This window comes from Pristiophorus japonicus, chromosome 7, assembly GCF_044704955.1.
Source record: "Pristiophorus japonicus isolate sPriJap1 chromosome 7, sPriJap1.hap1, whole genome shotgun sequence".
Classification (NCBI taxonomy): Eukaryota; Metazoa; Chordata; class Chondrichthyes; family Pristiophoridae; genus Pristiophorus; species Pristiophorus japonicus.
This window is the reverse complement of record NC_091983.1, coordinates 170,296,307-170,440,485: the sequence shown is the minus strand read 5'-3', so window position 1 is coordinate 170,440,485 and position 144,179 is coordinate 170,296,307. Positions and strand designations below refer to the sequence as shown.

Sequence of the window (144,179 nt, the reverse complement as noted above, 5' to 3'; positions counted from 1 at the left end):
TTGCTTTGGGAGTCTCGTGTCGGGCATGCAGACAATGTGGCCCGCCCAATGGAGCTGGTCGAGTGTGGTCAGTGCTTTGATGCTGGGGATGCTGGCCTGATCGAGAACACTAACGTTGGTACATCTGTTCTCCCAGGGTATTTGTAGGATCTTGCGGAGACATTGTTGGTGGTATTTCTCAGCGATTTGAAGCTTATGGTCTACAGGTCTGTAGTGATACCCGCCCTCCTCTATATGGTCCACGCTCAGAGACGTGGACCATATAGAGTAGACACCTCAAATCGCAGGTATAGGGTATTAGTTCCATAATGCCACTTTTCTTTGTTTGGCTATTGGAGATGCAAATAATGGGGACGAAAAGTGAATGGTCATATTGTAAATTGAGAGCCACCCTGGATGTAAGAATATAATTTTCTGACATTTCTTTTTTCGACATGGATGCTGTGCATCTGTAGTGCTGCTCAGATGCTCTAGTCACATTATAGAGGATGTGGACGTGGCTGGTATTTATAATATTTGAACGTTACTAAGCTTTGTGCACTGTTTATGTGCAGGATCCTGGATTTGTTGCAATAGCAAGCACTGTGCACATCAGACATGTGATAAGTCTTAAGCGTACACACCCATCATTGTATTGTCAGTCTAAGCATCTCCTACTCACACAATTTACAATACTTTTGAGTGATTGTCCTGCACAGCAATTATACAGCAGGTTACGCATTCCACCAGCATTCCTTCAGCCGCATTCTTCTTTCTGAATCTATTTGCATGATGTATAGAATAAAAAAACAACTTGCATTTATATAGCACCTTTCATGACTTTCGAGTCCCAAAGTGTTTTGCAGCCAATGAGGTACCTTTGAAGTGTAGTCATGTTGTGACACTTTGCTTTTATTGCCATATTTCTTCACAACTGATCTAGAACAAAATGCTGAAATTGTTGTGAGTTTAAGAGGAAAACCTCTGACCACTGGATATTCAAAGTTAGATTAGCTAGTTTACATCAAAAGGTTCCCAACTAGCATAAACAATCACTGCCAGCATGTTGTAACTGGAACCTTCAGTCTTGACCTGAATTGGGGCAGAAGAAACTGAACAAACAGCAAGGTCACCTGAATCCACGCAAGATAAACATGTCATTATTTAACATTAGCAGTAAGTACAGAAGCAAAACGGAGTCCTACCAACCTGAATTCAGCAGTTTGATCAGGTGCCCAGAGCTAACTTGTACCCTTACCAATTCTGTTTGCTCGGGCAGAAGTGAGGATGCTAAAATTAAGCTCAGTGTCCCTGGGCTAGGGAAAAAAAACTAAATCAGGCAAGGTTCTTACTCTCGATTACTATCCAATGACTCCTGTTAGAAAAATGGTAAAGTCAAGTGAAGACAATAAAGGCTCAACTATTGTGACTCCACATTGGGGACCAAAAATTCATGGGGTGACATTTCCCGATGTAAGTGCCATGGTACACCACCCCTGATTTCTGTCAAAGTTCATAAGGTCAAGGGAAGGTCTTTCAATGGGCATGCCTTCAGCAGGCTGGGGTTGCACCTGGTCTGGAGGAAGACAATTGGACTGTGGTGAATATTAGAGGATAGAGAAGTTGCCCCATCAGCTCCTTACAAAAGAAGGCACTTCAAAACCTAAGGCATACCAAAGCTGACCACATGAATCCTAAGAAGGTGTGGGAACATGGGGATAGTAGTAGGCCATTCAGTCCCTTGAGCATGTTCCGCCATTCAATTAGATCATGGCTGATCTGTACCTCAACTCCATTTATCTGTCTTTGTTCCATACCCCTTGATGCCCTTACCTAACAAATATTTATTGATCTCAGTGTTGGGCACAGCAAATTCCAGATTTCCACTACCCTTTGTGTGAAAATATGCTTCCTGATTTCGATCCTAAATGGCTTAACTCTAATTTAAAGATTATGCCTTCTTGTTCTGGATTCCTCCACCATAGGAAATAGTTTCTCAGTATCGAAACTCTATCATTTTGAACAGCTTCTAAACAAGGGAATATAGGTTTAGTTTTTGCAACCAATCCTCACAATTTAACCCTATAAGCCCTTGTATCATTCTGGTGAATCTGCATTGCACCCCTTCAAGGCCAATATATCTTTCCTGAGGTGCAGTAACCACATTGCTCCAGATGAGGTCTGACCAAATATCTGTACAACTGAAGCATCACTTCCCCCCTGTGCATTTCAACCTCATTGCGATAAAAACCAACATTTAATTAGCCTTTTGATTACTTTTTGTACATGTGATTGTATACATGGATACCCAAACTCCTTTGTTCCTCCACAGTTCCTAGTCTCTTACCATTAAGAAAATATTCCAATTTGTCTTTATCAGGGCCAAAGTGGATCAACTCCACCTGCCATAGTTTAGCCCACTCATTTAGTCTGGTTATGTCCCTTTGTAGCTACCTAAACCAGTTTCTACACAACTTACTGTGCTTCCTAACTTAGTGTCATCTGCAGACTTGATATACAACTCTCTATACCTTCATCTAAGTCATTAATATCTATGGTGAAAAGCGGAGACCCCAGTACAGATCGCTAGAGAACACCACGTCACATCCCACCATTCAGAGAACATTCTCTTTCTCCCTACTCTCTGTCTCCTACCTCCCAACCAATTACCGACCCAAGGCACGGTGCTACCTCCAATTCCATGCACTCTCATCTTTGCTAATAATCACTTATGCGGAACCTTATTAAATGCACATTATAAAGCATTGACCTTCAGTCTAGTTGTGTGAAGAATCAATAACAAGAAGAAGAACAACAACAACAGCAACTTGTATTTATACAGCACCTTTGATGTAGTAAAACGCCCCAAGGCGCTTCACAGGAGCATTATCAAACAAAATTTGACACCGAGCCTCATAAGGAGAGACAATTATCAAAAGCTTAGTCAAAGGCGTAGGTTTTAAAGAGTGTTTTAAAGGAGGAAAGAGAGATAGAGAGGCGGAGAGGTTTAGGGTGGGAATTCCAGAACTTAGGGCCTTGGCAGCTGATGGCATGGCCGCCAATGGTGGAGCAATTCAAATTGGGGATCCACAACAGGCCAGAATTGGAGGAGCGCAAATATCTTGGAGATTTGTAGGGCTGGAGGAAGTTAGGGAGAGGTGAGGCCAAACCTGGATGAGAATTTTAAAATCAAGGTGTTTCTAAGCAGGAGCCAATGTAGGTCAGTGATAGGTAAACGGGATTTGGTGCGAGTTAGGACATGGGCAGCATAATTTTGGATGACCTCAAGTTTGCAGAAGGTGAAAGTGGGAGGCCAACCAGAAGTGTGTTGGAATAGTCAGGTCTAGTGGTAACAAAAGCATGGATAAGAGTTTCATCAGCAGATGAGCTGAGGCAGGGGCAGAGTCAGGTGATGTTATGGAGGTGAAAATAGGCGGTTTTGGAGATATGTGGTCGGAAGCTCATCTCGGGGTCAGATAAGACACTACGGTTGCGAACAGTCAGGTTCAGCCTCAGACAACACCATCAGTGTTGAAAACACCCATTATATTTTCAATGTGTCGCAGACTGTTCCAGTCAGAATGATAGCAAAATCTAAAAAGTACTTGCCCCAAGTCTATTTTTTGTCATTTGTTCCCAATCTACAATGATACTGCTTAGCTTCACCGTTTGATGAATGCTCATCCAAAAGTCAACTGGTAAATTTAATGTGCGATATAACGCTGCAATGATGTGTGCCAACTGCATGGACCATTTGCTCCTACAGCAGCAACTCACCTTTAAAATGAAAAGAAATCCTGCTGATGGGGGAAATTAAGTATGAACCAACTACTGCCAGTCTTCAGTATCAGTGTACACGATGTCTCCGCAAGATCCTACAATTTGCCTGGGAGGATAGACGCACCAACGTTAGCGCGTCCTCATCCAGGTCAACATCCCCAGCATTAAAGTACTGACCACACTTGATCAGCTCCGCTGGGCAGGCCACATAGTTCGCATGCCAGACACGAGACTCCCAAAGCAAGCGCTCTACTCAGAACTCCTTCATGGCAAACGAGCCAAAGGTAGACAGAGGAAACATTATAGGGACACCCTCAAAGCCCCCCTGATAAAGTGCAACATCCCCACTGACATCTGGGAGTCTCTAGCCAAAGACCGCCCTAAGTAGAGGAAGTGCATCCAGGAGGGCGCTGAGCACCTCGAGTCTCATCGCCAAGAGCATGCAGAAATCAAACGCAGGCAGCGGAAAGAGCGTGCGACAAACCAGTCCCACCTACCCCTTCCCTCAACGACTATTTGTCCCACCTGTGACAGAGATTATGGTTCTCGTATTGAACTGTATAGGCACCTAAGAACTCATGTTAAGAGTGGAAACAAGTATTCCTCGACCCCGAGGGACTGCCTATGATGATGATACGATAGGAACACTATGTTAAGATAGCACTCTTGGGTGGCCTTTGCACAGACACCTTCAGGGAGCTAGTAGTCCCAGTGCAGATTTCGAAATCAAAGCAAATATAGTTTTTTTTATTCTCTTTTTTTACCTCCAGTTATTGTATTCACCCATTCCATAATAGAATGACTGATATCAGTCTCTAAGAAACAACAACTATTTGGTTAATGTTTCAGATCTTTCATCAGGTCATCGACCTGAAACATTAACCCTGTTTCTTTCTCCACAGATGCTGCCAGATGTGATAAGTATTTCCAGCATTTTCTGTTTTATTTCAGATCTTCAGCATCTGCAGTATTTTGCTTTTCAACAACTATTTGGTACTTTACCCAAGTGGCCACTCTCCATATAAGTGTTAGCATGCTATTTGACTATTGGAGTCATCACAGCTTGATCTAGCTCTTGTCCAAAATTCACACAGACTTTCCATCACTGGACTTGAGCAGGAACCTTAGCTGAGTTTGGGTACCTCCCAACTGACCAAGAATTGAAGGTGGAATCTGGTCTGTATGGTTCAGTACAATGTCACATAGTATATTTATCGATTGAGTTATTGGGGGAGCTGTATCTTTGAAATTCTTTACTAACTCATTGATTGGAGTTCCCTCATAAGCTTGGCCTCAAGGACAGGATTGTGCAATTACATCATGGAAACTGCTGCTTTCATTGCTTTGGGGATTTTCTGCTGAACTTGGCCAGAAAATTACACCACACGTGTCATGTAGAAATTTGTGGATGACATTCCTGTCTTAATTATCCCCTGTGTTCATTTTTTTAATGTTATGCCTTGGATAAAGAGTCAGACTAGATACTGCAAGCTCAAAGTAAGTGTGACCATCGTCCTTTATTGCAGATCTCAGAGTGCCTCTCCAGCCTGTGAGGCCTCCTTATATACAGGTGCTCCCAAGGGATTGTGGGATCCCTTGGGACTCCAGGGGATAAGCCATCTGGTGGTTCGACATGATAATTATAGGTTTACATACATAACAACACTCCGCCGCCCACGCACCCCGCCCCCCCCACCCCCACCCCCCCAGCGCACAAAGCCAATAGTATAACTATTTACAATGTGAGTCGATCTGGGGTCTTCCTTTCCCTGGTTGATCGCCTCAGTGCAAATGCTGGTGTTGGTGAGTCGTTTGTTGGGCCTTCGCTGGGCTGCTGCACAGCTGGCCTTGCTGGGCTGCTGCGGGTGATGGGTTCTGCTTCATGGTCAACCGCTGGGTTGTTTGCTACTTGTGTGTGTGTTGGAGGGTCGAAAAAGGTAGAATCTATTGTAGGTTGTTCTGGATAGTCCGCGAATCTGAGTTTGATTTGGTTCAAGAGTTTTTTGCAAGTGAGTCCATTTGCGAGTTTGACCACAAACACCCTACTCCCCTCTTTGGCCAAAACAGTGCCAGCAATCCACTTGGGACCTTGTCCATAGTTCAACACAAATATAGGATCATTTACTTCAATTTCACGTGATACATTTGCATGATGGTGATATGTATTCTGTTGAAGCCGCCTGCTCTCTACCTGTTCATGTAGATCAGGGTGGACTAACAAGAGCCTTGTCTTAAGTGCCCTTATCATGAGCAGTTCAGCGGGAGGGACCCCGGTGAGTGAGTGGGGTCTTGTGCGTAACTAAGCAGGACTCAGAATAAGTGAGTCTGCAGTGAGTCTTCAGTTACCCTTTTCAAGCTCTACTTGATTGTTTGAACTGCTCGTTCTGCCTGACCGTTGGATGCTGGCTTAAACATAGAAACATAGAAACATAGAAAATAGGTGCAGGAGTAAGCCATTCGAGCCTGTACCACCATTCAATAAGATCATGGCTGATCATTCACCTCAATACCTCTTTCCTGCTTTCTCTCCATACCCCTTGATCCCTTTAGCCGTAAGGGCCATATCCAACTCCCTCTTGAATATATCCAATGAACTGGCATCAACAACTCTCTGTGGTAGGGAATTCCACAGGTTAACAACTCTCTGAGTGAAGAAGTTTCTCCTCATCTCAGTCCTAAATGGCTTACCCCTTATCCTTAGACTGTGTCCCCTGGTTCTGGACTTCCCCAACATCGGGCATATTCTTCCTGCATCTAACCTGACAAGTCCCGTCAGAATTTTATATGTTTCTATGAGATCCCCTCTCATCCTTCTAAACTCCAGTGAATACAGGCCCAGGCGATCCAGTCTTTCCTCATATGTCAATCCTGCCATCAGGGGAATCAGTCTGGTGAACTTTGGCTGCACTCCCTCAATAGCAAGAACGTCCTTCCTCAGATTAGGAGACCAAAACTGAACACAATATTCCAGGTGAGGCCTCACCAAGGCCCTGCACAACTGCAGTAAGACCTCCCTGCTCTTATATTCAAATCCCATAGCTATGAAGGCCAACATACCATTTGCTTTCTTCACAGCCTGCTGTATCTGCATGCCAACTTTCAATGACTGATGTATCATGACACCCAGGTCTCGTTGAACCTTTCCTTTTTTTAAAAAAAAGTGTTGTTACATTAGCTACCCTCCAGTCCATAGGAACTGATCCCGAGTCAATAGACTGTTGGAAAATGATCACCAATGCATCCACTATTTCTGGGGCCACTTCCTTATGTACTCTGGGGTGCAGATTATCAGGCCCCGGGAATTTATTGGCCTTCAATCCCATCAATTTCCCTAACACAATTTCCCGCCTAATAAGAATTTCCTTCAATTCCTCCTCACGAGACCCTCGGTCCCCTAGTATTTCCGGAAGGTTATTTGTGTCTTCCTTCATGAAGACAGAACCACAGTATTTGTTCAACTGGTCTGCCATTTTTTTGTTCCCCATTATAAATTCACCTGAATATGACTGCAAGGACCTACGTTTGTCTTCGCTAATCGTTTTCGCTTCACATATCTATAGAAGCGTTTGCAGTTAGTTTTTATGTTCCCTGCAAGCTTCCGCTCATACTCTATTTTCCACCTCCTAATTAAATGCTTTGTCTTCCTCTGCTGAATTCTAAGTTTCTCCCACTCCTCAGGTTTGCTGCTTTTTTTCACCAATTTATCTGCCTCTTCCTTGGATTTACACTACCCTTAATTTCCCTTGTTAGCCACAGTTGAGCCACCTTCACCGTTTTATTTTTACTCCAGACAGGGATGTACAGTTGTTGAAGTTCATCCATGTGATCTTTAAATGTTTGCAATTGCCTATCCACCGTCAACCCTTTAAGTATCATTTGCCAGTCTATTCTAGCCAATTCACATCTCATACCATCGAAGTTACCTTTCCCCAAATTCAGGATCCTAGTCTCTGAATTAACTGTGTCACTCTTCACCTTAATAAAGAATTCCACCAAATTATGTTCACTCTTCCCCAAGAGGCCTCGCACAACAAAGTTGCTAATTAGTCCTTTCTCATTACACATCACCCAGTCTGGAATGGCCAGCTCTCTAGTTGGTTCCTCGACATATTGGTCTAGAAAACTATCCCTAATACACTCCAGGAAATCCTCCTCCACCATATTGCTAACAGTTTGGTTAGCCCAATCTATATATAGATTAAAGTTGCCCATGATAACTGCTGTACCTTTATTGCACGCATCCCTAATTTCTTGTTGATGTTGTCCCTAATTTCATTACTACTGTTTGGTGGTCTGCACACAACTCCCACTAGCGTTTTCTGCCCTTTGGTATTCCGCAGCTCCACCTCCACCCATACAGATTCTATATCATCCAAGCTAATGTCCTTCCTTACTATTGCGTTAATTTCCTCTTTAACCAGCAACGCTACTCCACCTCCTTTTCCTTTCTGTCTATCCTTCTTGAATGTTGAATACCCCTGGATGTTGAGTTCCCAGCCTTGGTCACCCTGGAGCCATGTCTCTGTGATGGCAATTATATCATGTTCATTAATTGCTGCCTGTGCAGTTAATTCGTCCACCTTATTACGAATACTCCTCACATTAAGGCACAGAGGCTTCAGGCTTGTCTTTTTAACCCACTTTGCCCCTTTAGAATTTTGCTGTAATGTGGCCCTTTTTTGATTTTTGCCTTGGGTTTCGCTCCCCTCCACTTATCCTTTTCTTCTTTCTATCTTTTGCTTCTGCCCCCATTCTATTTCCCTCTCTATCCCTGCATAGATTCCCATCCCCCTGCCATATTAGTTTAACCCTTCCCCAACAGTGTGAATGTATGTGGAAGAATCATGAAAGGGTTAATAAAATTGTTCTAGGAATCAATAAGAAAATAAGAAAAGACAGACTTAGTTTCCCGTGAGAAAGTAGTGGGCAAAGTAGCTTGTGTGACCATCACTGATAAACAAGGGTTTATGGCCATGACTTGACGCGAAGCAGATGTGTTCCTTGTGATTAAGCTGGGCTATCCTAAAACGTAGGAGGTTTTGGTATCCCTGAGCAATTTTGCTTGTTGCAATTCCGCTCGTAAAAACATAAAGTGTTCTAAAGATAAACAGGCTGTCAATTCATGAAGCCCTAGTAACACACTGTGATTGATGAAGCAGGCCATACCTCCTTCGGTTTGTAAGAATAAAAGGGATGCATCTGTGAGGATAGGCAGACCTTTTGTCTGCCTGCCCCGGAATCTGTAGACTCTGTGCTGGCAGTTTGGTAACAGGTCCGAAGCCGCTTCAATAAAGACGTAAAGATTGAAGGTATCTGACTCGATTATTGTGAATGCAGCTGACCACCCGAACTAGGACTTAACATTTGGTGTCAGAAGTGGGATCCCAAAAACTCTTGATTGGAAGTGGCTGAATCATTGATATCCTACAGACGGGATGCGGCAGAGGAAATGGGCCCCAAAGTGAGTATATTTAGTTAAATTGCCACTTTGTTTTCCTCCTGTCGTAAGTTCTGGTCGCGGATCTTTCACCACTGTCCAATTAATTGTTGACTGGATCGCCCGTGGTCAGTTGTCAGATTACCCCAGGAAAAGATAGATTTGGAATTGTCCACGATGGTGGTCCGTTAAAGTTACGAAGGAATAGATTTGGAATTGTCCACCATGGTGGTCCGTTAAAATGACGAAGGAGTAGGTTGATCTGGAAATTGTCTACCACAAGTAGTCCGTCAAACGTTAAAACAGTAAGGAATAGAGAGAAAAGGAATAGAGAGAAAAGGAATAGAGAGAAAAGGAATAAAGAGAAAAGGAAGTTGTGGGTGCCCACCACGGTGGTGGGTTAAAAGATAACTGATTTGAAATTGTCTCACTTAATGAATCCGTCAAAACGTTGAATAACTGATTTGAAATTGTCTCACTTAATGAGTCTGTCAAACCGTTGAATAAATAGGTTAAGATAAGTTATATCATTAGGTTCCGACATATGGCCATTAGGGGATTCAAGCGATTTAGAAACAATTAAATGTGCCCAAGAATTAATTTGGAAAAGGGGAATCGGGAAAAAGAGTAAGAAATTGATTGAAATCTGGCGCCAACATTGTCAGGATGAAAAAGATAAGAATATTCTGGCGAGTTGGCAGGAGAATGCTCTCAAGGCAGGAATTAAATTAACCGATGCGGGAATCCTTAAGTCATTGGAAATTTAAAGAAAGGAATGTGCACAGGAAAAGAGAAATAGAACAAACAAGGAATCTTTAACTGAACTACGTAGTTCAATGGCTGGTCTTGGCATGCAAGGGGCTGACGATGACAATGAATGGGATAATTGGAATAGGACTCCAGGGGCTCCCCCGCCTCGTCCGACGGCACAACCCGATGTTAATGCCTTGGCTGACGCGGCTGTGGCAGTAAATGTGCCGGTGCCAAATTTACAGTCGAACGGAGTTCTACCACCCCCTTACCCCGGTCCTAATGTCCCAACACCGGGCGCCACTGCTGCTGCAACACTCATTTATCCCAGTTTAGACAATGTGTCTAATATAGAACGACAGTGTCGGGGAACTAAGTCTGATGATGAGGTTTTCTGTCGATCCGTTGCAGAGGGGACTAGAAGCCAGGTTCAAAGACGGCATCAACTTGAACAGGAAATAGGGAGATTACAACGGCTTGAAAGAAATCAACGACGTAGTGGTAAAGGGAAAAAGGGGAAATCAACCCCTACGGATGAGGATGATGTGATAGTGTCAGGGTCAGATACTGGGACAGATTCAGAGTCGGGATGGGTTGGCGATGTTGAAGGGGACAATGACGGGGAGACACCAAGACCCCTGAAGAAACGCGCGCCGAAACAGCTGCCCGTCAGAACTATCCCTAACCCTCGCGTGATGGCACCAGCAGCGCCTATTGAGGATGGAGGCCCGGATGTGCAGCCCCCTGCTAAGATACAAGTGTGGTTACCTTGGAAACCTCATGAACTTATGTCCATATTAACCAGCGCCCCGAATAAAAATACCTGTCCTCAACGGTTCATTGAATTTTTGTCACGAACCATCAGAGTCTATCAAGCAGACTCAAGGGACCTTTGGTCTCTGGTACAACAGGTACTTACTGGTCCTGAATGGACTAGATTTAAGGAAGCCTTAACACATCAAACTCATGAAGCCTTAGAAGCAGCGAAGGAGATTTCACGCTGTCACCAGAGGCGACAGATGCCTTCCAACAGTTAAAGCTTTGCCTTATACAAGCACCAGCCTTGGGAAGACCCCTCTACGATCGCCCGTTCCAGTTATATTGTACTGTTCTCCAAGAATGCGCTACTTCGGTTCTGACTCAGAAGCATGGAGATAGACACCGACCAGTTGCATATTTTTCCTCAAAATTAGACCCTGTCGCCCTTGGATATCCCCACTGTACACAGATTCTGGCTGCCATTTATGATAGCTTGCCATCCGCTGCTAATATGACTCTGCAGCAAGAGATTGTGGTCTATAGCTCCCACGCCGTAGTAGCCTTGCTCGGCCAACTTCAAACTCAGCACTTGACCTCAGCCCGACAGAACAGATATGAGATCTACCTCCTTAATAATCCACACCTCACCTTCAGATACTGTACCACGCTAAACCCGGCAACTTTCATTGAAAGTCCACCTCTTGTTATTGAGAAGCCGGATCATGACTGTCTGTACTCAGTCCTCGAGGACACGAGCCCTCGCTCCGACCTTTCAGATACCCCTCTGTTAAACCCTGATCTCGTTATATTCACTGATGGCAGTTTCTCCATCACCAAAGAAGGAACGACCCTCGAGTCTGGAGCCTTCCAGGTCCCCCTTTCCGCTCAGCAAACAGAACTTTTTGCCCTCACCTGTGCGTGTATTTTAGGAGAGGATCTCCGAGTCAATATCTACACTGACTCCCGTTACGCCTTTGGGGTTGTACACGACTTCGGCCAGCTCTGGAAAAACCGAGGATTCCTAACTTCAACCAGTATGCCAATCTCGAACCAAGTGCTTGTGTCTGACCTATTACTTGCTCTTCTGCTCCCTCGATAAATCGCTGTTATTAAATGTTCTGCTCATACTGCCGGTTCCTTTCCAATCGATATTGGAAACCGCCGTGCTGACGAGGCGGCTAAGTGTGCTGCAAGGAGTCAGCAGATTGTTGTGCCCCGAATGATGAGGCAGACGTCCAGCTCTAAACCGAGCTTGTCGGCCCCTGAAAAGCCAATGCCAACCATCGAAGAAGTACTTCGACTACAGGAGGACGCTCCTGCTGTACAAAAACAACTTTGGAACGATCTTGATTGTAAATATGATACTGCCTCCGGGTTGTGGATCACACCCGCTGGTCAAATTTGTATATCCGATGAATTGGCCCTTTAGGTAATTGAATGTGTTCATTATGCCACGCATTGTGGAGCAAAAGCCACTAGTGACCTGCTCCTCCAGACATGGTGGCATCATAGCCTCCAAATGTTTGCGCAGAATATTATTTCTCGTTGTCTTACCTGCCAACGCCATAATCCTGGAAGGGGGGGCACCATGTTTATTAGGTAAAACACCCTTGCCAGCCGGACCCTTCGAGATTTTGCAGATGGACTATATAGAATTGCCACACTGTCAGTGTTATAAATATGTGTTGGTTATTGTTGATGTTTTTAGTAAATAGATTGAAGCTTATCCTACTACTGATAATAGAGCCTGTACTGTTGTTAAGATATTGCTGAAGGAAGTTATCCCTCGCTTCGGGGTTCCCGGTCGTCTTAGCTCAGATAATGGACCCCATTTCATTGCAGCTGTAAACAAGGAATTGTGCCAACAGTTAGGGATACATCAACAACTCTATTGTGCCTATCGCCCCCAGGCGGCGGATCTGGTCGAGCGAACCAACCAGACTCTTAAAATCAAGTTAGCTAAACTGACCTCTCAAACAGGGTCGACTTGGTTAAAATTATTACCTGTAGCTCTTTTTCAGATTCGCTCCACCCTCGCAGGGACGACGCGTCTCACCCCGGCCGAGATTGTGTACGGCAGATCTCTTCACACCCCTTGGGACCACCATTCTCCAGTTGCCGTTCACTTTCATCACATGACTGAGGAGATGACTACCTATGTGTTAGCCCTAACTAAGGCATTGCGAGCCTCTCATTCACAGGTTCGCGCCGCTTATGATGACCGTCCCTCCTCTCACGGATCATCCCCTATCGAGCCCGGATCCTTCGTCCTCATCAAAAATTGGACGCGACATCATCTCCAGCCCCGATGGGATGGTCCATTTCAGGTCTTACTCACCACCCCCACCGCTGTAAAGGTGGAAGGTAGAGACGCGTGGATGCACATGCATCATTGCAAATTGATTACCGGCGGTAATCAAAAGGGGGGAGTGGAGATAGACGTGGAATAATAATTGAAGTGCCATAATACGTTCGTTCCCGTTGTTCCGTAACCGTTTTAGCCGTAATTTTAAGCCATAATTTTAATTAATCTAATTATCATATGATTGCTTGTCCTGCTTTTAGGTATTTAGGCATAACATGAGGCCTTGGTGGCCACGATAGTAACATGACGGTTTGCAAACCCTTTTGTCTTTTAGGATTGAAAGAATGCTCGGAACTCTGCTGTTCGAAGTCGTGATCCTGCTGATAACAGTAACAAAAACAGGGGGACGACTACTCAGCTGCCCAACCGATGGCTCACGAGAGCAAATTCTCCGCCTCTGTACGGGAGATATAGTACAATGTGGAACCAGGATACCAGACGATCTCGAATCATGGACCATGACTAAAATAAAATCCCGTACGGGTATACTCTCACAGGTTGATCGACAGGTGACTCTACAGGGCAAAGACCGATGGAATTTGCCATGCTGGTTCAGGGAATGTGAGATGGACTTTGTTTGCCCTGATCAACCTGAAGATGACTTAGTTGATTCAAAGGACCAATCCCTGGAACCAGTAACAGGGCAAAGGAGGAAAAGGAACGTGCAAGGGCAACTGGGGAACGATCATAATATATTCCTGAGGACTCATAAGATCTTATTCGCGCCAGAGTCGGTTGTATGCTACCCTGTTATGTCGGTCACCGAATTGTTTACCCCAACCCCGGTTATGGATCCCACTCTTTACATACAAGGATACAATGATATCCCACCCGCCGAAAACATTACCTTCACATATTCCGATGGCTGAGGTACCCCGGCCACCTGCCTAAACACCACAGGGTCGGGGAAGGATGGGTACCCACAGTGTTGGAATGGTACAGGATTTGAGTGCGCAAAAGTGGACATGCCCGTTAACCAGACCTGTCTCACAAAGCAGTCCAATTATTCCTGTCTTCACGACTCAAACACGGGTATCACCTCTTGCCAGAGTGTGGATGCCTGTGTAGAAGTAAGACAAGGGACCCAAATGACCTGCAGTGCCCTATACCACAGCCAAACTTTTGCTTTACGCCACTACGACCTGTCACGATCGGGCAAGCGCATATCACCCATCCCACATCTAACCGAAGTATTACGAGAGTTGCTCTACCACCAACTGCAAACTAAAATCAAAGTACTGGAAGAAGATATCGATGTAGACTTACAAAGTCAGAGTTGGTGGAGAAAGGTCTGGGATTGGGGAATAAATGTGAACATCCATCCTTGGATTCGTATAATTTCACACATACTGGTCGGGACAAAATTGATCTTAGCAATAACATGGGGCATAATTTGATCTAAGCAACCGGGACTCCTGAAACCGCGTGACTGGCCAGCACGTTGAGGCAGGGAGTTACCGGGCCGTGCACAAAATTGAGAGTAAACATTTATGAATGAGAATTTATCATGAAATGATAAAAGGGGGGAATGTGAATGTATGTGGAAGAATCATGAAAGGGTTAATAAAATTGTTCTAGGAATCAATAAGAAAATAAGAAAAGACAAACTTAGTTTCCCGTGAGAACGTAGTGGGCAAAGTAGCTTGTGTGACCATCACTGATAAACAAGGGTTTATGGCCATGACTTGACGCGAAGCAGATGTGTTCCTTGTGATTAAGCTGGGCTATCCTAAAACGTAGGAGATTTTGGTGTCCCTGAGCAATTCTGCTTGTTGCAATTCCGCTCGTAAAAGCATAAAGTGTTCTAAAGATAAACAGGCTGTCAATTCATGAAGCCCTAGTAACACACTGTGATTGATGAAGCAGGCCATACCTCCTTCTGTTTGTAAGAATAAAAGGGATGCATCTGTGAGGGTAGGCAGACCTTTTGTCTGCCTGCCCCGGAATCTGTAGACTCTGTGCTGGCAGTTTGGTAACAGGTCCGAAGCCGCTTCAATAAAGACGTAAAGATTGAAGGTATTTGACTCGATTATTGTCGAATGCAGCTGACCAACCGAACTAGGACTTAACAACAGCACTAGCAAACACTTCTCCTAGGACATTGGTTCCGGTCCTGCCAAGGTGCAGACCGTCCGGTTTGTACTGGTCTCACCTCCCCCAGAACCGGTTCCAATGTCCCAGGAATTTGAATCCCTCCTTTCTGCACCACTGCTCAAGCCACGTATTCATCTGAGCCATCCTGCGATTCCTACTCTGACTAGCACGTGGTACTGGTAGCAATCCTGAGAAGAATACCTTTGAGGTCCTACTTTTTAATTTAACTGCTAGCTCCCTAAATTCAGCTTGTAGGACCTCATCCCATTTTTTACCTATATCGTTGGTATCTATATGCACCACGGCAACTGGCTGTTCACCCTCCCCCTCCAAAATGTCCTGCAGCCGCTCCGAGACATCCTTGACTCTTGCACAGGGAGGCAACATACCATCCTGGAGTCTCAATTGCGGCTGCAGAAACGTCTATCTATTCCCCTTACAATAGAATCCCCTACCACTATAGCTCTCCCACTCTTTTTCCTGCCCTCCTGTGCAGCAGAGCCACCCACGATGCCATGGACTTGGCTACTGCTGCCCTCCCCTGATGAGTCATCCCCCCCCCCAACAGTACCCAAACGGTGTATCAATTTTGGAGGGGGATGACCGTAAAGCATGGTCCATTGTCACTTACAAGGACATCAGGCTGGCCGTGCATGGCAAACATGGCCCGTAGGGTTTCAATGGTGGCAGCGGATAATGCCAACATTATCACACATTCAATCCATTTGGAGTACGCATCTACAACCACTAAAAACATTTTTCCCAAGCATAGGCCTGCATAGTCGGCATGGACCCGAGTCCACAGTTTGGAGGGCCAGGACCAGGACCATAAATTTAGTGGCGCTTCTCTGGGTGCATTGCTTAACTGGGAACATGTATTACATTTGTGCACACAGGACTCTAAGTCTGCATCGATACCAGGCCACCACACGTGGGATCTAACTATCGCTTTCATCATTATAATGCCTGGGTGGGTACTGTGGAGATCACTAATGAAAGTGTATCTGCCCTTTTTTGGCACCACTACCCAATTGCCCCATAGGAGACAGTCTGCCTGTATAGACATTTCATCTTTGTGCCGCTGGTACAGCTTTATTTCTTCCTGCATCTCTAATGGGACACTAGAACAACTCCCGTGGAGCACACAGTTTTTTACTAAGGACAGTAAGGGGTCCTGGCTCGTCCAGGTTCTAATCTGTCGGGCGGTAACAGGTGATTGCTCACTCTCGAAGGCTTCCATTACCATAACTAAATCTGCGGGCTGTGCCATCTCCACCCCGGTGGTGGGTAATGGTAGCCTACTGAGAGCATCGGCACAGTTTTCTGTGCCTGGCCTGTGGCGGATGGTGTAGTTGTATGCGGACAATGTGAGCACCCATCTCTCTGGATGCGGGCCGATGCATTCGTATTTATCCCCTTATTTTCAGAAAAGAGGGATTTAAGCAGCTTATGGTCAGTTTCCAATTCAAATTTGAGCCCGAACAGATATTGATGCATTTTCTTTACCCCGTAAACACATGCTAACGCTTCTTTTTCGATCATACTGTAGACCCTCTTGGCCTTAGAAAGACTTCTGGATGCATAAGCAACTGGTTGTAATTTCCCAATTCATTAGCTTGTTGCAATACACAACCAACCCCGAAAGACGATGCATTACATGCTAGTACCAAACATTTACGTGGATCGTACAACACAAGCAATTTGTTTGAACATAACAGCTTCCTAGCTTTCTCAAAGCCATTTTCTTGGCTTTTGCCCCATACCCATTCATCTCCCTTACGCAGTAAAGAGTGCAGGGGTCCTAACAATGTGCTAAGACCCGGTAAGAAGTTACCAAAATAGTTCAGGAGTCCTAGAAACGACCGCAGCTCCATCACGTTCTGTGGTCTCAGTACGTTCTTGATTGTCTCCGTCTTCAAATCGGTGGGCCTGATGCCACCTGCCGTGATTCTTCTCCCCAAGAACTCCACTTCAGGCACCAGGAAAATGCACTTCAAGCATTTTAGCCTGAGCCCCATACGATTAAGCCGACTAAGAACCTCCTCCAGGTTCTGCAGGTGCTCGATGGTGTCCCAACCTGTAACCAAGATGTCGTCCTGGAAGACCACAGTGCGCGGGACCGACTTCAGCAGGTTTTCCATGTTGCTCTGGAATATCGCTGCGGCTGATCGAATCCCAAATGGGCATCTGTTGTAAACGAAAAGACTTTTGTGCGTGTTGATGCAAGTGAAGCCTTTTGAAGATTCCTCCAGCTCCTGCATCATGTAGGCAGAGGTCAAGCCCAGCTTCGTGAACGTTTTCCCTCCCGCCAGCGTTGCAAATAGATCGTCTGCCTTTGGTAGCAGGTATTGATCTTGCAGCAAGAAATGATTGATAGTTACTTTGTAATCACCACAGATTCTGATGGTGCCATCTCCCTTGAGGACTGGAACGATTGGACTGGCCCACTCATTGAATTCAATTGGCGAAATGATGCCCTCCCGTTGCAGCCTGTCCAGCTCGATCTCCACCCTCTCATCATGTAAGGTACCGCTCTCGCCTTGTGATGGATGGATCGCGCCCCCGGAATCAAATGGATCTGTACTTTTGCTCCTTGGAACTTCCTGATGCCTGGTTTGAACAGTGAGGGGAACTTGCTTAGGACTTCGGCACATGAGATGTCGTCGACGGACGAAAGCGCTCGGATGTCGTGTCAGTTCCAGCGTATCTTTCCCAGCCAACTCCTGCTGAACAGCGTGGGGCCATCGCCCGGTACCACCCAGAGTGGTAACTCGTACATCGCTCCATCATAGGAGACCTTTACGGTAGCACTGCCAATTACGGGAATCAGGACTGGCCTTGAAGCCTTGTTGCACCAAAACTTATTAAAATCTTTTTACTCATTATGGACTGGCTTGCGTTCGTGTCCAGCTCCATGGACACAGGGAGTCAATTTAATTCAACCTTCAGCATTATTGGGGGACACTGTGTGGTAAATGTGTGCACCCAATATACCTCTGCCTCCTCGGTCTGAGGCTCTGGTTCGTCATGATCCTCCGTGGATCTGTTCTCTCTGCTACATGGTGGTTTGCAGGATTAGCAGGGTTTGCAGCTCGCGTGCACATGCGTTGGAGGTGTCCCATTGTTCCACAGTTCTTGCAAACGTATCCTTTGAAGTGGCATGAATGGAATCGATGATCACCCCCACAGCACCAACAAGGTGTTAATTGCCTTGTATTCACTACCCTTGATGGCGGACTCTGAATCATCTGCGAATATGCAGCTACAGGCGTGTAATTCCTGCCATGTACATTTCGATTCGAAAACAACATTACTTTGTTCACAGTACTTGCAGCAGCACTAGTGTGCTGGGAAATTTGTTTGGTATTGTCACTGGTGGAGATAAACGCCTGGGCTATCGCTATGGTTTTACTCAAGGTTGGAGTCTCTACAGTCAAAAGTTTGCGAAGTATTACTTCATGGCCAATGCCAAATACAAAGAAGTCCCTGAGCATATGCTCCAAGTGTCCATCAAATTCGCAATGTCCTACGTCGCCTTAGCTCAGCGACGTAGCTCGCCACTTCCTGGTCTTCAGACCTCTTGTACGTGTAGAACCGATACCTCGCCATCAGAACGCTTTCCTTTGGGTTTAGATGCTCCCAGACCAGTGTGCACAACTCATTGTACAACTTGTTTGTGGGTTTTGCTGGAGCGAGCAGGTTTTTGATGAGGCCATACATTGATGCCCCGCAAACGGTGAGGAGGATCGCCCTTCGTTTGGCAGCGTTCCCTTCTCCTTCCAGCTCGTTGGCCACGAAGTATTGGTCAAGTCGCTCCACGAAGGTTTCCCAATCATCTCCCTCCGAAAATTTCTCCAGAAAGCCCACAGTTCTCTGCATTGTTGCTTGGGGTTCATTATTTGCATCTCGTCGCCAGTTTTTATGTCTTGGATAAAGAGTCAGACTAGATGCTGCGAGCTCAAAGTAAGGTGTGACCGTAGTCCTTTATTACAGATCTCAGAGTGCCTCTCCAACCTGTGAGGCCTCCTTATATACAGGTGCTCGCAAGGAATTGTGGGACTCCATGGGATAAGCCCTCTGGTGGTTAGACATGGTAATTACAGGTTTACGTACATAACACTTAACAGTTTATATTTTTATATCTTTCTTGGCTACTGATATTGTTGTGTGTATTTTAGGTCTGAAGCTTTCATTTTTATTTAATTAGGGATGGAAATTCGGTCGCACCTCTTTTGTGGCGTTAATCCAGGCGGAGTGGTATATTTTGCGCCGGGAAATGGTTTGCGCCTGCAGCCGCAAAATTGATCAGCTGGGCCCTGAGTGTGGAGCGGAGCGCTAAGGGAAGCGTTCCACACCTCTCTCAGGGCACTAGGCCGGCTGAGCAACTGAAAATCCTTGGAGCCTTGGAGTGGCTTCCCTGGGGGAAAATACCACCAAAAATATACCCAATACCTTACTGACGCCACTTCAACATAAATCGCAAAAATAAAAAGATAAAAAACAATCACACTCACCTCAGTTAGACATTCCTTCCCTCTCTGCGGCTGGTACAGCTCGGACCGCCAGCTTTCACAGGTGGTCCCACTAGGGCGCGCTACAGGGCGCTTCGGATCGCACGCGAAACAAATTTTGAGACGGTGTCGCAACCAGTGGTGTTGCACATTGGCTAGCCTCTCCCGGGTGGCACTGAATGTCCCGGCGCGGCGCTAGAAGCTGGCTGCCTGCCTGGAAGTGATTTCCGTTGCCATTACCACCCCTCCAGGGCGCAAACTGGAATTTGCCTTTAATTTCACTCTATAGTCAAAAATAAACATCATATTTTACCTCTGTGCTGGCATTACACACACCTACTGGAAAGCTCAACATATGGATGATAGAATGATTACAGTTTTCAGAGACGAGGAGTCCAGGAATGACTCTCCCCTTTAACCATAACAAAGTGACTGACCCAGCAACAGAGGTGTAACCTGAACTCCCTCGAACATATTTATTTACTCCCACATCCGAGCAACACACAAACAAATGCTTCGTTTATACATCATCTCATTGTCTGTGCCAGTTGATGTGTATCAGGTGAAAAGTAGATACTGTTTTCGTTTCACCCAATAAAGGTGTAATCATTTGACAGGTTGCAAATTAGCCCTCAAGCTCCAGACTTCTTAAGTAATAAAATTGCGATAGGAAATGCAATACTCGGTCCTGAGGAATTCAGTAAATTGCTAGAATATGATTAAAAGAGCTCCATGACATGAGGATATGCCCCTGCTCCATCTCTTGAACTGCCTGAGGCTGAACCAGACTGTTCACGACCTTAGTGTCAGATTTGACCCTGAGCTGAGCTTCCAACCACATATCCGCACCATCGCTTAAACCGCCTACTTCCACCTCGGTAGCATCGCCTGACTCTGCCCCTAGCTCAGCTCATCTGTTGCTTAAACCCTCAGCCATGCTTTTGTTACCTCTAGACTTGACTATTCCAACGCACTCCTGGCCGGCCTCCTATCTTCCACCCTCCATAAACTTAAGGTAATCCAAAACTCTGCTGCCCATGTCCTAACTCGCACCAAGTCCCGATCGCCCATCACCCCTCTGCTGGCTGACCTAAATTGGCTCTCGGTTGAGCAGTGCCTCAGTTTTAAAATTCTCATCCTTGTTTTCATATCCCTCCATGGCCTCGGTCCTCCCTATCTCTGTAACATCATCTAGCCCCACAACCCTCGGAGATCTGTGCACCTCCAATTCTGACCTCGGGCATCCCCAATTTGAACTACTCCACTATTGATGGCCGTACCTTCAGCTGCCAAGGCCCTAAGCTCTGGAATTCCCTCCTTGAACCTCTCTGCCTCTCTACCTCTCTCTCCTCCTTTAAGATGCTTCTTAAAACCTACCTCTATGACCAAGCTTTTGGTCATCTGCCCCAATATCTCCTTATGTGACTGAGTGTTAAATTTTGTTTGATAACGCTCCTGTGAAACGCCTTGGGACATTTTACTACATTAAAGATGCTATATAAATACAAGTTGTTGTTGTTTAAAAAAAATGTCTTCACAGACAATTCTTTGTATCTGATGTGACTTATTTTATTTTTGTCCACCAAAAGTGCTACAGGTGCTCTCTTTCTCTCTGTCTAATATACACAGACACATGTATATTTTTTTTATCATTCTTGAGATGTGTGCATCGCTGGCATGGCCCTCCCTAGATGCCCTTGAGATAGTGGCTCTTCTTGAACTGCTGCAGTCTGTATGGATAAGATGGTCCCACAGTGCTGAATGAGCATTTTCTATAGCCTTTCCTTCCCCTTTGATCATCATACACTGTGTGAATGAGTTTATCCATTTTGGAGTTGTTGATCCTGTTTAACCTCACATCATATCGCTTACCAAGGCTGCTTATTTCTACCTACACATCATCTGCCTCAACCTCTACCACAGCCGCTCTGCTACTAAAACCCTTTCCTACTGTTTTGTTACACGTAAACTCATTGAGTAGATTTTCAACTTGTGGCCTGGGTGTTGCAGAACAGCTACCCATTAGAGAAACTATCGGATTTCTGTCTCTGTTGAAATCCACAGAAATGAAAATCAGGCAGTTTCCATAACAGGGGAGATGAAGAGAATTTTTTTAACGCAGTGAGTTGTTATGATCTGGAATGCACTGCTTGAAAGGGTGGTGGAAGCAGATTCAGTAATAACTTTCAAAAGGGAATTGGATAAATACTTGAAGGGAAAACATTGCTGGGTGATGGGGAAAGGGCAGGGGAGTGGGACTAATTGGATAGGTCTTTCAAAGAGCCGGCACTGCCACGATGGGCTGAATATATGTAAACCTATAAATACAGAGGGCTCATCCCGTGGAGTTACAAGGGATCCCACAATCCCTTGGGAGCACAGGTACATAAGGAGGCCTCACAGGCTGGAAAGGTACTCTGGAGACCTGCAATAAAGGACTACGGTCACACATTACTTTGAGCTTACAGTATCTGGTTAGACTCTTTATTCAATACATAACAGCCTTCCTCTGTGCTGCATCATTTTATAGAAACATAGAAACATAGAAAATAGGTGCAGGAGTAGGCCATTCGGCCCTTCTAGCCTGCACCGCCATTCAATGAGTTCATGGCTGAACATGCAACTTCAGTACCCCATTCCTGCTTTCTCACCATACCCCTTGATTCCCCTAGTCATAAGGACTTCATCTAATTCCTTTTTGAATATGTTTAGTGAATTGGCCTCAACAACTTTCTGTGGTAGAGAATTCCACAGGTTCACCACTCTCTGGGTGAAGAAATTCCTCCTCATCTCGGTCCTAAATGGCTTATCCCTTATCCTTAGACTGTGTCCCCTGGTTCTGGACATCCCCAACATTGGGAACATTCTTCCTGCATCTAACCTGTCTAACCCCGTCAGAATTTTAAACGTTTCTATGAGGTGCCCTCTCATTCTTCTGAACTCCAGTGAATACAAGCCCAGTTGATCCAGTCTTTCTTGATAGGTCAGTCCCGCCATCCCGGGAATCAATCTGGTGAACCTTCGCTGCACTCCCTCAATAGCAAGAATGTCCTTCCTCAGGTTAGGAGACCAAAACTGTACACAATACTCCAGGTGTGGCCTCACCAAGGCCCTGTACAACTGTAGCAACACCTCCCTGCCCCTGTACTCAAATCCCCTCGCTATGAAGGCCAACATGCCATTTGCTTTCTTAACCACCTGCTGTACCTGCATGCCAACCTTCAATGACTGATGTACCATGACACCCAGGTCTCGTTGCACCTCCCCTTTTCCTGATCTGTCACCATTCAGATAATAGTCTGTCTCTCTGTTTTTACCACCAAAGTGGATAACCTCACATTTATCCACATTATACTTCATCTGCCATGCATTTGCCCACTCACCTAACCTATCCAAGTCGCTCTGCAGCCTCATAGCATCCTCCTCGCAGCTCACACTGCCACCCAACTTAGTGTCATCCGCAAATTTGGAGATACTACATTTAATCCCCTCGTCTAAATCATTAATATACAGTGTAAACAGCTGGGGTCCCAGCACAGAACCTTGCGGTACCCCACTAGTCACTGCCTGCCATTCTGAAAAGTCCCCATTTACTCCTACTCTTTGCTTCCTGTCTGACAACCAGTTCTCAATCCATGTCAGCACACTACCCCCAATCCCATGTGCTTTAACTTTGCACATTAATCTCTTGTGTAGGACCTTGTCGAACGCCTTCTGAAAGTCCAAATATACCACATCAACTGGTTCTCCCTTGTCCACTCTACTGGAAACATCCTCAAAAAATTCCAGAAGATTTGTCAAGCATGATTTCCCTTTCACAAATCCATGCTGACTTGGACTTATCATATCACCTCTTTCCAAATGCACTGCTATGACATCCTTAATAATTGATTCCATAATTTTACCCACTACCGATGTCAGGCTGACCGGTCTATAATTCCCTGTTATCTCTCTCCCTCCTTTTTTAAAAAGTGGGGTTACATTGGCTACCCTCCACTCCATAGGAACTGATCCAGAGTCAATGGAATGTTGGAAAATGACTGTCATGCATCCACTATTTCCAAGGCCACCTCCTTAAGTACTCTGGGATGCAGTCCATCAGGCCCTGGGGATTTATCGGCCTTCAATCCCATCAATTTCCCCAACACAATTTCCCGACTAATAAGGATTTCCCTCAGTTCCTCCTCCTTACTAGACCCTCCGACCCCTTTTATATCCGGAAGGTTGTTTGTGTCCTCCTCAGGGAATACCGAACCAAAGTACTTGTTCAATTGGTCCGCCATTTCTTTGTTCCCCGTTATGACTTCCCCTGATTCTGACTGCAGGGGACCTACGTTTGTCTTTACTAACCTCTTTCTCTTTACATATCTATAGAAACTTTTGCAATCCGTCTTAATGTTCCCTGCAAGCTTCTTCTCGTACTCCATTTTCCCTGCCCTAATCAAACCCTTTGTCCTCCTCTGTTGAGTTCTAAATTTCTCCCAGTCCCCGGGTTCGCTGCTATTTCTGGCCAATTTGTATGCCACTTCCTTGGCTTTAATACTATCCCTGATTTCCCTTGATAGCCACGGTTGAGCCACCTTCCCTTTTTTATTTTTACGCCAGACAGGAATGTACAATTGTTGTAGTTCATCCATGCGGTCTCTAAATGTCTGCCATTGCCCATCCACAGTCAACCCCTTCAGTATCATTCGCCAATCTATCCTAGCCAATTCACGCCTCATACCTTCAAAGTTACCCTTCTTTAAGTTTTGGACCATGGTCTCTGAATTAACTGTTTCATTCTCCATCCTAATGCAGAATTGCACCATATTATGGTCACTCTTCCCCAAGGGGTCTCGCACAACGAGATTGCTAATTAATCCTCTCTCATTACACAACACCCAGTCTAAGATGGCCTCCCCCCTAGTTGGTTCCTCGACATATTGGTCTAAAAAACCATCCCTTATGCACTCCAGGAAATCCTCCTCCACCGTATTGCTTCCAGTTTGGTTTACCCAATCTATGTGCATATTAAAGTCACCCATTATAACTGCTGCACCTTTATTGCACGCACCCCTAATTTCCTTTTGATGCCCTCCCCAACATCACTACTACTGTTTGGAGGTCTGTACACAACTCCCACTAACGTTTTTTGCCCTTTGGTATTCTGCAGCTCTACCCATATAGATTCCACATCATCCAAGCTAATGTCCTTCCGAACTATTGCCTTAATTTCCTCCTTAACCAGCAATGCTACCCCACCTCCTTTTCCTTTTATTCTATCTTTCCTGAATGTTGAATACCCCTGGATGTTGAGTTCCCAGCCCTGATCATCCTGGAGCCACGTCTCCGTAATCCCAATCACATCATATTTGTTAACATCTATTTGCACAGTTAATTCATCCACCTTATTGCGGATACTCCTTGCATTAAGACATAAAGCCTTCAGGCTTTTTTTTTACCACCCTTTTTCCTTTTAGAATTTTGCTGTACAGTGGCCCTTTTTGTTCTTTGCCTTGGGTTTCTCTGCCCTCCACTTTTCCTCATCTCCTTTCTGTATTTTGCTTTTGTCTCCTTTTTGTTTCCATCTGTCTCTCTGCATTGGTTCCCATCCCCCTGCCATATTAGTTTAAATCCTCCCCAACAGCACTAGCAAACACTCCCCCTAGGACATTGGTTCCGGTCCTGCCCAGGTGCAGACCGTCCGGTTTGTACTGGTCCCACCTCCCCCAGAACCGGTTCCAATGCCCCAGGAATTTGAATCCCTCCCTGCTGCAACACTGCTCAAGCCACATATTCATCTGCGCTATCCTGCGATTCCTACTCTGACTATCACGTGGCACTGGTAGCAATCCTGAGATTACTACTTTTGAGGTCCTACTTTTTAATTTAGCTCCTAGCTCCTTAAATTCGTTTCGTAGGACCTCATCCCTTTTTTTACCTATGTCGTTGGTACCAATGTGCACCACGACAACTGGCTGATCTCCCTCCCTTTTTAGAATGTCCTGCACCCGCTCCGAGACATCCTTGACCCTTGCACCAGGGAGGCAACATACCATCCTGGAGTCTCGGTTGCGGCCGCAGAAACGCCTATCTATTCCCTTTACAATTGAATCCCCTATCACTATCGCTCTCCCACTCTTTTTCCTGCCCTCCTGTGCAACAGAGCCAGCCATGGTGCCATGAACTTGGTTGCTGCTGCCCTCCCCTGATGAGTCATCCCCCTCAACAGTACCCAAAGCAGTGTATCTGTTTTGCAGGAGGATGACCACAGGGGACTCCTGCACTACCTTCCTTGCACTGCTCTTCCTGTTGGTCTTCCATTCCCTATCTGGCTGTGGACCCTTTCCCTGCGGTACGACTAACTCGCTACACATGATACTCACGTCATTCTCAGCATCGTGGATGCTCCAGAGTGAATCCACCCTCAGCTCCAACTCCGCAACGCGGACCGTCAGGAGCTCGAAGTGGATACACTTCCTGCACACATAGTCGTCAGGGACACTGGAGTCATCCCTGAGTTCCCACATGGTACAGGAGGAGCATAACACCCTCATGATCTCCCCAACCCTTTGCCTCACCATTGGTGGCACAACCTTCAGCCACCTCAACCCTACTCCCTCCCTAAGCCCTTCTTCCTCTACTTTTCTCTTCTCCACCTTTTAAAAAACCTTCTGAAAAGCTATCTTTTCAACTAAGCTTTCTGTTGCCTTTCCTAGTCTTTCCCTCGATGGATTGCCGTCCGTTCTGTTATCTATTTATTTTTTTCCTTCCTTCTTTGTAGAGCACTTTGGGACATCGTCAATATGACAGGTGCTATATGAATGCAGATTGTTGTTCTTATTCAATCTTTTGTTAATATATTTGTTGGTAGTCTTCTTCCTGTGGAATAAAAAGATGCTGGAGCTGAGCAGGTCAATTTTCCAAGTCTGAACTTTTGATTAAGTGAAAAAATTAATGTTAATTTATAACCATTGAACTATAGATTCTGCCCCCCACCCCAAAAAAATTAAAAGAGGTATCAGTTTTTTTAAAGGCGAGATAACATAGGGTTGGTGTGGATAGAAAAAAGTAAAATTAATTCGAAAAAACTGCAGAATTTTTCAGAATTTGAAGGAAGAAGGATTGGGGAAAAAAATGGGTGATATGACAAATGTACTTCTGTTGTTGTTGTTGTACTATGTGTGAACTCAAACTGAGGTGAGATGGCCTCCCAGCTGGGGTCTCAGACCTTACAGTCTTATTCTGTGTGGTGGTAGCCTGAGTTATATGAGCACTTTCACATTAACATGCAGCCTAAATGGCTTCAGATCAGCCTGAATGTGGCATTATAGCTGCAACCGTGGTGGAAGTTGTGTTTCAGTGATTATTTCAGTAGTTGCTCTTATAGTGATAAAGCTATTCCTAGTGTTTAAATAGCTTTTAATATGTATAGAACTCCACGAGGCTGAGTACTCTGAGCTAAACTTAGTGTAACCTTAGTCTTTATTACAATTCCAGAGTGCCTAAACAACATGGCAGCCATCCTTTTATACTGGTCCTGCATGTGTGTGCAGGTGACACTTAGGACACTTAGGACTCCAACAGTCACGCCCTCTGGTGGCAAGTATTACATGGTTACATACATAACATACATAATTTGCCGCTGTAATAATATATTATTATGAAGGTGAGGTGAAAACAAGTAGGTTAGTGGTTAGTGCTGCTGGCTGCCAAAACCCTAGATCTGAGCAGGGCCATCGCGATCGCCCAGACATGCATGGCCACGGACGATAACACCAAACAGATATCTTCTCAACATCGAAGATCACCAGCAATGTTGCTCGAAAGGCAATTTCACTAGTCGTATGTCTAGTAGTTGCCTGCGACGGTTCTTGAGTTAAATACCAAATGACACACTAGACAATGGCGGTACCGTTAATGTTCAATTAATACAGAAGAAGTACAAGGCTCACTACTTATACTTTATAGTTACCCAATAAGTGCAGTCCATACTAACACTGTTCTATCAAGGGTCTCTTCCCTGACACCTACTTCTGTCGAGTGTTGCTCCGAGGTTCTCACTAAGGATGGTGCGAACCTATCTATCTTTATACCTTTCTTCTGCCTGTTCTGTTCGAACCTAAACTGTCGAGTTGGCTCCAGTAAGTCTAATGTAATCAGCTAATTTCGATGACCATTGTTTTGCTAATGTCTGGCCGATTCACTAGTTTAGCCTGCACCTGGCCTATTGTAACACAATTGGGGTGACTAGCTTCTTTCCTGCAGAAAATTGACAGTGCATAATAGCCTATACTTCCGCATTCCTCCCTTTGATCAATTAATATACATATATATATTAATGATTTGATCACAGTAGAGTTTTGGCTTTGATACGGGGTCCCATCACAGCTGTAACTCCAATCTACGTACCAACTTTCTCACATATGCTACCATTATTATTAATGCTAGGAAAATCTTCGTTATCAAGATGACCATAAGATGAGAGAAAAGTCTGATTCAGGGGTGGATATTTACATTTTCTCCCCAATTCCAAATCTCATCCCACCAAGTGTCGATTTTAATTCGGGTGACTTCGGCTTCGCTGTCTCTGGTATTTATTTCCACCTTTTCATAAATTCTGTACACCAAATCTAATTTATGTCTGATTTCCGTTAGGTGTTCGTTTTGTAACTGGATGTTGATGTCTCTTCTGGCGAAATAAGTTTCCAGCTGGGTTTTCAAGGTTTCTTGTATCGTGATATTGACTTGTCCTCTTCTTTTGATATTAATAATTTCTTCGTTTCCAAGTCTCATAGGTATCAACGGGTGAGTGCAGAAGCTTGGTTTGGGTGTCGGGCAAATTTGTGTTCCGTAATCCCATTTCTCAAATAGGCACTCCTGACGAATGTTTGGGCCTTCACATTCAACATGGTCAGAGCACAGTTCTTGGCGGTGTTGTTCTTGAAACCACACTGGGTCTCATTGATGGGATAGGTCTTGTATGGGCAGAGCACAATCCAGGTAGTTCAGCTGTATTGGTGCAGACTGGTCCCAGTCATTCTGGTAGGTAGATTTACCGCATATGGTTTCATATTGATCAGGCCTTTCCATACTCCATCTTGTATGGTTCTGACATTCCTTACGTCAAACAGAGTCATACCGGTCTGATTATTGAAAACTGGTATCCCCAATATTATTCCGATCCCTGGCGTTCCTCTTGGTCGGCACATTCCTCGTTGAATCACACCTTGCAGTGTTTTCGCATGTGGCATCCATCTAGAGGATGGTGTTCCTTGTTCGAGGTCAGATATCACACAAAACTTGTACCTGAGTTTGGTTCTCTGCTTTCTTGGCTGTATTGATTAATTGGTTGATAGTCTGAGCGTGACTTTCCAATACGGTGACTATTCTTCTCTCCAGCTTACCGTCATCTTTTCCTGCCTCCACTGCCTATCTCTGATTATTATTTAAACTATTTAAAACCTGTTTTATTTGTCTGGTCAATCCCTTTATCTTAGCGTTCAGATTAGTAATATCTAAGGTATTGACTGTGGCCATTCCTGCCCCGTACGCTGTACCTACGTCATTTGCAATGCTTCTTTTCCGCCTACTCTTACTTTCTGTCTTATTTAGTCCTATTACTTGTCTCGACAGTAGTGAAGTCAGGTCCTGATACAATTTCCTTAAATTATCCGGGCACCAGTTGTGTAACTGAATATTAATATTAAGTACAACAGGTATCAACTCATAATGTACATTGTCATACACAACCTTTCTTGCCGGTCTTATAACAATGCCTCCCCTTGGGCCTGGCTTGTGTTTGGGGCAGTCCCAAACCAGAAGCGGGGTCGTAGTGATCGGGGTGGTGGTCTGAACAATGAGTGGGGTAGTTGGCTCGGGGGTAGTAGGTGTCTATAATACCTGAACCACTATCTTTCTTTGGTGTTTACATGAGCACGTTGGGTTTAAACTCTTCCGTGGGTTACTGATTATGTTTCTTACAGTTGGACTGCTGATAAGCTCTCAATGAAGCTTCTTAAAATACTGTCATTCCAGATAGCAGTCCAGTCTGCAAGAACACAACAGACTCCCCCCAAAAACAAGATTTGAAACACAGTTTAAATGGAGCCACATAGACTGGACTTTTGAAAAAAGAATAAGATTGAATTATCCCCTTAAATTTATGATAAATTTCCCTTCCCGAGTGCTTGAGCAGCAACTCATATCAATTTAGCTAGTCAATTTTAATTTCACAATAAGCTATGTACAGTCTTTGTGATTTAGCAAAATAAAAGGTATCTGCACTGCATTTAGATGGAAGTTCTTTATCTTCCCTGTCGAGTATCATGGAAAATAACACATGATTCAAAATCATTAATTCCAAGCATTTTTTTTAAAGGCAAAGTCTTAAGTTCAATTTTGTCACCATGCTGTGACATTTGCGATCCACCATTGCAGATAAAAAGTTCAAACTCTAGAACATTACTGGAGCTTTTCTCCTTTGTTCCAGCAAAAGTTAAAGTTCGGTAACACCTTGAAGTCACTTCAATGTTAAACAACCCCTCTTGGTAATCTTGCACCATCCGCAGTCCTGCTTAGAAGAAAAAACAGAAACTTCATTGTGGCTTTCGTGCCAGCCCAATGGGTTCATTCATCAATCCTGATCCCCTTTCTGTTACTGAGGGAAACATCCACTCAAATTCAAAACTTAAAATTTTCTTAAAATCTTAAAATGTTCAAAATATTTACATTCAACTCTGCAAAAAGGTGTTGCTTTCTGAAGTCTGGTGCATTCCTTTTTCGCATTTTAAAAAGTTCGACAAACACGCATACTAATGCCTGGTACCACTCATACCAATAGCTTACACATTATAATGGTTCTGTCTTTCATGCATAATAGCAGCACACAGCCTTTTCTCCACAGGTCCACATTCTTGAATTGGTCGGAAAATTTCTTTATTTTAAAATACCAAATATGTGTGATTGCCTCATGTCTGGAATAAGAGGTTTTTCACACAATTTAAACCAACCAAAAATTCACCATGGCCATAGTAAAAATCTGTTTTTCACAGGTTAATTAACTTCAATAACTCCAAATTAATTCAAACCAATTTCAAACTAACCAGTGCCAGTTGAAAAAAAACCTATCCAGACACACACTTAAAGACAAGTTAAAAACTATCCACACGCTTGTAACTTTATCATTCATACTGAAACATCACACACAATATATTTCATAACTTTTCAAACATCCGTAGTAGAAATTCTATGTTTTATTTTACACATTTAGACTCCCTCCTTTTCTTTTCCTTTTTAGTTTTGTCGGGAAATTCGGGTGAGCTCATTGTTTCAAGCCATCCCCTGAACTGGTTAAACTGTTCTTCCCATGACTGGGAGATTCCACCTTTTTCTGCCATTTTCCCTATGTCTTTCCTATAGTTTTAACTCAGAGTCGTCCCATCTGGGTCGTCAATGTTGCTCGAATGGCAATTTTGCTAGTCGTGTGATTAACAGTTGCCTGCGACGGTTCTTGAGTTAAATATCAAATGACACACTAGACAATGGCGGTACCATTAGTGTTCATTTAATACATAAGAAGCACAAGACTCACTATTTATACTTTATAGTTACCCAATAGTCCGGTCCGTACTAACACTCTTCCCTGGCACCTACTTCTGTCGAGTGTTGCTCCTAGGTTCTCACTATGGACTATATACCTTTCTTTTGTCTGTTCTGTTCTAACCTAAACTGTCGAGTTGGCTCCAGTAAGTCTGAGGTGATCATGTCAGTAAGTCTAATGTAATCAGCTAAATTTGATGACCATTGTTTTGCTAATATCTGACCGATTCACTAGCTTAGCCTGCACCTGGCCTATTGTAACACAATTGGGGTGACTAGCTTCTTTCCTGCAGAAATTGACAGTGCATAATGGCCTATACTTCCACGGGCAAGTACTGTGCATAAAATTACATCGCTAGCAGGCCGAACTGCATATGACGGGGCCTATACGTCTGCAGCTGCAAGACCTGTGATGACTCAGAGTCCGCCATCGTGGGTGAATGTGAATTCATTAGCACCGTGTTGGCGCTGTGAGGGTAATCATCAGGCTCATCAATGTCGATTCAAGCACTACATGTGCAAAAGCTGCACAGCAATGGGGCACCTCCCGCAAATGTGCAAACGTGCTGCGACATACCACGTGGCAGAGGATGATCGATCCGGTGCGGATCACACAGCACAGGCAACTCAACCCGAGGAAGAAGTGTATGGGGTACATACCTTCACCACCAAGAGCCCTCCTATAATGTTGAAAGTCTAATTAAATGGAGTTCCTGTACCAATTGGAGTTGGACAGTCAATAATGAGCCAGAAGGCTTTCGAGAAACTGTGGGGCAATACGGCACTAAGGCCCAAACTGAGCCCGATTAATGCAAAGCTGCGTACCTACACCAAAGAGCTCATACCAGTCATTGGAAGCACGGCAGTGAAGGTATCGTATGATGGAGCTGTGCATGACCTGTCATTGTGGATTGTTCCAGGCAATCACCCAAAGCTGTTCAGCAGAAGCTGGATAGAAAAGATTAGATGTAATTGGAACGACATCAAAGCACTATCTTCAGTGGATGATGCCTCATGTACTCAAGTGCTGAGCAAGTTTCCCTCGCTATTCGAACCAGGCATCAGCAACTTCACAGGCGCCAAGGTACAGATCCATCTAGGCCCCGATGCACGGCCCGTCCATCACAAGGCTCAGGCAGTTCTGTACATGATGAGGGAGAAAGTCGAGATCGAACTGGACAGACTCCAACGCGAAGGAATCATAACGCCAGTCGAGTTCAACGAATGGGCCAGTCCAATTATTCCGGTGTTGAAAAGTGATGGCACGGTCAGAATCTGCGGAAACTACAAGGTAATGATTAACCGAGTCTCACTACAGGACCAGTACCCGCTGCTCAAGGCGGATGACCTGTTCACAATGTTAGTGGGAGGCGGGGGGGGGGGGGGGCTGGGGAACAGGGGGCGGAAGTCATTCACCAAGTTGGACCTAACCTCCGCCTACATGACACAGGAGTTGACTGAATCTTCGAAAAGACTGATGTGCATCAACACGCACAAAGGGCTGTTAATATACCACAGGTGCCCTTTTGGGATTCACTCAGCTGCAGCCATTTTCCAGAGGAACATGGAGAGTTTTGCTGAAATCTGTTCCGCGCTCCATTGTGTTTCAAGACGACATCCTGATCGCCGGTCGTAACACCATCGAACACCTACACAACCTGAAAGAGGTTCTAAGTCGCCTAGACAGAGTGGGACTCAGGTTGAAATGCTCCTAGTGTGTTTTCCTGGCGCCAGAAGTCGAATTTTTGGGGAGAAAGATTGCAGCAGACGGCATCAGGCCCACGGACCCAAAGACGGAGGCCATCAAGAATGCACCCAGACCACAGAATGTGACGGAGCTGCGTTCGTTCCTGGGACTCCTCAACTATTTCGGTAACTTTCTACCCAGGTTGAGCATGTTGTTAGAGCCTTTTCACATGTTGCTACGTAACGGTGATGACTGGGTTTGGGGCAAATCTCAAGACACAGCCTTTGAAAAGGCCAGGAACCTGCTTTGTTCAAATAAGTTACTTGTACACTATGACCCATGTAAACATTTAGTGCTAGTTTGTGACGCCTCATCGTACGGGGTCAGTTGTGTGTTACAGCAAGCCAATGTATCGGGCAAACTTCAACCGATTGCATACGCGTCTAGAAGTCTGTCTAAGGCTGAGAGAGCCTATATTATGGTCGTGAAAGAGGCATTAGCATGTGTATATGAGGTTAAGAAAATGCACCAATACCTATTTGTTCTTCGGTTTGAGCTTGAAACTGACCACAGGCCACTTATTTCGCTGTTTTCAGAAAGCAAAGGTATAAATACCAATGCTTCGTCCCGCATCCAAAGATGGGCACTAACATTATCTGCCTATGACTATGTTATCCGCCACAGACCAGGCACTGAAAACTGTGCCAATGCTCTCAGCCAGCTATCATTACCCACCATCGGGGTTGAAATGGCGCAGCCCGCAGACTTGCTACTGGTCATGGATGCTTTTGAGAGTGAGAGGTCACCCGTCACGGCTCGCCAGATCAGGACCTGGACCAGCCAGGATCTTGTGCTATCATTAGTAAAGAGTTGTGTCCTAAATGGGAACTGGTCAGCCATTTCCAGGGAAATGCAAGATGAAATTAAGCCGTTTCACCAATGCAAAGATGAAATGTCCATCCAGTCAGATTATCTCTTATGGGGTAATCGCGTGGTTTTGCCAAAAAAAAGCAGGGAAACGTTTATTTGTGAACTACACAGTACCCACCCAGGCATTGTCATGTTGAATGCAATTGCCAGGTCGCATGTTTGGTGGCCCGGCATTGACTCGGACTTGAAGTCAGGCGTGCATCAGTGCAACACTTGCTCGCAACTGAGCAATGCACCAAGGGAGGCTCCACTGAATCTGTGGTCATGGCCCTCCAAACCGTGGTCCAGGATCCACATAGATTTTGCCGGCCCCTTTCTAGAAAAGATGATTTTAGTAGGAGTGGACTGTTAGATCTCTTAATTTCCAATGAAATACGAACTCCGGTTGTAGTTTTAATGTAACTTTATTTTGGCAGCAGCAACAAGCTCTTGGCTTTAAGCCAGGCCTTTGTCCTTCTGAGACCACATGGTCAAAATGGCTGCACTTATACCTGGTGCAATTTACAGAAAAGAACTCGCCTTCTTTGACCTTATTGGCTCATTTGATTGTCTTTTAACCTTTAATTGGCTCGCTACCCAAAGGTCCTAAAATGTCAAGTTGATTGATGACTTAATGCAATGTGCTCAGTCGCACGTATACATGGGAGTCTGTGTTTTCTCAACCTGTCTAAATGCAGCCTGTTTGAATTCTCTATCAATCCCCCCTTTGATTCTTTCACAAACTGAATCATAAAACATCAGTTTTCACTGGCTTAACATTCCACAAAATAATTTTATACATGTTAATCGAGTTTCCTTCTAAAATTTGTTGATGTGTTTCGCCACATGTCCGGACTAGTAGCTTCCACACAAATTTACACCAACCCGAGTTCCATCGTGGCCACAATGGAAGTCTGGTTTTAGTAGGTTAATTAACCTGATTCCAATTTAATCCAAATCAATATCTTAATTCAACCAATAAACAACCTTCCCTTAAGCATAACATACCCCTGTGCCACGTACAGACGGTCTGCTGGGACCTGCAAGGTGTCTCACATGTGGGACAGCCACTACAGCCACCTGGTTGCAACAACATTTAATCAACATAAACAAACAATAATTACAACGAATAGAATTAAACTTTCCACCAATGAAGTTCCTATTGAACCTAGCCATTCAGTGGCTCCGCTCCACAAAGTGAATGATGGGGGTTGCTTAAGTTTTTCTACCTCCTTTTGGATATGCTCCGTTAAGTGGGTAATTTCTTCGGAGCTATCTGGGATATATGTGCAACACTCAGTTCCGAGTAGGGCGCAAGTACCTCCCTTTTCAGCCAGGATGTAATCAAGGGCCAGTCTATTCTGTAGGGCTACTGTGCGGATTGCTACCATTTCTGCATTGATTTTAACTAGGGCTCTGAGGTATCATTGGCTACCCGTTCCACAACGGATGCCATGTTAATGGATTCCCTTGCCAGTCTGGCGGTCCCATACATGGGGATCAGAATGGCAAAGAACCTCTCTGTTTCTGTGATAGCTCTCTTAGGACGGTGTAAATGTTCTGACAGTGACTTTATATGATACATATAAGGCACAATGTAGGCTAAATAGCAGGACCCCATCCAATTCTGGGGCAGCCAAGGGTAGGCCTTGTGGCCACACACCCAATAGGTACCATTATAGGCAATGAAGGTTAGCTGTTTCTTTGTCAGCAACACTCCGGGGCCTGTCTAGGCTTTTCCATCTGTTTTATTCAGAATCACTGTTACGTTAAGAATTCTCACATCGGCCCTGTTTGGATGGTTCCGTGGCTTGATTATATTATAATTCCGGGAGCAGTTACTATACCCCATATTTTGGCCTCCTTTGATGTTTCTAATCAGACAGACCGATTCCCCCAGTCTTTCTATTCCCGTTGTATTAGTGATAACAAAAAATGGAGGCCGTTTGGAATTAATGTAGCATGGTTGGTATCCCCCTTCAAAGGTAGTCAGATTGTAACCTGCTGACTTCCATTTACGTGCCCAGTTTTCCGTATCCTGAAACGCATTGCCTGTTTTGTTTTGATTAATTATCCACTCAGCCATTTCCGAGATATTCAAGGGAACTGGCCTCAAGGGAATCCCTCCCTTTGAGTGAATAGGAATATGCGCACATACCCAACAACTAGAAATGTTACCTTGTTTGGCATAAATGTATGACATATATAAAAAGGTATTTACATGTAATTCCCTTGGTACTCTATATTTCCCTTTGGTGCAGAGGGTCAGCTAGTAAGAAGTAGGCCTATGCCTAGAATACCTACAGTCAGTAATACAATAAATTTATACATTTTGGCAAAAAGTAATTGTCCTTATTAGATTTCAGCTTCAGTTACGGGTGCTCGTTTAACGTGAGAAGCGTGGATCCAGGCTTTCTTTCCTTGGACATTAACAGCTGCCTGGGTGGCCAATAACACTTGATAAGGTCCCTCCCACTTGGCACCCAAAGGTTCTTTATGCAACTTTTTCACATACACCCAGACTCCCGGGATGATGTCGTGTCCTCCTTCGGGTGGATTACCCCAAACTGCCGATACCTGTCGGGAAACAGAACTAATAGCATTGGTTAGGTTCTGACAGTATGAAAACAAAGTGTCACTCATTAAGTGAACATCAGCTTTCCGTAAATCGATAGTTCCTGGCAGCGACATGGGGCTTCTGTTATAATTTCAAATGGGCTTAGACCTGTAGTTCAGTTCGAAGTTGCCCTAATGCTACATAGTACTATTGGTAGTGCCTGGTGCCATGGTGTTCCTTCTTGGTGATATTTGGCAAGCCGTTGTTTCAGAGTTCGATTCATTCACTCTACTTGTCCTGATGATTGTGGATGATAAGGACAATGTAAATCCCACGTAATGTTCAGTAACCTACAGACTTCTTGGCAGACAGCACCTGTGAAGTGTGTTCCCTGATCTGAGTCAATGCTACTCGGGACTCCCCATCGGGGAATGTAATCCTTACACAGACCTTTGCAGTGTGATTGGCTGTGGCTCTTTTAGTTGGGACAGCTTCTACCCATCTAGAGAATCTGTTAACCATGACAAGAATGTTAGTGTATCCTTGGCATGAAGGAAGAGATATATAAGCAACCTGCAGATGCTGGAATGGTCCGACAGGGGCAGGGGGCCTCAGTTGGGGCATTACCGTGATGGGTCCAGAATTATTTTTCTGGCAGACCAGTGGTCTGCTACCAGCTGGGCATGTTTTTTAAATCCACGACCCCACCAGCTTTTCTGGAACCGTGCCGTCATCTGTTGTGAGGCCAAGTGTCCCCACGAGTGGATCTGTTGGGCTAAAAAAGGTAACTCTTTGTCTCCAGACACCATCTTCACATAGCTTAATTCCTGCCTCAATCCATGTCCATTTTTCCTCTCGGGAGCACTCGCCTTGCATTGTTTGAAGGTCTCGTGTCAGAGTCCTGAGTGCTTTCAATCTGCACATCTATGTTGGTTCTTCTGGGGGAACGCCCTGTGAGGCGGCATCTTTAGCTGCCTGGTTGGCTAGGGCATTTCCCTGTGCTTCCGTGGTATTTTCCTTGGTATGGTCCATACACTTCAGGATGGACACTTCCTGAGGTAATTGTATGGCCTCCAGTAAGTCTCGGACTTCTTTTCCATTTCGGATAGGTGTACTAGCAGCAGTGAGGAATCCTCTTTTACGTCATAACAGACCAAAGTCGTGAGCGACTCCAAAAGCATAACGCGAATCTGTGTAGACATTAGCTGTCTGTCCTTCTGCTATTCGACATGCTTCTGACAGGGCCCGTAACTTGGCCTGTTGTGCTGACGTTCCTGAGGATAAACATCCTTTTGCCACTACCTCATATAAGGTTGTAACTGCCCATCCTGCTTTTCTGGTACCATTGTCAACAAAGGAGGAACCATCTGTAAACAGGATGAGGTCTGGGTTGTGCAGAGGCTCCTCTGCTGCTAAGGCTGCTTCTTCTGTTTCTTTTAAAATCTCCACGCAGTCATGCTCTTCACTTTCTCCCCCCTCTTGCTCCCTCGATTCTGACATCGGGAGCATAGTTGCGGGATTAACCAGGCTGGCCCGGACGATATGGAGATTAGGAGCTTCCAAAACTGCTGTCCAGCGGGTCCATCTAGCTGCCGTCACCTGAGACATTCTATTCATAGACAGCAAAGCATGTGCTGTGTGGGGACACTTGACAATCAGCTTTTGGTCGAGGACTAGACCCGCAGTGATCATTACCGCTCGACATGTAGCTTCCATGGCCCTTAGTCAACTTCCCCATCCGAGGGCTACCGCATCCAGTTTTGCCGAATAATAGCCAATAGGTCTTTGCCGATCCCCATGTTCTTGTGTCAGTATAGCTGTCATGTATCCTTCTTTCTCATGGACAAACAGGGTAAATGGCTTACCACAGTCGGGGATTCCCAGAGCCGGTGCCGAACACAAAGCCTTTTTCAAACTAAGGAAGGCCTCTTGCTGTTCTTTAGTGAGGGTGATGGCTTCTTTAGAGGCACGTTTCCCCTTTAAAATATCATTCAGTGGCTGAGCAAGCTGTGTGAAGGAATCAATCCAATTTCTGTTAAAGTTACACAATCCCAAAAAAGACCTTAGTTCCTGAATAGTGGTGGGTTTTTTAGCAGCCCGAATGGCTGCAGTTCTATCCTGGGTAAGTTCTCTCTTTCCTTGTGAAATCTTTTGTCCCAGGTATACAACCTCTTCTTGGGATATTTGTGCTTTGTTGATGCTGGCTTTATGTCCTTTCAGCCAAAGGTGGTACAGCAAAGCTCATAAATCTTGTTCATGCTGTTCTTCCGTGTTTGAAACTAGCAGGATATCGTCTACATATTGGATGACTGTGGATGACAGGGGAGGTAATTCTCGCAAATGGCTTTGTAAAGCCATGTGGAATATGGTAGGGCTGTTGTGGAAATCCTGCGGTAACCGGGTCCAAGTATACTGTTGTCCTTGGACCGTGAAAGCAAACCACTGTTGAATCTCCGGTGCCAGAGGCACCGACCAAAATCCATTGGCCATTTCTATAACCGAGAAATATTTATGTTCCGGTTTGAGGGCATTAAAAATGGTGGAGGGATCTGCGACCAAAGGAGCTTTTTGATCAATACACTGATTAGCTTTCCTATAATCGACAGTCAAACGCCAAGTCTCATTAGATTTCTGTACCGGCCACACGGGGTATTGGAGGCGCTATGCGTTTTAATAAGCACCCCTTGTTTCTCCAATTGCTGAATAACCGGTAAGATTCCCGCGATGGCAGTTGGACTGATGGGATACTGTTTAGTGCATGGAGGCTTGGTCCCGGTAAATGACGCAGGCTCCATCTGGAGTAGGCCACAATTGTTCTTATCTTTAGCCCATATCGGGTGTTCCTTCAATTCTTCTTTCTTCAAAGTTCCAATTGACCATGTCACCCGACCATCCTCGAAATGCAACGATGAATCTACTTGGATTAGAACGTCCATTCCCAAAAGGGGTTGATCTACTGGGCCTATCCAGATGGCGTGGTTAGTTCATGTGGACCCAGCCCTATAAGTACCGGTGTTGTCCTTTTAATTTCCATTTTATGGCCCCCAACTCCATAGGCTGTATGTGCCCTACCATCCAACGGCAAAAAGTCTCCATATTGTAGGGGTAAGCATGTTAATTCCGCCCCTGTGTCTAAAAGACAGTCCACATTCTTATCGCCCACCCTCACAGTTATATATAGCCCATCTCCCCTCTGTTGTATTAGTGCGAGGAGGGGGGCCAGGGTGGGCTCTAATCGTTTTTTGCTATCTCAAGTAACTCCTTCTGTTGTTGTATTGTCAGTCGCTTAAATGCTTCTATGAGGTCGTTATCTTGTGACAAGCCTGGTTTGTTGGCTGAATTGTATCCCTGGCTGCGTCCTCTTCCCCGGCCACGACCTTGCTGTTTTGCCCTGTACGTCTTGGCCCAGTGACCTTCTTTCCCACAATAATGACATTTTCCGGGTAATTTTCCTAATAACTGTTTATCGGAATCCTGGGATTTCCATCCCATAGCCTGTACAGCTTGGACTTTAGCTCCCATATCCCGATCTAATTGGTTACATCGATCCACCAATGCTGTAAAGGTAGTTCCTCTACCTTTCCAGTCCGGTAACACTACCTTAAGCATTTTGGACAGTTCTGGCTTTAGACCTGCCACAAAAGCTGCTTTCAGGGGTCCAAACACTTGTTCATCCATTTCCTCATCCGTATTATTCATACCTGAATGTTCTAGCCACGTGCATCTAAACCGCTCGTCATACTCCAGGACCTCCTCTGTTCCTTTCTGTTGGCAGGCTGCAATTTTTCCCCAGTCTGTCTTAGCTGGACTGAAGGCTTGCAGCCAGTGTTTAATCGCCTCCCATCCTGCGTTTAATTCTTGCTCATCCTGCCCCAAAGCTTCTTCTACCTTGTCGTGCAATTTTGTTCCCTGTGTTTTTGGCACCATTATGGTCAAAATTTGCACTCCGTCCCAGGGATGAAGTTGATATATATTTCTTAAGCGGTCCAATTGGTCCCATGTTTTCACTCCCCCTTTCTTTGGATTGGGCAATTCCTTGGACCATTTATCAATTTTCTCTGGGTCTGCCGGATCATGAAATAAGTATTTTTCATACAGCCTTTCCTTCGTTTTTTTGGTTCCGCCCTCATCCGCAGTCTCTTCTGATTTGACTACAGCTTGTCTTTTTTTAAACGGGGCAAAGCGCACCCCTAAATCTTCATCCTCCGACCCTGTATCGTCAGAGGATTCAGAATCCCCGGTCGTGTCTTCGGGTTTGCGCTTTTAAGTTATCCAAACATGGGTACCCTGGGAATTGACCGATACATTTTCCTTTTCCTATTACTGTCTCTTGACCTAATGATTTTTTCCATTCTTTAATTTCATCTTTAAGATCTTTAACTTCCGCTTCCGACTTTTCAAGTTCAAGTTTTTTCTGTCGGAGGTGTTCACAAACAGCTTGCAATTGGTCCTTTGTACTGGTCAGTTCTCGATCATGTTGGGAACGCATTATAATTTCATTCCGCTTTCTGATCTTTCCCATAACGGCTAGGGACCATTTAATTCACCCTTTATTTTTCATACGGGTCGTTTTTCCCCAGACCCTTTTAATCTCGTCCAAGGACCATTGTCCTTTGGAGGTTCCGTACTTTTGTTCGATCTTAATACAGGTTTTAGATAAGTTGAATTGTTGCTCTATGTATTCTTTCAACTGTTGGAGGATTTCATCGATCGAAACCTCAGGTGGTGCCTGCCCGCCTTTAACAGTTGTAGGCAATTCTTTGCTCTTATCTCCTACTGCCATAATACTGATTTCTTTACTGGGGTCTCGAGTCGTAGGCTTTCTAGCCGATCATTAGGTCGGTGATTAATTAACTAACACACCGCCGAAGTTAGACGTCTATGGGACCTCGAGCCAACTACCAACTGGAGGGTTCGCAAACCGGAGGCTTTCGGAATCGCGTAGAAGGAGAGGCGAATTTAGACTTTTCACCAAGGACTTTTATAAAGAGGAGTCCTTACCTCAGTATGTAGGTCCGATGTCCAAAATTCAGTTTCTTTCCTCACCGATTGTGTTCGTGAAGCCAAAATTGTTAGATCTCTTAATTTCCAATGAAATACGAACTCCAGTTGTAGTTTTAATGTAACTTTATTTTGGCAGCAGCAACAAGCTCTTGGTTTTAAGCCAGGCCTTTGTCCTTCTGAGACCACATGGTCAAAATGGCTGTACTTATACCTGGTGCAATTTACAGAAAAGAACTCACCTTCTTTGACCTTATTGGCTCATTTGATAGTCTTTTAACCTTTAATTGGCTCGCTACCCAAAGGTCCTAAAATGTCAAGTTGATTGATGACTTAATGCAATGTGCTCAGTCGCACGTTGACATGGGAGTCTGTGTTTTCTCAACCTGTCTAAATGCAGTCTGTTTGAATTCTCTATCATGGACGCTTATTCCAAATGGATTGAATGCATAATCATGTCATCCAGCACGTCCACAGCCACCATTGAAAGCCTCCGGGCCCTGTTCGCCACCCATGGCTTGCCCGACGTCCTAGTCAGCAACAATGGACCGTGTTTCACCAGCTCGGAAGTCAATGAGTTTATGACCCGTAATGGCAGCAAGCACGTTTAACGGTCAAACGGAGCGGGCAGTCCAAATAATCAAGCAAGTTGTTAACCTGTGGAATTTGCTACCGCAGAGAGTTGTTGATGCCAGTTCATTGGATATATTCAAGAGGGAGTTAGTTATGGCCCTTACGGCTAAAGGGATCAAGGGGTATGGAGAGAAAGCAGGAAAGGGGTACTGAGGTGAATGATCAGCCAGGATCTCATTGAATAGTGGTGCAAGCTCGAAGAGCCGAATAGCCTACTCCTGCATCTATTTTCTATATTTCTATGTTTCTATGTTTCAAGCAGAGCATGAAACGCATGACGGACGGCTCCCTGCAGATCCGCTTGTCTCTTATTCTGCTCAGTTAACTGACGCAACCCCACTTGCTCACCGGGGTTCCCCCGGCAGAATTGTTAATGAAGAGAGCCCTCAAAACCAAGCTCTCCCTAGTCCATCCAGATCTTAATGATCACGTGGAAACCCGGCGACACCAGCAGAACATGTACTACGATCACGCGGCTGTTTCACGTGACATTGATGTTAACCACCCTGTGTTTGTCCTGAATTACGGTCATGGTCCCAAGTGGTTGCTGGCACTGTTTTGGCCAAGGAAGGGAATAGGGTGTTTATAATCAAACTGTTAAATGGCCAAACGTGCAGAAAGCATTTAGATCAGACCAAATTGCGATTTGCTGACAACCAGGAACGACTTGAAGAGGACATCACCATCGACGATCCACCAACACACACCCAACCAGCAATCGACCTCGCTGTCAATCACGAGGATGAACCCACTGTTCCTGACAGTCCGGTCAGACCAGCCGCGGTGCAGTGCAGCAATGGTCCGACCAACTCACACACACCAGGGTTTGAACTTAGACAATCAACCAGGGAGCGAAGGGCTCCGGATCGCCTCAACTTGTAAATAATTTGTACCGAAGACTTTGGGGGGGGGGGAGTGATGTTATGTATGCAACTATATAATACTTGTCACCAGAGGGCGCGACTGTTGGAGTCCTAATGGTCACCTGCACACACGTGCAGGGCCAATATAAAAGGTTGGCTGCCATGTTGTTTATGCACTCTGGAGTTGTAATAAAGAAGACTAAGGTCACACTAAGTTTAGCTCACAGTACTCAGCCTCGTGGAGTTCTTCTATACACAAAGTTAGGACATCCAGACAGAGATTTTCCCCTCAGCTTGCAGGTGGAGAGAGTTGCTCAGCTCGACTGCCTGTCGCTCTTCCACACCTATGTTTGCACCAGGGTATACCTGCCGATGGAGCACGTGGTGTCCACCAGCACACTCGAGGCCATCCCCTGACCGATGGGCACTGAAGGGACTGGAGTGCGTCATCGCCCCCGGGAATAGAATTTTAATTTAATTTGTTGAGTTTCCATTAAATGTTTTTGTTAAGTTACAGGGCTAGACTTTTAGCATATATCTGCCCATTTACTGCCCATATTACCGCCAAGATTCTGTTTACCGCCCATATTTGATTATAAATGGAAACTAACACCCGGTTATCACCCATTTATTGTTGGTGGAACTTTCGGCATACAATTACTGCCGGGAATGAACTGAACCGCCCGCCCATATTTTTTATTAAAATCTGAGGTCATCACACGTGCACCGCCCAGCAGACTGTTTATAATGGAAACTAACACCCAAATACTGCCCAGATTATCGCCGAGCGCTACTTTCGGCATTTCGCCCATGTACTGCCCAAATGATCGCTCGCCCAAAAAGACGCTCAAGAAAAGCTACACTCACCTGACCTTAACTCAGCGGTATGGATGCCATTTTGTAAAATGGAGGAGGTTTAAGAAAAGGCTGCTTCAAGTTGATGGGATCATTGAAGTAATTCGTGAGTGATTTTAAGGGCGTTTTAAAATCTTGACAATCATCTAATCACATTGTGGTAAATTTTGAGTTTATATTGTGTTTGTAGAGGACAATTAATAATTTTGAAGATAGATTAGGGCATTTATAGTAACGGGGCCTGTAATTTCTCAGCCAGTATTGATTGTAGTGTCCCTGCACCTTACTACAAACTCACACGAGGCATGGATATATCAGGCACGGTCACTCTGTGACCTTCACCTTTATTGCCAGGACCAAGGAGTGCTGACCCTGGGTGGGACCTCCCCTTTTATACCTGGAAACCCAGGTGAGGAGTGTCTCCCGCAAGTTCACCCCCTGTGGTCAGGGTGTGCATTTCTAGGGTACAAGTGCAGTGTACATGAGTTACAGTTACATGACTATGTCATTGCAAGCTGGTTAAATACATGACATCACTTCCCCCCTTAAGTCTTTTAGTTTCAGAGGTTAAGTCTGTCAGGTGGTCGACGCTCTCTCGTGGAGCGCCGCAATTGTGGCTCTGGTGGCTGAGCCTCGGCACACGTCTCTGTCACCTGAGGTGATTCCGGCCTGTCCGGCCTGGCCGCAGGGACTGTGCCTGCTGAGGACTGTCTTTGTTGATAGAAACATAGAAACATAGAAAATAGGTGCAGGAGCAGGCCATTCAGCCCTTCTAGCCTGCACCGCCATTCAACGAGTTCATGGCTGAACATGAAACTTCAGTACCCACTTCCTGCTTTCACGCCATACCCCTTGATCCCCCGAGTAGTAAGGACTTCATCTAACTCCCTTTTGAATATATTTAGTGAATTGGCCTCAACTACTTCCCGTGGTAGAGAATTCCACAGGTTCACCACTCTCTGGGTGAAGAAGTTTCTCCTTATCTCGGTCCTAAATGGCTTACCCCTTATCCTTAGACTGTGACCCCTGGTTCTGGACTTCCCCAACATTGGGAACATTCTTCCTGCATCCAACCTGTCCAAACCCGTCAGAATTTTAAACGTTTCTATGAGGTCCCCTCTCACTCTTCTGAACTCCAGTGAATGCAAGCCCAGTTGATTCAGTCTTTCTTGATAGGTCAGTCCCACCATCCCGGGAATCAGTCTGGTGAATCTTCGCTGCACTCCCTCAACAGCAAGTATGTCCTTCCTCAAGTTAGGAGACCAAAACTGTACACAATACTCCAGGTGTGGCCTCACCAAGGCTCTGTACAACTGTAGCAACACCTCCCTGCCCCTGTACTCAAATCCCCTCGCTATGAAGGCCAACATGCCATTTGCTTTCTTAACCGCCTGCTGTACCTGCATGCCAACCTTCAATGACTGATGTACCATGACACCCAGGTCTCGTTGCACCTTCCCTTTTCCTAATCTGTCACCATTCAGATAATAGTCTGTCTCTCTGTTTTTACCACCAAAGTGGATAACCTCACATTTATCCACATTATACTTCATCTGCCACGCATTTGCCCACTCACCTAACCTATCCAAGTCACTCTGTAGCCTCATAGCATCCTCCTCGCAGCTCACACTGCCACCCAACTTAGTGTCATCCGCAAATTTGGAGATACTACATTTAATCCCTTCGTCTAAATCATTAATGTATAATGTAAACAGCTGGGGCCCCAGCACAGAACCCTGCGGTACCCCACTAGTCACTGCCTGCCATTCCGAAAAGTACCCATTTACTCCTACTCTTTGCTTCCTGTCTGACAACCAGTTCTCAATCCACGTCAGCACACTACCCCCAATCCCATGTGCTTTAACTTTGCACATTAATCTCCTGTGTGGGACCTTGTCGGAAGCCTTCTGAAAGTCCAAATATACCACATCAACTGGTACTCCTTTGTCCACTTTATTGGAAACATCCTCAAAAAATTCCAGAAGATTTGTCAAGCATGATCTCCCTTTTACAAATCCATGCTGACTTGGACCTATCATGTCACCATTTTCCAAATGCGCTGCTATGACATCCTTAATAATTGATTCCATCATTTTACCCACTACTGAGGTCAGGCTGACCGGTCTATAATTCCCTGCTTTCTCTCTCCCTCCTTTTTTAAAAAGTGGGGTTACATTGGCTACCCTCCACTCCATAGGAACTGATCCAGAGTCAATGGAATGTTGGAAAATGACTGTCAATGCATCCGCTATTTCCAAGGCCACCTCCTTAAGTACTCTAGGATGCAGTCCATCAGGCCCTGGGGATTTATCGGCCTTCAATCCCATCAATTTCCCCAACACAATTTCCCGACTAATAAAGATTTCCCTCAGTTCCTCCTCCTTAATAGACCCTCTGACCACTTTTATATCCGGAAGGTTGTTTGTGTCCTCCTTAGTGAATACTGAACCAAAGTACTTGTTCAATTGGTCTGCCATTTCTTTGTTCCCCGTTATGACTTCCCCTGATTCTGACTGCAGGGGACCTACGTTTGTCTTTACTAACCTCTTTCTCTTTACATACCTATAGAAACTTTTGCAATCCGCCTTAATGTTCCCTGCAAGCTTCTTCTCGTACTCCATTTTCCCTACCCTAATCAAACCCTTTGTCCTCCTCTGCTGAGTTCTAAATTTCTCCCAGTCCCCAGGTTCGCTGCTATTTCTGGCCAATTTGTATGCCACTTCCTTGGCTTTAATACTATCCCTGATTTCCCTAGATAGCCACGGTTGAGCCACCTTCCCTTTTTTATTTTTACGCCAGACAGGAATGTACAATTGTTGTAATTCATCCATGCGTTCTCTAAATGTCTGCCATTGCCCATCCACAGTCAACCCCTTAAGTATCATTAGCCAATCTATCTTAGCCAATTCATGCCTCATACCTTCAAAGTTACCCTTCTTTAAGTTCTGGACCATGGTCTCTGAATTAACTGTTTCATTCTCCATCCTAATGCAGAATTCCACTATATTATGGTCACTCTTCCCCAAGGGGCCTCGCACAATGAGATTGCTAATTAATCCTCTCTCATTACACAACACCCAGTCTAAGATGGCCTCCCCCCTAGTTGGTTCCTCGACATATTGGTCTAGAAAACCATCCGCTGGCAGTGGTGTGGGTGCTATCTCATGCTCTTCTTCAGGTTCCTCCGTGTCTATGCTGAACCTTTTCTTTACTTGGTCCAAGTGTTTGCGGCATATCTGCCCATTGTTTAGTCTGACCACTATGACCCTATTCCCTTCTTTGCCAGTTACAGTGCCCTCAAGCCACTTGGGTCCCAAAGCATGGTTAAGAACAAATACCGGGTCATCCATTTCTATACACCTCCCCCTTGAGTTTCGATCATGGAGCTCGGTTTGGGACTGGCGCTTGCCCTCAACAATGTCTGCTAGGGCTGGGTGAATGAGGGACAGCCGCGTCTTGAGCGTGCATTTCGTGAGGAGTTCCGCTGGCGGGACTGCCGTGAGCGAGTGCGGGCGGGACCTGTAGGCCAGCAGGAGGCGCGATAGGCGGTACTGAAGGGAGGGTCCTGGGATGCGTAGCATGCCCTGTTTTATGACTTGGACCGCCCATTCTGCCTGGCCATTGGAAGCTGGCTTGAACGGGGCTGTCCGGGTGTGTTTGATACCATTGCCCGACATAAACTCCTGGAATTCATGGCTGGTGAAACACGGGCCATTGTCGCTGACCAGGATGTCCGGCAAGCCATGGGGTCGCGAAAACCGTACGCAGACTCTACACGGTGATGGATGTCGTGCATGATTTCAATATGATGCACTCGATCCACTTCGAGTATGCATCGACAACAATCAGGAACATTTTCGCCATAGTCTACGTGAATACGTGACCATGGTCTGGTGGGCCAGGGCCACGGGCTAAGTGTGGCCTCCCTGGGGGCATTGCCCAGCTGGGCACACGTCATGCACCTGTGAACCCAGTGTTCCAGGTCTGAGTCAATCCCCGGCCACCATACATGTGACCGGACAATGGCCTTCATTAACACGATGCCAGGGTGCTCGTTGTGGAGTTCCCTGATGAACGCTTCCCTTCCTTTCTGGGGCATGACTACCCGGTTGCCCCATAGCAGGCAGTCGGCTTGGATGGAGAGCTCATCCATCCGTCTCTGAAACGGTCTGACTTCCTCGGGGCACGCCCTGTGCGCGGGCGCCCAATCCCCAGTCAGGACACATTTCTTTATCATGGATAGGAGGGGGTCGCTGTTTGTCCAGAGTTTGATCTGGCGGGCTGTGATGGGGGAGCCCGCAGTGTCAAAAGCCTCAACGGCCATGACCATCTCGGCGCTCTGCTCCGACGTTCCCTCGGTGGTGGCCAGTGGGAGCCTGCTGAGCGTGTCGGCGCAATTTTTGGTGCCTGGTCGGTGCTGTATGATGTAGTCATACGCAGCCAGCGTGAGGGCCCAGTATGCGAGCTGACGCATTGGCGTTGACAGCCTTGCTGTCAGACAACAGGGATGTTAATGGCTTGTGGTCCGTCTCTAGCTCGAACTGTCTACAAAAAAGATACTGGTGCATCTTTTTCACACCGTAAACACACGCGAGTGCTTCCTTCTCGACCATGCCGTATCCACGCGCTGCCTGGGAGAACGACCTGGAGGCGTAAGCCACCGGTTGGAGTCGGCCATCATCGTTACCCTGCTGCAACACACACCCAACCCCGAAGGATGACGCATCGCACGTTAAGACCAGTTTTTTACAGGGGTCATACAAAGTCAACGGTTTGTTGGAACACAGTAGGTTCCTCGCCCTATTGAAAGCCCGTTCTTGACAATCCCCCCTAAGCCATTCACAACCTTTACGCAGGAGCATGTGTAACGGCTCCAACAATGTACTTAAGTTCGGCAGAAAGTTCCCAAAATAGTTAAAAAGTCCCAGGAATGATTGCAACTCCGACGTGTTGCCGGGCCTGGGCACCCGGCGGATCGCCTCCATTTTTGATTCAGTGGGCCGTCTGCGGCAACCCTCCTGCACAAAAACTCGACCTCTGGGGCCAAAAACACGCACTTGGCCTTTTTCAGCCGCAAGCCTACCCGGTCCAATCAGCGTAGCACCTCCTCCAGGTTGTGGAGGTGTTCTTCGGTGTCTCGACCCGTTATGAGAATGTCGTCTTGGAATATGATTGTTCCAGGAATGGATTTGAGCAAGCTTTCCATGTTTCTCTGAAAGATGGCTGCTGCCGAACGAATGCCAAACGGACACCTGTTGTAGATAAATAATCCTTTGTGCAACGTGATGGTGGTCAGAAGTTTGGATTCTTCAGCCAGTTCCTGAGTCATGTAGGCCGAAGTGAGGTCCAACTTCATGAACAGCTTGCCACCTGCCAGCGTGGCAAAAAGGTCCTCCACTCTCGGAAGCGGGTATTGGTCTTGCAGCGACACTCGGTTGATGGTGGCTTTGTCGTCACCACAAATCCTAACCGAGACATCTGCTTTGAGGACGGGAACGATGGGACTTGCCCAGTCGCTGAATTCAATGGCCAAAATTCTGCCCTCTCTGAGCAGCCTGTCCAGTTCACATTCAATTTTCTCACGCATCACGTACGGCACCGCTCTGGCTTTGTGGTGCACTGGTGTGGCGTCCGGAGTGATGCATATCACTACTTTAGTGCCCTTGAACATACCGACACCAGGTTGAAACAGTGACCCGAATTTTTGCAGGACCTGTGAGCATGAATTTCGCTCCACAGATGAAATGGCGTGCACATCCCCCCATTTCCAATTCATCTCAGCTAGCCAACTCCTCCCCAAACGCGCAGGGCCATTTCCCGGAACGATCCAGAGTGGCAGCCAGTTCTGTGATCCATTATGTGTTACCACCAAGTTTGCACTGCCCAGCACTGGGATGATCTCTTTGGTGTACGTCTGTAGCTGCGTCTCAATGCGTTCCAGTTTGGGCCTGCTAGTTGTGTGTGGCCATAGTCTCGTAAATTGTTGGGCGCTCATGAGTGACTGGCTAGCTCCCGTATCCAGCTCCATGTGCACTGGGATGCCATTCAGTAAGACTTTCATTATCATGGGTGGCGTTTTAATGTATGAGCTGTGGACGTCAGCCACATGATCCCGCTGAACTTCAACATTTATGGCTTTACCCCAGGCCTCATCCTGCATTGCGGACCCCTCGTCTGGTTCCTCTGTCTCGCAGATTAGCCTCGCTACTGCCTTTTTGCACATCCTGGCCAAGTGTCCACTGACATTACAAATCCTACAGATATATTGCTGGAACCTGCAGCTTCTCGCAGTGTGTCTATCCCCGCACCTCCAGCATGAGCTGAGATTGAGATTGCTGTTAACAAAAGGACTATTACCAGGCATTCCTCTCTGTCCATTTGGCTGTTTCTAAGCACTTTGATGGTGGGTGTTAATGGTCCCATCGCGGGACGCATTGTTCCTCGAGATGGCGTGAATTGCCGATCCCTTTTCCATTGTCCTTGTTGTGGGCCCACCCTAGAGCCTGTTGCTGCCTGGGCGGTGTCGAAATGCCCTTGCCTGCCTGCGGGGTCCCGAACTGCGTTCACCATGTTGACTCCCTGGTCCGTCGCCATGTTTGGACCAGGGCTGCGTGCGTAAATTAGCTTGGTCTCCTCTTCCCCTGCCATGAAGGTCTGAGCTATCAACGCCGCCCCTTTTAAAGTCAAGTCCTTGACCTCTATGAGCTTCCTGAAAATGCCGGCATGATTAATGCCCTCGATGAAAAAGTCCCTTAACATCTTTCCCCAGCAGGCATCGGAGAACTTACAGAGACTGGCCAAGCACTGCAGTTCCGAGATGTTTTGTCCCTCCCGACACCGGTGTGTGTAGAACCGGTGCTGGGCCATGTGTACGCTACTCGCCGGCTTGAGATGCTCACTGATCAGCTGGCTGAGCTCTTCGAAGGACTTGTCCGCTGGCTTTTGGGGTGCGAGCAGGTCTTTCATCAGCGCATACGTCTGTGGTCTGCAGCTGGTCAGTAGATGTGCCCTCTGCTTGTCAGCCGCTGTCACTTCCAGCCAGTCCTTCGTGACAAAGCTCTGCTGGAGTCTTTCCACGAAGTCGTCCCAGTCCTCACCCACACAGTAACACTCCTCTGTGCCACCAGTGGCCATCCTCTTGGTTCGGTGATTCCCGTTTCTCATCGTCAAATGTAGTGTCCTTGCACCTTACTACAAACTCACACGAGGCATGTATATATCAGACACGGTCACTCTGTGACCTTCACCTTTATTGCCAGGACCAAGGAGTCTGACCCTGGGTGGGATCTCCCCTTTTATACCTGGAAACCCAGGTGAGGAGTGTCTCCCGCAAGTTCACTCCCTGTGGTCAGGGTGTGCATTTCTAGGGTACAGGTACAGAGTACATGAGTTACTGTTACATTACTATGTCATTGCAAGATGGTTAAATACATGTCATTGATGACTACTCAGATGCTGCAGAATAGAGATGGGAGTAGGTTAATTGCCCAATCAAAGAGGTGGCAGACTGCTGAAGAGGAAGAGATCTTACACCCAGCGCATTTACAGGGATAAGCAATCCAATAATACGTGCATTAGAAGGCTGCACTTCCGAAAGGAGGTCAGTAGTGAGATATGTCAGCTAATTATGGGAGATCTGCAGCCTACCAGCACCATCAGGACTGCACTGCCCATTGAGGTTAAGGTTATTGCGGCACTTTCATTCTATGCTTCGGGTTCTGTAGGAGGTTTTTGCTCTGCCCAATTACGGGGGTCTTTGGTGGCTGTTGGTGTATTGGGCCTCTCTGTCCCTTTTAGGGGACGGTCCAGCAGCTTATGACTCGCTGACCACTAAACTGGCGGTTTCAAAGCGCCCTAGCACCCCTATCTGGTTCTAACCTCAGAATTTTGGTGGATTATGAGCTTCCACAAGGGAAAACAAAACACTCAGAGACAAGTGGTCCTTGGAACGAAAAAAAAACAGGTCAGTCCAATTTATTAACCACGGTAAGTTTCCAACAAGGTCAAACTTCATCAAAACACATATCTGACACACACTTATAAACTATGAAAATCTATGGGAAGAAACAGACACAACGAAAACCTTGCATAATTTTATCTTTACAGTTCCAACACCACCCCGACCCCCCTTTTTACCTGACTGACCTCAGCTGACAGTTGGGAAAAGGAACCCCAGGATAGTACTTATGATCCCTTTTGACAGTTTTTTTTTAGCCTTAGGATGGTTGGTTTACGGGGTAGCTGGAGTGAATGTTGCCTCTCCCAGTTACTTCGGTCTCCGGTTCTTCAGCTGGTTGGCCTCGGAGCGTTGTTCGATGTGCGGCTCGGCTTCTTGAGATGATGTTGGGCCTCTCGGTAGTTGGGTTGTATATTCTGCACACAAGTCGAGTCCAGGGCCCGTACGATGGTATGTTTCACAGCCGTTAACAGTCTGTCTCTGTTCTCTCTCGGTTTCTGTCTGTCTGTGACTGCTACTGCTCCTCGACTCCTTCTCCTACTGCTCCAGCTGTTTCTTCTCTCTCGGTGGTTCCGTAGGTCCTATATTTGTATCCAATTTAGTTCTGGCCTTTTCGTGCCCAAACTCAGTTCGTGGTCCATTGTGTAAGTTTGGGCGGGGAGATAGCTTTGAATATTTAATCAGAAGATGTCACAGGTACAGGTAGGTGTGAGGACAGGGGTATTGTTTCAGTGCACATTGGTGCCTCAAAGTCTGCTGGTCCATTGTAACAGTCCTGGGAGTCAATCGGCTTGGGCCTCCCCTTTGATGGGCCATCACCGCAGTGATCTCAGGACTATTGTCTACTGTCCATATTAATTAGGTAGATGATGGTCCACATTCATAATTTGATTAGGGGTGAGTCATATTTTCGAACTGGGCCGGGTAGTCCCATTGGTTGAGGATTTCCCCGCTTCAGGCCCGACTCGACCCCTGATTGGCCTGCCAGAATGCACTTTTCCCCCATTGGCCAGTGCCTCTGTCTCGCTTGTGAGCCAGACTCCACAATGTCTGTATCCGCCCACACGTTTTCCCAGCCTGCCTGATCTGAGGAGTTTACTTGGCCAAAAATGTTCATTTAAAATGTATAGGACGATCCCGTTCTTAGTTTTCTTGTCCTTCGGGTGTTCCAATAAAATGCGGCCGTGGATTTTCGAACTTTACAGTTCCTTTCAGGCCTCAGCTGGCGATATTTGCAGTATCTCTCAGCACACCACACATTGCTACATTCAACAGGTGACTGAAGCCCTTTACGCTCGTAGGTTGGGCTTTATAAACTTCCCTATGACCAGGGAGGCACAGAGTGAGAGGGCTTACTGGTTCTCGAGAATAGCAAACTTCCCCAAGGTGCAGGGTGCAATAGACTGTACGCACATTGCCCTGCGAGCACCTGCAAGGATTCAGAGGTTTACCATAACCGAAAGAGATTTCACTCCCTGAATGTGCAGCTCATTGTCGATCATAAGCAAATAATCATGGCAGTAAATGCAAATTTTCCAGGGAGGATTCATGACGCGCACATCTTGCGTGAGAGCACTGTCTGTGACCTGTTTAAGAGTCAGCCACAAGGTCACGGTTGGATGCTGGGGGATAAAGGATATGGCCTTGCCAGCTGGCTCATGACACCCCTGCGAAAGACTCAAACAGAAGCCGAGAAGCGCTACAACGAAAGCCATATAACCACACACAATATTGTTGAAAAGACAATTGGAGTGCTGAAGCAGCGCTTCAGATGCCTGAACCACTCAGTAGGCAAACTACAATACCACACTGAGCAGGTCGCTGAGTTCATTGTGGTGTGCTGCGTGTTGCATAACTTAGCTATAAGGAGGGACAAGAATCAGATGGGACTGCCGGTCCACCTCTGGAGACAGGGAAGGTGGAAGAGGAGCAGGAGGAGGAGGAGGATGAGGACCTCGGGGAGGACAATCAGCCTGGCGATGAACCCATGACCCCACCCCAACCTACACCGCAGGAAAAGCCCTGTGGTAGTTACGCAGCCGCAAGACTGTTGCTTCAGCAGATCATAAATGACCGCTTTGCGTGAAGTTACGTTGGTGACAGTTATGTTATGTTTCATCCTTGCCTGGCCTGGCCTGGCCATTGTTTGCAAGCCTTGCATTGATGTTTAACCTTTCTGTTATTAGAAGACACTGCACAACAATTGTAAGTTAAATAAAAATCTTTAATAATTTAACACTTAAAAAAAAATGTTTTTAAACAAACTATAAAAGTGAAAAAACAAACATATACATTAAATAAATAATTGAATATAAATACCTATTTCACCATACCCATTCAAAACAGTCAACAAATTTTTAATAACAACAATCATTTTTCAATAACAATTAAAATATAACAGGACACAAACACCGACCCACACACCCACCCTTCATCATAGGCAGTCCCTCGAAATTGAGGAAGACTTGCTTCCACTGTCCAATATGGGAATTATAGTCTCTGTCACAGGTGGGACAGACATTCGTTGGAGGAAAGGGTGGGTGGGGAGTCTGGTTTGCCGCATGCTCCTTCCGCTGTCTGCGCTTGTTTTCTGCATGCTCTCGGCAATGAGACTCGAGGTGTTCAGCTGCTCTTCCTCCACTTAGGGCGGTCTTTGGCCAGGGACTCCCAGGTATCGGTGGGAATGTTGCACTTTATCAAGGAGGCTTTGAGGGTGTCCTTGAAATGTTTCCTCTGCCCACCTGAGGCTTGCTTGCCATGTAGGAGTTCCGAGTAGAGCTCTTGCTTTGGGAGTCTTGTGTCAGGCTTGCGAACAATTTGGCCCGCCCAATGTGCCCTGGTCGAGTGCTTCGATGCTGGGGATGTTGGCCTAATCGAGAACACTGACATTGGTATGTCTGTCCTCCCAGGGGATTTGCAGGATCTTGCGGAGGCAGCGTTGGTGGTATTTCTCCAGCGATTTGAGGTGTCTACTGTATATGGTCCATGTCTCTGAGACATACAGGAGGGCGGGTATCACTACAGCCCTGTAGACCATGAGCTTGGTGCCAGATTTGAGGGCCTGATCTTCGAACACTCTCTTCCTCAGGCGACCGAAGGCTGCACTGGCAGACTGGAGGCGGTGTTGAACCTCGTTGCCGATGTCTGCCCTTGCTGATAATAGGCTCCCGAGGTATGGAAAATGGTCAACGATGTCCAGGGCCGCGCCATGGATCTTGATGACCCCCTCCCAACAGTCAACAAATTTTTAATACAATAATAACTACAACAATAACCCCACCAAACAGTCAACAATTTAATAACAAAAACAAGAATAAGGCCTCCTCCCCCCTTACTGCGGCCACGCTTCCCTCTGCCTCTAGCCCCCCGATCTTAACCGCCACCCTCCCATTCCACTTATACTCCCCGTTCTGCCCACATTAACACCAAGCCGTCTTGCAGCAGGGCACCTCAAGCGCTGCTGCTGTGGGGGGGGGGGGGGCGGGCGGTGGAGGGGGGGGTTGGGGTGACGGTGGCAGAGTCAAATCTTGGGAAGCTGGAGGAGACATTTCCGAAGAAACATCTTTCGAGTCTGAATCAACTGCTTCCTCCTGACTCACATCTGTCGGCATAGGTGGTACGGCATCATAGGTGGTGCAGTGCCGTATCCTGAGACCACCGTCTGCCGCATGGCATCGATGGAATCGTCCATTTTCCGCATCGCCACAAAATATGCGCAGAGAGTGCAGCAATATTACCAGTTAATTCACTTATTGCCTGGAGGAGCTCTCGACCAATGTCGACGCTCGCTCTCGACAGTGAAACCGTGTCCAGGTTGACATCCGCCTGTCGTTGCGCATGCCTACTTCACCGAACCAACCTCTGCGAGGTCAGCGTAGCCACTGGACCACTCGGAGTGCCCTGCTGCAAGACGCTTGGCCCTGCTGCTTCCTCAGTTGATGACGACATGGCCACGGGTACAACAGACCCTTGAGTTGAGGCCTCAACCCGCGCTGAGCAGCACGATTGAGGCTCATCATCCTCCTCAGTTGTCTTTTCTGTGGTCAGCATGACCTGTACCTGAACAGGTGATGCCCCAGGGGCCTCCACATTCCTACGTTGCGCCTGGGGAACTAGAAAACATAATTGAGATTAGTAGAAGAGAAGGAGAGGCCAGGATAACATGAGAATGCTTACGCTGCGCAGGCATATGTACAAGGAGCAACACTCCTGCAATAAATATCACCGACAGACGTCACATATAATTAACTTGAGAGTACTGAAGCTGCATGGCATTACAATAAGATTTCATGATCCCAGCATTAATTACATAACATTACCTCATTCATATATTATACTCAAATGGCATTAAATTACTTTAAATTACCAATGGTTTATACATTACTCACATGGTGCAACAACAGGATCAGCACCACCATGTGTGGCCGAACGATTATGAGCACCGACAAGGGCTGAGGCCTGCTCCTCCAGGTCGGTTTATTGATATAGATCAGCGGGCCCTCCTGTCCGGCTGCGCTCAGCACGATTCTTAGGTATCTTCTTCTGCAAAGGTGTCAAGAGCATGGCATAAGCTAATTGCCGAGGTACTATTACGGAAATCCACAATTAGTCATCACCTATGCTATTCATCGTTAACGTTATATGCTAATACGCTTTGTATGCAATTGATGCATGGTTATAACATCTACGTTCAGAGAATAAATTTAATAAGATCGTGCTTAGGAACTAATGCGTGACACCAAGATTACCCAGCTTAATTACAATCCAGCAGATTTACATTTTAATTAATGAGTCAGTGCATCATTACAATTATAAATTTAATAATTTAATACTTACTCTTGCAGTCCCAACCATCTCACTCCAGCGCTTGCAGCACTGGCTTGACTCTCTAACATCGTGGGCCGCCGATGAAACAACTTTGGCGATCTCCGCCCAGATTCTTTGGTATACGCAGGGGGGGAGGGGGGGGCAGCGGGAGGTTTCCCACAACCACCCCGGGTTTCCACCTTGTGGACAAGGGCTGCATTTGCCTCTTCGGAGAAGTGTTTAGCCCTCCTTCTCCCTCCAACCTCCACCAAATCACTCTCTTCCTCACTGACATCTGCCACCTCACCAACACTCACTCCCGACTCCTCATAATCCATCTCCACTTAAAAAAAATTAAGTATTCGGTTTTTCTTTTTGCTAGCCTCGACACAACCTTCCTGCTCAGCTCGAAAGACAAATGCTGTCTCTCTCTCTCCCTCCCTTTGTCTTCTGAGCATGCGCAGATGACCCCTGACCTCCTGAATGACAGGAAAAGTTAATTGCCTGAAAAAAAATTGTGCAAGCGCAGAACAGCCGTTGCTATGGATGCCGGCCTTGCATGACTGAATACATCACTATTGCCCATTTCACATCGCTGCGGCTATCCCCCAAATTAAAAAGGCGAAACTAGCGGTTTTTAAAATGGGCGATATTCCAGTGACCCTGAAATTTAAAAAAAACACTAACGCCGTAAATATCGCCCATATTTGGGTGATAGCGATAATAATGGAAAGTCTAGCCCACAGTCTTATTGGTTGTGCCCCTTTAAAAAGGGGCCACATGCTGAACTTTAAATAGGCAATTGTGTGCAAGGAGAAGAATCAGCTTGCAAGTGGTCAAGTGTTGTCCTTGTGTGTTAAGGCCTGGCCAAGGTGGCCATTAACAGGTCCAGGCAGCGGGCGGTTGAGTTATTCAGCCCGACTGCCTGCCTCTCTTCTGCGGCTACGTTCACGTCCGGGTGTCCCTGGAGATGGAGCACGCGGTGTCCATTAACTCCGTTTCTCTCTCTCTCTCTCTCTCTCTCTCTCTCTCGAGGCCTTCCCACGACCGGTGGGCATCAGATGGACTGGAATGTGTCATCACCCCCGGAAACCAAATTTTGATTTGATTTGTTAGGTTTTCCTTGAACGGTTTTTGTTGGTTAGCAGGATCTAGTATTTGTGCCCTTTTATCAAGATCCATGACAAGACCTTGGACAACGTGGACCACTTCCCGTACCTCGGGAGCCTACTATCAGCAAGGTCAGACATCGATGATGAAGTCTAACACCGCCTTCAGTTTGCCAGTGCAGCCTTTGGTTGCCTGAGGAAAAGAGTGTTTGCAGACCAGGATCTTAAACCCGGCACCAAGCTCAAGGCCTACAGAGCAGTAGTGATACCCGCCCTCCTTTATGCTTCAGAGACATGGACTATGTTCAGTAGGCACGTCAATGCACCGGAAAAGTACCACTAACGCTGCCTCCGCAAAATCCTGCAAATTCATCGGCAGGATAGGCGCACCAACGTCAGCCAACATCCCCGGTATCGAGGCATTGAACACGCTCGATCAGCTCCGATGGATGGGCCACATTGTCCGCATGCCCGATACTAGACTCCAGAAACAAGCACTCTACTCCGAGCTATGTCATGGCAAGCAAATACCAGGGGGGCAAAGAAAACGCTTCAAGGAAGCCCTCAAAGTCTCCTTGAAAAAATATAACACTCCACCGACTCTTGGGAATCCTTGGCCCAAGACCACTCAAAAGTGGAGGAGAAGAATCCGAGAAAGTGCCGAACACTTCGAGTCCCTTCGCCAGGAGCACGCAGAAGCCAAGTACAAACAGTGGAAGGATCGTATGACAAATCAAGCACCCCACCCACCCGTCCCTCCATCTGCCCCACCTGTGACAGAGATTGTAGGTCCCGCATTGGTGTCATCAGTCACCTTAGAACTCATTTTAGTGTGGAAGCAAGTCATCCTCGACTCCGGGGGACTGCCTAAGAAGAACATGGTTGAATTGGCAAATTGCCTGTATTTCAGAGAGTTGTCTTTGTGTGGTGCTGGGAGTTGTGTTGTCCATCGGCCTGCGGGTGGCGCTGCTCCTGGCCTGGATGTAGAGAGTGCAGGTCCAGCTTGAGTTCTCGGCAGCTTGTTGGTGGGAAGGAAGTCCTGAGGGGAGGTTGAATTGTGTTAGTGCTACTGACACAGGCCGAGGCACATTGAATGATGATCCGTGTGTGGGCCACAGAAACAGGCAATGAACATTATAGGGAGCATTAGTCCTGACATTATACAGGTTAGCTACTCAGTTAATGATTTATTTTACATGGCTTCACTATAAGGGTGGGAAAATGCTTACAGTGCTTTATTGTATTCAGTTGGTTACTGTAGGGTGACTTGAAAAGACATTTATCTTAAGGTATTTTAAAAAATAATAATACTTTTGTATTCTGACGAAGGGTCATCGACCTGCAACGTTAATTCCGTTTTTTTCTCTCTCTCTCTGCTACCTGAACTGCTGAGTGTTTTGAAGCATTTTCTGTTTTTATTTAATACTTTTGTCTGGTCTCTTCCAAATACATGCCCTTGTGAAGGGCCATCGTCCAGTCTTTGCTCCCCACAAGATTGTGTCTGTGTTTCCTGCTATTTCTGCTTTTGTTAGTCATTTGACCTTTATTTGAATGAAAACACTTGGGGTGGGCAGTGGTGGGACCAGCATTGGTGCTAGATTTCTGCTCCACAGTTTCAGCTACATCAGTTAGAAAGAACAGAAAATATAAGTTGTCCCCCCGCCCCTCTTTTGTAAACCAGTGTTGGCACCCCCTTCCCAACCCCTCTGCATAGAACTGAAAGTCCTCTTGCTTTCTCCAGTTCCTTCATTTTATTTTACCTCTCCTTCACTTCAGTTTCTCTTGCACGCCTGTTCTCTTTTTTACAGTTTCTCCCTTCCCCTCCCATTTCTTACATTTATCAAGAGAAAGCAGAAGAGTAAGATATACTATAAATCTAAAATGTTCTTAAGTTTAAACATAATGTAGGCCTTTAGTTTGTGTGTAAGTGTTATATTGTTAACCCTCGGACTGCTGGCAGCTCGATGAAAATTCTGAGCTGGCTATTATTTTCCTCCCAAGTTTATAGTCCATGGGTTGAAACACTGAAACTCCCCATAATATACAGGTGCTAAAAAAATTATTTGGGTGTCCAGAATTGTTTTATTACAGTAGCATTAACCCTAAACTAGAATTTTGTTTTAACCAATTTAAAATAAAATTGCTGAACACTTGTGCTCACTGTCTTCCCTTTTCCCTCTCTCCTTCGCTGTCTCTTTCTATTTTAACTCAATTTATGCTAACAAAATGTATTTACATTTTTTTTTCCTGAAAATCTTAAGTACTTTTTTACATACCCTTTTATCTTGGCATTCATTTTGATGATGGAAACCACATCTAAGGAATTATATGAAAGACTGAAAGCAACTATTTTTCTTTGTCCTTTTGAGACCTAGAGTTATGTTAACCTGGTTGGGTCATAGATTAATGGATTCATTTTTTTCCCAGCCTCAAGCACTAAAGCATTACCGCTGTTCTGGCTGTCTGAATCATTTGCAATGCATAGAACAACACACATTCACATCACAGAAGGAGGCCATTCAGTGCATTATGTCTGTGCTGGCTCTTTACTAGAATCATCCAAAAATAATCCCACTGCCCCACTCTCTGCCCATAGCCCTCTATCTTTCAATTCCCTTTCAACTATACTCTGAATAGCTGACAGCCCAATTGGAGGAAATAGTCTTTCCGTAATCACATTTAAAAAAAAGTTGCCCTATCATAAAAAAGTACAATAAAGGGGGAAAAAAAGCATGAAAAACATTCACTTTATGAGAAATAGAATCACAGAAGAATCATAGAAATTTATGGCACAGAAGGAGGCCATTTGACCCATCGTATCTGTGCCAACCGAAAAAGAGCTATCCAGCCTAATCCTACTTTCCAGCTCTTGGTCGATAGCCTTGTAGGTTACGACACTTCAAGTGCACATCCACGTACTTTTTATGAGGAATTCTGCCTCTACTACTATTTTCAGGCAGAGAGTTCCAGACCCCCACCACCCTCTGGGTGAAAAAATTCTCCAACTCTCATCTAATCCTTCTACCAATTATTTTAAATGTATGCCCCCTCTGGTAGGAGAAATAAGTTCTTCCTATCCACTCTATATAGGCCCCTCATCATTTTATACACCTCAATCAAGTCTCCCCTCAGCCTTCTCTGTTCCAAAGAAAACAATCCCAGCCTATCCAATTTTTCCTCACAGCTAAAATTCTCCAGACCTGCCAATATCCTCGTAAATCTCCTCTGTTCCCTCTCCAGTGCAATCACATCTTTCCTGTAATGCGGTGACCAGAACTGTATACAGTGCTCTAGCTGTGGCTTAACTCGTGTTTCATACTGTGCAAGCATAACCACCCTGCTCTTATATTCTATGCCTCGGCTAATAAAGGAAAGCATCCCGTGTGCCTTTTTAACCATATCTACCTGTCCTGCTACCTTCAGGGATGTGTGGACATGCACTCTAAAGTCCCTCTGTTCCTCTACACTTCTCAATATCCTACCATTTTGTGTGTAATCCCTTGCCTTATTAGCCCTCCCCAAATGCATTACCCCTCAGTTCTCTGGATTGAATTCCATTTGCCACTTTCCTGCCCACCTGACCAGTCCATTGATATCTTCCTGCAGTCTGCAGCTTGCTTCCTCACTATCAACCACATGGCCTATTTTTGTATCATCTGCAAACTTCTTAATCATGCCCCCTACATTGAAGTCTAAATCATTGATGTATACCACAAACAGCAAGGGACCCAACAGAGCCCTGCGGAACCCCACAGGAAACAGCTTTCCAGTCACAAAAACACCCATCAACCATTACCCTTTGCTTCCTGCCACTGAGCCAATTTTAGATCCAACTTGCCACTTTCCCTTGGATCTTTTTTAAAAATTCATTCATGGGATGTGGGCGTCACCAGCAAGGCCAACATTTATTGTCCATCCCTAAATGCCCTTGAGAAGGTGAGTGAGTGGTGAGTCTCCTTGAATTCAATTGAGCGGCTTGCAAGGCCATTTCAGAGGGCAGTTAAGAGTCAATCACGTGGGCCAGACCGGTTAAGGATGGCAGAATACCTTCCCTAAAGGACACTAGTGAACCAGATGGGTTTACAACAATTCGATAGTTTCACGGTCATCATTACTGATGCTAGCTTTTTATTCAAGATTTATTAATTAACAGAATTTAAATTCCCCAGCTGCCATGGTGGGATTTGAACTCGTGTCTCTGGATCATTAATTCAGTAACATAACCCCCAAATTTCCCTTGGATCCCATGGGCTTTTACTTTTCTGACTAGTCTGTCATGTGGGACCTTATCAAAAGCCTTGCTAAAATCCATGTATATTACATCAAACACACTACCCTCATCAATGCTCCTTGTTACTTCCTCAAAAAATGCAATCAAGTTAGTCAGACATGAACTTCCCTCAACAAATCCATACTGACTGTCCTTAATTAATCCGTGCCTTTCTAAATGACAATTAATACTGTCCCTCAGAATTTTTTTCCATCAATTTGCGCACCACCGAAGTTAGGCTGACTGGCCTGTAATTACTCGGTATATCCCTTTCTCCCTTTTAAAACAATGGTACAACATTAGCAGTCCTCCAGCACTTTTCCACCACAGAGGATTGAAAAATGATGGTCAAAGCCTCTGCTATTTCCTCCCTTTTAACAGCCTGGAATACATTTCATCCGGGCCTAGCGATTTATCTACTTTCAAAGATGCTAAACCCCTTTAATATTTCCTCTCTCGCCATGTTTATCTCATCTAATATTTCACACTCCTCCTCCTTAACTACAATTTCTCCACTGTTGCTCCCTTTATAGTACAGTCCCAGCAGTGTGATCGCCCCTTTTTTGTTCTTCAGTTCAACCCATATGGCCTCATTTGATCCTTCTAACATATCATTCCTCCTCACAGCTATAATTGTTTCTTGAACGAATATTGCGAATCCCCCTCCTTTTTTATCCCCCTCTCTATCTCGTCTGAAAATCCTGTAACCAGGAATGTTGAGCTGCCATTCCTGCCCTTTCAGCCATGTTTCAGTAATAGCTAAACCATCATACTCCCACATGTCCATCTGTGCCCTCAGCTCATCTGCATTATTTACTAGACTCCTTGCATTGAAGTATATACCATTAAGTGCTGTCTAACCCCTTTGTTGTGTATCTTCTAGCCTTTGTTTCCTCTGCCTTCCAAACTCACTTACTAATTTACTGCCTTCCATTTCCAGCTTTTGCTTCTTTCCCTTCTCAATCTATGCCCAGGTTCCCACCCCCACTACCAAGCTACTTTAAATCAGCCCCAACAGCAGGAGCAAAACCTCCCTGCAAGCATAATTGGTCCCGGCTCTGTTGAGGTACATTCAGTTTGTACAGGTCCCACGCCCCAGAACCAGTCCCAATGCCTCTAGAATCTAAAGCCCTCGCTCCTGCACCACCTCTCCCGCCATGTTTTTGCCTGTTCTATCCTCCTATTTCTGTACTCATTAGTGCGTGACACTGGGAGTAATCCGGAGATTACTACCTCGGGTCCTGCTTATTGATCTCTTTCCTATGTCCCTAAAATCTGCCTGCAGGACCTCATGCATCTTTCTACCTATGTCATTGGTACCGATATGGACCATGACCTCTGGCTGTTCACCCTTCCTCCTCATGATGTCCTGCAGCTGCTCAATGACATCCTTGACCCTGGCACCAGGGAGGCAACATACCATCCTGGAATCACATCTGTGGCCGCAGAAACCTCCTGTCTGTTCCCCTAATTGTTGAATCCCCTACACCTATTGCTTTTCTGACCACCCTCCTCCCCTTTCTCTTCGCCCGCTCCCCCCCCCCCAGTATAGCTGAGCCACCCATGGTGCCGTCGACTTGGCTCTGACTGTACTCCCCAGAGGGAACCGTTGCTCTCACCAGTATTCAGAACAGAATAACGGTTGGAGAGCAAGATGCACTCAGGACTCCTGTACTACCTGCCTGAACTTGTCTGTCTGGCAGTCACTCATTTCCTATCTTCCTGCACACTCTTAAACAAAGCTCTCAGCCTCTGACGACACTTCCTGCATATGTTGTCCAGGACATGATTAAATGGTGTTTACTCTATTGTGCACAGGTTCGTAAATTGGACAGTCATCAGCTATGTCGTCTTCACCCGACCCTGCTGATGCAAAGACAGAGCCTCCAAAGAGTGCTGGTGACAAAAGCCCAGGACTGAGGGGAATCCGAACCACCAGCCTTTTCCGAGCAGTTAATCCGGAGCTCTTCATTAAACCTGTAAGGGAATTTCCACTTAAATTTGGACAGTGCTGTTTTTAAACAGTTGTGATATTCTGTAGGAATGACTGAGAAGCAAAGACAATAGAACAGCTGTCTCCCACGTTGTAAGTTCAAGACTCTGAGATGCCTTTTTAACCCCTACTCCACCAACACCAGAATGCCAACATTTGGTGAACTTTATCTAGTTTCAGCCTTTCTCAACACTGAGAGAATGGCAATGAACACGGTTATCCCCAATTACAAGTATATCTCCTGTTGGCTCATCAGAGTGGTATTGGCAGGATGTCAGGCCAATACACATGCTTTCATGAAAGCATAACAGGTTGGCACGCTGCCAGATCATGTGTGTCCTGGATTCAAATCTAGCCAAGTGAGAGACATGAATCTCTCCTCTCAGTGCTGGTTGTAAGAGTTGGCGTGAAATAAGTTTGAGAAGATTTAAACCACTTCTTGATACTTATAGCCTCACAGCACAAACCCACTTGCTATTTGTCAATGTCTGGTAGTGGAAGTAGAAAAATTCTCTGATACAGAAATGGGTCTTCCTCTCAAGTTGGGATTAAGGGACATTGTTGGGGCAGAGCAGAAGGATCTCACATGCTATTTCTGACACTGAGGCCGGAATTTCCCCCTTTAAAAAAAAAAACAAAAAAAACGGGTGGGTTTGGAGTGTGGGAGCAGTTAGATAGTTAAAAATGTAATTCCCAACCTGAACCTACCTCCAACATGCCCACTTCCGGTTTTGCTGGAGGTGATATGGTGGGTGTGCAGCCAACCTGCTGCCAGAGGGCTTCTGAGCCCTATCTGCCCCCTGCCAGCTCCTCAATCTGGTTGGCTGCAGGCAGGAATCCGAGGCCTCGCATTCAAATAAGGTCTTGCCGTTAAAGTCGGCAGGGCCTGCTGGAAACCCGGTTTCCTGCCTGTCTCAGAGGCCCCCCGACTCAACTCCCTTGAGAAAATTTTGTCCTGGGTGCCTGCAGCAAGTGTTCTCTTTGCCCTTAGCTTTATGAACACAAAATCTAACAGGAACAAAAAAAAAGAGATTGTTTCTATAGATAACAATTACTTGGTATTTTGAGAAATCACATGTATATTCTATAAAATGGTATGATAAGGGAATGGTGTTAAAATATAGCAATATTTCCTTACATAACATGAGATTCTTGTGTTTCTGCAACAGAATAAACCTGTGATGGCATTTGGGCTACTGACTATAACACTGTGTGTGAGTTACATTGCTTATTTGAATGCCACAACAGAAAACAAGAAGGATTTGTATGAAGCGATTGATAGTGAAGGAAGAAGATACAAGAGACAAAAGACATCAAAGTGGGAATGAATTACCAAATGAAATCAGACAAGTAATACTGCAGCCAAGAAACTACAGAAATATTGTGTAGTTACAACACACGTTGAGAATGTATGGATCTAGTTAAAGACCTCAATATCCCCATGATGTTGAGCATAATTTACATTGATAGTTAACCCTTTTGAGTACTTGCCTTAGATTCCGATATACATATTTTACCTTTCCAAGGAATGCGTCTCTTTTTCATCATCATTTTCATACCAAATTCAACCTCCAACTATAGCACCATCTAGGGAGTGGTGTACAAACTGCTACATGATACAATAACAACATTTGAGCCCTAGGATTTAATAGGCTCCATGCATGTGATGCCGCTTGCCCAGTGAGTCTCCTACCCAGTGTGTGAATTCATCTTCCCTGTCCATGGTCATCAGAGCAGTACAGAGTATCACTGTTTTCTGGAAACAGATTGAACATCCGAGAGGCTACCCACAGGAGATACGGGGACAGTGGCTGTTTTATAACCTGCCATTCTGAGCAAATAGGAGTTGTGTTTCCAGCTACTGAGCAGACTATTTCAGTCCTGCCATTATGAAAAGCTCCATTTAATAGTCGGGTGAAGAACTGGTAAAACTTGCTCCTAAATAGTAATCCAGCAGTAAAGGAATTCAAACATGTTAGAGAGGCAGGCTGTAATGCTTTAAGCTGCCTCCCAATTTCCATTCATTATTTTTTCTGGGACTTTTGCCTTTGTGGTGTTTATGAAATTTGTTGACAACCAATATTGTTTCTGTTTTTTAAATCCATGTTCACTGTGCCAAATACAACAATAAGGGGGAGATGATCAGATTCAAAAGGAGAAACACCCAATTACTACTAATAAACACACAATTCTGGAAATATACAACAGGTCCATCAACATCTGAAAAGATAAAACATGGTTTGGCATTTCAGTCAGAGGTCCTTTGTTCTGGCCATGTTCTGAACTAACTTAATCTGCCTGTTTTTGGGTAACTGCTATGTTCAAGATCACATAAAATAAAGTATATATTTTGTTTCAGAATTCTGGTGTCTTTCAAAGTTCTGGATTTCATGAAAATGTTTCTGTGCTGTTACAAAAAAATTATGTAAAAATATGAATATGAAGCAGGATATACTGTATATAAGAGCACAGTATCCAATACTGACTCACTTGGGATTCTGTGTGACTGGAAGAAGTGCTCAAATTCAAGGGTTTCTTTCACTTGAATGTATTATAAGGGTAATTTGTACGATTTGCACTCCTGACGTGGGGCTTTATCCATTGGGAATTTCATTATGGTCACCAGGTCCTGAAGGATTCAAAATCAAGACACAGCAGAATTCCTATTAGGTGGCAATAAAAGAATTAATTGTTCACTAAGGGCATCCTATTCCAAATGACTTTGCGCACAAGGTCAAAATTAATTCATGGGGAAAGATGACTTGCCTATGAAAGCATTCATTTTAGACTGGGCATAAGATAAAAGTATCCAGACTGGGCTCAAGTCATAATTATTTACTGTAATTGCAGATATTGAAACTTGTGATGGCAATAATTGTATCATCATAACTATAACCTCTCAAGTTAATAATACAGCTCTGTGTCCAACAGTCTTTGAGGCCTCTGGCAAGTAACAGTAAAACTGAACTTCATGCAGTGTTGTACAGTGCTGTGGTCCTCTTGTGTATCCCCGACTCCCTTCACCCCACCATTGGCAGCCATGCCTTCAGCCACCTCGACCCCATGCTCTGGAATTCCTTTCACAATCTTATCCACTTCCTTTAAGACATTCCTTAAAACCCACTTTTTTGACCAAGCTTTTAGTTGTCCATCCTAATATCTTTGGTTTGGCATATATTTTTGCTAGTTTATGTTTCTGTGAAGCACAGTAGGATTTTTTTTTATATTAATGAAGCTATATATAAGTTGCTGTTATTGTCCTACTATTGAGTGCCCTGATTCAGTCAATCATCAATGATACAAGGCATCGCAATTATGTGGGACAGGCTCGATGGACCAGAGGGTCTTTACCTGTCCATCATTGTATGTTCATATGTTTGTACATCTTTCAGATTCAATGATGTAGCAGAGTTTGAAGTGAGCTCATTTAGGTAACACATGTGAAACCCTAGCTACTAAAGTAAAGTCTGCTCTAATTTACCAATATATTTGGTGAACAAGTGGGAAGGTTCCTCTGATACACCAACTAGTATCGGTTACATATTGGAATTGTTCAATCAATATTTCTTACATATTAATATTGTGAGCATTTTAGCATTCAGTTTCCTACATGATATAGAGGATTAGTTCTGCTCCCAAACTGTAGTATCATTGCTTTATTTGCTGTATTTGATTTCCTCCTATCTTAAAGCTATTAAATAAATGTCACTAAAGGGGGCAGTGTTACAGTAATTCAATCCCTAACATTGCATACGGTTCTCTGCTTTTAAATACTATGTATACATTCAGTGGATTCTCACTTCTCTGGTTAAAGCAGACTGTGCTCCCTTTTGTATTATTAAACTGCTTTTACTCAAGTGCAAGCTTGGCTCTGTTATGAGCACTCTTGTCTCTGAGCCAGAAGGACATGGATTCAAACAATGAGTTTTAGCTTATAATCTAAACTGACTGACACTTCAGTGCAGTAGTGAGGGAATGTTGTATTGTTGATGGTGCCATCGCTCGGTTCAGGTGTTCAACTGAGGGCCTGCTTAGTTAGATTTAAAAGATCCCATGGCACTATTTGAAGAAGTGCAGGGATTATTCCTGGTTTCCAAGCCAAAATTTCTCCTCTGACCAACACCAAAGATAAACACATTATCCAATTATTAATTTGCTGTTTGCAGGATCTCGAGATGCCCAAATTGTTGGCCATATTTGTCTACGTAACAGTAATTGAAGTTCAAAAATACATTTATTGGTTGTAAGATTGCTCAGGACATCCTGCAGGTGTGATAAGATGCTATATGAATGCAAATTGTTCATTTATTGCAGGCAGCTCAGCAAATGCCATTTCTGGTTGGTACAGAAATCATTCTGAAAATTATTAATCAATAACAATAGGGAACAGCACGGTGTGTCGTGGACAAAAGTTTGGGGATCTGGCCGAACCCTTCCCCGATGACACAAGAAGATCTGAGAAATCACCCTGTCTGTAATGGGCTCGAAGTGGTGGGCTCTGCACCCAAGTGCTGCTAGCACAATTTGTTTATCTTTGTCGCTACCTACACTTTCAATAGGAGACAGTACATGAGAAGTTGCTAGTTGGTGCCTTTGATGGCAAAAGTATTAGATCACTTACAGAGGTACCTCTAAAGGTACTGTTAATACAATGAGAGCATTAGATGCCTCAGTGGACCCTCCTAGCTTAGTCCATTCAGTGCATACCAGGGCTTCAACCTGGAGTCTTTCTGCTCTATATGGCTCAGTACCACAACCATTGGTCTTTTTACCTGTTAAGCTGAAAACAAATGTGTTCATATTTACATAAAATATACGCAATGGTTCAAAGCTTCAAACTGAATGTTTTAAGTCATTTAGGGAAAAGTGAAATCATTCTGCACACAATGGCCACTAGAGGGAGTAAAATTGTTAACGTTATTGTTTTAAGTTAAATTCACTTATAAAGAATGGGAGAAAAATGTGGATGCTGGAAATCTGAAATTAAAAACAGAAAATGCTAGAAATACTCAGCAGGTCAATAGGAATCTGTGGTGAGAGAAAGAGAGTTAATATCCTAAATGATGGCCGAGTCCAACATGCAACTGCAAAAGACAAGGCTGAAGCGTTTTCAACCATCTTCAGCCAGAATGCCAAGTGGATGATCCTTTTCGGCCTCCTCCTGAGGTCCCCACCATCACCGAAGCCAGTCTTCAGCCAATTTGATTCACTCCATGTAATATCAAGAAACGGCTGAGCTCACTGTATAGAACAAAGGCTATGGGCCCTGACAACATCCCGGCTGTCGTGCTGAAGACCTGTGCTCCAGAACTAGCCATGCCTTAAGCTGTTCTAGTACAGCTACAACACTGGCATAAATGGTGATGGCTTGGAAAGTGTCCTTGTACATCAGTCATTGAAAGCAAACTTGCAGGTGCAGCGATCAGTTAGGAAGGGAAATGGTATGTTGGCCTTCATTGCAAGAGGATTTGAGCACAGGAGCAAGGATGTCTTACTACAGTTATACAGGGCCTTGGTGAGACCGCACCTGGACTTAAGGTGTGCAGTTTTGGTCTCCTTACCTAAGAAAGGATATATTTGCCATAGAGGGAGTGCAGCGAAGATTCACCAGACTGATTCCTGGGATTACAGGACTGTCGTATGAGGAGAGATTGGGTTGACTAGGCCTGTATTCACTGGAGTTTAGAGAGGGGATCTCATTGAAACGTACAAAATTCTGACGGGGTTGGATAGACTGGATGTGGGGGAAGATGTTTCCCCTGGCTGTGAAGTCTAGAACAAGGGGTCACAGTCTCAGGATACGGGTTAGGAAATTTAGGACCGAGATGAGAAATGTTTTCACTCAGGGTGGTGAACCTGTGGAATTCTCTACCACAGGAGGCTGTGGAGACCAAGTCACTGAATATATTTAAGAGGGTGATAGATTCCATACACAAAAAAGACATTAAGGGGTATGTGAAAAAGCGGGAATATGGTGTTGAGATAGAGGATCAGCCATGATCATATTGAATGCAAACTCGAAGGGCCGAATGGCCTACTACTGCTCCTATTTTCTATGTTTCTATCTATCCGACAATGTGGAAAACTGCCCAGGTATGTCCTGTCCACAAAAAGCAGGACAAATCCAATCTGGCCGATTACCCCCCCATCCGTCTACTCAATCATCAGCAAAGTGATGGAAGGTGTCGTCGACACTGCTATCAAGCGGCACTTACCAATAACCTGCTCAACAATGGCCAGTTTGGGTTGTGTCAGGTCCACTTGGCTCCAGACCTTATTACAACTTTGGTCCAAACATGGACAAAAGAGCTAAATTCCAGAGGTGAGGTGAGAGTGACTGCCATTGACATCAGGGCAGCATTTGACCGAGTGTGGCTTCAAGGAGCCCTAATAAAACTGAAGTCAATGGGAATCAGGATGAAAACTGGCTGGAGTCATACCTAGCACAAAGGAAGATGGTTGTGATTGTTGGAGGTCAATCATCACAGTCCCAGGGCATTGCTGCAGGAGTTCCTCAGGGCAGTGTCCTCAGCCCAGCTTCAGCTGCTTCATCAAGAACTTACCTCCATCATATAGTCAGAAGTGGGGATGTTTGCTGATGACCGCACAGTGTTCAGTACCATCCGCAACTCTTCAGATAATGAAGCAGTCCATGCCCACATGCAGCACGATCTGAACGAAATTCAGGCTTGGGCTGATGTGTGATGCGAATGTTACTTGCCACTTATGTGCAATGACTATCTCCAACAAGCAAGAATCTAACCACCGCCCCTTGACATTCAATGGCATTACCATCATCGAATCACATACCATGAACATCCTGGGGTCACCATCGACCAGAAACTTAATAAATACTGTATTAACAAGAGCATATCAGAGGCTTGGTATTCTGCAGCGAGTGTCTCAGCTTCTGAATCCCCAAAGCCTTTCCACCATACACAAGGCACAAGTCAGGAGTGTGATGGAAAACTCTCCGGATGAGTGCAGCTCCAACAACACTCGTGAAGCTCGACACCATGCAGGACAAAGCAGACCGCTTGATTGGCATCCCATCCACCACCTTAAACATTCACTCCCTCCATCATCAGCCCACTGTGGCTGCAGTATGTACCATCTATAAGTTGCACTGCAGCAACTCACTAAGTCTTCAGCAGCATCTCCCAAACCCCCGATCTCCACCCCCTAGAAGGGCTACATATAGATTGGGCTAACCAAACTGGTAGCAATATGGTGGAGGAGGTTTTCCTGGAGTGTATTAGGGATGGTTTTCTAGACCAATATATCGAGGAACCAACTAGAGAGCTGGCCATCCTAGACTGGGTGATGTGTAATGAGAAAGGACTAATTAACAATCTTGTTGTGCGAGGCCTCTTGGGGAAGAGTGACCATAATATGGTAGAATTCTTTATTAAGATGGAGAGTGACACAGTTAATTCAGAGACTAGAGTCCTGAACTTAAGGAAAGGTAACTTCGATGGTATGAGCCGTGAATTGGCTAGAATAGACTGGCAAATGATACTTAAAGGGTTGACGGTGGATAGGCAATGGCAAACATTGAAAGATCACATGGATGAACTTCAACAATTGTACATCCCTGTCTGGAGTTAAAAATAAAATGGCGAAGGTGGCTCAACTGTGGCTAACAAGGGAAATTAAGGATAGTGTTAAATCGAAGGAAGAGGCATATAAATTGGCCAGAAAAAGCAGCAAACCTGAGGACTGGGAGAAATTTAGAATTCAGCAGAGAAAGACAAAGGGTTTAATTAGGAGGGGGGAAATAGAGTATGAGAGGAAGCTTGCTGGGAACATAAAAACTGACTGCAAAAGCTTCTATATATATGTGAAGAGAAAAAGATTAGTGAAAACAAACAGGTCCCTTGCAGTCAGATTCAGGTGAATTTGTAATGGGGAACAAAGAAATGGCATACCAGTTGAACAAATACTTTGGTTCTGTCTTCACGAAGGAAGACACAAATAACCGACCGGAAATATTAGGGGATCGAGGGTCTAGTGGGAAGGAGGAACTGAAGGAAATCCTTATGAGGCGGGAAATTGCGTTAAGGAAATTGATGGGATTGAAGGCCGATAAATCCCCGGGTCCTGATAGTCTGCATCCCAGAGTACTTAAGGAAGTGGCCCTAGAAATAGTGGATGCATTGGTGATCATTTTCCAACAGTCTATCGACTCTGGATCAATTCCTATGGACTGGAGGATAGCTAATGTAACACCACTTTTTAAAAAAGGAGGGAGAGAGAAAACAGATAATTATAGACTGGTTAGCCTGACATCAGTAGTGGGGAAAAAGATGAAATAGCAGCGCATTTGGAAAGCAGTGACAGGATCGGTCCAAGTCAGCATGGATTTATGAAAGGGAAATCATGCTTGACAAATCTTCTAGAATTTTTTGAGATTGTAACCAGTGGAGTGGACAACGGAGAACCAGTGGATGTGGTGTATTTGGACTTTCAAACGGCTTTTGGCGAGGTCTCACACAAGAGATTGGTGTACAAAATTAAAGCACATGGTATTGGGGGTAATGTACTGACGTGGATAGAGAACTGGTTGGCAGGATGGCAGGACTGACATATGAGGAGAGACTGGATCGACTGGGCCTGTATTCACTGGAGTTTCGAAGGATGAGAGTGGATCTCATAGAAACATATAAAATTCTGACGGGACTGGACAGGTTAGATGCAGGAAGAATGTTCCCGATGTTGGGGAAGTCTGGAACCCTAGAGGACACAGTCTAAGGATAAGGGGTAAACCACTTACGACTGAGATCAGGAGAAACTTCTTCACTCAGAGAGTTGTTAATCTGTGGAATTCCCTACCGCAGAGTTGTTGATACCAGTTCATTGGATATATTCAAGAGGGAGTTAGATATGGCCCTTACGGCTAAAGCGATCAAGGGGTATGGAGAGAAAGCAGGAAAGGGGTACTGAGGTGAATGATCAGCCATGATCATCGGAGGGTCTAGTAAGGAGGAGGAACTGAGGGAAATCCTTATTAGTCGGGAAATTGTGTTGGGGAAATTGATGGGATTGAAGGCCGATAAATCCCCAGGGCCTGATGGACTGCATCCCAGAGTACTTAAGGAGGTGGCCTTGGAAATAGTGGATGCATTGACAGTCATTTTCCAACATTCCATTGACTCTGGATTAGTTCCTATGGAGTGGAGGGTAGCCAATGTAACCCCACTTTTTAAAAAAGGAGGGAGAGAGATAACAGGGAATTATAGACCGGTCAGCCTGACATCGGTAGTGGGTAAAATTATGGAATCAATTATTAAGGATGTCATAGCAATGCATTTGGAAAGAGGTGATATGATAGGTCCAAGTCAGCATGGATTTGTGAAAGGGAAATCATGCTTGACAAATCTTCTGGAATTTTTTGAGGATGTTTCCAGTAGAGTGGACAAGGGAGAACCAGTTGATGTGGTATATTTGGACTTTCAGAAGGCTTTCGACAAGGTCCCACACAAGAGATTAATGTGCAAAGTTAAAGCACATGGGATTGGGGGTAGTGTGCTGACATGGATTGAGAACTGGTTGTCAGACAGGAAGCAAAGAGTAGGAGTAAATGGGGACTTTTCAGAATGGCAGGCAGTGACTAGTGGGGTACCGCAAGGTTCTGTGCTGGGGCCCCAGCTGTTTACACTGTACATTAATGATTTAGACGAGGGGATTAACTGTAGTATCTCCAAATTTGCGGATGACACTAAGTTGGGTGGCAGTGTGAGCTGCGAGGAGGATTCTATGAGGCTGCAGAGCGACTTGGATAGGTTAGGTGAGTGGGCAAATGCATGGCAGATGAAGTATAATGTGGATAAATGTGAGGTTATCCACTTTGGTGGTAAAAACAGAGAGACAGACTATTATCTGAATGGTGACAGATTAGGAAAAGGGGAGGTGCAAAGAGACCTGGGTGTCATGGTACATCAGTCATTGAAGGTTGGCATGCAGGTACAGCAGGCGGTTAAGAAAGCAAATGTCATGTTGGCCTTCGTAGCGAGGGGATTTGAGTACAGGGGCAGGGAGGTGTTGCTACAATTGTACAGGGCCTTGGTGAGGCCACACCTGGAGTATTGTATACAGTTTTGGTCTCCTAACCTGAGGAAGGACATTCTTGCTATTGAGGGAGTGCAGCGAAGGTTCACCAGACTGATTCCCGGGATGGCGGGACTGACCTATCAAGAAAGACTGGATCAACTGGGCTTGTATTCACTGGAGTTCAGAAGAATGAGAGGGGACCTCATAGAAACGTTTAAAATTCTGACGGGGTTAGACAGGTTAGATGCAGGAAGAATGTTCCCAATGTTGGGGAAGTCCAGAACCAGGGGACACAGTCTAAGGATAAGGGGTAAGCCATTTAGGACCGAGATGAGGAGGAATTTCTTCACCCAGAGAGTGGTGAACCTGTGGAATTCTCTACCACAGAAAGTTGTTGAGGCCAATTCACTAAATATATTCAAAAAGAAGTAAGATGAAGTCCTTACTACTAGGGGAATCAAGGGGTATGGTGAGAAAGAAGGAATGGGGTACTGAAGTTGCATGTTCAGCCATGAACTCATTGAATGGCGGTGCAGGCTAGAATGGCCGAATGGCCTACTCCTGCACCTATTTTCTATGTTTCTATGTTTCTATGAATGGTGGTGCAGGCTCGAAGGGCCAAATGGCCTCCTCCTGCACCTATTTTCTATGTTTCTATGTTTCTAAGGGCAGCAGGTGCATGTGAGCACCACCACCTCCAAGTCACACAACATCCTGATTTGGAAATATATCGACATTCCTTCATCGTCACTGGGTCAAAATCCTGAAACTCCCTCCCTAACAGCACTGTGGGAGTACCTTCATCACAAGTACTGCAGCGGTTCAAGAAGGCAGCTCACCACTATCTACCCAAGGGCAATGGGGATGGGCAATAAATTCTGACTTTGCCAGCAACGTCCACATCCCATGAATAAATAAAAAAAATATTTTGTTAGCTCTGTTTTTCCACAGATGATTCCTGTCCTGCTGAGTTTTTCCAGCATGTTCTGTTTCGATGATAAAGAATGGCATTGTGGTAGTTTATGGAAAATACTTCACCTGCAGCAATGGGCCTGACATAAGTCTATCGAGTCTTTTCCAAACATCCCAGATTGTGATCACTCCCACTCGCCTTTCCTCCCTCCCTTCTCCCCTCCCTCAACTTCACTCACCCTCTTCCTCCCCTACCACTCTCCCTCTCTCACCCTCTCCCTCACTCTCCCCCTTCCTCCCTCAATCTCCCTCTTTCTCCCCTCCCTATCCCCTCTTTCTGTCCACCTCTCCCTCCCCTCCCTTCCCTACCTCTCCATCCTTCTCCACGCCTTCCTCCCCCTCCTTTCTTCCTTGCTTTTCTCTCCCCTCCCAGTCCTCTCTCTCCCTTACTCTCCCCTCCCTCTCTCCTCCCTCCCTCTCTGTCTGTCCCTCTCACTTTCTCGCTCCTCTCTATCTCTCCTACCCTCCTTCCCTCCACTCTAAACCTTCTTGCACTCTCTAACTCGTTCACTTACTCACTCATTCACCCTACCTCACCCTCACTCTCTCACACTCACTCTCCCTCACTCTCACTCTCTCCCTCACTCTCACTCTCTCCCTCACTCACTCCCTCTCTCACACTCTTTCTCACTCTCCCTCACTCTCTCCCTCCCTCACTCTCTCCCTCCCTCACTCTCTCCCTCACTCTTACTCTCTCCATCACTCCCTCACTCCATCACTCTCTCCATCACTGTCACTCTCTCCATCACTCTCCCTCACTCACTCACTCACTCTCACTCCCTCACTCTCACTTTCTCACTCTCCTCACTCTCACTTCCTGCCTCACTCTCACTCTCCCACTCCCTCACTCTTGCTCGCTCCCTCACTCTCAACCACTCCCTCACCCTCTCCCTCACTCTCTCCCTCACTCACTCTCCCTCACTCTCACTCACTTTCTCCCTCACACCCCTCACTCTCTCACTCTCACTCTCTCCCTCACTCTCACTCTCTTCGTCACTTGCTCTCACTCTCCCTCACATTGTCCCTCACTCACTCTCTCCCTCACTTTCACTCACTCTTTCCCTCACTCTCACTCTCCCCCTCACTATCTCATTCTCACACTCCCTCACTCTCACTCGCTCCCTCACTCTCACTCTCTCCCTCACTCTCACTCACTCTCTCCCTCACTCTCACTCTCTCCCTCACTCTCACTCTCTCCCTCACTTTCACTCACTCTTCCCTCACTCTCATTCTCTCCCTCACTATCATTCTCACGCTCCCTCACTCTCACTCTCTCCCTCACTATCACTCTCTCCCTCATTCTTACTCACTCTCTCCCTCAGTCTCACTCGCTCCCTCACTTTCACTCCCTCTCTCCCTCTCACTCTCTCCCTCATTCTCTCCCTCACTTTCACTCACTCTCACTCTCTCCCTCACTATCTCATTCTCACCCTCCCTCTCACTCTCTCCATCACTCTCACTCTCTCCCTCACTTTCATTCACTCTCTCCCTCACTCTCACTCTCTCCATCACTATCTCATTCTCACCCTCCCTCTCACTCTCTCCATCATTCTCAATCTCTCCCTCACTCTCACTCATTCTCTCCCTCACTCTCACTCTCTTCCTCACTCTCATTCTCTCCCTCACTCTCCCCCACTCTCTCCCTCAATCTCACTCTCTCCCATTCACTCCATCATTCTCACTTTCTTTCTCTCTCCCTCACTCACTCTCTCCCTCACTCTCCCTCACTCCCATTCACTCCATCACTCTCACTCTCACTCTCCCCCTCACTCCCTCTCTCTATTTGCCTTAACTTGTTGATGTCTAGCTCACGATGACAGCATCACTGTGACAAATGATGGACTTTAACCCTGGACCCGTCTCCATGGTGTCCATGACTCAGCTGAATGTGACCCAGTTCACATGCACCGTGCATTGACTTGAGTACATCGAGCTGAGATACGCTTTTGATTGGCATCCTGCATTGCACCCGTGCTGTAGATCTGGACTGGACCGCGTTAGTTCGAAGGAAGATAACTGTTTTACTCCTTTATTATTATTATTTAAAATCTGAGCTCTGATGGATTCCTGGTGCATCAACATCAAATCCAGAAAGTCGCTGCTGGTGACACCAGATGGAGGGACACCGGGACTGCCCACCTGGTACAAGGAACCAACCCATGCCTTGATTCAACAAGACACTCACAAGTGTATAATAGGTGAGAGCCTGTTTTATGCAAGCCCCAGATGCGTAGGTTCAGTCAGGGTGCGAGCTGCAATTCCCAAGGGCTCCTCCGCGGACTATTCGGGCATGGGGGGAGGCAGGAGCCTGCGGGCTCTGTGATACGCCCCGGGGGTCGCGCAAGCGGCAGGTTTGCAATTCCGGATACCGAGGGTCATCCCAGGATATGCAGTCTCGCCAATCCCGAGATCCCAAGCCAGTATCGGGATTGCGATTGTGCAATGAAGGCCATGCACGGCTGGCTCCTCGAAAAGATAAAGACAGGTGGTCTGAGCAGATCTCCCAAAGAGTTGGTGAGAAACACACCAATCAATTAAAGGTCGAGACGGTAGACGAAAGAAAGACTTACATTTATATAGCGCCTTTAAGAAGCACCAGAGGACCCAACGCGCTTTACAGCCAATAAAGTACTTTTTGAAGTGCAGTCACTGTTGGAATGTGGGAAACGCGGCAGCCAATTTGCGCACAGCAAGCTTCCACAAACAGCAATGTGTAAATGACCAGATAATCTGTTTCAAGTGATGTTGATTGAGGGATAACTATTGGCCTGGGCACCAGGGATAACTCCCCTGGCCTTCTTTGAAATAGTGCCATGGGATCTTTTACGTCCAGCTCAGAGAGTAGATGGTTTAACGTCTCATCTGAAAGGTGGCATCTCCGACAGTGCAGCACTCCCTCAGTGCTGGTACTGGGAATGTCAGCCTAAATTTTGGGCTCAATTGTGAGGATAATTTTTTTCAATCAGAGAGCTGTCAGGCTCTGGAACGTTCTACATGAAAAGGTGGTGGAGGCTGATTCCATAAATAATCTTAAAAGGGAGTTGGACAAGTACTTCTGGATGAGGAACTTAGAGGGTTACGGACAAAAAAACGGGAATGTGGGACTTAACACGACTGCTCTCCTTAAATAAAGAGACCAAGACTGATTCAAAATATTTGTTCAAAGTCTCTCCCATTTCCCTGTTTCCCATTATTATTTCCGCAGTCTCATCCTCTAAGGGACCAATGTTTACTTTAGCTGCCCTCTTCCTTTTTATATACCTGTGGAAGCTCTTACTGTCTGTTTTTATATTTCTTGCTTGTTTACTCTCATAAACTATCTTCTCTCTCTATTATTTTTTTAGGCATCCTTCTCCGGTTTCTAAAAATTTCCCAATCCTCTGGCCTACCACTAATCTTGGTAACATTGTATTCCATTGTCTTCAATTTGATACCATCCTTTACTTTCTTAGTTAGCCACGGATGGTTCATCTATCTCTTAGAGTCTTTCTTTCTCACTGAAATATATCTTTGCTGAGAATTGTGAAATATCTCCTTAAATGTCTGCCACTGCTTGTCTACTGTCTTACCCTTTATTCTATTTTCCCAGACCACTTTAACCAACTCTGTCTTCATATCTTTGTAATTGCCTTTATTTAAGTTCGGACACTAGTTTGAGACCAAACTTTCTCTCCCTTAAACTGAATTTAAAATTTTACCATGCTATGTTCACTCTTCCCAAGAGAATCCTTTACTATGTGATCATTAATTGATTAGGTCTCATTACACATTACCAGATCTAAAATAGTCTGCTCCCTGGTTGGTTCCACAATGTATTGTTCTAAGAAATCATCCCGAATACACTCTATGAATTCTTCCTCATGGCTACCTTTGCCAATTTGATTTGTCCAATCAATATGAAGATTAAAATCGCCCATGATTATTGCAGAACCTTTGTTACAAGCCTCCATTATTTCTTGATTTATACTCTGTCCAAGTGTAGCTACTGTTGAGGGGGCCTATAGACTATGCCCACCAGCGACTTCTTCCCCCTATTATTTCTTATCTCCACCCAAACTGATACTACATCTTGATCTTCTGAGCCAATATCATTTCTCATTACAGCATTGATCTCATCCTTTATTACCATTGTCGTGCCACTTTCAGCCAGGAGATGGTGATGGCGAGCTGTGTTTGGAGCGTGGGCAGATGCAGCAGGAACGGTGAGATCGGGGCGAAGGAGCTGCGAGAGACTGGAGGGATGTGATTGGGGCCCAGGGAGGCATGAATTCAGGGCCAGGGGCAGCAGGGACCAGCCCACACTGTGATATGTGTGCACACTGAGTCCGTGCAGCAGAGCAAGTCTCCAGTTGTCTTGGGTAATCCTTGCCACTGGACCAAGACCTAGCTCTGTCAAGCCCGTGTGGTGGCTGCTGTGCAACGGTCACCCCACGTTAAAAAAAATCCACTCACAGGCATCTTCCACCCTTGAGGATGTAGTTCGGGTTTTTCATTCGAAACACCTGTGAACTCATCCTTTTTTTTGCCGTGTAAGCAAGTCATCCTCGTTTCGAGGCACTGCCTATGATGATGATGATATTAACAGAGCTACCACACCTCATTTTCCTTTCTACCTATCCTTCCAAAATGTGAAATACCCCTGAATATTCAGTTCCCAGCCTTGGTCACCTTGCAACCATGTCTCTGTAATAGCTATCAGATCATACCCATTTATTTTTATTTGTGCCGTCAACTCATCTATCTTGTTATGAATGCTGCGTGCATTCAAATAAAGAGCTTTTAATTTTGTCTTTTTACCATTTTTCTCTACTCTGACCCCACTTTCTGATACACTCTTATGTTTTTACGCCCTGCACCTTCCTGTCACACTCCGGTTATCATTACCTCTATCGCTCACCTGCACTATTGCCTTCTCCTTTCTCTTTGACTTTTTAAATTTGCACTCACCTGAACCCCCCCGCCCACTATTTAGTTTAAAGCCCTATCTACAGCCCTAGTTATTTGATTCGCCAGGACACTGGTCCCAGCATGGATCAAGTATCCTGGCGAATCGAATAACTAAGGCTGTAGATGATGTTACCAAGGGCAGCAAATGGCACATGCCTTCTCTGATAGAGGTTGTAAAGAAGGTATACATCTCCTAGGAATTGGCACAACATTTTGAACTTTTAAAGCATTTTTGCTACAGTCTATGTTTGAACATAATTTTTTATGCCAGAAGTGACAAATTAACTCCACCTGCACATGTTCTGTACACATGCTGGCCACATCTGTATGTATTCTCCACTCTTACCATATCTTCCCCTCACACCTTGTCAGTAACTCACATATATTACACCTGCTCGTGTTTGAATGCACTTTTTGCATCTATCCCAGAAACGTTTTTGACACTGAAGTGATTAAAGCACTGACCAGAGGGAAGCAATCTAGGTCAATCAGAAAGTCCATGATTCAGATAAATTTCACCATATTGGGATCAAATTCTGAAGTGTCATTTTACCCCTTGTTCCTACAGTTTTCACTATGCAATGCGTCAAATTGTTCTCTGATCCAATGCGCTCCTTTTTCATAGAAACCTAGAAAATAGGTGTAGGAGTAGGCTGTTCGGCCCTTTGAGCCTACACCATTACTCAATATGATCATGGCTGATCATGCAACTTCAGTACCCCATTCCTGCTTTCTCTCCATACCGCTTGATCGCTTTAGCCGTAAGGACCACGTCTAACTCCCTTTTGAATATATCTTAACGAATTGGCCTCAACAACTTTGTGTGGTAGAGAATTCCACATGCTCACAACTCTCTGAGTGAAGAAGTTTCTCCTCATCTCGGTACTAAATGGCTTACCCCTTATCCTTAGACTGTGACCCCTGGTTGTGGACTTCCCCAACATCGGGAACATTCTTCCTGCATCTAACCTGTCCAATCCCGTCAGAATTTTATATGTTTCTTTGAGATCCCCTCTCATTCTTCTAAATTCCATTGAACATAAACCTAGTCGATCCAGTCTTTCTTCATATGTCAGTCCTGTCATCCCAGGCATCAGTCTGGTGAACCTTCGCTGCACTCAATAGCAAGATTGTCTTTCCTCAGATTAGGAGACCAAAACTGTACACAATATTCAAGGTGTGGTCTCACCAAGGTGCTATACAACTGTAGTAAGACCTCCCTGCTCCTCTACTCAAATCCTCTCACTATGAAAGCCAACATGCCGTTTGCCTTCTTCACCGCCTGCTGTACCTGTATGCCAACTTTCAATGACTGATGTACCATGACACCCAGGTCTCGTTGCACCTCCTCTTTTCCTAATCTGTCACCATTCAGATAATAACCTGCCTTCCTGTTTTTACCACCAAAGTGGATAACCTCACATTTATCTACATTATAAGCATTTGCCATGCATTTGCCCACTCACCTAACCTGTCCCAAGTCACCCTGCAGCCTCTTGGCGTCCTCCTCACAGCTCACACCGCCACCCAGCTTAGTGTCATCTGCAAACTTGAAGATATTACATTCAATTCCTTCATCTAAATCATTAATGTATATTGTAAATAGCTAGAGATCCAGAACTAAACCTTGCGGTACCCCACTAGTCACCGCCTGCCATTCTGAAAAGAACCCATTTATTCCTACTTTTTGCTTCCTGTCTGACAACCAGTTCTCTATCCATATAAGAACATAAGAACATAAGAACATAAGAATTAGGAACAGGAATAGGTCATCGAGCTCCTCGAGCCTGCTCCACCATTTAACAAGATCATGGCTGATCTGGCCGTGGACTCAGCTCCACTTACCTGCCCGCTCTCTGTAACCCTTAATTCCCTTATTGGTTAAAAATCTATCTATCTGTGATTTGAATACATTCAATGAGCTAGCCTCAACTGCTTCCTTGGGCAGAGAATTCCACAGATTCACAACCCTCTGGGAGAAGAAATTCCTTCTCAACTCAGTTTTAATTTGGCTCCCCCTTATTTTGAGGCTGTGCCTCCTAGTTCTAGTCTCCCCGACCAGTGGAAACAACCTCTCTGTCTCTATCTTGTCTATTCCTTTCATTATTTTAAATGTTTCTATAAGATCACCCCTCATCCTTCTGAACTCCAACGAGTAAAGACCCAGTCTACTCAATCTATCATCATAAGGTAACCCCTCATCTCCGGAATCAGCCTCGTGAATCGTCTCTGTACCCCCTCCAAAGCTAGTATATCCTTCCTTAAGTAAGGTGACCAAAACCGCACGCAGTACTCCAGGTGCAGCCTCACCAATACCCTATACAGTTGCAGAAGGACCTCCCTGCTTTTGTACTCCATCCCTCTCGCAATGAAGGCCAACATTCCATTTGCCTTCCTGATTACCTGCTGCACCTGCAAACTAACTTTTTGGGATTCATGCACAAGGACCCCCAGGTTCCTCTGCACCGCAGCATAATTTCTCCCCATTCAAATAATATTCCCTTTTACTGTTTTTTTTTCCAAGGTGGATGACCTCACACTTTCCGACATTGTATTCCATCTTCCAAACCTTAGCCCATTCGCTTAACCTATCCAAATCTCTTTGCAGCCTTTCTGTGTCCTCCACACAACCCGCTTTCCCACTAATCTTTGTGTCATCTGCAAATTTTGTTACACTACACTCTGTCCCTTCTTCCAGGTCATCTATGTATATTGTAAACAGTTGTGGTCCCAGCACCGATCCCTGTAGCACACCACTAACCACTGATTTCCAACCCGAAAAGGACCCATTTATCCCGACTCTCTGCTTTCTGTTCGCCAGCCAATTCTCTATCCATGTCAATACATTACCCCCAATACCATGTGCTTTAATTTTGCACACTAATCTCTTATGTGGGACCTTGTCAAAAGCCTGATGCAAGTCCAAATACACCACATTCACTGGTTCCTCCTTTTCCACTCTACTAGTTACATCCTCAAAAAATTCTAGAAGATTTGTCAAGCATAATTTCTCTTTCATAAATCCATGCTGACTTGGACCGATCCTGTCACTGCTTTCCAAATGCATTGCTATTACATCTTTACTGATTGATTCCAACATTTTCCTTGTTTTCTCTCCCTCTTTTTAAAAGTGGGGTTACATTAGCTACCCTCCAGTCCATAGGAACTGATCCAGAGTCTATAGAATGTTGGAAAATCATCACCAATGCATCCACTATTTCTAGGGCCACTTCCTTAAGTTCTCTGGGATGCACACTATCAGTCCCTGGGGATTTATTGGCCTTCAATCCCATCAATTTTACAATTTGCTGCCTAATAAGGATTTCCTTTAGCTCCTCCTTCTTGCTAGACCCTCGGTCCCCTAGTATTTCCACAAGGTTATTTGTGTCTTCCTTCGTGAAGACAGAACCAAAGTATTTGTTCAACTGGTCTGCCATTTCTTTGTTCCTCATTATAAATTCACCTGATTCTGACTGTAAGGGACCTACATTTGGCTTCACTAATCTTTTTCTCTTCACGTATCTGTAGAAGCTTTTGCAGTCAGTTTTTATGTTCCCTGCGAGCTTACTCTCATATTCTATTTTCCCCCTCCTAATTAAATCCTTTGTCCTCCTCTGCTGAATTCTAAATTTCTCCCAGTCCTCAGGTTTGCTGCTTTTTTTGGCCAATTTATATGCCTCTTCCTTGGATTTAACACTATCCCTTGTTAGCCACGGTTGAGCCACCTTCCCCGTTTTATTTTTACGCCACACAAGGATGTACAATTGTTGAAGTTCATCCATGTGATCTTTAAATGTCTGCCATTGCCTATCCACTGTCAACCTTTTAAGTATCATTTGCTAGTCTATCCTAGCCAATTCACATCTCATACCGTTGAAGTTTCCTTTCTTTAAGTTCAGAACTCTAGTCTATGAATTAACTGTGTCACTCTCCATCTTAATGAAGAATTCTACCATATTCTGGTCACTCTTCCCCAAGGGGCCTCGCACAAGATTGCTAATTAATCCTCTCTCATTACTCAACACCCAGTCTAGGATGGCCAGCTCTCTCGTTGGTTCCTCGACATATTGGTCTAGAAAACCATCCCTTATACACTCCAGGAAATCCTCCTCCACCGTATTGCTACCAGTTGCAATCTATATGTAGATTAAAGTCACCCATGATGACTGCTGTACCTTTATTGCACGCATCCCTAATTTCCTGTTTGATGCCATTCCCAACCTCACTATGACTGTTTGGTGGTCTGTACACAACTCCCACAAGCGTTTTCTGCCCTTTGATGTTCCGCAGCTCTACCCATACAGATTCCACTTCATCCACGCTAATGTCCTTCCTTATTATTGCGTTAATCTCTTTAACCAGCAACGCTACCCCACATCCTTTTCCTTTCAGTCTATCTTTCCTGAATATTGAATACCCTTGGATGTTGAGTTCCCAGCCTTGGTCACCCTGGAGCCATGTCTCTGTAATCCCAATTACATCATATCCATTAACAGCTATCTGCGCAGTTAATTCGTCCACCTTATTACGAATGCTCCTCACATTGAGACACAGAGCCTTCAGGTTTGATTTTTTAACACTCTTTGTCCTTTTAGAATTATGTTATAATGTGGTCCTTTTTGATTTTTGCCTTTGATTTTTCTGCCCTCCACTTTTACTTTTCTCCTTTATACCTTTTGCTTCTGACCCCATTTTACTTCCCTCTGTCTCCCTGCATAGGTTCCCGTCCCCCTACCATATTAGTTTAACCCCTCCCCAACAGCACTAGCAAACACTCCCCCGAGGACATTGGTTCCAGTCCTGCCCAGGTGCAGACCGTCCGGTTTGTACTGGTCCCACCTCCCCCAGAACCGGTTCCAATGTCCCAAGAATTTTGAATCCTTCCCTCTTGCTCCATTCTTCAAGCCACGTATTCATCTTAACTATCCTGCTATTTCTACTCTGACTAGCATGTGGCACTGGTAGCAATCCTGAGATTACTATCTTTGAGGTCCTACTTTTTAATTTAACTCCTAGCTCCCTAAATTCAGCTTGTAGGACCTCATCCTGCTTTTTACCTATGTCGTTGATACCTATATGCACCACGACAACTGGCTGTTCACCCTCCCCCTGCAGAATGCCCTGCACCCGCTCCGAGACATCCTTGACCCTTGCACCAGGGAGGCAACATACCATCCTGGAGTCTCGATTGTGGCCGCAGAAATGCTTATCTATTCCCCTTACAATAGAATCCCCAACCACTATAGCTCTCCCATTCTTTTTCCTGCCCTCCTGTGCAGCAGAGCCACCCATGGTGCCATGAACTTGGCTGCTGCTGCCTTTCCTGATGAGCCATCTCCCCCAATAGTACCCAAGGTGGTATATCTGTTTTGGAGGGAGATGACCGCAGGGGACCCCTGCACTACCTTCCTTCCACTGCTCTTCCTGATGGTCACCCATTCCCTATCTGCCTGTGTATCCTTTACCTGCGGTGTGACCAACTCACTGGACGTACTATTCACGACATCCTCAGCATCGCGGATGCTCCAGAGTGAATCCATGTGCAGCTCCAGTGCCACAATGCGGTCTGTCAGGAACTGCAGCTGGATACACTTCCTGCACACACAGTAGTCAGGGACTTAAGTACATGCTGCCCTTGGTAACATCATTTGCAGGCACAAAGGTCAATTATCCCGTGTAGAATGATGATACTGAGCTCCATCTTCCCATCACTCTTCCTGACCTATCAAATGTCACCACGCTGTCAGACTGCCTGTATAGCATAAAGGCTAGGATGAGCCACAACTTCATTCAGCTCAACATTGTGAGGACTGAAATATTCTCTTCAGTTTCTACCACAAATTCTGCTCCCTTACCATTGATTGTATCCCCATCTTTAGTTACTCTCAGGCTGAATCATACAGTCCATAATCTTGGAATCCATTTCAAACCTGAGCTGATGTTTAAACCCCACATCCTATTCATCACCAAGTTTGCTTACTTTCAGCTCCACAAAATTATTACTGTTGGATATGCTGGATATATTCTGTGGATATGAATGATTTCACTGCCTAGTAGTAGAGAGATACATATTGCAGTGAGGTTAAAAGGGACGTGATGGAAATATTTAAGAGGCATTATGTTGCATACTGAATGTCGTAATGCACTGAATGCCAGTGAGTGATGTTAACTGCATTGAAAGTGGCACATAGCTGTCAATTTTTAAATTTATAATGGCCCTGAATTTTCAGTCGGAGACTTCCCGCAGGGAAAGGCCTCTGATCCGCAAATAAAATGTCCGCATATCTGGTGGTCCAGGAGGTACGGAGACTCACGGTCCTGGGCCTCTCTGGGCACCCGCGGATAGAGGCCCATGTATCCCAGGGATGCAGGCAGTTCGCAAGTGCCCCTGGGATCATGTGGGTCAGCCCAACGAATGAAAGAAGGGAATCCCTGTTCATGCTTATGGGGATTCTGTATGTACGGAATGCCCATAAGCTTGAATGGGAATACCCCCAAAAATACATCTACACATCCAATAAATAAATAAAAAATGCATATTTAAAATTAATTAAAATGCCATTTAATTAAATATTTAAAACAAAAATTTAATTTTTTGGAAAATAAATTTAAATGTTTAAAGAGGCTAAAAATAACCATACCTTATTGTATAGGTTTGTTAATGCTTAAATAATTGAAAAAAAATTATTTTTATGTTCATTTAAACTCTTACACAGGTAAAAGTAGGCCTTACGCCTGCTTTTACCAGGCTGAAGAATTTTACGGGAATTTGCTGGGCAGAAGTTGGGCAAATAAAGCCCACTCTCCACCCACAGATGCTCTTTTCCTGGGGATGCGTTGGATCTCCCAAACAAACTTGGAACGTGTGCAGTCCTTACGGGTGCGCACGCACCTCATATGCACCTCGTACGCACATCTTGTACGCACCTCATACGACGCACCTCGTACGCACCTCGTATACACCTCATACACTCCTCATACACACCTCGTACATACTTCATACACACCTCATGCACATCTCTTGTACGCACCTCGTACGCACCTCGTACGCACTTCATATGCATCTCTTGTACGCACCTTGTACACACCTCTCATACACATCTCATACACACCTCTCGTACGCACCTCGTACACATCTCTCGTACACACCTCGTACACACCTCATACACACCTCTTGTACACACTGCTCGTATGCACCTCGTATACACCACTCGTACACACCTGTAGGGGCTGCAAAAAATGGGTCAATATGAATTAAGAACATAAAATAATCAGAAGTGGCAAAAGGTCATTCACCTCACCAAAAATCATCCCTCCCGTACATAAACCCTCGCACCATGGCATCTATTTGCAATAATGTTTTTGCTGCTGTTACTTTGCTTGGTAGATTATTCAAAATATTTATCATAGATTGAGCAGTTTCTCCACATATCTGTTCTAAAATTATAATCAGAAACTTCTATTTATGTTATCTGGCCTCACTTTCTCAACAAACTTTGAAGAAATAATCTATATATACTTTATCGATACCATTTAATATTTTATATGATTTGACAAGGTCCACTTTGAACTGCCCTTTTTCTAAAATCTTCAACATCTTTAATTTTTGCTCATAGCTCATCCTTTCTACACCGAAGCTGATTCTGTTCCTTTCTTATGTAAGTGCATCTTTATCATGATATGGTAATCAAAAACTGAATACATTGCTCATGTGTGCTTGACCAGTAGATTTTTATTCTACTGTTGTGGCATTTTATTAGTCTATCAATAATACCTTTTTTTCAACTTTATATATAACATATACATTCAAAAAGTGAAACTACAAACAGGAGTAGGCCATTTGATAACCGGGGGGCAGTGCTGTGTGGCGGGGACAGGTTGGTCTTATGGAAGTTTAGTGTGAGGCCCATGCTCTCGTACGCCGCGGTGAAGGTGTTGACGATGGCTTGGAGTTCGACTTCCGAGTGTGCACAGACACAGGCAACGCCGGGCCACTCAAAATCCTGCTAAGAAAGCCCTGTTCAGCCAGCGCCTCGCTGACAACTTGACAACTATGCCCCCTGAAGCAGCCCTTTATCATAACAGTCCGTGATATACCATTTTAACTGATTTAACAGGCCTTGTCTATGGTGCACTCACAAAAAGGCTTTTTGGGAAGGGCAAAGAAGGGATATAAATTCTGGTGTAATTTACAGTTTTTTACAATATCAAAAACAATTACATTCATGGTGTCTTTTCGGTACTCGCCACTTTCCAATTTGATATTCACTCTAATCGTTTGACATTCTCTTTAGCTGTAGCTTAATAAACATATTTCATAGAATAAGAGATATTACAGCACAGAAGGAGGTCATTGAGCCCATCGAGCCTGGACCTGTGTTACCTCTTTAAACCGATTACCTGGCCCCTTCCCTGTATCTTTTGACATTCTTCCTTTTGAAATATTTGTCCAATTCCCTCTAACGGGTGTCATAGAAACATAGAAACATAGAAAATAGGTGCAGGAGTAGGCCATTCGGCCCTTCTAGCCTGCACCGCCATTCAATGAGTTCATGGCTGAACATGCAACTTCAGTATCCCATTCCTGCTTTCTCGCCATACCCCTTGATCCCCCTAGTAGTAAGGACTTCATCTAACTCCTTTTTGAATATATTTAGTGAATTGGCCTGAACAACTTTCTGTGGTAGAGAATTCCACAGGTTTACCACTCTCTGGGTGAAGAAGTTTCTCCTCATCTCGGTCCTAAATGGCTTACCCCTTATCCTTAGACTGTGTCCCCTGGTTCTGGACTTCCCCAACATTGGGAACATTCTTCCTGCATCTAACCTGTAAAACCCATCTGAATTTTAAATGTTTCTATGAGATCAACTCTCATTCTTCTGAACTCCAGTGAATACAAGCCCAGTTGATCCAATCTTTCTTGATAGGTCAGTCCCGCCATCCCGGGAATCAGTCTGGTGAACCTTCGCTGCACTCCCTCGATAGCAAGAATGTCCTTCCTCAGGTTAGGATACCAAAACTGTACATAATACTCCAGGTGTGGCCTCACCAAGGCCCTGTACAACTGTAGCAACACCTCCCTGCCCCTGTACTCAAATCCCCTCGCTATGAAAGCCAACATGCCATTTGCTTTCTTAACCGCCTGCTGTTATGCCAACCTTCAATGACTGATGTACCATGACATCCAGGTCTCGTTGCACCTCCCCTTTTCCTAATCTGTCACCATTCAGATAATAGTCTGTCTCTCTGTTTTTACCACCAAAGTGGATAACCTCACATTTATCCACATTATACTTCATCTGCCATGCATTTGCTCACTCACCTAACCTATCCAAGTCACTCTGCAGCCTCATAGCATCCTCCTCGCAGCTCACACTGCCACCCAACTTAGTGTCATCCGCAAATTTGGAGATACTACATTTAATCCCCTCGTCTAAATCATTAATGTACAGTGTAAACAGCTGGGGCCCCAGCACAGAATCTTGCGGTACCCCACTAGTCATTGCCTGCCATTCTGAAAAGTCCCCATTTACTCCTACTCTTTGCTTCCTGTCTAACAACCAATTCTCAATCCATGTCAGCACACTACCCCCAATCCCATGTGCTTTAACTTTGCACATTAATCTCTTGTGTGGGACCTTGTCGAAAGCCTTCTGAAAGTCCAAATATACCACATCAACTGGTTCTCCCTTGTCCACTCTACTGGAAACATCCTCAAAAAATTCCAGAAGATTTGTCAAGCATGATTTCCCTTTCACAAATCCATGCTGACTTGGACCTATCATGTCACCTCTTTCCAAATGCACTGCTATGACATCCTTAATAATTGATTCCATCATTTTACCCACTACCGATGTCAGGCTGACCGGTCTATAATTCCCTGTTTTCTCTCTCCCTCCTTTTTTAAAAAGTGGGGTTACATTGGCTACCCTCCACTCCATAGGAACTGATCCAGAGTCAATGGAATGTTGGAAAATGACTGTCAATGCATCCGCTATTTCCAAGGCCACCTCCTTAAGTACTCTGGGATGCAGTCCATCAGGCCCTGGGGATTTATCGGCCTTCAATCCCATCAATTTCCCCAACACAATTTCCCGACTAATAAGTGTTTCCCTCAGTTCCTCCTCCTTACTAGACCCTCTGACCTCTTTTATATCCGGAAGGTTGTTTGTGTCCTCCTTAGTGACTACCGAACCAAAGTACTTGTTCAATTGGTCCACCATTTCTTTGTTCCCCGTTATGACTTCCCCTGATTCTGACTGCAGGGGACCTATGTTTGTCTTTACTAAACTTTTTCTCTTTCCATATCTATAGAAACTTTTGCAATCCGTCTTAATGTTCCCTGCAAGCTTCTTCTCGTACTCTATTTTCCCTGCCCTAATCAAACCCTTTGTCTTCCTCTGCTGAGTTCTAAATTTCTACCAGTCCCCGGGTTCGCTGCTATTTCTGGCCAATTTGTATGCCACTTCCTTGGCTTTAATACTATCCCTGATTTCCCTTGATAGCCACGGTTGAGCCACCTTCCCTTTTTTATTTTTACGCCAGACAGGAATGTACAATTGTTGTAGTTCATCCATGCGGTCTCTAAATGTCTGCCATTGCCCATCCACAGTCAACCCCTTAAGTATCATTCGCCAATCTATACTAGCCAATTCATGGCTCATACCTTCAAAGTTACCCTTCTTTAAGTTCTGGACCATGGCCTCTGAATTAACTGTTTCATTCTCCATCCTAATGCAGAATTCCACCATATTATGGTCACTCTTCCCCAAGGGGCCTCGCACAATGAGATTGCTAATTAATCCTCTCTCATTGCACAACACCCAGTCTAAGATGGCCTCCCCCCTAGTTGGTTCCTCGACATATTGGTCTAGAAAACCATCCCTTATGCATTCCAAGAAATTCTCCTCCACCGTATTGCTTCCAGTTTGGTTAGCCCAATCTATGTGCATATTAAAGTCACCCATTATAACTGCTGCACTTTTATTGCATGCACCCCTAATTTCCTGTTTGATGCCCTCCCCAACATCACTACTACTGTTTGGAGGTCTGTACACAACTCCCACTAACGTTTTTTGCCCTTTGGTATTCTGCAGCTCTACCCATATAGATTCCACATCATCCAAGCTAATGTCCTTCCTAACTATTGCATTAATCTCCTCCTTAGCGAGCAATGCTACCCCACCTCCTTTTCCTTTTATTCTATCCTTCCTGAATGTTGAATACCCCTGGATGTTGAGTTTCCAGCCCTGATCATCCTGGAGCCACGTCTCTGTAATCCCAATCACATCATATTTGTTAACATCTATTTGCACAGTTAATTCATCCACCTTATTATGGATACTCCTTGCATTAAGACACAAAGCCTTCAGGCTTGTTTTTTAACCACCCTTTGTCCTTTTAGAATTTTGCTGTACAATGGCCCTTTTTGTTCTTTGCCTTGGGTTTCTCTGCCCTCCACTTTTCCTCATCTCCTTTCTGTCTTTTGCTTTTGTCTCCTTTTTGTTTCCCTCTGTCTCCCTGCATTGGTTCCCATCCCCCTGCCATATTAGTTTAACTTCTCCCCAACAGCACTAGCAAACACTCCCCATCGTCATAGTCTCTACTTCAGTAGTCACGTGTGGTAAAATATTCTGGAGTATAAGTTTGTTTTGTGCAGTGGCGTACAACGGGTGACAGCAAATCGGCAGCGTGTTTTACACTCTGCCCAACTTACTTTCTATTGACGTCAATCCAAGGTGAATTTATCCCTCGCTATATGTTTTGAAAACCCTCTGTGCGGAAACAATTCTTTTGATTTTCCCCTTCGTTGTTCTCCTGATAATCCTCAGTCTCCTCCTGTTAATAATTCACCAGTGAAAACAATCTTTCAGTTCTTACCCTCTCAATACCTTTCACAGTTTAAAAAAAAATCTCTATTTTCAGTTTCTCTGAAAATGTTCCCTTCTCTGTTTCAGTGAAAAAAATCTTCATTTTTCTGAATCTTTCTTCATAACAATGATGCATTACGGAGCATCTGAAAAATAACATCAATTGTAAAATAGAACAACTGAATGTTTAAATATATATTTTAAATAAGTTTGTGAACTCCAACATGTCTGCCCCTATTTGATATTGTAACCAGAACCATACAAGATGCAACACGACTATGACCAGCAACAGTGTGTCTATGCTTTGCTTTGTATTCTATCCTGCTAATGCAATCGAGTATCTTATTGCCCTTTATAGTTAAAGGGCAATAAGATTCTCGAGGAGTTAAACTAGCATGGCAGGGGGATGGGAACCTATGCAGGGAGACAGAGGGAAATAAAATAGAGGCAGAAGCAAAAGATAGAAAGGAGAATAGTAAAAGTGGAAGGCAGAGAAACCCAAGGCAAAAAACAAAAAGGGCCACATTACAGCAAAATTCTAAAGGGGCAAAGTGTGTTAAAAAGACAAGACTGAAGGCTCTGTGCCTCAATGCGAGGAGTATTCGGAATAAGGTGGACAAATTAACTGTGCAGATAGCAGTTAATGGATATGATGTAATTGGCATCACGGAGACATGGCTCTAGGGTGACCAAGGCTAGGAACTCAACATCCAGGGGTATTCAACACTTAGGAAGGATAGGCAGAGAGGAAAAGGAGGCGGGCTGGCGTTGCTGGTTAAAGAGGAAAATAATGCAATAGTAAGGAGGGACATTAGCCTGGATGATGTGGAATTGGTATGGGTGGAGCTGCGGAACACCAAAGGGCAGAAAACGCTAGTGGGAGTTGTGTACAGACTACCAAACGGAAGTAGTGAGGTTGGGGACAGCATCAAACAAGAAATAAGGGATGTGTGCAATAAAGATACAGCAGTTATCATGGGTGACTTTAATCTACATATCGATTGGGCTAACCAAACTAGTAGCAATGCGGTGGAAGAGGATTTCCTGAAGTGTATTAGGAATGGTTTTCTTGACCAATATATCGAGGAACCAACTAGCGAGCTGGCTATCCTAGACTGGGTGATGTGTAACGAGAAGGAACTAATTAGCAATCTTGTTGTGCGAGGCCCCTTGTGGAAGAGTGACCATAATATCGTTGAAATCTTTATTAAGATGGAGAGTGACACAGTTAATTCAGAAACTAGGGTCCTGAACTTAAGGAAAGGTAACTTCGACGGTATGAGGCATGAATTGACTAGAATAGACTGGCAAAGCACACTTAAAGGGTTGATGGTGGATAAGCAATGGCAAACATTTAAAGATCACATGGATTTCCCTGTCTGGAGTAAAAATAAAACGGGGAAGATGGCTCAACCGTGGCTAACAAGGAAATTAAGGATAGTGTTAAATCCAAGGAAGAGGCATGTAAATTGGCTAAAAAAAGCAACAAACCTGAGGACTGGGAGAAATTTAGAATTCAACAGAGGAGGACTAAGGGTTTAATTAAGAGGGGGAAAATAGAGTACGAGAGGAAGCTTGCAGGGAACATAAAAACTGACTGCAAAAGCTTCTATAAATATGTGAAGAGAAAAAGATTAGTGAAGACAAACTTAGGTCCCTTGCAGTGGATTCAGGTGAATTTATAATGGGGAACAAAGAAATGGCAGACCAATTGAACAAATACTTTGGTTCTGTCTTCACGAAGGAAGGCACAAATAACCTTCCGAATGTACTAGGGGACAGAGGGTCGAGTGAGAAGGAGGAAATGAAGGATATCATTATTAGGCAGTAAATTGTTTTAGGGAAACTGATGGGATTGAAGGCCAATAAATCCCCGGGGCCTGATAGTCTGCATCCCAGAGTACTTAAGGAAGTGGCCCTAGAAATAGTGGATGCATTGGTGGTCATTTTCCAACAGTCTATCGACTCTGGATCAGTTCCTATGGACAAGAGGGTAGCTAATGTAACACCACTTTTTTAAAAAAGAGGGAGAGAGAAAACAGGTAATTATAGTTAGCCTGACATCAGTAGTGGGGAAAATGTTGGAATCAATCATTAAGGACGAAATAGCAGCATATTTGGAAAGTAGTGACAGGATCGGTCCAAGTCAGCATGGATTTATGAAAGGGAAATCATGCTTGATGAATCTTCTGGAATTTTTTGAGGATCTAACTAGCAAAGTGGACAAGGGAGAACCAGTCGATGTGGTGTATTTGGACGTTCAAAAGGCTTTTGACAAGGTCCTGCACAAGAGTGTGATGTGCAAAATCAAAGCGCATGGTATTGAGGGTAATGTACTGAAGTGGATAGAGAACTGGTTGGCAGACAGGAAGCAGAGAGTCAGGATAAATGGGTCCTTTTCAGAGTGGCAGGCAGTGACTAGTGGAGTGCCGCAGGGCTCAGTGCTGGGACTCCAGCTCTTTACAATATACATTAACGATTTAGATGAAGGAATTGAGTGTAATATCTCCAAGTTTGCAGATGACACTAAACTAGGTGGTGGTGTGAGCTGTGAGGAGGACGCCAAGAGGCTGAAGACTGACTTGGACAGGTTAGGTGAGTGGGCAAATGTATGGCAGATGCAGTATAATATGGATAAATGTGAGGTTATCCACTTTGGGGGCAAAAACAAAAGGCAGAATATTATCTGAATGGCAGCAAATTAGGAAAAGGGGAGGTGCAACGAGACCTGGGAGTCATGGTTCATCAGTCATTGAAAGTTGGCATGCAGGTACAGCAGGTGGTGAAGATGGCAAATGGTATGTTGGCCTTCATAGCTAGGGGATTTGAGTATAGGAGCAGGGAGGTCTTACTGCAGTTGTACAGGGCCTGAGTGAGGCGTCACCTGAATATTGTGTTCAGTTGTGGTCTCCTAATCTGAGGAAGGACGTTCTGGCTATTAAGGGAGTGCAGCGAAGGTTCACCAGACTGATTCCAGGGATGGCTGGACTGTCATATGAGGAGATACTGTAACAACTGGGCCTTTATTCATTGGAGTTTCGAAGGATGAGAGGGGATCTCATAGAAACATATAAGGTTCTGACGGGACTGATCAGGTTAGATGCAGGAAGAATGTTCCCGATGTTGGGGAAGACCAGCACCAGGGGACAGAGTCTTAGGATAAGGGGTAGGCCATTTAGGACTGAGATGAGGAGAAACTTCTTCACTCAGAGAGTTGTTAACCTGTGGAATTCCTTACCGCAGAGAGCTGTTGATGCCAGTTCATTGGATATATTCAAGAGGGAGTTAGAAATGCTCCTTACAGCTAAAGGGATCAAGGGGTATGGAGAGAAAGCAGGAAAGTGGTACTGAGGTGAATGATCAGCCATGATCTTATTGAATGGTGGTGCAGGCTCGAAGGGCCGAATGACCTACTCCTGCACCTATTTTCTATGTTTTTATATTACAGACAAGTGTTGGGCTCAAGCAACATCTTGATTACCTTTGTTTCATGAATACATTTGGTGCTTGCACCTAATATAATTTCATAGATTCATAAATTAAAATATTGTTTTTCCACAACTACAGAACTGGGATCACAGATTCATCGGCGATACATGGAAGAGTGTAATCATGAATGGAAACAGAATGTGGAGGAAGCAAAAGAAGCGATTGTATTTTGGGTATAAAAATTAAATCCTTTCTAATCACCAATTTTCTCTTCTCTCCTTTCCTGAAAGTATTAGCACAGGTCACTCTCCAATACTTTAACCAAATGCCCATTATTCATGTGTGAGCCTGTGTTTTGGGCTCAGCTGTGATGCTTTTCAGGCTGGAATCACAACTGAGCCCAATTCTATCCTCATCCAACACCCATACTTCCAGTAGGAATCACCAGATATCAATTCTGGAGCATGAAGCTTAGCACAGATTTAGGATTTGAGATTTAACACTTACAATTTGAGATAAATGTCTTGTTTCGGAGTTAGGACAGACTTCTTGTGACCATTGCCATTGCCCATTTATGCAGTCCACAATTACGATTAAATCATCAGATTGAGCTCGTAGGCAGTTGGTGACCTACTTATCTGCAGTTGAATCAGTAGATTCAAATTTTCTGCACTCCTGGGAGTCATAGTGACTAATGAGATGGTGCTCCAGAGTGAACCCGGGACCTTTCTGTTTTTATGGCTCAAGTAATCACTCACTTTGGAAAGTAGTATTGAGAGTTCATCTGATAACTCAGTGAATGAATGCGTCATGTGGTATGCATGTGAACCATACACAACAAGAAAGTCCCAAATCCAATCTCTAGTCTCTGCCCGAGTTAGCTGTTCTAAATAAGAACATAAGAAATAGGAGCAGGAGTAGGCCCCTCGAGCCTGCCCCGCCATTCAATAAGATCATGACTGATCTGATCTTGGCTGAACTCTACTTTCCTGGCTGTTCCCCATAACCCTTGACTCCCCTGCACTTCAAGAATCTGTTTATCTCTTGAATATATTCACTGACTCAGCTTCCACAGATCCCTGGGGTAGAGATTTCCAAAGATTCACGACACACTGAGAGAAGAAATTCCTCCTCATCTCTGTCTTAAATGGGCTGCCCCTTATTCTGAAACTATGTCCTCTAGTTCTAGATTCCCCCATGAGGGGAAACATCCTCTCAGCATCTACCCTGTTAAGCCCCCTCAGAATCTTATATGTTTCAATAAGATCACCTCTCATTCTTCTAAACTCCAATGAGACCCAACCTGCTCAACCTTTTTTCATAAGACAACCCCTTCATCCCAGGAATCAACCTCGTGAACCTTTTCTGAACTGCCTCCAATACAAGTATATCCCTTCTTAAATAAGAAAACCAAAACTGTACGCAGTACTCCAGGTGTGGTCTCACCAATACCCTGTACAGTTGTAGAAAGACTTCTCTACTTTTATACTCTATCCGCCTTGCAATAAATTCTCAGTCGGAACATTGACGTGTGAACATTACAATTTACTCTACTTTCCCAATTAGAGAGGGGAAAAATTAGCCAGAGTTCCCTCTCTCAATTGCGGTATAGTGATACTTGCTGGAAAATGTGCAGAGTTAAGATAAACAAGGTTAGACACAGCTGTTCACACAGACACACAGACACACACACAGACACAGACACAGACACACACAGACACACACACACAGACACACACACACAGACACACACACACACACACAGACACACACACAGACACACGCACACACACACACACACACACACACACATACACACATAGACACACGCACACACAGATACACACACAGGCACACACACACACACACACACAGACACACACACAGATACACACACACACACACAAACAGACACACACATAGACACACACACAGATACACACACAGACACACACATAGACACACACACACATACACACACACACATACACACACAGACACACACATAGACACACACACAGATACACACACATAGACACACACACAGACACACACACAGACACACACATAGACACACACACATACACACACATAGACACACACACAGATACACACACAGACACACACACACACACACAGATACACACATAGGCACACACACATAAACACACACACAGATACACACACATAGACACACAGACACATACACACACACACACACACAGAGACACACACACACATAGACACACACACAAAGGTGAATAGCCTGTTTACACTCATTATGCAGGCTCACACATGAAGAATGAAGTACTAGAGGACTGTTGGTAACAATAGAACCATGGCTTAGAATAATGGTTTTGTTACTGGACTTGTGATCGAGTAGGCCAGGACTAATGACCCAGTACATGAGTTCAAATGGCAGCTGGGGAAAATAACACCCAATGTATTGCTGAAGAAAAATTTTATTTGTTGAAGTTTTTCTGAAAACTTAGAAAATTCCTCTATAAATCCTGATTAGCCCAGAATGTGCTCGGCCCCATAATCTATTTTGTATCGGCAACCTCAACACCTAGTGCACTCTAACTGAAAATTGCAGGAAATTGTGCACGTATTAATATGCATCCATTAAATGGATTTAAATATTAAATTGTTCTTGTCATTTTCAGTTGTAAGCTCTTTAGGCCTACCTTCAGTCCCAACCAGAACTCTGAGCACGATGCAGAACAATAAGCGATTTAGCAGGATAGATCTCCACCCAGTTTTCTGAGCCCACTACACCTGCTTTCCCACCTATGATTGCAACAAAAACATATGCCCTTCTAACACCTAAAGTACTGTAAAGTTGAGGTATGTGTACACCTATAAACAGATCTTTTTTGGAAAGAGCGATTCTCCTGATGGATGCAAAGGGTGGATTTTGCCTATAAATCATAATTTTGAGTTGTTCTCACTTTGTATTGTTAGTGTTAACTAACATGTGCATTATATCTTGATTTTGCCATTTAGCTCTCTATACTGCTGCTCACTTACTCCTTCAGAATCGACGTAAAATAATCTGAACCAGATACTTACCTTGGCTGTTATCAATATTGCACCACAATACAGTGACAAGAGATGTTCTTTATGGCCAAGCTATCTTTCACTCGCTGTCTGGGAATAAGAACATAAGAACATAAGAAATAGGAGCAGGAGTAGACCATACGGCCCCTCGAGCCTGCTCCGCCATTTAATACGATCATAGCTGATCTGATCATGGACTCAGGTCCACTTCCCTGTCCGTTCTCTATAACCCCTTATTCCCTTATTGTTTAAGAAAATGTCTATTCTGTCTTAAATTTATTCAATGTCCCAGCTTCCACAGCTCTCTGAGGCAACGAATTCCAGAGATCCACAACCCTCAGAGAGAAGAAATTTCTCCTCATCTCAGTTTTAAATGGACAGCCCCTTATTCTAAGATCATGCCCTCTAGTTCTAATCTCCCCTATCAGTGGAAACATCCTCTCTGCATCCACCTTGTCAAACCCCCTCATAATCTTATACGTTTCGATAAGATCACCTCTCATTCTTCTGAATTCCAATAAGTCGAGGCCCAACCTACTCAACCTTTCCTCATAAGTCAACCCCCTCATCTCCGGAATCAACCTTGTGAACCTTCTCTGAACTGCCTCCAAAGCAAGTATATCCTTTCGTAAATATAGAAACCAAAACTGCACGCAGTATTCCAGGTGTGGCCTCACCAATACCCTGCATAGCTCTAGCAAGACTTCCCTGCTTTTATACTCCATCCCCTTTGCAATAAATGGGCAAGATCTGGTGAATCTTACCCACTGAGGAGAGATGAGTGTGAACAGTCATCTGCTGAGCTTAATGATGGCTGCCAAACGCCTCTTCTCCCAATGATTCAAAACTAATGAAAAGGATTTCTCATAAGTAATGAACAGAGTAATTAACACCTATGACTTTTGTTGCATGTAATACTTCTCCAGACCAAGAAAGAGAAAGAGGAAGCCGTGAAAAAGGTACTGCTTGAGGCTGAACAGGAAAAGAAAAAAGAGATAGAGGCACTAAAGATGATACACAAGGACGAAATAAAGGTAAGGACATGCTTCAGCCATTTGCTGAAACAACAACTGACTCAGAGGTGAGAATGCTACCAGGTGGGCCAAGACTGACCCATAGGCGATGTTAGGAAGAGAAGGAGGTGTGGAACAGTGGGTATTAGGCAATATTCCCATTAAACTGTGTGGCCGCACAGCTGTCTGGAGTTCCCGTGCAGCCAGCACACCGGCTTTTAACTAGAAAAACACGCGCATGCGCAGGAATTTGAATGGGCCGCACACCTAAAATAAAATGAAAGGGAACATTGGTATTAGGGAGGAATTCCAGAGTGCAGGGCCCAGGTGATTAAAGGCCCGGCTACCAATGACGTGAGACAAATACGTACAAAAGGTCAGGCTCAGCGGAACAGACAGTTTGGGAGAGGGAACAGTTTTACTGCTGGAGAAGATTACAGAGATAGCGAGGGGTGAACATAAGAACATAAGAACATAAGAAATAGGAGCAGGAGTAGGCCATACAGCCCCTCAAGCCTGCTCCGCAATTTAATACGATCATGGCTGATCCAATCATGGACTCAGGTCCACTTCCCTGCCCCTTATTCCCTTATGGGTTACGAAACTGTTTATCTCTGTCTTAATTTATTCAATGACCCAGCTTCCACAGCTCTCTGAGGCAGCAAATTCCACAGATTTACAACCCAATGAGAGAAAAAATTTCTCCTCATCTCAGTTTTAAGTGGATGGCCCCTTATTCTAAGATTATGCCCCCTAGTTCCAGTCTCCCCTATCAGTGGAAACATCCACCTTGTCAAGCCCCCTCATAATCTTACACGTTTCGATAAGATCACCTCTCATTCGTAACGTATAAGAAGTATAATGGTGAGGCCATAGAGAAATGTACAAACAATGATGAGAACTTTAAATTTTAGGCATTAGGGAAATGAGAGCCACTGTAGGCCAGTGAAGGCAGGAGCGGTGGGCAAGTGGGACAGAAATTGGTTGGTAGAATTTTAGATAAGCTGAAATTTATAGAGCCATTGTTCGAGGTGAGAATGTAAGGGGCAGAGTGAGAGAGGGATTTAATGAGGTGGTCGGTAATATAGAAAAGGAACTTGTGGCTGATATGTCCTTACTGTACAGTACAAATGCACACGAGGCCCATGCTTGAGTGAAGGTCACTCTGTGCCCAGCAACTTTTATTCCAGCACTGAAGTGATGAAGGTGGGTAGAGCTTCTCCTTTTATACCTGAAAGACCAGGTTGGGAGTGTCTCCCACAAGTTCACCACCTAGTGGTCAATGTTCTCACAGTCTACAACTAGTCAGTTTATATATGCGTTGCAATGACAGTTAAATACATGACATTACCTCCCCCCCAAAAGTCTTATTGGGATCACAGGTTAAGTCTCTCTGGTGGTTTACACTCCCTTGTAGAGCGCCTGAGTTGGGGCTCCGGTTGTTGGGCGCTGGCCTGAGTGTCTGCTGTTTGCGGTGCCTCAGGCCTGTCCGGACTGCCCACAGTGACTGGGCTCTCCTCCACTTGGTTCCGGTGTTCAGCCACTTGTGGAGGAGTGAACTCTACATCGTGTCTTCCTCTGCTTCTTCTATGAGGTTGCTGAACCTCCTTTTTGTTTGATCCACGTGTTTGTGGCAGATTTGTCCATTGGTAAGTTTAACTACCAGAATCCTATTTCCTTCTTTGGCAATCACAGTGCCTGCGAGCCATTTAGGCCCTGCAGTGTAGTTGAGATTAACATCAATACATCGCACCCTCGCATTCCTGTCGTGGTAGTCACATTGTGACTGGCGCCTGCTCTCAACAATTTCTTTCATGGTGGGGTGTATAAGGGATAACCTGGTTTTGAGCGTCCTTTTCATTAGCAGCTCTGCGGGTGGGACCCCTGTGAGTGAGTGTGGTCGGGATCTATTGGCCAACAGGAGGCGTGATGAGCGGCTTTGTAGGGAACCCCCTTGGATTCTGAGCATCCCCTGTTTGATCATCTGCACTGCTCGTTCCGTCTGGCCGTTTGAGGCCGGCTTGAATGGTGCCGTTCTGACATGGTTGATACCATTTCCTGCCATGAAGTCCTGGAATTCACTGCTTGTAAGCACGGGCCATTGTCACTGATCAAGACGTCATGGTGGCGAACATTGCCCGTAGACTTTCTACCGTGGCCGGGATGTGCTTGAATTGAGAATGTCACACTCAATCCATTTGGAGTAGGCGTCCCATGAAAGGACCTGCGTAGTCCACATGGATGCGTGGCCATGGTTTGGTGGGCCAGGACCAGGGGCTAAGGGGGGCTTCCCTGGGCGCATTGCCCAGCTGGGCGCACGTGTTGCACCTGCGAACACAAAGTTCCAGGTCTGCATCTATCCCTGGCCACCAAACGTGTGACCTGGCAATTGCCTTCATCATGCCCGGGTGCTCATTGTGGAGTTCTCTGATGAACATCTTTCTGCCCATCTGGGGCATGACTACTCGGTTTCCCCATAGTAGGCAATCGGCCTGAATCAAGAGTTCATCCTTGCGCCTGTGAAATGGTTTGAATTCCTCAGGGCATGCCCCGTATGTGGCTGTCCAGTCCCCATTAAGGACACATTTCTTGACTAAAGACAGTAGCGGGTCTCTATTTGTCCAAACTTTGATCTGACGGGCTGTCATGGGTGAGCCTTCGCTTTCGAAAGCTTCCACAGCCATGACCATCTCAGCAGCATGCTCGGTAGCCCCCTCGGTGGTGGCTAGTGGGAGTCTGCTGAGTGCATCAGCGCAGTTTTCAGTGCCCGGTCTGTGCCGAATTGTATAGTCGTAGGCGGCTAACGTGAAAGCCCACCTCTGTATGTGAGCCGATGCATTTGTATTTATGGCCTTGTTGTCGGCCAAAAGGGATGTTAGGGGTTTGTGATCTGTCTCCAGCTCAAATTTCCTGCCGAACAGGTACTGGTGCATTTTTTTTTGCAGCATATACACACACAAGCGCTTCCTTTTCTACCATCCCGTAGCCCAGTTCTGCCTGGGACAAACTTCTGGAGGCATAAGCTACCGGCTGTAACTGACCCTTGGCATTGACATGCTGCAACACACACCCGACCCCATTGGACGACGCATCGCACGTTAAAGCAAGTTTCTTACATGGGTCATATAGTGTTAACAGATTGTTGGAGCAAAACAAATTTCATGCTCTATCAAAAGCCCTTTCCTGGCTATCGCCCCAGACCCATTCACGACCTTTGCGTCGGAGCACGTGTAGAGGCTCTAACAGCGTGCTCAATTTTGGAAGAAAGTTACCAAAATAGTTCAGGAGCCCGAGGAACGAATGCAGCTCCGTCGTGTTATGGGGTCTGGGTGCTCTCTGGATCGCTTCTGTTTTGGACGCAGTAGGTCTGATCCCGTCTGCTGCTACCCTCATGCCCAGGAATTCTACCTCTGGAGCTAGGAAGACGCACTTCGCCTTTTTCAGTCTCAGACCTACCCGGTCCAGTCTGCGTAGCTCCTCCTCCAGGTTGAGGAGGTGTTCTTCAGTATCACAACCCGTGATGAAGATGTCGTCTTGAAAAACCATTGTCCTTGGAATCGACTTGAGGAGGCTTTCCATATTGCGTTGAACGATCGCGGCGGCCAAACGAATCCCAAACGGACATCTGTTGTACTCAAACAACCCCTTGTGTGTCATGATGGTGGTCAGCTTCTTCGACTCACTCGCCAGCTCCTGGGTCATGTAAGCTGAGATTCGGTCCAATTTTGAAAAAAGTTTGCCACCGGATAGCATCGTGAAGATGTCCTCCGCTCTCGGTAGCAGGTACTGGTCTTGGAGTGACACCCGATTGATGGTAGCCTTGTAAACACCACATATCCCAACTGACCCATCCGCTTTGAGCACCGGTACAATCGGGCTCGCCCAGTCACTGAATTCGACTGGCGAGATGATGCCTTCCCTCAGCAGGCGGTCCAATTCGCCTTCTATCTTTTCCCGCATCTCGTACGGCACCGCTCTGGCCTTGTGGTGCACTGGCCTGGCGTCCGGGTTTATGTGAGTCACTACTTTGGTCCCCATGAAAGTGCCAATGCCGGGCTGAAATAGTGAGTCAAATTTGTCCAGGACCTGTGAGCATGATATTCGCTGCACAGAAGAAATTGCATTGACCTCGCCCCATTTCCAGTTCATGACAGCCAGCCAACTCCTCTCCAGTAGTGCGGGACCGTCCCCTGGGACAATCCAGAGTAGCAATCTGTTCTCCGAATCTTTGTGGGTCACGACTACCGTGGCGCTGCCCAGCACCGGAATGATCTCCTTTGTATATGTCCGTAGCTGTGGGTCAATCGGCAATAATGTGTTTGCCTCCACACCTCCAACATGAGCAGTTGTTGGAAACAAAAGGCCCATTACCAGTCGATCGTCTCTGACTGTCTGTGTAACTGCTTTTAAGCACACCATTAACAGGTGTTGATGGCCCCATTACTGGCCGCATTGTCCCTTGCGATGGCGTGAATCGCCGTTCAGCTAGCCATTGTCTCTGTTGAATTCCCCCTTTGGATTCAACTACATGCTTGGGCATGTCCGATTGCCCCTGTCTGCCTGGAGAACTGTGTGCCACGTTAACAATGTTGACTCCCTGTCCATTTGCTGCATTTAAACCAAGATTTTTGTCGAACATCATTCTGGTCTCTTCCTCTCCTGAGATAAATGTATGGGCCATCAAAGCTGCTGTTTCCAGGGTCAAGTCTTTGGTCTCAATCAATTTCCTGAAAACCCCAGCGTGCCCGATGCCCTCAATAAAGAAGTCTTGCAGCATCTCCGCTCTGCATGCATCTGGGAACTTACACAGGCTCGCCAGTCGCCGGAGATCTGCCACGAAGTCTGGAACGCTTTGCCCTTCTCGCCGCCGGTGCGTGTAAAACCGGTGTCTCACCATGTGCATGCTGCTCGCCGGTTTAAAGTGTTCCCCGATCAACTTACTGAGCTCTTCAAAAGTCTTGTCCGCCGGCTTCTCTGGCGCTAGAAGGTCCTTCATCAGGGAGTACGTCCTGGACCCACAAACCGTCAGGAGATGAGCCCTGCGTTTGTCGGCCGAATCCTGTCCCAACCATCCCTTAGTGACGAAACTTTGCTGTAGTCGCTCAATAAAATCATCCCAATCATCACCGGCACAGTACCTCTCATCTGTGCTGCTAGTGGCCATGCTCCCGTGGTTTAAATCCCAGTTTCCCATCACAATGATATGTCCTTACTATACAGTATAATTGCACACGAGGCCCATGCTTGAGAGAAGCTCACTCTGTGACCAGCAACTTTTATTCCAGCGCTGAAGCGATGAAGGTGGGTGGAGCTTCCCCTTTTATACCTGAAAGACCAGGTTAGGAGTGTCTCCCACAAGTTCACCACCTAGTGGTCAGTGTTCTCACAGTGTACAACTAGTCAGTTTATACATGGAATACAAAGACAGTTAAATACCTGACAGTGGCTATTTTTGCCCTTCGGGCTGACCCTAGATTACAGGATGCTTTAGACAGATGCAATTGAGGCCCAATAGAGCTTGATGTGGTCCAGCCAGATATGGCTTTGGATGGCTAAGTCAGTTCTGTGCTAGTACACTCAAGTTTGGACCCCTTGGACTGGAGGGAACAAAGATGACGGCCATGCTAGCGGGAACAACATGGATGGAAGACATTGAAGGTTTTGTTGGGGATTAGGGCATTAAAGGTGGAGATGACAAAATGGATGACTAAATCAAAATCAATGACTGCAGAGCAATGTTTCTCCTAACTTTTTTGGGTGCATGGTCCCTTTAAGGGGCTGCATGGCCCATTCACAGTTTGGAAAAGCCAATCCCGGCTGCGCAGGACCAGCACCCAGGTGTGCGATCATGCAACCATGCAGCTTAGCTGGAATGTTGCTGCAGAGGCATCTGGCAAATGGAGGGCTAAAGGCTGGACAGTGGGGAGTGTGAGAGTACAATTGTAAGTACCAGGATAGAATTTTTTCCAGGATGGATACAGAATGGAGTTGAAAGAGGATACGGCTGCTGTGTGTGATGAGGGATTCAAGGAAGTGATTGGAGATGGCCTCATTAGTGATCGAGACCACGAGAGGAGAGGTTACGGGAAATGGTGAGGTTAAGGGAATGGCTGTGAATGTGGGTAGAAGAGTTTATGTAGAGAAAAAGGTTTAGGGAGGAGATTAGGGCAGTGAATTCCAAGACGAGAGGGCAAGGGTATCCTGGATGGAGATTGAAATCACGAAGGATAAGAAAACCTTCAGTGCTGAGCATAAGGAAGGAAAGGACGAAGGATAACTCTGGCAGAAACTCATGGTGGGGTTTGAGGGATAGTAGACAACAATTATGAAGGAAGGATAATAGAGGTGAAATATGGTGAGGTGTTTAACGAAGGAGAAGGTTCCAAATGAGTAGCGAGAGGAAATGGTGTGATTTGGTGATAAGGGGCACACCATCACCGCGGTGATTGGGGCAGGACAGGTGGCGCAAAATGTAAACAGGCAGGGAACTTCAGGAAGGGGCAAGGTGCCCTCATTTTTAAACCAAGTATTAGCCACAATAAAGACATGGTTGGCTAGGGCCTTGTCTGCTACAAATGTGTCCTCTGCAGACTCAAGTACAGTAAAATATTGTGAGCTACAATGTTATATAACTTCTGTGGATGCATTTCTCAGCAGCAAGTCTGATCATTTCACTTACATCACTCAGATGCAAATGCACTGTGCATATTGGGCCTGAAATCACGCTCCCCACGGGCGAGTACGAAGTGCGCACGCGCCCATGAAGTACCCACAAGTCCCATGTTTAGGCGTACGAAGCGCATGCGCCTAAACCCGGCTCTTGCGATCTGTCAATTTTGACAAATCGCATGCATCTGAAGGAAAAGGGCCTCTGCGGGCAGAGAGTTGGGCTATTTGCCCAACTCCTGCCCAGCAAATGTCCTTCAAATTCTTACGCTGATAAAAGCAGGCGTAGGAATTGCTTTTACCAGCATAAGAGTTTTAAAAAATAGAAAAATAACATGTTATCACTCATTTATATATTAAAAACCCTGTCCAGTAAGGCAAGCTTATTTTTAGCCCTGTTAAAAAACATATTTTAAAAAACATATTTTGCAAAAATTCAAAAAATACATTTTTGCATAAAATATTTAATTAAATTGCATTTTAATTAATTTTAAATATGTAATATGTTTTAAAATTTTATTTTCAGTGTTTCTGTGTTTTGGGGGTATTCCCATTCATACTTATAGCAGCTCCGTACATGCGGAATTACTATAAGTATGAATGGGATCCCCTACTCTGATAGGTTGGGCCAGCCCACGTGATCCCAGAGAGGCATACAAAGCTCTTACAATCCTGGGATATGTAGGCCCCTACGCTGGTCTTCACGTAGAGCCCCCTCGGACCGCAAGTCTCCAAACCTCCTGGGACCACCAGGTACTTCGTAGAAATTATAGCGGTCAGAGGCATCCACCTACGGGAAGCCTCCGACCGCAATTTCTGGGCCATTGTTTTATTGGTATCGTGCACTTTAATCCAAAAATATGCTTTCTTGTTGAGCATTTAAATTCTATTCGGATTTAGCTCTGTGTGCTTTACTTCCATGGCTGCATTGGCCAAAGTTTAAAAATTGCAATATTTTCCCTCGTTCTCCACATTGGCCTCTTGCAACACTCATCACTACAAAGGCATTCATAGAATCATAGAATCATAGAAATTTACAGCATGGAAGGAGGTCATTTCAGCTCACCGTGTCCGTGCCAGCCGACCAAGAGCTATCCAGCCTAATCCCACTTTCCAGCTCTTGGTCCATAGCCCTGTAGGTTATGGCACTTCAAGTGCACATCCAAGTATCTTTTAAATGTGGTGAGGGTTCTGTCTCTACCACCCTTTCAGGCAATGAGATCCAAACCCCCCCCCACCCTCTGGGTGAAGAAATTTGCCCTCATATCTCCTCTAATCCTCCCCCTAATTACTTTAAATCTATGCCCCCAGTTTAAAAAAATATATATTTGTTCACGGGATGTGGGCATCGCTGGCAAGGCCAGCATTTATTGCCCATCCCTAATTGCCCTGAGAAGGAGTTGGTGAGCCACCTTCTTGAACCGCTGAAGTCCGTGTGGTGATGGTGCACCCACAGTGCAGGGAGTTCCAGGATTTTGACCCAGCGATGATAAAAGAACGGCGATATGCTTCCAAATCAGGAGAGTGTGTGACTTGGAGGGGAACGTGGAGGTGGTGGTGTTCCCATGTGCTTGCTGCCCTTGTCCTTCTAGGTGGTAGAGGTTGCGGGCTTGGTAGGTGCTGTCGAAGAAGACTTGGCGAGTTGCTGCAGTGCACCTTGTAGATGGTACACACTGCAGCCACGGTTGCCGGTGGTGGATGTTAAAGGTGGTGGATGGGGTGCCAATTAAGCAGGCTGCCTTGCCCTGGTTGTTGACCCCTCTGCCAAAGGAAACAAGTCCTTCCTATTCACTCTATCCAGGCCCCTCATAATTTTATATACCTCAATCTGGTCTCCCCTCAGCCTCCTCTGTTCCAAAGAAAACAGATCCAGAACAGATCCAGCATCTCCAATCTTTCCTCATAGACAAAATTCTCCAGTCCAGGCAACATTCTTGTAAATCTCCTCTGCACCCTTTCCAGTGCAATCACATCTTTCCTGTAATGTGGTGACCAGAACTGCACACAATACTCCAGCTGCAGCCTAACCAGTGTTTTATAGTTTAAGCATAACCTCCCCTTGCTCTTGTATTCCATGTCTCGACTAATAAAAGCAAGTATTCCATATGCCTTCTTAACCACCTTATCTACCTGGGCTGCTACCTTCAGTGATCTGTGGAACTGCACTCCAAGGTCCTTTTGTTCCTCTGCACTTTTCAGTGTTGTACCATTTAATGTGTATTCCCTTGCCTTGTTAGACCTCCTTAAATACATTACCTCACATTTATCCGGAGTGAGTTCCATTTGCCACTGTTCTGCCCACCTGACCAGTATATTGATATCTTCCTGCAGCCCGCAGCTTTCTTCTTCATTATCAACCACACAGCCTATTTTAGTGTCATCTGCAAACTTCTTATTCATACCCCAACATTTAAGTCCAAGTCATTGATATATACCACAAAAATCAAGGGACCCATCACTGAGCCCTGCGGAACCCCACTGGAAACAGCCTTCCAGTCACAAAAATACGCCTCAACCATTATCCTTTGCTTCCTGCCTCCGAGATAAATTTTGGATCCAACTTGCCGCTTTGCTCTGGATCGCATGGGCTTTTACTTTCGTGACCAGTCTGCCATTTGAGACCTTATCAAAAGCTTTGCTAAAATCCATATACACTACATCACATACAGCGCCTTCATCGACCCTCCTGGTTACCTCCTCAAAAAATTCAATCAAGTTAGTCAGACACAACTTTCCATTAATAAATCCATGCTGACTGTCCCTGATTAATCCATGTCATTCCAAATGATGATTTATCCTGTCCCTCAGGATTTTTTCCAATAATTTTTCCACCACCGAGGTTAGGCTGACTGGACTGTAATTACTCAGTCTATCCTTTCTCCCTTTTTAAACAAAGATACAACATTAGCAGTCCTCCAGTCCTCTGGCACCACACCTGTAGCCAGAGAGGATTGGAAAATGATGGTCAGAGCCTCTGCTATTTCCTCTTTTGCTTCTCTCAACAGCCTGGGATACGTTTCATCTGGGCCTGGGGATTTACCACTTTTAAAGCTGCTAAGCCCCTTAATACTTCCTCTCTCACCATGTTTATCTCGTCTAATATTTCACACTCCTCCTCCCTCATTATCAAAGTCTGCATTGCCCCTCTCTTTTTGAAAACAGTGCAAAGTATTCATTAAGAATCCTATCCACGTCTCCCGGCCTCCACACACAGATTACCTTTCTGGGGCTCAATTTTCCCCAAACCCATTTTCTGGCGTGTTGACAGACTTACGCCGGGTTTTCTAGGCCAGAAATGCACCATAAATATTTTTCCAAAGTTTCCCCGATCTATAAATCGAACTTGGAGTTGCGCAATGTGTCCAGACGTCTCGGTGGATGGAGCATGCTGTCTGCGCCAAAAAACGAAACCGCGCCTTCTGTGCATGCGCGGAAAAAAACCTTGCGTTTTTGACGTGACTCCAATGGATGCGCATGCTCAGTACAGCTCACATTTGGCCATCGGCCATTTTTTAAGCTGATCAGTTGTCTCTCACTCCCCCACTACGGGCACCAAGCCTTATGATCAGCTATCTCTCCCTCCTCTCCTCTCTCCCTGCACCCCCCCGGCTTGTTTTGTAGCCGAACCCCGAATCCCTAGCCCACCCCAAGCCCCTTGCCTGTGCCGGTCCAGTTCCAGCTCCCCCAGCCCCGAGTGCCTTACTGGTGCTGGTTCCCCGCCCCTAGCCCAGGCCGAAGGGCTTGCCGATCCACTCCCCTGCCCGACCCTGGCCCCGAGTGCCCTCCCGGTCCCGCTCCCCGTTCCTAGTCTAGGCCGAAAAGCTTGCCGGTCCGATCCCTGTCTCTATCCCAGGTCGAATGGCCTCCTCCCTCCCAGTCCCCACACCTAACTACAGCCGAAAGGCTTCCGCCCACCTCCTCACCCCCTCTCTTCACCGCCCCCCCCCCCACACCCCCTTCCACCCCCCACCTTTCTCTCGCTCTCCCTCTATCTTACCTTTCCTGCTGCTGCTGTCCGGGCATCTGCTGCACTTACCTGCGCCGATTTCTTTAACTCTCTGGAAGGTTTTTCTGCAGAGGCCACATACACTGGCCTAAGCAGAACTGGAGTAACTCTCAGCTGGCCAAACTTGCCTAAATGGCCAGAATTGGCGCAGGTGGAAGGTTACGGCCCCTTTGGCTGAAAAGAAAACGTACCTAAAAAAATCGTAACTAACTGAGTTACGCTGGAGAAATTGATTTAACTTCGGCCAAAAAAAGCAGCCTGCTCCAAAAAAACGGCGCAAATCACTGGGGAAAATTGAACCTATGGTGTCTAATAGGCCCCATTCTTTCTCTAGTTATCCTCTTGCTCTTAATGTATTTATAAAACATCTTTGGGTTTTCCCTGATTTGACTTGCCAACATTCTTTCATGCTCTCTCTTTGCTTTCCTGACATCTTTTTTAATTGCACCCCTGCACTTCTTATATCCTCTAGAGTTTCTGCAATGTTGAATTCTTGGTGTCTGTCATAAACTTCCCTTTTTTTATCTTTATCTCACCCTGTATGTTCCTTAACATCCAGGGGGCTCTAGATTTGTTAGCCCCACCTTTTTTTTAAGGGAACAGACTTACTCTGTACCCTCAGGATCTCTTTGAATGCCTCCCACTGCTCTGACATTGATTTACCATCAAGTAGCTGTTTCCAGTCCACTTTGACCAAATTCTATTCCAAGAATCTGTAATCAGCCACTGCAAGATACTCAGGATCAGCCTGTCCTGCCATGACTTATTTATTGTATTTTTATTCTTTATTTTTGATTCATGAAGCTGTTAATGTCAGCATATTGAGATTGGGAATTTACTGCGAGAGGAACTGTCAAGTATGATTCCCACATTACCACAAGCTTGTCCCACAACACTGTCACTTCAGTTTTACATGTGAACCATAAAAATAAGCAGGTGCTGGCAGGTGTATTGATGCACCAGTGGGCTTTGTGAAAGAGTATAGGACACAGACTACTCCTGAGCCCAGGCCCCCGCTCGCTGATAAGGGAGAGAGACGGCGGTCGCTGGTCGTTGAACACAGATCTCCCGGCTCGAGCTCACCATCGTCCACTCTTCTCTCGCCAAGTCCCGCTGTAGATATGAGTGGACGGGCCTGCTGGCCGAACAGTTGCAATACAACCGGCAGAGCGTCCCCGGAACCACCTATGTCTCCAACCGATTTGACATCTAGACCCGCGACCAAAAACGTCTGATTTTGACAAGCCTGTTGAGTCACATTGTATACCACAAGGGTGCTGGCTGACCTTTGGTGCCGAACCTCATTCATTCTTCACCTGCGAGCCTATACCTTGAGTTAGTAGTCTTGCTCTATCAAGGAGGGCATCACAGGCAGTCCCGATTGTTCACACCCAATTTTGGCCTCCAACTAGGATTTCAACCTTCCAGGATTGTCCTGGAGTCGCCAGAAATAAAACATTAATCTGCTGTGAGCAGTTTGGAAGAAAAATCATAAGGGCTTAAAAAAATTGTTTTTTTCATTTTCATTGTAAACTTTTGTTTATTAGTTATGAAAATATTGGATATGGGGGATGAAGGCTGTTTGACTGACAATCAAGCAGAGAACTGGGACCAGTTGATGTGCTCGAAACAGTCGGCAAGGGAGTCGAGGGAGTCGAGGGTTGTGGGGCAACGAGTGAGACGGGCGGTGGGGGGGAGGTCAGCTGATTGGGGCTCGTGTGGAGGGAAAGAAGGATTGGGGTGGGCATGGGGGAAAGTTCCCACTAATTTTTTGTTGGTCTGCCTGGGGCCTTTAACGGGCACGATTTTTCGTTTTAAAAGCCGGCTCAGCGGCTGCACGTGACTTCCAGAGCGCAGCGCGGCCACGCACTTAAAGGGAACATTTGCGTGGGGACCAGTATTTTCTGCAGTGCAGCAGCAGTAACATGGTGAGTGGGAGCGGCACTGAGAGACATTTTATACAGAAAAAATATTTGTGTTGTGTTAAAGGGGGTCCGTGCAATTTTTATAACACGGGAGGGGGGCCTCAGCAGCAAAAAGGTTGAGAACCTCTTCCTGTAGAATATATAGATTTTTTAAATTCAATTTAGCGCTTGATTTCTGGGCTCTGTAAAAGCCAATCTCTTGACATGATCGCTTGCCTCATCACTCTGTTTTATTAGAAAGCAATAGAAAAAACAGAGATCAAGATGCGATGGGAAATAGAGAAGCAGGTGAGCAAGGAACATGAAAAAGGAAAACAACGCCTAGCTCATGAAATCGAGCAGCTACTTTTCAAATGTGGACATGAAAAGGCCATGGCTGTAGCTGCAGCACAAGAAGAAGAAAAGAAAATTGCATCCAATACTCTTGAGCAAGTGATAATGTAAGTTCTTGCTGTCGCAGTATGTGTCAGGTCTGTGCAATGGTAGTTGCAGGCGCCATTGTAGCAGATGGAATAGCTCTACATCTGGCTCTCTGCTGACCAGACCCGAAGTTTCCAATTAGATGTACCATTACCTTCAGATATTGTTGGTGGGTGTGGTTTACTAAGCTAGGAAGCATTCCGTTCTTTCTTGCAATGCCACGGAAAGTAAGACATACAGTGGTCCAAGGAAGCATCAGGCATCACTATCAGTCAGGCATTGATATATCTTCGTGGTGCCATCAGTCTGCTCTACCAGCTTCTTTGGGGAATAGGAGCCTCTGCATCCACTAATCGTCTGCCAAAGTGAGGCATGTTCCTCTCTGTCTGCAGATGCGGGTATGGGGGTACCAACAACAGGCACAGGGCACTTCCCTATTGTGCAGCCTGATCTGCCTGGCATCCCTCCATAAATCCTCCTCTTCTTCCAATCCCCTCAAATTAAGGATTCCCATTGGGAAGCGGTGCAGGGGGGAAAAAAAATAGAACAGTTGTCGCAAAGGCTCGTGAGAACCTGAAGGCCAACAGAACAAAAACAAACACAATCCACAATAGTCCAGACATGCATGAAAATACTTTGCTATGTGTTACTATGCCTTTTAAATTACCACAGTCCCTAGAAGTGATGGACACCTGCTTTCCTGGCCTTGGTTCACAGAGGACATCCTGTGAACCCGCACTTTAGGGAATTGCAAGTAGGATGTCTTTGCCCTCATTTCTTTGCTTGAATGAATTTCCCACTGGGTGATCTCTGCTAAATTTCATCTTCATTATGGCCCAAATACATCAATTTCTGGGGCGTAACAGTCACTGAGCTCACCATCCTTAGGCACACTTTCATACGTTCCTGACTTCTGAGCCTTAGCCTTCAATTTCCTGCCCCCACTCCCAATTTTCCCCCTCTTGTACAGATATTGGTGATTCATATTGGGAACAGTTCTATCGAATTAGTAGGCCTCTGATAGTTTGTCCAGGCAATCGTTCTTCAAACATGAGACCAAAGAGTGAATGTCAGTTGTACATTTGACTGTGGGACTTTGTAGCTAAGCCCAATTCTGTCATCATCTGGGGATGGAATTTCCTGTGGGGGCATAATCGGGAAGTTACACCCAGAATTACACCCATTCGTATGCCCATTTTGCCAATGTCTATTTACATGCAAATCTCCTGCCAATCTCATTAACACAGGCCAGAGTGTAAAGCTGGGCGGAAATGGATGTAAACAATTGGGCCTCAAGAAAAGCACCAAACTCATACCATATATTCCTTCATTAAGTATGAAAATTAAAATTTTAAATAAGCCATCTAACCATAATTCGAACATATTCGGCACAGCATGTTTAAGAACATGCAATTATGGAAGCATTTCAATTTCAATTATGTCATATGCTGATGCAATAAAAATGCATTCAAAGAAACAGAAAATATAGTAAAGGTCTCAGTAAGGATTATATTAAAAAACTGCAATAAAACACCAGGAAAATTATTTCCTGCCGCACTTAAATTCTGGGCATAATTCTACACACGTTTTGAAGCAGCATAATTGCAGTAAATGTGCATGTGTAGCTCTTTGGTCTGGAGGTGGAGACATTATAATGAGCCAAGATGCGTTCAGGTGCATCATCATCATCATCATAGGCAGTCCCTCGGAATCGAGGAAGACTTGCTTCCACTCTTAAAATGAGTCCTTAGGTGGCTGAACAGTCCAATACGAGAGCCACAGTCGCTGTCACAGGTGGGACAGATAGTCGGTGAGGGAAGGGGTGGGTAGGACTGGTTTGCTGCACGCTCTTTCCGCTGCCTGTGCTTGATTTCTGCATGCTCTCGGCGATGAGACTCGAGGTGCTCAGCGCCCTCCCGGATGCAATTTCTCCACTTAGGGCGGTCTTTGGCCAGGGACTCCCAGGTGTCAGTGGGGATGTTGCAATTTATCAGGGAGGCTTTGAGGGTGTCCTTGTAACATTTCCACTGCCCACCTTTGGCTCGTTTGCCGTGAAGGAGTTCCGAGTAGGATCGATAGATGGGCATAAAAGAGTGAGGAAATTCAGGTGCAATTACATGTGCAACACACTTGCATCCGTGTTTCCTCAGTCTTTTATCATGGGTATTTGCTTTATGCCCTGATTACATTGAAGGGGAATCTATTTTAACATCTCTGACAACAAGAAGAACTTTAATACAAAAGAGAACTTTTAATGATGGCTATACCATTTTAAAACCTAACAGCCATCCTTGTGGGGGTGGGGGGGGGGGGGGCGGGGGGGCTGATCGCAGGAGCAGGCTATAGATCAGGGGGTAATGGGTGGAGTGTGTCAGCTGATTGTGGGAGCAGGCCATCAATCAGGGGGCAGGGTTTGGGGGGGGCGAGGAGGGCAATGATTGAAGCAACAAGGAGAGGCCGCAATCGGCAGAAGGTTTTCTTGAGGGGCTGAGGGAAGCACTCCTGCTCACTTCTGGCCCAAAAGGAATGCCCTAAAAAATACTTTCCTTCTCCAGCCGGTTGTTCCCATCTCCATTTTGCTGCCGGGTTTCCCGTGCCCTGGGAAACATGGCCTTCAGCTATTATATTTAAATTAGACTCTAAAGTGCACTGTTGGAGCCTGATTTAAATATTCTAATGAAGTGCTCTGCCTCTCAAAGACTGGGACACTTACACGCCTTGCATCCTGCCACATTAAAATGGTGGCAAGCATGTATGCACAAATTGGGGACATGTTCCTCAGTTCTTATTTTTAAATCCACCACCTCCTCTCCCCCCCACCCCGCTAACTCTGGCATGCCCATCGTGGAGGGAGGTTAATATTGACCCCTGTGTTTCCGATCAGGTTTGTGCAGTCAGAGCCTGTGAGCTCAACCACTTCCTGGTTTGATGAGTTATGCAGATCATTTACCTCTCTTTCATACAAGCTTAAGTTAAATCTATTTCAATTACAATATAAATGGTGGAATTTCTGGGTTTTGCCCTTATTAGCATGTCATTTGCATACATGCAGCATTTTGGGGAAGATAAATCTTCTTCCTGCAGCAAACTACCAGAATTTAACATGTAACTCTAGCATGTCTGACTTACACCCCAAATGGTTATTACCCGCAGAAGATCTGCACCGCATTTGAACCACAACAAAAATCAGAATTCCAGGCCTGTAATTTTTTGTGACTGTTTTGATTATTTTTCTTAAAAGATAGTAATAAAGGAGATACTTTCTGAAGAGAGTTTCTTATTTTCAAAAGTTACTGTGAGCTTACTTTCACGCTGTTGGGATGTAACAGGCAGTTCTTCTAACCCACGTATTGTGATGGACAGAGAATATACATCTTAACCTTAATATAATCTTAATATACTTTGGGAACTGACTTTAGGAAGGATGTGAAGGCCTTAGAGAGGATGCAGAAAAGATTTACTAGAATGGTTCTAGCAATGAGGGACTTCAGTTACGGGGTTAGACTGGAGAAGCTAGAGTTGTTCTCCTTGGAACAGAGAGGGTTGAGAGAAGGTCTGATAGAGGTGTTCAAAATCATGATGGGGCCAGACAGAGTAGATAGATAGAAAGAAACTGTTCCCATTGGCAGAAGGGTCGAGAACCAGAGGACACAGATTTAAGTTGATTGACAAAAGAACCAAAGGCAACATGAGGAAAAACCTTTTCACGCAGTGAGTGGTTAGGATCTGGAATGCACTGCCGGAGAGAGCGGTGGAGGCAGACTCAATCGTGGCTTTCAAAAGGGAATTGGATAATTATCTGAAGGGAAAAAAAATGCAGGGCTGCGGGGAAAGGGCGGGGAGTGGGACTAGCTGAAGTGCTCTTGCAGAGAGCCGGCATGGGCTCGACGGACCGAATGGCCTCCTTCTGTGCTGTAACTATTCTATGAAAATGCAAGTTGAAAACAAAGAATATGGAGGAACATTTTTAACAGACATTACCCAGATAAAAGAAGCAGTTGTGGCCAGGGAGAGGTCTGGAGTTGCAACTAATGGAACCGACCCGCACTGTCGTGAGATAAGACCTCACTGCAACAAGTGATCGCACGATGAACTAACCAATCAAGTAACCAACCAACAACAAGTAGAAAAGCTATGCTTGAATGAATCAATGATTGAGGTAGACTCGTGAATGCCACATGAAGAATTGGAGCACAAAAATATAAGAACTAACACAAGACCTAGTTGTTTTACTGAAGTTGGCCAGGATAAGCGTATCCTGGTCTAAGGAAGAGAAGATGTCTAAAGACTTCAACAGACTTCAAGTTTGGCCACCGGACAGGTTAAGTTGGGTTCTTATTTAATCCGTGTGCTAGTAGTTAAGTAAAAGATCTCTGGGAACTAGTGCATCTGTGTGGCTTTATGTTAAAGGTCTATGAACCCTACTCTAACACCTAAGGTGGGAGGTGTGAAAGTTGTAAATAATTCGTACAAACTGTGTCCCTGGGTGCAAATACACAGGAAATTCTACCCAGATGTCTATCATCAATCCCATGCTACCAGTAGGGAGCTGTGCTGAGAGCATGTAGAAATCAAGCGCAGGCAGCGGAAAGAGCGTGTGGCAAACCAGTCCCACCACCCCTTCCCTCAATGACTATCTGTCCCACCTGTGACAGAGTCTGTGGCTCTCGTATTGGACTGTTCAGCCACCAAAGAACTCACTTCAGGAGTGGAAGCAAGTCTTCCTCGATTCCGAGGGACTACCTATGATGATGGTGTTGAAAGGGAATGTGAGTCAGAGAGAGGGCTGCAACACACTGAGATTTTTCATATTAGCTAAGAACTTTGCAGCAAAAGCTGACTGTACATCATATATCTCTCGCACTAACAGTTTTTCCCACAGCTACTGGCTCTCCAGCTGCAATGTTATCCTGCGGTACCTTGTGTCTGTAGCAGGGCAAGTATTCTGTCAGGTAGCTGACTAAAGCAAGTGTCTGCTGCCATTTACAGCAACCAAAAACTGAACATACTCTATAATTTTAAAGCAGGTTTGAACCAAGCATGTATACTTTCTTATACCCTTGACTACACTCCCATCCATATATCCCAGGGGTCCTGGAACTTATTATGCTGCCCTCAATGATGCCAACTGAGATCAGCTAACTTAGTGCAGACATGGGATTTCTTCAGCTTTTACCCACTGACCCATTCGTTTTTCAAAGTTGCTTAATGCCAAAGTTCCTTGTGATTGTTTGCGAATTTCTTACAAAGGCAGTGCTCGGTGGTCTGTCCTCAGCACATATTTCAACAATTAAAAGGGATCACGAGAAAAAATAAGTCAAAAAGATCATCTACCTGAAAGGAGATATTTGCTCTTTATTTTTTTTAAATGCAGCATCATGGATATTATGTATGCAATAAAGATTCAAACTGAGTACCGTTTAACTAAGCAAGGTACAACCTTGCTTCTGCTTTATTTTGGCCCAAAGTGTCTGACTCACAAAATGCTTGGCCTTTTATACCAGAGCAGCACCATGTGCGTGCTGCTCAGTGGCCTCCAGCAATGACGCCATCTGGTGGCTATAAACAGCATGTACATACATGACAATACCCTCCTCTGAGATCTCATCACAGTCTTTCACAGGTTGAGATGGTCCGGTGCTTTACACTCCCGGGTTGACCGTCTCAGTTCGATTCCGGCCTTGGGTGAATGTGCGGAGCCTGTTGTGGCTGGTGGCTGGATGACTGACCTGTTGGGGGTGGCAGTGGTCATGTCAGGAATCGTAAGTCCATTTTTATTGAACAAGTCCGTGATGGAAATTCCAGGTTCACTGATGACCCTTGAGTCCACTGAAGGCTGCCGACGGTTTCTTCGTCCGACTGCTCTGGCTCGTCTGTGTGCCTCGGCTTTGTTTGATCCGTGTGTTTCCTGCAAGTTTACCATTCTTGAGCTTAAAGCAAATACTCTGTTGCCCTCCTTGGCCATGACCGTACCAGCAATCCATTTGGGACCCTGACCATAATTCAACACATATACAGGATCATTAACAGAATTCTCATGTGACACAGTTGCGCGATCGTGGTACCCTTGTTGACTCTGTCTTCTGTATTCAACATGATTACTTAAATCCAGGTGTACAAAAGATAACTTGGTCTTAAGACCTCTTTTCATCATGAGTTCAGCAGGCGAGACCCCTGTGAGTGTGTGGGGTTCTTGTCCTGTAACTCAGCAATATGCAAGACAAGCGGGTCTGCAATGACCCTTGGATTACTCTCCTCATGCTTTGCTTGATAATTTGTACTGCACGTTCTGCTTGCCCGTTGGACTCAGGCTTGAATGGTGCTGACCTTACATGTTTTATGCCGTTAAGTTTTACAAACTCTTCAAACTCCTGACTGGTGAAGCACGACCCATTGTTACTCACCACTATGTCAGACAGACCATGTGTCACGAACATGACATTGAGATTCTCTATGGTCGCTATGGACGTACTGGATGACATAATTATGCATTCTATCCACTTCGAATAAGCATCCACCAACATAAAAACATCTTGCCCAGCAAGAGACCTGCAAAATCTACATGGATCTTGGACCAAGGTTTGGATGGCTATGACTACAGACTCAGCGGTGATTCTGCTGGTGCTTTGCTGAGCTGTATGCAGGTGTTGCACTGATGCACACATGCTTCCAGTTCAGAATCAATTCCTGGCAGAGAGAATTGTGCCGATGCTTTGAGTCGGTTGCCATTGTCCACACCGGAGTTGGAAACGCCACAACTGGCAGACTTAATAGAAACATAGAAACATAGAAAATAGGTGCAGGAGTAGGCCATTCAGCCCTTCTAGCCTGCACCGCCATTCAATGAGTTCATGGCTGAACATGCAACTTCAGTACCCCATTCCTGCTTTCTCACCATACCCCTTGATCCCCCTAGTAATAGAATGTTAATGTTAATCATGGATGCTTTTGAGAGTGAAGGTACCCCTGTCACAGCTCAACAAGTTAAGACCTGGACCACCCGGGACCCGATTTTATCGGTGGTAAAGAGTTGCATCCTCAAAGGGGATTGGTCTGCCATACCTAAGCAAATGTGCGAGGAGGCCAAACCGTACGTTCGTTGCAAGGACGAACTGTCTATTCAAGCAGATTGCATATTGTGGGGCAATCGAGTTGTAATGCCTACGTGGGACCTTCATCATCACTATACCAGGGTGTGTGCTGTGTAACTCATGCACAAACTTTTTTCTCCCTTTCTTAGGCATTACAACTCAATTGCCCCACAATATGCAATCTGCTTGAATAGACAGTTCGTCTTTGCGACGAATGTACGGTTTGGCCTCCTCGCACATTTGCTTAGGTATGGCAGACCAATCCCTTTTGAGGATGCAACTCTTTATCACCGATAATATCGGGTCCTGGCTGGTCCAGGTCTTAACTTGGTGAGCCGTGACAGGGGTACCTTCACTCTCAAAAGCATCCATGATTAACATTAAATCTGCTGGTTGTGGTGTTTCCACTTCTGGTGTGGGCAACAGCAACTGGCTCAAAGCATCGGCACAATTCTCTCTGCCAGGTCTGTGGCGAATGACATAATCATAGGCAGAGAATGTCAGTGCCCACCTTTGGATGCAGGATGAAGCGTTGGTATTGATACCTTTGCTCTCGGAAAACAACAAAATGAGTGGCTTGTGATCGTTCTCTAATTCAAACCTCAGACCGAACAGGTATTGATGCATCTTTTTAACATGTACACACACGCTGAAGCTTCTTTTTCTACCATACAGTAGCCTCTTTCTGCTTTAGACAAACTTTTGGATGCATACGCAACTGAAGGTTTTCTCTTGAAAGATAACACAGTTAATATTGCGAAAGCATTCTCTTCTGTAGCTGATGTGTGACAGGGTGGTTCAAAGAGGCAGGTCTTTAGAGCCCATCCACCATGCAAGAGGCTGGGACCACACTGCCCCTGAATTAACTAGATCCTCAACCTCTTCTGTGCCAGGTCATATATCAGCAGCCTCACAAATCCAGGGAACTCCTTTTCCATCCAGGGTCCACCAGCTGAGTAAATTTAGCAGACATCTTCTAGATGCTCAAGTGCAGCTGACGCTTCTATCGAGGGAAGCCTGACATTGTGTTCAGTAATGACTAGTGTTATGTATGTAAACATTGTAACTGTGTAAGACTTGCCACCAGAGGGCGCAACTGTTGGAGGCCCAAGGGTCACCTGCACACCTTGTGCAAGGGAGTATAAAAGGTTGTCTGCCATGCTGCTTAGGCACTCTGGAGTTGTATTAAAGAGACTAAGGTCACATCAGTTTTAGCTCACAGTAATCAGTCTTGTGGAGTTCTTCCATACTTAACAATTGGCGACGAGTAAAAGATTACAAACTTTCATGCGGTCATGGCTGCCGTTGATATTTTAGAGAGATTTGTAGAGGGTGATGATTGGGAAGCCTTTGTTGGGCATCTCGACCAGTACTTTGTGGCCAACGAGCTGGATGGGGACGATAAAGCGATCAAGCGCAGGGCGATTCTCCTCACTGTGTGTGGGTCCAAAATATACGGCCTCATCAAGAATCTGCTAGCACCGGAGAAACCAGTGGAGAAGACATATACAGAGTTGTGTACGCTGGTTCAGAACCACCTCAAGCCGAAGGAGTGCGTCTTAATGGCCAGGTATCGCTTCTATATGCACCACCGCTCCGAGGGCCAGAACGTGGCGAATTATATCGCCAACCTGAGACGCCTTGCAGGAACTTGCAAATTTGCTGGATTTTTGGGGGAAATGCTGCAGGACTTTTTTGTGCTTGGCATCGGCCACGGGGTCATTCTTCACAAGCTGCTGTCCGACAAATCCCTAGACCTGAGCAAGGCCATCACGATAGCCCAGGCATTCATATCCACGAGCGGTAATACCAGATAGATATCTTCCAAGCATCGAAGCTCACCGGCAAGTACTGTGCATAAAATAACGTCGCCAGCAGGCAGAACTCCATATGGCAGGGCCTAAACATCTGCAGCTGCAAGATCTTGGATGACTCAGAGTCCGCCATCGGGCGTGAATGCGAATCCATTAGCACTATGTTGGCGCTGCAGGGGTAATCATCGAGCCCATCAATGTTGATTCAAGCACTAGTCTGTGGAACAATGGGGCACCTCCAGCGAATGTGCAAGAGTGCTGCGAATCACCACGTGGCAGAGTCGGCAGAGGATGATTGATCCGGTGCAGATCACGCAGAACAAACAAGCTATGCAACTCAACCCGAAGAAGAAGTGTACGGGGTACACACCTTCACCACCAAGAGCCCACCTATCATGCTGAAAGTCAAATTGAACGGTATTCCGCTATCAATGGAGTTGGACATGAGGGCGAGTCAGTCAATTATGAGCCAGAAGGCTTTTGAGAAACTGTGGGGCAACAAAGCACTAAGGCACAAAGGCCCAAACTGAGCCCGATTCAGACAAAGCTGCGCACCTACACCACCTACACGAGCTCATACCAGTCATTGGCAGTGCGGCAGTTAAGGTATCGTACGATGCTGCTGTGCATGATTTATCACTGTGAATTGTACCAGGTGATGGCCCAACGCTATTCGGCAGAAGCTGGCTGGGAAAGATTCGATGGAACTGGGACAACATCAAAGCACTATCTTCAAAGGATGATGCCTCGTGCACCCAAGTGCTGAGCAAGTTTCCATCGCTATTTGAACCAGGCATCGGCAACTTCACAGGCGCCAAAGTGCAGATCCATCTAGTCCCTGATGCAAGGCCTGTTCATCACAAGGCTCGAGCAGTTCCATATACGAAGAGGGAGAAAGTCGAGATCAAACTAGACAGACTTCAACGAGAGGGAATCATATCGCCAGTCGAGTTCAATGAGTGGGCCGGTCCAATTCTTCCAATGTTGAAGAGCAATGGCACGGTCAAAATCTGCAGAGACTACAAGGTAATGATCATGCGAGTCTCGTTACAAGACCAGTACCCGCTACCCAAGGCGGATGACCTGTTCGCAATGTTAGCGGAGGTGGGGGAAGTCGTTCACCAAGTCAGACCTAACCTCCGCCTACATGACACAGAAGCTGGCTGAATCTTCGAAAAGATTGATGCGCATCAACACGCATAAAGGACTGTTTATATACCACAGGTGCCCTTTTGGGATTCACTCAGCTGCTGCCATCTTCCAGAGAAACATGGAGAGTCTGCTGAAATCGGTTCCGCGCACCGTTGTGTTTCAAGACGACATCCTGATCACCGGTCGTGACACCACCGAACACCTGCGCAACCTGGAAGAGGTTCTAAGTCAACTAGACAGAGTGAGACTCAGGCTGAAATGTTCCAAGTGTATTTTCCTGGGGAGAAAGATTGCGGCAGACGGCATCAGACCCACGGACAGAGACAGAAACCATCAAGGATGCACCCAGACCATAGAATGTGACGGAGCTGCGTTCGTTCCTGCGTATTTTGATAACTTTCTACCCGGGTTAAGCATTTGCTGGAACCATTGCACATGTTGCTACGTAAGGGTGACGACTGGGTTCGGGTAAATCTCAAGAGACAGCCTTTGAGAAGGGCAGAAACCTACTTTGTTCTAATAAGTTACTTGTACTGTATGACCTGTGTAAATGATTAGTGCTAGCTTGTGATGCATCTTCGTATGGGGTCGGCTGTGTGTTACAGCAAACCAATGTATCAGGCAAACTTCAACCGGTTGCATACGCGTCTAGAAGTCTGTCTAAGGCTGAAAGAACCTACAGTATGGTCGAGAAAGAGGCGTTAGCATGTGTATATGGGGTTAAGATAATGCACCAATACCTATTTGGACTTCGGTTTGAGCTTGAAACTGACCACAAATCGCTCATTTCGCTGTTTTCAGAAAGCAGAGGTATAAACTCCAATGCTTCGTCCTGCATCCAAAGATAGGCATTAACATTGTTCACCTATGACTATGTTATCCGCCACAGACCAGGCACGGAGAACTGTGCTGATGCCCTCAGTCGGCTATCATTGCCCACTACCAGGGTGGAAATGGCGCAGCCCGCAGACTTGCTTCTGGTCATGGATGCTTTTGAGAGTGAGGGGTCACCAGTCATTGCTCGCCAGATCAGGACCTGAACCAGCCAGGATCCTGTACTATATCTTGTAAAAAGTTGTGACCTCAATGGGAGCTGGTCGGCCGTTCCTGGGGAAATGCAACATGAAATTAAGCCATTTCACCGACGCAAAGATGAAATGTCCATCCAGTCGGATTGTCACTTATGGGGTAATTGCGTGATTTTGCCAAAAAAAGGCAGGGAAACGTTTATACGCGACCTACACAATACCCACCCAGGCACAGTCATGATAAAGGCTATAGCCAGGTCGCATGTTTGGTGGCCCAGCATTGACTCAGACTTAGAGTCATGCGTACACCAGTGCAAAACGTGCTCACAACTGAGCAATGCACCAAGGGAGGCTCCATTGAGTCTGTGGTCATGGCCCTCCAAATCATGGTCCAGGATCCACGTAGATTTTGCTGGCCCCTTTCTCGGAAAGATGTTTTTAGTTGTAGTGGACGCTTACTCTAAATGGATTGAATGCGTAATCATGTCATCCAGCACATCCACTGCCACCATTGAAAGCCTCCAGACTATGTTCGCCACCCATGGCTTGCCCGACGTCCCTGTCAGTGACAATGGACCGTGTTTCACCAGCTCAGAATTCAACGAGTTTATGACCCGCAATGGCATCAAGTATGTCAGGTCTGCCGCGTTTAAGCCCGTATCCAACGGTCAAGTGGAACGGGCAGTCCAAACTATAAAGCAGAGCTTGAAACATGTGACAGAAGGCTCTTGCAGACCTGCTTATCTCGGGTTCTGCTCAGCCACCGGACGCGACCCCATTCGCTCACTGGGGTTCCCCCTGCAGAATTGTTAATGAAGAGAGTACTCAAAACCAGGCTCTCCCTAGTCCATCCAGATCTAAATGACCATGTGGAAACCCGGTGTCATTGGCAAAACATGTACCACGATCGCGCAACTGTATCGCGTGACATTGATGTTAATGACCCTGTGTTTGTCCTTAATTATGGTCATGGTCCTAAATAGATCACTGGCACTGTCTTGGCCAAGGAGGGGAATAGAGTGTTTATAGTCAAACTATTGAATGGACAAACGTGCAGAAAGCATTTGGATCAGACCAAACTGCGGTTCACCGACAACCAGGAACAACCTGAAGAGGACATCACCATCATCGATCCACCAACACACACCCAACCAGCAATCGATCTCGCTGTCAATCAAGAGGATGAACCCACCATTCCCAACAGTCCTGTCAGACCAGCTGTGCCGCAGTGCAGCAACGGTCTGACCAACTCACCCATGCCAGAGTTTGAACTCAGACGATCAACCAGGGAGCGTAGGGCCCCGGATCGTCTCAACTTATAAATAATTTGTATCAAAGTCTCTGGGGGGAGTGATGTTATGTATGTAAACATTGTAACTCTGTAAGTCTTGCCACCAGAGGGCGCAACTGTTGGAGGCCCAAGGGTCACCTGCACACCCCGTGCAAGGGAGTATAAAAGGTTGTCTGCCAGGCTGCTTAGGCACTCTGGAGTTGTATTAAAGAGACTAAGGTCACATCAGTTTTAGCTCACAGTACTCAGTCTTGTGGAGTTCTTCCATACTTAACAACTAGAACTTATTTAGGTAAACTATGAGGTGATTTTCAATGTGATTGAGGTATCAAATCACATTGTTGAAACAAATTTGCTGGAGTTCTTTGAGGATGTAACGAGCAGGATGGATAAGGGGGGACCAATGGATGTGGTGTATTTGGATTTCCAGAAGGCATTCGATAAGGTGCCACATAAAAGCTTACTGCACAAGATAAAAGGTCACGGGGTTGGGGGTAATATATTAGCTTACTGCACAAGATAAAAGGTCACGGGGTTGGGGGTAATATATTAGCTTACTGCACAAGATAAAAGGTCACGGGGTTGGGGGTAATATATTAGCATGGATAGAGGATTGGCTAACTAACAGAAAACAGAGAGTCGGGATAAATGGGTCATTTTCCGGTTGGCAAATGTAGTGTGCCGCAGGGATCGGTGCTGGGTCCTCAACTATTTACAATCTATATTAATGACTTGGATGAAGGGACCGAGTGTAATGTAGCCAAGTTTGCTGATGATACAAAAATGGGTGGGAAAGCAAATTGTGACAAGGACACAAAAAATCTGCAAAGGGATCATCATCATAGGCGGTCCCTCGAACGAGAATAACTTACTTCCACGAGAGTTCACAGATGTTTCAATGAAGGACCCGATGTTCCAGTCCTGAGCTCCAATTAAGGAGGTGGAAGATGCCTGTGCGTGGATTTTTTTAACGTGGTGACCATTGCACATCGGCCACCACACGGGCTTGACAGAGCTAGGCCTTTATCCAGTGGCAAGGATTAACCAGGATGACTGGAGACGTGCTCTCCTGCATGGACCAATGCTTGCACACATATCGCAGTGTTGGCAGGCCCGTGCTGGCCCTGGGTCCTCAGCTCTTCTGGGCCTCGTACCCTCATTCGCCACACCTCCGTGTCAGGCTGATCACGTGGCACCCCCACTCCCTGGTGTTCCAGATAGGTCCCTTTTTCTTCTGCTGAGTCGGCAGTGTGGGCCCTTCCCTTTAAGCAAAGGGATATAGACAGGCTAAGTGAGTGGGCAAACATTTGGTAGATGGAGTATAATGTGGGAAAATGTGAGGTTATCCACTTTGGCAGAAATAATAGAAAAGCAAATTACAATTTAAATGGAGAAAAATTGCAAAGTTCTGCAGTACAGAGAGACCTGGAGGTCCTTGTGCATGAAACACAAAAACGTAGTATGCAGGTCCAGCAAATAATCAGGAAGGCAAATGGAATGTTGTCCTTTATTGCAAGGTGGATAAAGTATAGAAGCAGAGAAGTCCTGCTATAACTGTACAGGGTATTGGTGAAGCCACACCTGGAGTACTGCATACAATTTTGGTCTCCGTATTTAAGGAAGGATATACTTGCATTGGAGGTTGTTCAGAGAAGGTTCGTTCATTAGATTGATTCCAGAGATGAGGGGGTTGACTTATGAAGATAGGTTGAGTAGGTTAGGCCTATACACATTGGAGTTCAGAAGAATGAGAGGTGATCTAATCAAAACATATAAGATAATAAGGGGGCTCGACAAGGTGGATGCAGAGAGGATATTTCCACTCATAGGGGAAATTAAAACTAGGGGACATAGTCTCAGAATAAAGGACCGCCCATTTAAAACTGAGATGAGGAGGAATTTCTTCTCTCAGAGGGTTGTAAATTTATGGAATTCTCTGCCCCAGAGAGCTATGAAGGCTTTGAATATATTTAAGGAGCAGATAGACAGATTTTTGAGTGATAAGGGAGTAAAGGGTTATGAGGAGTGGGCAGGGAAATGGAACTGAGTCCATGATCAGATCAGCCATGATGTTATTGAATGGCGGAGCAGACTTGATGGGTCAAATCATGCTCCTATTTCTTATGTTCTTATTTTCATATTTCCCTCCAGACTTCAGTTATGCAACTGAAAAAGACTTCAGTAGTGGGATGGGGTGAAGTGCTACTTGAAATAACTACCAAATCCAGAGATGGGCTCCCTGACAGAGGCATCTCACCTTTGTTACATTTAACTCATAAATGAGAGACAACGTCAAGTCCAAAGGAGAAAGTGCTGGACACACTCAGCAGGTCAGGAAGCATCTGTGGAGAGAGAACTCAGGTTAGCGTTTCAGGTCAGCAACTTTTTGTCGATCCTGCTGAGAGTTTCCAGCATTTTCTGATTTTATTTCAGATTGCCAACATATGCAGTATTTTGCTTCAGGTCCAAAGGAAATCGTTCTAAGTGATGTGCTACGACTGAAATGTTTAAGAGAACGTAAAAGGGAATTTTCTAAGGGCCCAAATTTCCCCAAGTGTTGCCCCGTTTTTTTTGGAGTAAGTAGCTTTTTTTGGAGTAACTTAAAAATCGCAAATTTCCCCATTTAACTTGCTCCAGTGTAAGTCAGTTGGTTAGGTTTTTTATTCGTTTAGTTTTTTTATCTCCAAAAGTGGGTGTGACCAGCCACTTCCCCCTCTTCTGGCCATAGAAGCAAATTTGGCCAGCTGAAAGTTACTCCAAACTAACTTAGGCCAGTGTATGTGGCCACTTTTGCAGGCACAGAAAAACCTTACCTACATTTAAGAAATCAGCGCAGGTAGCCAGAGATGGGGGAAGGTGAGTTAGAGGATTCCAAAGCAGTAAAGACCTTCACAACATCAGCACGAAATTACAACATCTTCAGCACAACAGCTGCACAACATCATCAAAAATAAATGAAAGATAAATCAGCTACTGAAAATAGAGCAGTCCTACCTTGCCGACTGCAGAATGTACCGGCTAGCCCTCCCACCAGGGCTAGGGGCGGCAGGCACACATGACTGTAGGGGTGAGGCTGACGAGGGAGCGGCCAAATTCAAAGGTAGATTTCTGGGAAGTCGGCGCACCACATCTAACTACACCGCTCTAAGCGGCTGGGGCAATTTGGGGCCTATATAACTCCTTGGCCTGTGGTTTTCAGAAGCTCTGGGCCAGGTATGGTGCAAGAAGACTATACAAAACAATAGTGAACAGCCCTAAACCGTTGCATCACTTCAGAAAAACAATTCCCAAGTTCCTGTGCAGTAAAAATCATAACACGTTAGATTAAAACTATGGGCCCGATATTCATCAAAGTGCCGCCGAGATACCAGACGGTATTTTGGGTGGGATATTAATGGCCGAGATCCCTCGAAGGTTGGTGGACGGCAAGTGGACGACGTACGCTGCCAATCTGGGTGGCAGCGGGCAGGAGGTCTCATTCTCGGCAGCAGAGGCGCTTCCTGCCCATGGAGGGTCGAAGACCTGAAAAGAAAATCATCAGTAAAAATTACAAAAACTACCCGAAGACCTTCAGGGGACCCTATTCAGGTAAGTCACTGTTGAAAATGTAAAAAAAAAATTCACTTAGCTTTTTTTCAGGTTCTTCCTACCTACTGTCGGCAACCAGCCTCCAGCCAGCAGCTCCACCCCCGTTCTGCCGCCGAGTCTCGCCGACTCCCGCCCGCAGGAATCTGGGAGATGGCGGGCGGGAGATCAGTTGCGCCACTCGGCCGCCCGCTGACGTCAGCAGGCGGTTCCCGGCGGCTCTCCTCTCCCGCCCACTCCAGGCCACCTCCAAAGTGGCACTGGGCGGATCTTCGCGAGGAATGTCGGCGGGAGTGGGCAGCAGTCAGCGGCAGCAGGCGATGGGCTGATGACCTCCAGCCCCTATATCTGCTTACATTTCACGATGTGTTATTTCAGAGTACATTATATAATAAACGGGATATAATTGTCAAAGGACCACACTATCGAACTACTGTAACTGATGCAAAAATCCACCCTAAGTCAGGTGTGCTTGTGCAAGAATTCCAAAAATACACTGCTACGTTGATTTTATTATTTGATGAAATTTGAGAATCAGTGCTGTTGATGTTCTTGCACTAAGTTCAGCATTAAGCATGCCCAGAAGCAGACTAATGCTGAGCTTGCTGTACTCTGTACCAATAATATGCCCTAAACTCACAATAGCAGTGCGATTTAGTTCCCCACTTGACAACTCTAAAGAGTAAGGCTGAACAGTTTGTGCTGAATTGTGAGCAGTTATATGCCCTTAATACTATAACTTGATTATGGATCTCCCAAAGTTATTTCATGTGAAACTCTTACAACCAGCAAAGAGAGAAGACTTTTCATTTAATTGGAGTAGATTCAAACGCGGGACTCAGAACTGTTGACTCAGTACTGCGCCCAGACTGCATATTCATAATTCTGTTCCAAACGTGTTTTTAAAGAAATATTTACAACTTGGTACTAATGCGGCATTTGTTTAATTTTAATCAGAAAGTTAAAATATGACACCGAAGTGCAACATCAATTTATACTACAAGAATCTTTACAGCTCCAAAAAGAGGAATATGAAGCCAAAATATCAACTGAAGTTGCTAAAGCTCGCAGTAAAGAAAAGGAACAAGCTAATGAACCCATTGTTGTCTTACAAAGTAGACATCAGTCTGAAATAGACCAGTTAAAATGCTTGCTGTGCGATAAGGAGGTTAACCTCAAAGAGGTTTACGATCGGGTGGAAACCATGACTGTCTTAGAACTGGAGCTGGAGACTGAGCTACAAAATACAAGAACAGCTTTCCAGGACTACATTAATCTCACCTACCCAAATTTGGCCCCTGGGCAAGCAGAATTCATCCTCCCACTTCGACCAATGTGCCAAGATTTAGGTATCAGTTTGCCTACCTGCAAACCCCACAAAACCCAAAAACGTCCACAAAAGTAATAGAGAATACTTGTGAATGTTTCCAATTTGATTAAAATTGAAACTTAATAATTACAAGACTGATCAAAAATGAAATCATTGCTCCTATAGTTACACTTTAATATTCACTGCCCCAGTACAGTAACAAAAACGTTATCAATTGTAAAAGATAAAGTAATGATTTCAATTATATAGTGGAATAGAGGCCTCAGCAGGCCACAGAATCACCAGTTTTGGCACTACATCAGAATCTCAACATGTAACATTGCCAAGTTTGCTGACGATACAAAGATGGGAGGAAAAGCAATGTGCGAGGAGGACACAAAAAACCTGCAAAAGGATGTAGACAGGCTAAGTGAGTGGGCAGAAATTTGGCAGATGGAGTATAATGTTGGAAAGTATGAGGTTATGCACTTTGGCAGAAAAAAATCAAAGAACAAGTTATTATTTAAATGGAGAAAAATTGCAAAGTGCTGCAGTACAACAGGACCTGGGGGCTCCTGGTGCATGAAACACAAAAGGTTAGTATGCAGGTACAGCAAGTTATCAGGAAGGCCGATGGAATCTTGGCCTTTATTGCAAAGGGGATGGAGTATAAAAGCAGGGAAGTCTTGCTACAATTATACAGGGTATTGGTGAGGCCACACCTAGAATGCTACGTACAGTTTTGGTTTCCATAGATAAGAAAGGATATACTTGTTTTGGAAACAGTTCAGAGAAGGTTCACTAGGTTGATTTCGGAGGTGAGGGGGTTGACTTATGAGGAAAGGTTGAGTAGGTTGGGCGTCTACTCATTGAAACTCAGAAGAATGAGAAGTGATCTTATCGAAACATATAAGATTATGAGGGGGAGTGACAAGGTGGATGCAGAGAGGATGTTTCCACTGATAGGAGAGACTAGAACTAGAGGGCATAATCTTAGAATAGGGGGCCACCCATTTAAAACTAAGATGAGGAGGAATTTCTTCTCTCAGAGGGTTGTAAATCTGTGGAATTCGCTGTCTCAGAGAGCTGTGGAAGCTGGATCATTGAATAAATTTAAGACAGAGATAGACAGTTTTATGTATGTAATAACTCAATAAACTGAATACTGTAAACTAACAAAGGTACAAACCTGACTCTGCTTTATTAGGGCCCAAAATGATTACATTACATGATGGCTTGCCTTTTATACCTGGGCTGCACACACGTGCGTACAACCCAATGACCTCCGACAGTAGTGCCACCTAGTGGCTAGTAACTTCAAACATACATAAATGACAATATCCCCCATAAAGATATTAGTAACGGTCTTTTTACAAATTGAGATGGTTGGGGCTTTCCGCTCCCGAGTTGATCGTCTCAGTTCAACTCCAGCCTTGGGCGAGCGTTCTGAGTCTGTTATGACTGGGGGCTGGGTAGCCGATCTGATGGGAGTGGCAATGACCATGTCAGAGATTGAAAGTCCAGATTCATTGATGACAGCGGGGTCCTCTGATGACTGAGGGTAGGTTGGTTGGTCACTGATTGTGTCTTCCTCAGACTGTTCTGGTTCATCCGTGTGCCGCAGCTTTATCTGATCGACATGTTTCCTGCATGTCTGCCCATTCTTGAGCTTGACGATAAACACTCTGTTACTCTCCTTGACTGTAACAGTACCAGCGATCCATTTGGGACCTTGACCATAATTTAGTACAGATACAGGATCGTTAACAGAAATGTCGCGTGACACAGCAGTGCGATCATGATACCACTGCTGACTTTGATGTCTGTATTCAACACGATCGTTCAAGTCAGGATGGACAAGAGAGAGCTTGGTCTTGAGATCTCTCTTTATCAATAGTTCAGTAGGGGGGATCCCGGTAAGTGTGTGGGGTCTTGTCCTGTAACTAAGCAATATGCATGACAAATGAGTCTGCAGTGAACCTTGAGTGACACGTTTCATACTCTGCTTGATAGTTTGGACAGCACGCTCTGCCTGACCATTAGATGCAGGTTTGAATGGTGCTGACCTCACATGTTTGATACCATTGAGTTTTATGAACTCTTGAAACTGCAGACTAGTGAAGCAGGGTCCGTTGTCGCTTACAACTATGTCGGGCAGACCATGAATGACAAACATGACACGAAGGCTCTCAATGGTAGCTGTGGATGTACTGAATGACATGATTATACACTCTATCCACTTGGAATATGCATCCACCACAACTAAGAACATCTTTCCCAGGAAGGGACCTGCAAAGTTGATGTGGATCCTGGACCATGGTTTGGATGGCCATGACCACAGTCTCAGTGGCGATTCCACTGGTGCTTTACTAAGCTGCATGCAAGTGTTGCACTGATGCATACATGATTCCAGATGAGAGTCAATTCCAGGCCACCATACGTGAGACCTGGCAATGGCTTTCATCATGACAACACCGAGATGTGTACTATGTAGATCATGCACAAATTTCTCTCTACCTTTCTTGGGCATAACAATACGATTACCCCACAGTATACAATCTGATTGAATGGATAGTTCGTCTTTGTGACGGTTGTAACGTTTGGTCTCATAGAAACATAGAAAATAGGTGCAGGAGTAGGTCATTCGGCCCTTCGAGCCTGCACCACCATTCAATATGATCATGGCTGATCATGCAATTTCAGTACCCCATTCTTGCTTTCTCTCCATACCCCTTGATCCCTTTAGCCATAAGGGCCACATCTAACTCCCTTTTGAATATATCTAACGAACTGGCCTCATCAACTTTCTGTGGTAGAGAATTCCACAGGTTCACAACTCTCTGAGTGAACATAAGAACATAAGAATTAGGAACAGGAGCTGCTCCGCCATTCAATAAGATCATGGCTGATCTGGCCGTGGACTCAGCTCCACTTACCCGCCCGCTCCCCGTAACCCTTAATTCCCTTATTGGTTAAAAATCTATCTATCTGTGACTTGAATACATTCAATGAGCTAGCCTCAAATGCTTCCTTGGGCAGAGAATTCCACAGATTCACAACCCTCTGGGAGAAGAAATTCCTTCTCAACTCGGTTTTAAATTGGCTCTCCCGTATTTTAAGGCTGTGCCCCCTAGTTCTAGTCTCCCTGACCAGTGGAAACAACCTCTCCGCCTCTATCTTGTCTATCCCTTTCATTATTTTAAATGTTTCTATAAGATCGCCCCTCATCCTTCTGAACTCCAACGAGTAAAGACCCAGTCTACTCAATCTATCATCATAAGGTAACCCCCTCATCTCTGGAATCAGCCTCGTGAATCGTCTCTGTACCCCCTCCAAAGCTAGTATATCCTTCCTTAAGTAAGGTGACCAAAACTGCACACAGTACTCCAGGTGCGGCCTTACCAATACCCTATACAGTTGCAGCAAGAACTCCCTACTTTTGTATTCCATCCCTCTCGCAATGAAGGCCAACATTCCATTCGCCTTCCTGATTACCTGCTGCACATGCAAACTAACTTTTTGTGATTCATGCACAAGGACCCCCAGGTTCCTCTGCACTGCAGCATGTTGTAATTTCTCCCCATTCAAATAATATTCCCTTTTACTGTTTTTTTCCCCAAGGTGGATGACCTCACACTTTCCGACATTGTATTCCATCTGCCAAACCTTAGCCTATTTGCTTAACCTATCCAAATCTCTTTGCAGCCTCTCTGTGTTCTCTACACAACCCGCTTTCCCACTAATCTTTGTGTCATCTGCAAATTTTGTTACACTACACTCTGTCCCCTCTTCCATGTCATCTATGTATATTGTAAACAGTTGTGGTCCCAGCACCGATCCCTGTGGCACACCACTAACCACCGATTTCCAACCCGAAAACGACCCATTTATCCCGACTCTCTGCTTTCTGTTCGCCAGCCAATTCTCTATCCATGCTAATACATTTCCTCTGACTCCGCGTACCTCTATCTTCTGCAGTAACCTTTTGTGTGGCACCTTATCGAATGCCTTTTGAAAATCTAAATACACCACATCCATCGGTACACTTCTATCCACCATGCTCGTTATATCCTCAAAGAATTCCAGTAAATTAGTTAAACATGATTTCCCTTTCATGAATCCATGCTGCGTCTGCTTGATTGCACTATTCCTATCTAGATGTCCCGCTATTCCTTCCTTAATGATAGCTTCAAGCATTAACACAGATGTTAAACTAACCGGCCTATAGTTACCTGCCTTTTGTCTGCCCCCTTTTTTAAACAGAGGCGTTACATTAGCTGCTTTCCAATCCGCTGGTACCTCCCCAGAGTCCAGAGAATTTTGGTAGATTATAACGAATGCATCTGCTATAACTTCCGCCATCTCTTTTAATACCCTGGGATGCATTTCATCAGGACCAGGGGACTTGTCTACCTTGAGTCCCATTAGCCTGTCCAGCACTACCCCCCTAGTGATAGTGATTGTCTCAAGGTCCTCCCTTACCACATTTCTGTGACCAGCAATTTTTGGCATGGTTTTTGTGTCTTCCACTGTGAAGACCGAAGCAAAATAATTGTTTAAAGTCTCAGCCATTTCCACATTTCCCATTTTTAAATCCCCCTTCTCATCTTCTAAGGGACCAACATTTACTTTAGTCACTCTTTTCCATTCTATATATCTGTAAAAGCTTTTACTATCTGTTTTTATGTTTTGCGCAAGTTTACCTTCGTAAAAAATCTTTCCTTTCTTTATTGCTTTTTTAGTCATTCTTTGCTGTTGTTTAAAATTTTTCCAATCTTCTAGTTTCCCACTAACCTTGGCCACCTTATACGCATTGGTCTTTGATTTGATACTCTCCTTTATTTCCTTGGTTATCCACGGCTGGTTATCCCTTCTCTTACCACCCTTCTTTTTCACTGGAGTGAAGAAGTTTCTCCTCATCTCGGTCCTAAATGGCTTACCCTTTATCTTTAGACTGTGACCCCTGGCTCTGGACTTCCCCAACATCAGGAATATTCATCCTGCATCTAACCTGTCCAATCCCGTCAGAATTTTATATGTTTCTATGAGATCCCCTCTCATTCTTCTAAATTCCAGTGAATATAAGCCTAGTCGATCCAGTCTTTCTTCATATGTCAGTCCTGCCATCCCGGGAATCAGTCTGGTGAACCTTCACTGCACTCCCTCAATGGCAAGAATATCCTTCCTCAGATTAGGAAACCAAAACTGTACACAATACTCAAGGTGTGGCCTCAACAAGGCCCTGTACAACTGCAGTAAGACCTCCCTGCTCCTATATTCCTGCTCTCATCACCCATTTGCTTGGGTATGGCAGACCAATCACCACTAAGGACAATCAATCACAACCGATAATATCCAGTCCTAGCTGGTCCAGGTCTTAACTTGTTGAGCCGTGACAGGGGTTCCTTCACTTTCAAAAGCATCCATAACTAACAGTAAGTCTGCAGGTTGTGGCGTCTCCACCTCAGGTGTGGGCAACAGCAGACGGCTCAGTGCACCGGCTCAATTCTCGGTGCCAGGTCTATGGCGAATGACATAATCATAGGCAGATAATATTAGCACCTACCTCTGGATGCGAGCCGATGCATTGGTATTGATACCTTTGTTTTCCGAAAACAATTAAATGAATGGCTTGTGATCTGTTTCCAGTTCAAACCGAAGACCAAACAGGTACTGATGCATCTTTTTAACCCCATACACACAGGCTAATGCTTCTTTTTCTACCATACTGCAGGCTCTTTCCGCCTTTGACAAACTTTTAGAAGCATATGCAGCAGGTTGTAGTTTGCCCGACTCACTAGCTTGTTGGAGCACGCAACCAACTCCATATGACGAAGCATCACAGGCCAAAACTAGACACTTACACAGATGTACCAGCAGCTTGTTAGAGCAAAGCAGATTAGTAGTTTTCTCAAAAGCTCTATCTTGAGATGCACCCCAAACCCAGTTGTCGCCTTTTCTTAGCAGCGTGTGCAGTGGCTCTAATGAAGTGTTCAATCTAGGTAGGAAATTACCAAAATAGTTGAGTAGACCAAGGAATGAACGCAGCTCTGTCATGTTCTGAGGCTTGGGTGCATTTTTGATGGCCTTGGTTTTCGAGTTCGTAGGCCTGATGCCGTCAGCGGCAATTTTCCTCCCCAGGAATTCGACTTCCGGTGCCATGAAGATGCACTTCAAACATTTCAGTCTGAGTCCCACTTTGTCCAGACGATGTAGAACCTCTTCCAATTTGTTCAGAAGTTCAGCGGTGTCACGACCTGTGACCAGGATGTCATCTTGGAACATGACGGTTCTAGGGACGGACTTCAGTAGAGTCTCCATGTTCCTCTGAAATATGGCTGCAGCCGAGCGAATTCCGAAAGGACACCTGTTGTAGATAAACAATCCTTTATGAGTGTTGATGCACGTAAGTTTCTTCGACGTCTCGACCAACTCCTGTGTTCTGATGGCGAGGTACTGGATCTACACCTACAAAAGGTCTGAAGGCCAAGAAGTGGCGAGTTATGTCGCTGAGCTAAGACGCCTTGCAGGACATTGCGAATTTGAAGGACATTTGAAGCACATGCTCAGAGACTTTTTCGTGCTTGGCATTGGCCACGAAATGATACTTCGCAAACTTTTGACTGTAGAGATCCCAATCTTGAGTAAAGCCATAGCGATAGCCCAGGCGTTCATTGCCACCAGTGACAATACTAAGCAAATCTCTCAGCACACGAGTGCTGCTACAAGTACTGTGAACAAAGTGATGTTGTTTTCAAATCGCAACGTGCCTGCAGCTAAACGTCCACAGATGTCTCAGAGTCCACCATCAAGGGTGATGAATGCTTGGCCGTTAACACCTTGTTGGCGCTGCTGGTGTGATCATCTTTCCATTCATGCCACTTCAAAGGGTACGTTTGCAAGGGCTGTGGAACAATGGGACACCTCCAATGTACGTGCAGGCGAGCTGCTACCCCTGCAAACCACCATGTTGCAGAGGAGGACAGATCCATGGCGTATCACGATGAACCAGAGCCTCAGACCGAGGCGGAAGTGGTATATGGAGTGCATACATTTACCATTAAGTGTCCCCCGATTATGCTGAAGGTTGAACTAAATGGACTGCCAGTTTCAATGGAGTAGGACACGTGTGCGAGCCAGTCCATTATGAGCAAAAAGACTTTCTAAAACTTGCGGTGCAGCAAGGCCTCAAGGCCAATCTTGACTCCAATTCACACAAAACTGAGAACTTACACAAAGGAACTGATTCCCTTGAGTGACCATAATATGATACAATTCTTTATTAAGATGGAGAGTGACACAGTTAATTCAGAGACTAGGGTCCTGAACTTAAGGAACGGTAACTTCGATGGTATGAGACGTGAATTGGCTAGAATAGACTGGCGAATGATACGTAAAGGATTGATGGTGGATAGGCAATGACAGACATTTAAAGATCACATGGATGAACTTCAACAATTGTACATTCCTGTCTGGAGTAAAAATAAAACGGGGAAGGTGGCTCAACCGTGGCTAACAAGGGAAATTAAAGATAGTGTTAAATCCAAGGAAGGGGCATATAAATTGGTCAGAAAAAGCAGCAAACCAGAGGACTGAGAAAATTTTACAATACAGCAGAGAAAGACAAAGGGTTTAATTAGGAGGGGGAAAATGGATTATGAGAGGAAGCTTGCTGGCAACATAAAAACTGACTGCAAAAGCTTCTATAGATATGTGAAGAGAAAAAGATTAGTGAAGACAAACGTAAGTCCCTTGCAGTCAGATTCAGGTGAATTTATATAGGGGAACAAAGAAATGGCGGACCAGTTAAACAAATACTTTGGTTCTGTCTTTACGAAGGAAGACACAAATAACCTTCTGGATATACTAATGAGAAGGAGGAACTGAAGGAAATCCTTATTATGCGGGAAATTGTGTTAGGGAAATTGATGGGATTGAAGGCCGATAAATCCTCGGGGCCTGATAGTTTGCATCCCAGAGTACTTAATGAAGTAGCCCTAGAAATAGTGGATGCATTGGTGATCATTTTCCAACAGTCTATTGATTCTGGATCAGTTCCTATGGACAGGAGGGTAGCTAATGTAACACCACTTTTTAAGAAAGGAGGGAGAGAGAAAACAGGTAATTTTAGACCGGTTAGCCTGATATCACTAGTGGGGAAAATGTTGGAATCAATTATTAAAAATGAAATAGCAGCGCATTTGGAAAGCAGTGACGGGATCGGTCCAAGTCAGCATGGATTTATGAAAGGGAAATCCTGCTTGATAAATCTTCTAGAATTTTTTGAGGATGTAACTGGTAGAATGGACAAGGGAGAACTGGTGGATGTGGTATATTTGGACTTTCAAAAGGCTTTTGACAAGGTCCCACATGAGATTGGTGTGCAAAATTAAAGCACATGGTATTGGGGGTAATGTACTGAAGTGGATAGAGAACTGGTTGGCAGACAGGAAGCAGAGAGTCAGGATAAATGGATCCTTTTCAGAATGACAGGCAGTGACTAGTGGGGTGCCGCAGGGCTCAGTGCTGGGACCCCAGCTATTTACAATATACATTAATGATTTAGATGAAGGAATTGAGTGTAATATCTCCAAGTTTGCAGTTGACACTAAGCTGGGTGGTGGTGTGAGCTGTGAGGAAGATGCTAAGAGGCTGTAGGATGACTTGGATAGGTTAGGTGAGTGGGCAAATGCATGGCAGATGCAATATAATGTGGATAAATGTGAGGTTATCCACTTTGGTGACAAAAACCCAAAGGCAGAATATTATCTGAATGGTGACAGATTAGGAAAAGGGGAGGTGCAACGAGACCTGGGTGTCATGGTACATCAGTCATTGAAAGTTGGCATGCAGGTACAGCAGGCGGTGAAGAATGCAAATGGTATGTTGGCCTTCATAGCTAGGGGATTTGAGTATAGGAGCAGGGAGGTTTTACTGCAGTTGTACAGGGCCTTGGTGAGGCCTCACCTGGAGTATTGTGTTCAGTTTTGGTCTCCTAACCTGAAGAAGGACGTTCTTGCTATTGAGGGAGTGCAGCGAACGTTCACCAATCTGATTCCTGGGATGGCAGGACTGACATATGAGGAGAGACTGGATTGACTGGGCCTGTATTCACTGGAGTTTAGAAGGATGAGAGGGGATCCCATAGAAACATATAAAATTCTGACGGGACTGGACAGGTTAGATGCAAGAAGAATGATCCCGATGCTGGAGAAGTCCAGAACCAGGGGACATAGTCTAAGGATAAGGGGTAAGCCATTTAGGACTGAGATGAGGAGAAACTTCTTCACTCAGAGAGTTGTTAACCTGTGGAATTCCCTACCGCAGAGAGTTGTTGATGCCAGTTCATTGGATATATTCAAGAGGGAGTTAGATATGGCCCTTACGGCTAAAGGAATCAAGGGATATGGAGAGAAAGCAGGAAAGGGTACTGAGGTGAATGATCAGCCATTTTCTTATTTAATGGTGGTGCAGGCTCGAAGGGCCGAATGGCCTACTCCTGCACCTATTTTCTATGTTTCTATGTTTCTGTGTAATCGGCAGTGCTACTGTAAAAGTCTCCTACGATGGAGCGGTGCACAAGTTACCACTCTCGGTGGTACCAGGCGATGGTCCCACGCTGCTTGGCAGGAGCTGGCTGGGAAAGATACGCTGGAACTGGGACGACGTCCGAGCGCTCTCGTCCGCTGACGACACTTCGTGTGCCCAGGTCTTAAACAAATTTCCTTCGCTGTTCGAACCAGGCATCGGGAAGTTCCAAGGAGCAAATTCCGGGGCGCGACCCATCCATCACAAGGCGAGACCAGTACCATACATGATGAGAGAAAGGGTGGAGATCGAGCTGGTCCGGCTGCAATGAGAGGGCATCATTTCACCGATCGAATTCAACAAGTGGGCCAGTCCAATCGTTCCTGTCCTCAAGGGAGACGGCACTGTCAGAATCAGTGGTGATTACAAAGTAACTATCAATCGTTTCTCCCTGCTGGACCAATACCAACTACCAAAGACCGACGACCTTTTTGCTACCCTGGCGGGAGGAAAGACGTTTACGAAGCTGGTCTTGACCTTGGCCTACATGATGCAGGAGCTGGAGAAATCATCGAAGGCCCTCACCTGCATCAACACGGACAAAGGTCTCTTCATTTATAACAGATGCCCGTTTGGAATTCGATCAGCGGCAGCGATATTCCAGAGAAACATGGAACACTTACTGAAGTCGGTCCCGCACATGGTGGTCTTCCAGGGCAACATCTTGATTACAGGTCGAGACACAAGCGAGCATCTGCAGAACCTGGAGGAGGTTCTTAGTTGACTCAACCACGTGGGGCTCAGGTTAAAACACTCGAAGTGCATTTTCCTGGCGCATGAAGTGGAGTTCCTGGGGAGAAGAATCGCGGCGGACGGCATCAGGCCCACCAATTCGAAGACGGAGGCAATCGAGAACGCACCGAGGCCACAGAACGTGACGGAGCTGCTGTCGTTTCTAGGACTCCTGAACTATTTTGGTAACTTCTTACTGGGTCTCAGCACACTGCTAGAACCACTTCATGTCTTACTACGTAAAGGGGATGAATGGGTTTGGGGCAAAAGCCAAAAAAATGCCTTTGTAAAAGCTAGAAAATTGTTATGCTCAAACAAATTGCTTGTGTTGTATGATCCATGTAAGCATTTGGTACTAGCATGTGATGCGTCGTCATATGGCGTCGGGTGTGTATTGCAACAAGCTAATGATTTTGGTAAATTGCAACCAGTTGCTTATGCATCCAGGAGTCTGCCTAAAGCTGAGAGAGTCTACAGCATGATTGAAAAAGAAGCATTAGCGTGTATCTATGGGGTAAAGAAAATGCATCAATACCTGTTCGGGCTAAATTTTGAATTGGAAACTGACCATAAGCCACTGATATCCCTGTTTTCTGAGAGTAAAGTAATAAATACTAATGCATCGGCCCACATCCAGTGATGGGCGCTCATGTTGTCCGCATACAACTACGCCATCCGCCACAGGCTAGGCACAGAAAACTGTGCCGATGCTCTCAGCAGGCTGCCATTGCCCACCACGGAGGTGGAAATTGCGCAGCCCGCAGATTTAGTCATGGTTATGGAAGCATTCGAGAGAGGGCACTCACCCGTCACAGCCCGACAGATTAGAACCTGGATGAGCCAGGACCCCTTACTGTCCCTAGTCAAAAACTGTGTGCTTCACGTAAGCTGGTCCAGTGTCCCAGTGGAAATGCAGGAAGAGATAAAGCTGTTCCAGTGGTGCAAAAATGAAATGTCTATACAGGCAGACTGCCTTCTGTGGGGAAATCGGGTAGTGGTTCCCAAGGTTCAGTGACCTCCACAGCACCCACCCACCCAGGCATCGTAATGATGAAAGCGAAAGCCAGATCCCACGTGCGGTGGCCCGGTATCAAAGTGGACTTAGAGTCCTGCGTACACAGATATAACACATGCTCGCAGTTAAGTAATGCACCCAGGGAGGCGCCACTAAGTTTATGGTCTTGGCCTTCCAAACTGTGGTCTGGGGTCCATGTCGACTATGCAGGCCCATTCTTGGGTAAAATGTTCCTTGTGGTTGTAGATGCGTACTCCAAATGGATTGAATGTGAGATAATGTTGGCAAGCACGTCCGCTGCCACCATTGAAAGCCTGCATGCCATGTGTGCCACGCACGGGCTACCTGATGTCCCAGTGAGTGACAACGGGCCATGTTTTACCAGTGCCAAGTTCAAAGAATTCATGACCTACAACGGGATCAAACATGTCACATCTGCCCCATTTAAACCAGCGTCCAATGGTCAGGCAGAGCAAACAGTGCAAACCATCAAGCAAGGCTTGAAAAGGTTAACTGAAGGCTCACTGCAGACTCGCCTATCCCAAGTCCTGCTTAGCTACCGCACGAGACCCCACTCGCTCACTGGGATCCCACCTGCTGAACTGCTCATGAAAAGGGCACTGTAGACAAGGCTCTCGTTAGTTCACCCTGATCTACATGAACAGGTAAAGAGCAGGCGGCTTCAACAAAGTGCATACCATGATAGCGCAAATGTGTCACGCGAAATTGAAATCTATGATCCTGTAATTGTGTTGAATTATGGACAAGGTCCCAAGTGGCTTCCCGGCGCTGGCGTGGTCAAAGAGGGGAGCAGGGTGTTTCTGATCAAACTTTCAAATGGACTTTTTCACCGGAAACACTTGGACCAAATCAAACTCAGATTCACGGACTATCCTGAGCAACCCACTTTGGACCCTACCTTCTTTGACCCCCCAACATACACACCAGTGACAACCGATACCGCGGTTGGCTACGAAGCAGAACCCATCATCCACAGCAGCCCAGCAGGACTCACTACACCAGGCAGCCCAGCAAGGCCAGCTGCACAGCAGCCCAGCGAGGGCCCAACAGACGATTCACCAACACCAGCATTTGCCCCGAGACGATCAACCAAGGCAAGAAGGGCCCCAGATCGACTCACCTTGTAAATAGTTAGCCTGTTGACTTTGGGGGGGGGGGTGTGTTGTTATATATGTAAACTTGTATTTTCCTTGTACAGCCACCAGAGGACTCATCCCCTGGAGTCCAAAGGGATCCCATAATCTATTGGGAGCACTGGTACTTAAGGAGGCCTCACAGGTTGGAGAGGCACTCTGGAGACCTGCAATAAAAAACGAAGGTCACACTTTACTTTGAGCTCACAGCATTCAGTCTGACTCTTTCTTCATACATAAAATGGCCTTGCTCAAATCCAGTGTCTCCACCACCAGTAGCTTACGCAAGATCACCTCGTGGTTGATGCCGATTACAAAGAAGTCCCACAGCATGTTTCCCAACGTGTTTTTGAACTTACACGGTCCAGCTAGACATCTTAGGTCGGCAACGAATTCCAACACATCCTGGCCTTCAGAACGAACATGCATGTAGAATCGATATCGTGAAATGATGATGTCTTCTTCTGATTTGAGATGGTCACGTACCTGAGCACACAATTCCTCATAGTCCTTGTCCGTTGGACTTGCAGGTGAGAGAAGATTCTTTATGAGTCCATAGATTTTCGGACTGTAAACCGTGAGGAAGACCGCCCTGCGCCTAACTGCGTCAGTGGGTTCCTCCATTTTGTTGGCCACGAAGTACTGGTCCAGACGAGCTACAAAATCTGCTCAGTCCTCTCCCTTCACGAATCTCTCCAGAATTCCAACTGTGCTCATTTTTGCATGTGAAGGTTCTTAAGTTACCTCGTCGCCAAATGTTATGTATGTAATAATTCGATAAACTGAATACTGTAAACTAATACAGGTACAACCTGGCTCTGCTTTATTAGGGCCCAAAGTGATTACATTCCATGATGGCTTGCCTTTTATACCTGAGCCGCACACACGTGCGTAGAGCCCAATGACCTCCGACAGTGGTGCCACCTGGTGGCTAATAACCCCAAGCATAGATACATGACAGACAGTTTTTTAACCGGTAAGGGAATAAGGGGTTATGGAGAGCAGGCAGGGAAGTGGACCCGAGTCCATGATCGGATCAACCATGATCGTATTAAATGGCGGAGCAGGCTCAAGGGTCCTTATTTCTTAAGTTTTTATGAGGGTAGAAATTACGGTCAGAGGCTTCCCATGGGCGGATGCCTCAAACCTGCAAAAAGTCTATGGGCTAGACTTTCCACTAGATGGCTAAGGCCCAAAAAAATGGACCTTGTTGCAGCGATGTGGGATGTATCGCCCATGCTGATCACCGGCACAAGGCCCATTTTTTTTTTGTGTTTTTCCACTCGGCCTTACCCCGGCAATGTCAAATGGGCGATCTGATTTTTCGGCGATCGCATGATCGCCCAAAGAAAACGGAAGTGAATTAAAAAAAAAAGCTTCCTAGCAACGATATACTGCGCATGTGTAGCTTGATTTTTTTGGGGGGTTGATTTTCTTTGTCACGCTTTGAGAGGTCAGGGGTCATCACACATGCTCACAAGCTCTGTGAGGATTGGGGAGAGAGAGAGAGGAGAAAGGATTTTCTGGTTGTACGCTCAGATTGTTTGAATTTATCTGCTAATATTCGACATTGTTCGAATTTTTTTCCCATTTAAAAATTTTTTATATACTGTTAGGTACAGTGATAATATTTTTTGAAGTTTAAATTATTGGAAATACTGAGAATTCAATTTAAAAATTTAGCAGCAGCATTTTATTCTTTGAAAATGGAGAGATCAATTGAAAGGCGAAGGGCCAAGCCCTTCAGCGAGGAGGCCAATGAGGCCCTCGTGAATATAGTCAGCACGAGGTGGGAGGATCTGACACAGGGTGGGCATGGGAAACCTCCACCCGTGCATATTGGAGGATTTGGGCTGAGATTGCCGATGTGGTCATGTCGGCATTGAATGAAGCGCGCATACCGGACCAGTGCCGCAAAAGATGGAACAGCCGATTGGCAGCTGCCAGAGTAAGTTGAAATTTATATTTGAAATCATCCATATGTGTTATTTAATGATGTATGGAAATTGTAACTAGAATCTGCAATGTTATTTCGTTACATTTAAACATAACTAAATTATGAATAAATTTATGCACCCCAGCATAAAGTTGAATGTTATAGTATGAAATATTTTATTCCTATGCAATGTAATGCAAATTTTTAATTGAACATTTGAATCTGTCA

The 144,179-nt window shown here is 45.4% G+C and overlaps 2 protein-coding genes across 3 annotated transcripts; both read left to right on the top strand.

Moving 5' to 3' along the window:
• Window positions 1–58,657: 58,657 nt before the first annotated feature.
• Window positions 58,658–66,259, top strand: smim8 (small integral membrane protein 8). Of its 2 annotated transcripts, none has more exons than XM_070884520.1 (3): window positions 58,658–58,801; window positions 63,724–63,884; window positions 65,147–66,259. In XM_070884520.1, the coding sequence occupies exons 2-3, from the start codon at window positions 63,750–63,752 to the stop codon at window positions 65,285–65,287; spliced, it is 276 nt and encodes a 91-aa protein (XP_070740621.1). In that variant the 5' UTR covers window positions 58,658–58,801; window positions 63,724–63,749; the 3' UTR covers window positions 65,288–66,259. The 2 variants fall into 2 exon arrangements, with proteins under 2 accessions (XP_070740621.1, XP_070740620.1); XM_070884519.1 differs by having other exon boundaries at window positions 65,068–66,259.
• Window positions 66,260–68,073: 1,814 nt separating this feature from the next.
• On the top strand, window positions 68,074–129,622 carry LOC139266652 (uncharacterized protein C6orf163 homolog). The gene is made up of 7 exons (XM_070884238.1): window positions 68,074–68,109; window positions 74,900–74,963; window positions 76,975–77,118; window positions 95,305–95,399; window positions 99,153–99,260; window positions 112,074–112,276; window positions 129,175–129,622. Exons 1-7 carry the CDS (start codon window positions 68,074–68,076, stop codon window positions 129,620–129,622), a joined length of 1,098 nt encoding a protein of 365 aa, XP_070740339.1.
• Window positions 129,623–144,179: the final 14,557 nt, after the last annotated feature.

Coding starts and splice junctions, on each gene's coding strand:
- smim8 (XM_070884519.1), top strand. CDS start 63,750: ATGTCGTCTTCACCCGACCCTGCTGATGCAAAGACAGAGCCTCCAAAG. Junction 63,885..65,067: donor CGGAGCTCTTCATTAAACCT/GTAAGGGAATTT, acceptor TTTCTGCAACAG/AATAAACCTGTGATGGCATT.
- LOC139266652 (XM_070884238.1), top strand. CDS start 68,074: ATGCCCAAATTGTTGGCCATATTTGTCTACGTAACA. Junction 77,119..95,304: donor CACTCACAAGTGTATAATAG/GTGAGAGCCTGT, acceptor CCACAACTACAG/AACTGGGATCACAGATTCAT. Junction 99,261..112,073: donor TACACAAGGACGAAATAAAG/GTAAGGACATGC, acceptor CTGTTTTATTAG/AAAGCAATAGAAAAAACAGA.